The 144,179-nt window shown below is 45.3% G+C and overlaps 1 protein-coding gene and 1 pseudogene across 1 annotated transcript; one reads left to right on the top strand and one right to left on the bottom strand.

The window, feature by feature from the left end:
* Positions 1-3,500: 3,500 nt before the first annotated feature.
* Positions 3,501-4,681, top strand: LOC127682705 (major allergen I polypeptide chain 1-like). Its single transcript, XM_052179278.1, has 3 exons — positions 3,501-3,561; positions 3,680-3,867; positions 4,652-4,681. The coding sequence occupies exons 1-3, from the start codon at positions 3,501-3,503 to the stop codon at positions 4,679-4,681; spliced, it is 279 nt and encodes a 92-aa protein (XP_052035238.1).
* A 55,246-nt stretch (positions 4,682-59,927) lies between these two features.
* Positions 59,928-134,281, bottom strand: LOC127695783 (uncharacterized; annotated as a pseudogene).
* Between the last annotated feature and the right edge of the window lie 9,898 nt (positions 134,282-144,179).

Genomic DNA, 144,179 nt, shown 5'->3' with positions numbered 1-144,179 from the left:
TTTTTCACACTCTAGTATTAATGATGATTCTTAAACACTTTAACATCCCTTTTAACCAAGCACCCACCAGAGGTAGTGGGGAACAAAAGGCTATGAGGGGTGTGAACCTGTTTGGAAATGGTTGTTGGAAGCAGCTGCTGTGTATGTTGTCTGGAAATCAGCAGTTCAGTTCAGTTCACATGTCGACAACAGTACCTTAATCCACTAACAAACACTTCACTGATAGATCAGCAGTCCATTTCGGTAGATTTGGGATAGCAAGCCTGATTGAGTAGTGGTGGCACTATCTAGCAGAGACAACCAAGTCCCAGCTGCAAATTCAGTCAGCAGGAGGGGCTGGGGAAGAATCCCAGGAGAGGTTCTCTTGTGTGCCTCTCCTAGGGAAGAGAAGATCAGCAGAGATCCAAGACCAAATAGACTTGCACAGTTAGCTGTACCAGCAAATCAAGCCCAAACTCTGTCACTGCCTGTCAAGTTCTATTTATACTCCCTCCAAGAACCATGTGTCCCCCATGGGTCCTGTGTCAGATGTGTGTCTGTCTCATCTGATATCACTCTGCAACACACCACTGGAAGTATTTTGGTACCTTTCTCCTATGGAGTCCTGACAAACAGAGCTCAACTACACATTTAAGTCAAACCCATACATGTGTGTCATTATCAAAGAATCCTTCATCCCATGTCCTTTCACTTGCTTGCTGTAGCAGAAAATCCTTTTGCCTGTGTCTGCTTCAGCCAAATGTTCCAACACGGGTCTGACTTTGCCTTTCACACCTGTTTACTTCAGGAAAACACTCCTTCACATCTTTGCTCCAGCAAAACAACATCCAACACAATTAACTCTTCAATGACCTCTTAAGTTCCCACTTCAAATCCTCTTATTCACAAAGATAGTGATTGTGCCTGGACAAGGGAATGCTCTTTGGGGCTAAGTTTGGTCTCTTTCTTTGCCCACCACATGTGGCAGCAGTGAGCCAATGCCTGTTGTAAATGAAGTATATATTCTACCTAGCCTCTATTAAACACACAAAAGCTTGTAATTTTATTTGAAGTGCTGTAAGCCTAGATTGGGCAGGTTCTGTAATATTTTAACTTATGACCAATCCATAGGCCCCGTGTTACTTACTGTTTCAGTATTGGTCCCCATTATTCCTCCTCCATTAGCCTGTCAGCGAGCCCCACTGCTCCTAGTCATGTGCATTTGAGCCATCAGGCCTCATGGCATCCTTCCTCTCTCTCCATCCTCTTTCTTCTCCTCTCTCCTCTTCTCTTGTCTTCTGATCCCTACATATGTCCCCCACCCCAGTGAAAAAAACAAAGCCCAAAATACCACTCTTTTCTCCAAAATTGGCAGAAAGACACATTTTTTTAACCAGTCACAGACTAAGATGAGCAGATTTTACAAAGCAACATTTGGCATATGTGAGAATTTGTTTACCAGATTACCCAAGAATCAGAGGGAGGGGGCATCCAGATCATGGCATTGGAATGCACAGCAGCAGGAGACCAACCCCAACAGCTGGAGGTGGTAGAGGCACAAGTGGTGCCCTATGGTGAGCAGTCCTCACACTAGCATGGAACGCTGAGGTCTACCTATGCTGCAGATCCTCCACAGCATGGACAGGAAGCCTATCCTCCCTGGCACTGTGCAGTGAGATGGCTCTAGACCCTGGTGGAATCTTCAAAGTCTATACAGATTCCTAGACCTCTTCTGGCAAACAGGAACTAAAAAGTCTGTCCTCTCAGTCCCTTTTGTCCTTTCTTAGAGTTTGCCTCTGCCCCCTCTTCATTCCCGTCCTTTCTATCTTCTGTCCTGCACCCCTGTCAAATGCTTCCACTACCACAGGGCAGCAGGCTCAAGGTACTTGGCCTATTTCACAGCTAAGCCTGATGACTACTCACCCATGACTCAGCCTTTGCTGTCTGCTGCCTCCTCTACTGTCGTCTGTTCAACCCATATTCCTGATAGCAAGACAAGAATCAGACTGCTCAATGTAAGACTTTCATGAGGCCAAACTGTCAGTGCCAGGGCAGCCATCTTGAGTGTGTATCCTGGCTGAGCGAGTGGGCCCAAGCAGTCTGCTTCCAGCGGTGGGAAGAGCAGGTGCTACACTTCCGGCCAAGGTACTGGACACACTGGCACAGATGGACAGACATTGAACCTTCAGGAGCTGGGGTAACTCGCTGAGATTGGACTCTACTTTTTCCAAAGAAGCTGTGGAATATTCAAAATGGCCATCACACTGGCTTTTGGACCAGCATTCAGAGTAGGTAGAGCAGCAACACATAGTCTGGCTTTGGCCAGTTAGGGCACCAGGTTGCTCCAAACTGAAATATCCTTGCTTAGTTCTGAGAGAATGAATACCAGGCACTTGCAGCATGAACTTAATGAACACACTAATGATGTTTATAAAAAAAGGTCTCCCTGTATAATACTGACTGGCCTGGAACTCTCCAAGTAGACCAGGCTGACCTCTAACTCACAGAGGTTGGCCTGCCTCTGCCTCCTAAGAGCTGGAATCAATGGTATGATCCACCATAGCTGGCCACTGTAAACAGATTTTGTCAGTGCTTACCACCAGCCCCAAGGAAACCTGAATCCACCACACACAAACATACGGCATGTGTACACGTGAACACACACACACACACACACACACATGCACACACACACATACACACACACACAAAACTTTCTCAGGAGGGTTACAAGCTCAAGACTAATCCTGTCTAAAAAAAAAAGAAAGAATGAATGAGAGGAAGTAAGGAACGCAAAACCACAAAACATAAACCTCAAACTGTGGTTTAAGAGGTCAAGTTTAGCCAACTGTGGCAGTGCTTGCCTTAACTTCAGCAGTCATGTGGTAGAGAGTCACAAAAACCTCTGTGAGTTCTAGGCCAACCTGGTCTACATAGTGTCAGGACAGCCTGGGCTGTGTACAGAGATCCTATCTCAACAACACAATCAACAAAGATAGATCAAGTTGAGATGCCTATAACAGCAGGAGAAGCTTGGGTTGAAGAGACTTGTTCAAGGGAAGCCACGAAGCAAATGGAAGACAGGGGCAGGATAGAGACAGGGCAGGGGTCACATGGACAGTGGTGTGAAGTCTGCCTTGTCTAGACACAGACTGTGAGCAAGGTTCTTATCTAAACATTGAGGTCCCCACTGTGATGGTGGCACACAGGCCTTATTTCTCACGGTATGATTGAGAGGCCATTTCACTCTCTCCCTAGTCATACTTTCCTTTGACCATCACATGAATTGTGACCTTAAGATCACTAAGAACAGGACTAGGCTAAGCCAGGTTTTTGACCAGGATCTTATTGTCTTGCCAAAATACACACCTTCCCAGGACACTCAGAGTCCCAGGAAGGTCTAAGATGTGTCCTGGGAGGAGCCTGGAGGGGCTCAGACACGGCGCCTCCCTGCCTACTGAGCAGACCAGGGCAGGGATAAAAGAGCACCAAGCTGGGAGGGAGCACCTGCTGCTATTACCATGAAGCTCGCTGTTGCTCTGGTGCTCCTCGGGGCTGCCCTGCTCCTGACTTCAGGAGGAGGTCGGTATTAATGTGTGGGGGCAGGGATGCAGGCTCTCCAGGCTCTTACTCCCTCTATCCCCTGGGCTATGCTGATGCCTGACTTTCAATGGAGGATGACATTGTTTTTGTGTTCCAGATTGTGGCCTTTGCCCAGTAATAGAGAGAAAAGTTGAACTATTTTTTCATGGGAACTCGAAGGACTATCTTCAGCATGTGAAAGCATACACTAATAACCCTGACTTACTGGAAGAGGCTGAAAGAATGAAGAACTGTGTCGATAGCAAGTTGACAGAGGAAGACAAGACACACATAACCAATGTCATCGTGAGTCTCTGTGTCTGACTAGGGGTGGGGCTTGTGCCCCTCCCCACATCTGAAGCTTTTCTGTGAATACAGAAATGTGACACACCTAATTGAGGATGGCAGGAGGATGGGGCAGGAAGGGACTCTCAGGCTGCATGAATGGGGCCGGGCTGCTCAGCTCAGACAAGCCACACTAGACTCCAGCTCAAGTGTGGCCTCCATCAGTCTTCCTGACACAGACTCCCAAGTCTAGCTGCACAAGCTTGGGGCCTGGCACACTTCGCCAGCCTGGGTCTTTTATCCTGACCTATCAAGCCTACCACACCAGCTCCAAAACAGTCCTCTGTTTTCCTGTTCTCTGTACATCCAAGGCCACTGTGTGGATGCCAGGCCTGGGGCATTCAAGAATTGAATTAAAGAGAACCCCTATTGTCCCTAGAACTGGTAGGACAATTCACTGCCTCAGCTGCAGAACTCTGAGGGGCATCATCACCATGCGACAGGAGTCAGTTCCCTGTGGGGCACCAGCTGCCCACAGGTTCACATGGAGCCCTGTCAGCTCCTCCCCTTTCTGTCCCACAGGTAAATATGATGTCCTACAAAGTGCCCTCTCCCATCTGGCTGGATTGGAGGCTCTTTACAGAGCTAGTCTCAACAGGTTGGGGACCAGGCTCCCTGGTCCTGGTGAGACACAAGAGAAATTGCAAACAGGCTGCAGGTCCTTCCAGGAGGTTTCTTGGTGCATGGTCAGTGGGGCATGAGTTCTCCTTTCCCTCTGAGGCCTCATTTGGCTTTCTCTTTGCAGGAAAGAATTAAAGCCAGCCCCTATTGTTGATGGGAACCTCTTTGCTCTCAAGGAAGACTCAAGGAAGCCACTTGCCTGCTCACCTGCATGATGCAGAAAACATGACCCCTTGCCCCACGGTGTCTAAAACCAGGAATCCAACAATAAAAGCCTTGCAATTCACATGGGAGCTTGGAGTTTTAGATCCCAGGTTGGGTCTGATTGGGTTGAAGGATACTGCAGGGACAACCAGGGGGACTTTAAAGTGCCACTTCTCAATTGTGGTGCTGCCAAAATGCCCTACAGACTGCATTAGAAAATGCTGAAACCATATTCACTGCACCACAGTGTCTGTCACTCTCATGGTACAGGGTCCACAGGGTACATACATGACCTCCTAGATTGAACTCCCCAGGAACATGGAACTGAGTAGGATGAGGGAACAAGAGGCTCTAAACAGCAGACTCTGTCCTGCTGAGGACCAAACAGGCTCTAAACAGCAGACTCTGTCCCTGCTCCCCATTGTTTGGGACATGAGCCAGTTGTGCAGTATGTGCATTTGTCTGGGCATCTGTGGTTGTCTTGGCTTCTGTGCCCCATCTAGAAGACAAAAATAAAACTCCCTATCACCAAAGCTGTCATGAGGCTTCTCACCCATCACAGTGAACAGAAGTTCAGCTTTGAAATCAGTGTGGAACCTGGCCAGAACCAGAACTCAGTTTATCCTAATATCAAATACCCAGTTCTGAACCCAGTTACTTCCCCACAGGGTGTTACACAGAGTTGGACCCAGGGTGCTGGAGCTTTAGGACGTGTCCTGTGGCTCTGCTCTGTGAATGTGGCAGGAAGTCCTTTCCCACACCAGTCAGTAAACAGTTGCCTTGTGGCCAGTCCTAAGGTCATGTGACTTACTGCTCCATCAATGAGCCACGTCCTCACAAGGGTCCCAGGCTTCACACCACCAGGCATACCCAGAAGAATACAGATAGGTTCCTCAGGATCCAGAGGCTTATGGAAGGCCCAGTGGGGGCAGGCTCTCTTATTACTGGGCATGCGCTGCAAAGAGAAAAGTGTATTTTTTTTCCCCTAAGGCTGTGATAAAATAAAAAGCTGAGTATTTATAAAGAAAAACTCATCATATTGAAGGCTCCAGGTCCACAGAACTGCAGCCTCACTTTTTAACCTCTGTTGAGAACCCACTCACCAGCATGGAGTCAGGAAATAGCATGAGTCATGTGGCCACGTCAGTGTGTGAGTGCTCTCCAGCCTAAAGTACCCGGGGCCTTATTCACCCAGTCTGTAGGTTTTGTCCAGTTCTAGAGCAACACTCCAGAGACCTAATCATCTTGCTTCCTCATGATACCATCTCTAATGTTACCACACTGGGGACTAAATTTCCAGCGCATGAAGTCTTAGGGTACACAAGGAAACCAGATTCAAACCAAACAGCACAGGAGGAGGCCATCTTGCATAGACTGAGGCCTGATGTCTGTGAACCGGGCCTCCAACTCACCAGTGTCTAGCCACAGCTTGCTTCTGAAGGTGGGGGGGGAGGGGTGGTGGTGGTGGTGGGGGTGGTGGGGTGGTGGGGTGGTGGTGGTGGGGGGGGCTCTTGCCTCTCTGGGACCTAGGGGTGGTCTAGGGAATGTCAAGTTGGTGTGATTTAACTCTCCTCACTACACATGTGGGACCTGGAGGCTTGTCTACCATGCTTCTTTCTACAGGTTAAAAAAAAAGAAGGTTCCATCTGTTGTATAGATTAGCTCATGCTGTCCTGGGACTTAATCAAAGCACTACAAAAACTCAGAATCCTGAGCTTCCCAGGAGATTGGCGACAGATGGGTTGGGTAGGCCTAGTCTTAAGCAGATAGTGTCCCAGCCCTCCATGAGCCTGCCGGTATCATATGTGAGACCTCAAAGTCTGAGCAGGACATGAGTGACAGTTTATGCTCCCTAGAACACAGCTGCCCACCCCTGCCCACACACACACCCAGTTCTTTGGGGACTTGCTCCAGAGTGATATTAGCTACTGTGCCTTCAAGGTCTTAGTTGCTTTCTCCAGCCTGTAGAGTCAGAGCCACCAGGGACGAGAAGGAATCGGTATATTTTTAAAAGATTTATTTATTCTATGTAAGTACACAGTAGCTATCTTGAGACACTCCAGAAGAGAGGGTCAGAGCTTGTTACAGATGGTTGTGAGCCACTATGTGGTTGCTAGGATTTGAATTCAGGACCTTTGGATGAGCAGTCAGTGCTCTTAACCACTGAGCCATCTCTCCAACCCCAGGAATCAGTATTATATGACCTCCCAGATCTTTCTCTGTCTGACATCCAAGCCAACACACTGAGCTCCCCGCAGGCTGTGCAGGGTGCTCCAGGCTCCCAGCTTCATGAGCTGTCACCCATGCTGGGGTCACTGTTAGTGTTGCAGCTGTCTTTGAGTCAGTTCTGCTCCTGTCAGTAACCCCGGGAGAACTCACTGGGTCCCCCATTGGACTTCTGTGGGATCCGTCCTTTCGCTACTGACTCCCTATCTGTAGTGAATAATGATTTGATTACATCTTCCTTGGAGTAGTGTCACACAACAGCCAGTGAGATGGCTTGGTGGGTAAAAAGGTCCTTGCCACCCAGCCCGACCGACAGCCTGAATCTGACCCCCAGGATCCCTGTGGTGGAAGGAGAGACCTGACTCCCACAAGCTGTCTTGAGCTTCCACACAGCTCCCTGCCAGGCACAGACTCATCTGCAAACGCACACATTCATTTTCAGTACTTGGGAGACAGAGGCAGGCAGACCTCTAAAAGTTCAAGGCCAGCCTGGTCTACACTGTGAATTCCAGAACAGTCAGACCTACTGTTGTATAACAACTTCCTCCAAGATTGAACTATCCCAGCCTGCAGGAAGTTCCTTAAGCAGGAAGGAAAACAACTCAAAATAGCTCTAGGAAGTCCCTAAAACAGAGTCAGTAAGCCAAAGAAAGCAAGAAAGGCTGAGAGCACAAGGGCCAGGCTACCTGCATGCTGTAAGGTGTGTTCTGGGGTTCCCAGCATTGTGACAATGGTGGGGCTGAGGTGGACCTTGGTGAGGCAGCTGTCTTTGAGTCAGTTCTGCTCCTGTAAGTAACCACCATAAAACTCATGTGATCACCAAGCTGGATTTCCAAGTTGGTCTGTCATAGATTCCCTATCTGAGGTGGAGAGATGTTGTGTGCTGCATCTCCCCAGGAAGGGTTTTGTCACACAACTACGTAGTAAGATTCTGACTCAATAAAAGAATGAATGAATGAATGAATGAATGAACAAACAAGTGAGATCACAAAGAGACAGCTTGTAGATCCATCCATTTTCATAGCAGAACTGTTCATAAGCACAAAAATAGAGCAATAACTTAACCTTGCAGAGGACAGGGGTTCAGTTACCGTCACCTGCAAGAGAGCTCACAGGCATGCTGGTGACACACATACATACACACAAGGAAACAAACACAAAAAATCTGAATACAAATGGATCTTTTTTAAAAAACTGAAGAAAGAAGCATTGCCTGGCACCCACAGGGCATCGGGCCAAGTGCAATGAAACAGCCCGAGACCTGGATTGTTCAGCTCCTGGGAGTGTGTCTTAGTCAGGGTTTCTTATCCTGCACAAAACGTATGACCAAGAAGCAGGTCGGGGAGGAAAGGATTTTTTCAGCTTACAGTTCTGAATAGCTGTTCATCACAAAAGAAGTCAGGACTGGAACTCAAGCAGGTCAGGAAGCAGGAGCTGATGCAGAAGTCATGGAGCGATATTCCTTACTGGCTTATTTCAGCCTGCTCTCTTATAGAACCCAAGAATGCCAGCCAAGGGACGGATCACTAATTGAGAAAATGCCTCACAGTTGGATCTCATGGAGGCACTTCCCCAACTGACACTCCTTTCTCTGTGATAACTCCAGCCTTTGTCAAGTTGACACACAAAACCAACCAGTACAATTGACCCCTTGTCAACTGGACACAAACACATCAATACTAAGCCTCAACCCTTACTTTCTTATTCATCGCCAAGATGTAAATTACTTTAAAAGTTCCACAGTCTTTACATATTAAAAGTTCAATCTCTTAAAAATGTCCAATATCTTTAAAATTAAAAGTCCTTTAAAAATTCAAAGTCTCTTAACTGTGGGCTCCACTAAAATACTTTCTTCCTTCAAGAGGGAAACATATCAGGGCTCAGTGACAACCAAAAGCAAAACTCAAACTCCAATGGTTCAATGTCTGGGATCCAACTCATGATCATCCAGGCTCCTCCAAGGGCTTGGGTCACTTCTCCAGCTCTGCCTTTTGTAGCACACAGCTTGTCTTCTAGGCTCCAGCTGCCTGTACTCCACTGCTGCTGCTGTTCTTGGTGGTCATCCCATGGTACTGGCATCTCCAAAATGCTGCTATCTTCCACTGTAATTAGGCTTCACCAATAGCCTCTCATAGGCTCTCTTCATGGTGACAAGCCCCTGCTCCTAAGCATGACCCCATCAAGACCTGGGCCATCAATTGCAACTGAGGCCTCACCTTCACCAATGGCCTTCTGTGGCCTCTCACTGTGTGCCAAGAGACTCAGCTGCTCTTCGTGACCCCTTCATGCCTTAAAAACCAGCAGCATCTGGGTGACTCTTACCCAGTACCAAATCCAGCGACAGCACAAAATACAACTGTGGCTATCTCTGGAACAGAGCCTCTGTGCTCTCAGAAAACACTTCCCAGAAGATTTCACCTCAGTGATGCTGGTTTCTTCTTAATCACCACTAATTTCTTAGCTCCAGCTAACCAGTATCAATAGTCCCAGTAACACAAAGGTTTGCTTTAGTGGTTCTGGTATCCTGTTAATCAAAGCTGATTCTTCAACCCCAGCTAACCAAAACCACAGAATCTTCACAATCGAAACATGGCCCTGATAAGAGTCTTTAATCTTCCCTCTGAAATTTCACAAGTCAGGCCTCCATCTTCTGCAATGTTCTCAACATTATCTTCCAAGCTCCTACAGAACATTACACCAAGTTCTTAACACCGAATGGATCATCTGACCCAAAGTTCCAAAGTCCTTCCAGAGTCCTCCCCAAAGCATGGTCAGGTTGTCACAGGAATAACCCCACTACATGGGTACCAATTTGCCTTAGTCAGGGTTTCTATTCCTGCACAAGCATCATGACCAAGAAGCAAGTTGGGAAGGAAAGGGTTTATTCAGCTTACAGTTCTGCATTGCTGTTCATCACAAAAAGAAGTCAGGACTGGAACTCAAGCAGGTCAGGAAGCACGAACTGATGCAGAAGCCATGGAGGGATGTTCCTTGCTGGCTTGCTTCAGCCTGCTCTCTTATAGAACAAAAGAATGCCAGCCCAGGGATGGATCCACCCACAGGGGCCCTCCCCCTTGATCACTAACTGGGAAAATGCCTCACAGTTGGATCTCATGGAGACACTTACCCAACTGAAACTCCTTTCTCTGTGATAACTCCAACCTGTGTCAAGTTGACACACAAAACCAGCCAGGACAGAGTGAGATTGCTGGATTAGTGTTTCTCTCCACTGTGTGTCAAATACCTGAGAGAGGGAGCCTAGAGGGGGGATGGTTCATCTGGCCTCAGCCTCCGGAAGTGTCAATCCAACATAGCGAGGGATGTAGAATGGCCTGGTGGGATGGCAGTTGGAATGATGGTAGATCAGGGAGCAGAAAGAAGGCCATACTGGTACTTTCTGGTTCTCTCCCTTTCCCCTTCAGGCTCCTCCTCTGCAGGCTTTTGTCTCATACTATACAATGGCCCTTCTATGCCTCAGCTAATCCTCTTTGAAAATGTCCTTGCAGAGGCATTCAGAGCTGTGCCTCCTTCGAAGTGACTCTAAATCTAGTCAAGTTGACCAGTGAAGTCAAGCCATCAGGCTTGGAGGAGGTGAGGGGGAGCTGCCAAGGGACTAAAACTTCCACTATGCAGATTAAAACATCTCTAAAGGTCTGGAGCATTGCACCATGCCTGCCTGGATGCTGCCATGCTTCTGCCTTGACCACAATGGACTGAACCTCTGAACCTGTAAGCCTGCCCCAATTAAATATCGTTTATAAAACTTGCATTGGTCATGGTATCTGTTCACAACACTAAAACCCTGACTAAGACAATATCTAATGCCTGCTCTTTTTAAATCTTCAACACATAAATTTAAACTATTTTAATTCTTTCTAATTAAGGCTTTCTTTTACTATATGCCAAAACGACCTTCAAGGACACACACAGAGCCATATGGAATTTTATTGTTGGTAAATTTTATATCAATCATAATAATTTTGTAAATGGTATAAAAAGTAAAGTGTTGGTTTCCCCCGGGATAAAGTCATGTGAGTGACCCCATCTCAAGGGATGGTTTCTTTCCCATTAATACTTGCTTGAGATCTTGGCCTAGGCTACCAGGAACCTGTAACTAAAGAATGAAAGAAAACAAAACAGATAAATTGCCATGAGAACTATGTCTCAATATGTTTGCTCTGGCCAAGAGTTCCACGATCACTTCCAGAAGACTTCCTTCCTTTAAAGTCTAATGCCTCAGTCTGTGGAACTCTTCACACAGATTCTACTGGGGTTGGTGTGCCACTGCCCAACTATTTTGATGCTTAAGGCTTATTGTAAATATAAAGGGCATGAGTGTGTCTGTCATCTAACAACTCAATGATCTAGGAAGTGTCAAAGCATGGGATTTTTGCTATTTTTTTACTACACATGAATCCATTCATTGTGTGGAAATGCTTTAGCCAACTATCCTCCCTTAATCTGCATTAGAGAGTTTATACTGGGGAAAGGCCTTACAAAGGCAGTGAGTTCAGGAAATCCCTTAGCTTTATATTAACACCTGCTCAGCGTTAGAGTACACATAGTAGAGAGAAACCTCACAGGTGCAATGAGTGTAAAATGCTCCTCCCACTCCTTCCAAGGCTATCCTCTTTTTTGTTTGTTTGTTGTTGTTGTTCTATTTTGCTTGTTTTATTAATTAGTTCACCCTGATCACTACCCCATCTCACAATCCTTCCTCTCATTCCTCATCTCCTTATTGTTTGAGTGGGTGGGCCCCTCTTGGCTTACCTTCGCCTCCAGTACATCATCTCTGCAAGGCAATGTGCATTTTCTCCCACTGAGGCCAGACAAGGCAGCCCAGCTAGAAGAACATATCCCACAGACAGGCAGCAGCTTTTGGAATTGTCACTGCTCCAGTTGTTCCAGACATACATAAAGAATAAGCTGCACATCTGCTACATATGTGCAAACAGGCCTGGGTCCAGATTGATGACTTAGTCTCCGAGAGACCCACAGGTCCAGGTTAGTTGACTCTGTTGGTCTTACCATAGAGTTCTTATCCCCTTTGAGGCCAGTGTTCCTTCCCCTTATTATGTAGGTATACCCAAGCAGCGTTCACTGTTTTGCAGTGGGTGACTGCATCTGTCTGAGTCAGATGCTGTTTGGAGCTTCTCAGAGGACAGCCATACTAGACTTGTGTCTGCGAGCATAACAGAGTATCATTAATAGTGTCAGGGATTGGTGCTTGCCCATGGGATGGGTCTCAAGTTTGACAGGTTATTGGTTGGCCATTCCCACAGTCTTTGCTCTACCTCTGAACCCCACCCACATCTCTGGGATCTTACTACTGTGAACAGACATCATAACCAAGGCAGCTCTTATAAGGAAAGCATTTAATTGGGACTGGTTTACAGGTTCAGAGGTTCAGACCATTATCATCAAAGCAGGAACATGACAACATTCAGACAGACATGCTACAGGAAGAGGTCTACATCTTCATCTAAAGGCTACTAGCACAGTACTGGCTTCCAGGCAACTAGGTTAAGTATCTTAAAGTCCATGCCCACAGTGATACACCTACTCCAACAAGACCACACCTATTCCAACAGGACCACACTTCTAATTGTGCCACTCCCTGGGCCACGCACATACAAACCATCACAAAAAGCCAGCCTCTTTATATACCAAAGAGCTCACAATGAAGGAGACCTTAAGCAACTGGCTCTCCCTCCTTTGATATAAGAAGATTTACTTTGGAGTAAGACCTTGACATTCATGAAGTGTGCGACTTGTTCAGACCGTTTAATGACTGACAGCAGAAATGACTGCCAAAGTGGCCATTCTGATACAACGGTCACTCACAAGTTGATTGCGTCTAGACATGAGCGTGGAGACCTGAGCTATCGGTGACAGGTATGTGAGCGGCATCAGTAGCCCGAATGCTCTTGTAATCTACACAAATCCCTTTCCAGAGTCCTAACACTATTGGTCCTTGCGACTGAAGCAGGCTCAGTTCTGGAAGCTGGTGTGTATCATGTCGCACAGTGTTCAAAGCTTAACATGTATGAGTTCGTGTATAATCCTTTGAGGGTATCAGGTGTAGAACAAGCCCATTACAGTCTGCAATAATTACATCCATACACCAGGTTTGATTAGTAAAAATGGAGGGCAGCAAACCCAAGAAGGCTCTTAGAACTGTGAGCGATGAGGGCCTTCTCTGGTTTTTTTCTCTATAAGCAAATTTTCAAATGTTTCTGGCTACACAGGCCAGAAAGTGGTGAAAGAAAAAAAATATATGATACTCCCTTGACCTGGAATTCAAAGCCAGTCTTTACTGTTCATGATGTTTTGCTTCAGTCAAACTAGACATCTCTTCCAAAGACTGTGGGACCAGTGGGCATTTGATTTTCCAATAAATAGAGGAAATCAGATTTTTGTGATGGTGTACTAGCTAGTTCTGTGTGTCAACTTGACACAGGCAGGACTTTTCACAGAAAAAGAAGCTTCTGTTGTGGAAGTGCCTCCATTAGATCCAGCTGTGGGGCATTTTCTCAATTAGTGGTCAAGTGGTGAGGGCCCCTTGTGGGTGGTTCCACCTTTGGGCTGGTGCACTTGGGTTCTATAAGAGAGCAGGCTGAGCAAGCCAGGGAAAGCAAGCCAGTAAGAAACATCCCTCTGTGACCTCTGCATCAGTCCCTGCTTCCTGACCTGCTTGAGTTCCAGTCCTGACTTCCTTTGGTGATGAACTGCAACATGGAAGTGTAAGGTCAATAAACCCTTTCCTCCTCAACTTGCTTCATGGTCATAATGTTTGTGCAGGAATAGAAACCCTGACTAAGACTTATGGTTTAAAAAATAATTTTTGTACTGAACCATTTCTTTTATTAAAGCTCAGTTGAAGCAGAATTGATGTGCCCTCTACTGTGCATAAATTATTAAATGTGAGAGGTTTGTTGTTGTGGATGGTGGTGGTGGTGGTTTTGTATTGTGAGGCATGATTTCTATATGTAGCCCTGGCTGTCCTGGATGTCTCTCTGTTGACCATGATGGCCTCCAACTCAGAGATATTTCTACTTCTGCCTCCCAAGTGCTGCAATTAAAGTCCTGTGCCAACACTGCCTCGAATGGTAGGTATTATTTGATGTATAAACCCAAGAAATCACTGTAGTCATAATAATGAACACCTACCTTCACTGGTCCTAATGTGCCCTCCTTTACAGTCACCCCTTTCCTAACTGCCCATACTGGTGTTCGTTGATTTGTTTTCCCCTTTGAGAAGTTCTTGTAAATAAAATAAGTGTCCTTCATTCCTGTATAACCATGAAGATTTTCCATTAAAATGCAAGTGTGGGATTGTGTGTTGTAAGGCAGTTTCTCCCATGTCATTACTCCAAAGACGTTTAGCAGCCTTCTGGTTGAGACCATTGCAAATAAAGCTGCTCTGAGCATTTGCCTGTCCGTCTCTTCCATGTGTCAACATCCAGACATCAAGGCCTGCATGCCCCATTTCTACATGTTAGACTTTACCTTCTAGACATGTTGGCACAGGTCAACAATGAAGGATTATAGTACGAACATGTCCCAAGAGAAGGCACACATGACATGCCACACAGACCTATGTCAGACTGGCCATTGTTGAGCAGGAAACAGAAAAACATGAGGAGGAGGCCTCAAATTGTCTTGGGTATCCATGGGCACAGCAAACAGTTCTTGGATTTATTGGTTTGAATAATCTCAATAGTGTTCAGGTTCAGGACCATGCCTGGAAAGATGTTTTGGAAAGATACTGGCTTGGGCATTAAAAGGTGGAGATGGTCTGTTTGCTCAGGGATCATTGGATTGCCGGTGAGAGCTTTGTCCCTGGGGAGGAAATTTGGCCTTCCCAAGGACCAGCTGCCTTCCTTAGGAAGCTATCATGCTTAGGTGTTATCATGTCACATCAGGAAACAGATGAACAGAGAAATGGCTTCATGCTTGTCAGTCTTACACACTGACCAATGTGTTCTGTTTGTATGACTTTCAGTCCCTAAGCCCACTCAACAGCACTTGCTCTGTTCAACAAGTCTTCACAATGTTTGCCACACTTAACCAGAATAAGAGTTGTGGTATATATTGCTCAAATCTGTTTTTCAGTACATGTTGACAAACTGACTAATATTACTAATATCACCTGTGGAGAAGCACCTGTACGAGTTCCTCTCATTATGTAGTTTCGATTTGGCTCAGTAAGGAGGTGGCAGCTGGTGTGAAGTGTAAGCAGACACCCGCATAGGAAGCCAGTCTCCTGACAACTGAGGAAAGCCTGTACCGAGGGTGAAATACAGCCCTTCCATTGCCAAGTCATGGACATGTAAAGATGTAAATTTGTAAAGATGAATCAGATGTTCTGAGGCATTTTGTTGTGCAAAATTTAAGTACTATGAGGTAAATCTGAGAATCCATTCCACATACCACATTCCAGTAGAAAATTCACAATGGATTTTGGCACATGATCAGTGTAAATTACTTGAATATTACAAAGTAGCCAATCTGTAGAAAATTGTAATAAATAAAATAAGATAAAGATCTACATCCTTCTCCCTTAAAAAAAAAAAGAGTTGTGGTATTGTGCTGTGTGTCCATTATAACAGATGGAGTTCATCATTTCTCATTACACTGCCTGCCATTCCTCTCCCTCTTAGCTGTGTGGCTGCTGTTGGGAGTTTGAGTGTATGTGGGAGAGAGGGCAAGCACATGGAACAGTGTGCATGGAGATCACGGGACAATCCTCAGTCATCGTTTAAGACAGCTCTCTGGCTGTCTGACATTGTGGACGGCCAGGCCAGATGGCCTACAAATGTCTGGGAATTCACCTGTCTCCTCCCAACTCTGGACAGGAGCACTAGGACTACATACACATGTTAACAAGTCTGGCATTGCACAGGTTCTGGGAATTGAACTCAGGACCCAATAACACACAGTAGCACTCTGCCCATCGAACCTTCTTCCCAGCCCTTCCCTCTTTTTCCTTTAGTTGGGCATGGACATCTATCTCTTTCATCATTGAAGTATTATTAAGTTTCAGGTTTCTTTTAAAGATTTAAATATTTATTTTATGACTATGACTATACTTTTTCTGTCTTCAGGTACACCTGAAGAGGGTCACGGATGGTTTTGAGCCACCATGTGATTCCCAGGAATTGAACTCAGGATGTCTGGAAGAGCAGCCACCTCTTAACTGCTGAGCCATCTCTCCATGCCCTGGTTTTGTTTTTGACGAGGGTCTGTCTCTCTATGTACACCTGGCTGTCCTGGAAATTGCTAAGTCAACCAGGCTGTGGCAAATGATGACTCTCACTAGCAAACCAAGAGAATCTGAGAAACACACCCATGTGATCCCTGAGTTACTCCCCTGGTATAACTGGACACAAGTAGCCCACAGTCCTCTGATAAAGCCCAGAGGCAACACATGAGGTGTCTGTCCTGCAATCTGGTGAAGTCTAAGGCTGCTTACATTCTATTTTCCCTCAGACAACCCCAGTCTGCACAGTACCACACAGTTGCAGTAAACTGAGCATGGGTGAGCACACCTACAATCCCAGCACTTGGGAGGAAGAGACACATGGTCTCTGTGAGTCCAAGGCCAACCTAGACTATATAGCATCATAAAAAGTAGGTTGCAAGGGCTCTCCCAGGATCACCTGGCTAATCAGGGGCTGTCACTCTAATCTGAGTGACCACACAAGTCATTAATCTCACGGTCTCCCAGATCCTCTGAAGACCTCACAGGAGTCCCGTTAAGCACACACACACACGGGGCACAGAACAGGCATTTATTAAAATCAGCTGAAGAGACAGAAGGATGAGGGCACAGGTGTCAGGAATCCAACTTCAGGAAAAGGAACAGGACAGCAAGACGGCATTCGAATCAGACATGGTGCAAAGATGGGTTGCCCAAGCCCATTAGACTGTAAGGGCCTTAAAGTTGGTGAGCTGATCTACAATATTCTAGACCATATCACTGCCATGTTATTTCAGGCATTCTGGGCTGAGGAGCATGGATTCCTGGAAAACAGACAAACAGGAACAGAGGTGGCTACAGTCAATGTGCAGGACCTCAACAGGGCTCCCCCACCACCCAGAATGAGATCACTCTTCATCCACAAGAAAGAAAATCTTCTGCAGTGATTCAGGTCTCCAGCAACAGACTATGTTTCAAGGGAACTGGAGCCCACACACAGCCTTCAGGAGGAAACCTGAAAGCCTCCATAGCCAGGCAGGAAAGAAAGGGAGAATTCCAGGAGTCATGATGGGGCTAGGTCTAGAGAGAGACATGATAGCTGAGTATGAGTTTGGTGATGTCTCCAATACCTGAGCACATCGCCACAGGCACATTGGCAGTATGACCATGTTAAAAATGCATCCCCCATGGTGGCTTGTTAGAAGATATTCGTTTTTGGATTGCACTGTGGTTTTGCAGGACCTGACACTCAACTAAAAGTACTTTGGGGAACAGGATGAGAGCTGCCCTGTTCAAATTGTATGTCTCTGCGATTCTGTTATGCTTGAAACAAGAGGCAACAGCTCAGCTATGGTAGGCAGCACCAGGCAATCCCTGGGCATGGGGGTGGCATTTAGCCTTTGGGGGAGCTTCTGACTATACCACAGATGATGTGAATGGAAGGCGCCTCCATCTGAGGCACGGGAGTAGAGTCAAGGGAGGTTCCAAAGAGGGCCCTGGCAAGTAGACAGAAGTTTCTGGTATCTTAGCACAGACCTGTGATTACTACTGTACCTCTGCAGAGGCCAGAATAAAGACTCCCCTGTTCCTACTATGGGTAAGAACCCCATATTTACCTAGCATGTGGGAGTGAATTGAAGGAACCTGCAAGGAACAGGCTGGATGTGTACCTGGCATGCTACTTTGACCTGTGCTGTGGTGATCAAGGGTTTGATTCCTCAGTGACAGGTCACCTGACATGTATTAATGATCACATTGATCATTTGTACACAGCTTTCCACAATTTACTGCATGGGCGAGTAAGTGAGGTTAGGGAGGACTTTACCATAATTTGAGGATTACGAAGAATTTTGTGAACTCCTCCCTCTTTGTAGCAGCCGTGGAGTTTTTAAAAGGCCTCCAATTCCTCGGTGGAAACATAAAACGATGAGTGTTGGGACTTCATACTGTTCTCACTTCCAGAGAGCATTGAAAAATAGACGTTAAAGAAAGGAATACATTGTTCTGCTGGAAACACAGACAGAAAAACATCATTATAAGGCCAGAGGCTGCCACAAATAGGCTCAAGTGTTCTTGACACATCTACAAATGCCTTCTCTATCCTTTACCATAGTCCTGCCCTCCAAAAGGCTGCCGTCTCACAGATACAACAGGGTTTCCAAAAGACACACACTTCATATGAGTGGCCCATATAGCTGACCCTTCAGAAAAGTCCTCCGTTTCCCTCTGTACAACTAATCATCATCACCAGCACAACTCTGTCTCCCTGCCCCATCCATCCCAAGTGTTGTAACACAGAGCAGAAAGTAACAACCGTCCTCTGCAGTTCCTTGCCTCCTGAAGACCCCTAGGTATGTCTCAGGGCCCCACTTAGAGATCTACATGGGACTGAGATGGGGGTGAGTGAGGGTCCCACTCTCACTTGTCTGGAAGCCCAGCTCTCCAATCACCAGCAAGGCCAGCAGAAGTGCCCCCTTCATGGTGGAGAGTGCTAAATGCACTACTCAGAGCAGATCCTCTGCCTTATAAACCATTATACTCCAGCAAACCCCACCCCCAACCCTACACCCCAGATGCTCCAAATACCTTTGGGCAGAACCTAGCACTGGTGGATCCGTGTCCCATTTGCAGACGGGAAGGGGTATGCGAGCCCCTCCCACTCAGAAGAACAAACACCATGAGAAGGCCTGAAGTCATCCCTTTTGGGAGAGAAGTTGTTCATTCTTTGCCAAAGAGAGGTTAGAGCTGACCTTTGTAAGGAGCTCAGATCAAGTGCTGAGCCAAATGCCCCAAGGGCCTGTCCTACTTGACAACTCTCCTTCCTGGTCACATCCTCACCTCTTCTGGTTCCAAGCATGGCCTCTCCAAGTTCGGACAGGAAGGCACAGGGGTCAAGGAGGGATTCTGTCTCTGTAGGTATTCAGCACTCCAAAACACTGGATGTGCCTGAGGTCAAGGCTTAAGCAGAAGGATGCATGTCTGGGTTCTTGTAAGGCCTCTTGAACATCTTTAGCTGCTGAGGCCTTTGAACTGGATCCCTGAGGACATGGAGGTGACATCTTACTCTTGGTTTCTCTCAGCCAGGGTAGTCCCCAGCTCTTTGGCCATGTGGGTATCCTTGGGGGCTGATGATGGTTTTATATCACCAATTCTGCTTCACTCCATAGTAGGTCAATCCTGTTGTCCTGCTAACCCTGTCCCCTCTCAGCTCTGTCAGGAACCATGTCTCTAAGAGGTTTGATCAGTAGAGTCCATGTGGTGAGAGCAGTGAGTGGTAGAGTGAGGGACTCACCGCTCTACATGAGCTCTCGGTTGTCCACAACCCCACGGGATAGTGTGGACTGCCTGGCTGTAAACTACAGTGCTCCACAGGCCACAGGCAGTGCTCTGTGTATAGACTATCTCACGTATAGAACAACCTACTTACCCTAAGGAACTCACTTTCAGGACAAATGAGATGTCAGCTGGGTGTTGTAGTCCATGCTTCTGGAGAGAGGAAGCCCTTCAGTCCAAGCTCACCCTGCTTGCAGTATGTGATGGTTCATGTTGATGATCATCCTGACAGGGTTGAGAGTTGTCATGGAAACACAGCTCTGTGTGGAAGTTTTAAGTCCTGGTCAATTGATGAGTATAGACTGACTTTCATGTGTCAGCGTGGACTATGGTCATAGAAGGGGTGGATAGAGGAAAACAAGCTGGGCCCAACAATTTGTCTTTCTCTGCTTCCTGATTGTAGATGTGGTCAACCACCTCAGGTTCATCACTGTGCCCAGCTCACCGTGATGAACTGTGTCTCTTCAAACTGTGAGCAGAAAGGTGCTTCTTCTCTGGCATTTGGTCACTAGTTCACTACAACAGTGGAGGAGTATTTTTTTTAGCATGTGCAAAGTCCTTATTCAACAGCATCACACATATAAAAAGGGGCAGCCAAAGAGATGAATAAGTATGAACATTGTTTATTATGCAAGCATAAAAGCCTGGGTTCAGATTCCCAGCACCCATGAGAATGGTGGCGTGCATGCCCAATCCCATGTGAGCTCCAGGTTCAATAAGAGACTTATTCTCAAAAAATAAGGTGGAAAGCTATTGAGGGAGGTCAGTGATTAAAGGTGTCGTGATTAAAGGTGAAGACCTGAGTTCAAATCCCAGAAGCCACCTGGTAGGAGAAGAGAATTAACTCCTCCAAATTGTCATCTGACCTTCACGTGCACACACACACACATCTTGGCATCTGCCCATACACAGGCACACACACACAAGCACAAAAACACATGAACACACACCTACAAATGTCTGTGGTAACTGGCATGAGGAAACTCGAAAAAGTTCCTAATGGACAAATATCAAACAATCTGAAAAACAAACTAAACAACATGATATCAGATTGGATTATAATAGTAAAATCACCTATAAACCCATGCTGGTGTGAATGGTTGCATGGCAGATAAATGAATATGGATATAAGTCAGTGTTCTTATATCTCACAAAAGAATTCCTGGGGATCTGTAGAGGTTCCCCCTGGGAGATGACTTCCCTTGGTGTGAGATGTATTACAAGTTCTAAAGTTCTACATGATGGCCCAGTGAAGGAAGCATTTGCTGGGTGCACACACTTGAACCCTTGATTTTCAGCCCTCAGAAACTGTGAGGTCCGCCAGGCACAAAGTGCACGCTGGTAACCTCAGTCCCAAGGAGTCCACCCAGGGCTCACTGCCAGTCCATCTAGGCAAATCAACAAGCTACAGGCTTAATAAGAGGCCCTGTTTCAAAAAAATATAAGGTGGTCTCAGCTGTAAAGAGGACCCAGATTCAATTCCATCACACACATGGCAGCTAACAACCATCTGTAACTCCAGTTCCAGGGGATCCAGTGCTCTCCTGTGACCTCCACAGGGAAAGCAAACATGACTGCATAAGATACTCAGGCAGGCACAATCCCCTCATACATAAAATAAAACTAAATAAAACATCAGAAAAATCACAGACTTATGTTTATATATACATTTATATGTGTATGTATATACACATATATGTATGTAAAATGCATATATATATACATATACATATATATATATATATATATATATATATATATATATATATATATATATATACAGTGGAGAGCAACTGAAGGCACTCACTGTCTGTCCCTGACCACCTGTTGCATACACATATATGTGCCATGTGTCTTAGTTAAGATTGCTGTTGCTGTGATATGACACCATGACCAAAAACAGAGTAGTGTAGGATCACCCGGCAGTAGACACTTGCTTAATCACACTTTGCCCTTGTCCCCATTCCCAACCCTGTACAGAAGAGAAAGTCCCCCAATGGGAACATTCTACAGGCTTCCACAGCCCTTGGAACATGGAAGACCATAAAAACAAAGACCAGTGGGCTCAGCAGACCGTTCACAAGTAGATGTCAGAACTTGGCACCTAATTGCCCAAACACCGGTTGTGAATCCTGTTTGGCTCAGCCAACCAGTAAGTCTTCTGCAAACTTCATTCTGTCACCAGCTGATAGAGAGAAATTGACAGTCAAGTGCCATTTACAACAAACTGCTTAATTCTGACTTATCAAAACACTTACAACCTTTACTTTTAAAATTAAATACCAGCCAAATCACACAAACACAAAGACTTATGTAATATAGGCATGGCAGGAGGAGCAGTTTGAGGTCAAGCATGAGTTATGAGGGAAGATGGTGTTACACATTTTAAGAAGGGTCTTGTTTATAAACCTGTGAGACGTGAGATAGCCCTTCAGCCAGTCTAACCAGCATTTGTGAAGACCTCCTATGTGTGTTAACCCTGGGAGAGAGGATGGCCTTGCTCCCCTGAACCTTCAGACAACTAAAGAACACCAAAAGGCATCCAATAGAAGAGGATCTAGAGAAGATGAAGTGGAGTTTAGAGCCTTCACTATGGTGGAGGTGGGGAGACTTCTTATACACAAGGGATCCATCGTGTACCCTGCAGGGTTGTAATCTGTGTTGTGTTGATATGACAAAAAACACAAGACTAGGTAATGTATATGGGAAAGAGGTTAATTTGCTTCTTGGTCTGGAATCTTGAAAGTCAAGAATAGGACAACCTCAGGGAGCCATGGCCTTTGTTTGATCACCGGGTGCACAACAGAAAAGCAGCAGGGGATTGTGGAAGACACAGAGCAGAGGCTCCACCCTGCGTCTCAAGCACCCGCTATACACTGCTCAGCCCTGCCACACTGGGGACCCAGGCTCCATACAGGTGTGCCGGGAGCCATCCTCAGAACTCAATGCCAAGAACTCTCCATACCAGGAGCCATCCCCACCTGGCTCTCAATGCCGGGAGACCTCGATACCAGGAGTCATTCTCACTTAGATCTCCATGCCAGGAACTATTCCTACGTAAATCTCAAACCCCCCTCCTTTTGATGTTCATCTGTAGATAGGTTACTGTAGCAGCCCCTTTCCACTTCACCGCCTCATGACCCCCCTTTTATCATGCCAACATTCCAACAGCAATAACTAGCTTTACCAGAAATTATGAGAAACTGTTTTTTAGAAATGATGCCAACCCCCTGAGATTGTTCCCCCCTTTACCCCTCCCAAACCTTGTATGCTTCCCTTTATATTGACTTGTCTGAAAATTAAAGTTTGACAGCTTGATCAGAACTAGACAGGCTGTCCGGCCTCTCTCTCTTGTGTCTTGTCGCCCCATCGCCTTTCCTCTAGGTGGCTTAAAGGAAACCTGTTGACTGTCCTGCGGGTCGGGACACAGGTGTTTGAGGTGTACCCAAGACATGTTAAAACCATACCTGGCCCTCCCTCAGATATTCTGGTTTTGATGAAGTCTGGGGGTTTAGGTGAAAAATCTTACAGACAGGTGAAGGAAAATCATTTGAGGCAGGGAGAGCAGAGAACATGAAGGCCCTGGTTCTCACTTGGGCCAAACTTATGGAGAAATGGTGTCCTTCCTCCTACAGAGACACTGCACATGACAAACATGCTAAGTAAATGCTAAATTCCAGGTTCAGGTGTACACAGTACAGTCAGGTGACTTGCAAAGTCCAAAGAAATGAAGTAAAGATGTGGCCCTTCTTTCCCATGATCCCCAGTTGCCCGTCTGGGATCCCAGAAACTTTAATTTTTTTAAAACTATACTGCTAATGATGGTTCTTAAACACTTTAAAATCCCTTTTAACTAACCACCCACCAGAGGTAGTAGGGAACAAAGGCCATGAGGGGTGTGGACCTGTTTGGAAATGGTTCTTTGGAGCAACTCCTCTGTGGGTTGTCTGGAAATCGCCAGTTCAGTTCAGTTCATATGTTGACAGCAATAGCTTGATCCACTCACAAATACTTCACTGATAGATCAGCAGTCCATTTCAGTAGAGTCGGGATAGTAAGCCTGAATGAGTAGTGGTGGCACTATCTAGCAGAGACAGCCAAGTCCCAGCTGCGAATTCCTTCAGGAGGAGGGGCCGGGGAAGAATCCCAGGAGAGGTTCTCTTGGTGTGCCTCTCCTACAAAAAGGAAGATCAGCAGAGATGCAAGACCAAATATAGTTGCACAGTTAGCTGTAACAGCAAGTCAAGCCCAACCTCTGTCACTGCCTGTCTAGTTCTATTTATACTCCCTCCAAGAACCATGTGTCCTCCATGGGTCCTGTGTCAGATGTGTGTCTGTCTCACCCAACATCACTCTGCAACACACCACTGGAAGTATTTTGGTACCTTTCTCTCTGTGGAGTACTGACAAATGGAGCTCAACTACACAGTTAAGTTGAACCAATACATGTGTGTCATTATCAAAGAATCCATCATCCCGTGTCCTTTCACATGCTTGCTGTAGCAGAAAATCCTTTCCCCTGTGTCTGCTTCAGCCAAATGTTCCTTCACATGTCTGCCTTTTCTTTCACATCTGTTTACTTCAGGAAAACAGTCCTTCACATCTTTGCTCCAGCAAGACTCCATCCAACACAATTGACTCTCCAATGACCTCTTAAGTTTCCACTTCAAATCCCCTTATTCACAAAGATAGCAATTGTGCCTGGGCAAGGGAATGCTCTTTGGGGCTAACTTTGGTCTCTTTCTTTGACCACTATATATGGCATCAGTGAGCAAAAGCCGGCTGTAAATGAAGTATATATTCTACCTAGCCTCTATTAAACACACAAAGGCTTGGAATTTTATTTGATGTGCTGTAAGTCTAGATTGGGCAGGTTCTGTACTATTTTAACTTATGACCAATCCATAGGCCCTGTGTTACTTACTGTTTCAGTGTTGCTCCCCATTTTTCCTCCTCCATCAGCTTGTCCCTGAGCTCCACTGCTCCTGGTCACATGCTTTTGAGCCATCAGGCCTCATGGCAGCTTTCCTCTCTCTCCATCCTCTTTCTTCTCCTTTCTCCTCTTCTCTTGTCTTCTGATCCCTACCTATGGCCCCCAGCCCAGTGAAAGAAACAAAGCCCAAAATACCACTCTATTCTCCAGCATTGGCAGAAAGACGCATTTTTTAGCCAGTCACAGACTAAGATGAGCAGATTTTACAACGCAACATTTGGCATATGTGAGAATTGGTTTACCAGATTACCCAAGAATCAGATGGTGGGGGCATCCAGATCATGGCATTTGAATGCACAGCAGCAGGAGACCAACCCCAACAGCTGGAGGTGGTAGAGGCAGCAGTAGTACCCTATGGTGAGCAGTCTTAACACTACCATTGAACCCTGAGGTGTACCTATGCTGCAGATCCTCCACAGCATGGACAGGAAGCCTAGCCTCCCTGGCACTCTACAGTGAGATGGCTCTAGACGCTGGTGGAGTCTTCAAAGTCTTTACAGATCCCTGGACGTCTTCTGGCAAATCGGAACTAAAGAGTCTGTCCTCTTGGTCCCTTTTGTCCTTTCTTAGAGTCTGCCTCTACCCATCTTCATTCCAGACCTTTCTATCTTCTGCCCTGCACCCCTGTCAAATGCTTCCACTACCGCAGGGCAGCAGGCTCAAAGTACTTGGCCTATTTCACAGCTAAGCCTGATGACTACTGACCCCATGCCTCAGCCTTTGCTGTCTGCTGCCTCCTCCACTGCCACCTGTTCAACCCATACTCCTGATAGGAAGACAAGAATCAGACTGCTCAATGGAAGACTTTCATGAGGCCAAACTGACAGTGCCAGGGGAGCCATCTTGAGTTTGTATCCTGGCTGAGCGAGTAGTCCCAAGCATTCTGCTTCCATTGGTGGGAAGATCAGATGCTTCCCTTCTGGCCCAGGTAGATATGGTTGAAGTGCCATCTGGAATTCTGTGGTAGCAAAGCACGGCTGGACACACTGGCACAGATGGAGAGACGCTGAGACCTCAGGATCTGGGCTAACTGGCAAAGATTGGACTCTACTTTTTCCAAAGTAGCTGTGGAATATTCAAAATGGCCATCACACTGGCTTTTAGACCAGCACTCACAGTAGCTAGAGCAGCAACACATAATCTGGCAGTCGCCAGTTAGGGCATCAGGTCGCTCCAAACTGAAATATCTTTGCTTAGTTCTGAGAGAATGAATACCAGGCACTTGCAGCATGAACTTAACGAACACACTAATGAAATTTATAAACAGTGTCTCCCTGTGTAATTCGGGCTGGCCTGGAACTCTGCAAGTAGACCAGGCTGACCTCTAACTCACAGAGGTTGGCTTGCCTCTGCCTCCTAAGAGCTGGAATCAAAGGTATGAGCCACCATAGCTGTGCATTGTTAACAGATTTTGACAGTGCTTACCATTAGCCCCAAGGAAACCTGAATCCACCACACACACAAACATACAGCAAGTGTACACACACACACACACACACACACACACAAACCTTTCTCAGGAGGGTTATAAGCTCAAGACTAATCCTGCCTCAAAAAAAGAAAGAATGAATGAGAGGTAGGAAGGAACCCCAAAACACAAAACATAAACCTCAACCAGGGGTTTAAGAGGTCAAGTTCAGCCAACTGTGGCAGTGCTTGCCTTAACTTCAGAAGTCATGTGGTAGAGAGTCATAAAAACCTCTGTGAGTTCAAGTAGCCCACAGTCTTGTGATAAAGCCCAGAGGCAACACATGAGATGTCTAAGAAACTCCTTTCTGTCCTGCCATCTGGAGAAGCCTAAGGCTGCTAACATGCTATTTGCCCTCAGACAACCCCAGTCATCACAGACTCACACAGCTGCAATAAACTGAGCATAGGTGAGCACACCTACAATCCCAGCATTTGAGAGTAAGAGGCACGTGGATCTCTGTGAGTCCAAGGCCAACCTAGACTGCATAGCATCATAAAAAGAAGGTTGCAATGGCTCTCCCAGGATCACCTGGATAATCAGGGGCTGTCACTCTACTATGAGTGACCACACAAGTCATTAATCTCACTGTCTCCCAGATCCTCTGAAGACCTCACAGGACTCCCATTCAGCACAGAGACATGGGGCACAGAACAGAGCTGCAGGCATTTATTAAAATTAGCTGAAGAGGAGCAGCGGCAGCAGTGGCTGCTCCAGCTGAAGGGCCATCAGCAGTGGAACCAAGGCGTCACAGGGACCAGTTAGGCCCTGCGCCCACGACCACTGACCTTCGCTGACCAGCCGGACAGCAAGCAGCTGCAGTTGTGCGGCGCCTTTCCTGCACGGAGGCCACTTCAGAACTCGGCCTCCCACCAGTCAGGAGAGGAGGATCCATCTTGGTTCCATACTCCAGGAATCGGACAGACTGAGGTACACAAACATAATCCGAGGCCAACACCGCGGTGGTCTGAGCCCGACGGGCGTTGGCCTGCACCCAGGCCCTGGGCGGGTCGGGGGGCCATCGGGGTGCCAACCCAACCAGGAGGTTTTTTGCCCAGGCCTGCGAGCGCGCCGCCGCCATTTTGCCTGCAGGACGACAGAGAGCTCAGGCGGGCAGACCTGTAACAGGCATAGCCTAAGGCTAACAAAGCGGGGGTCCAGGCCCCAAAAGGCACAGGACTGACCCCAAGAACTGGGCGGCTTGGTGGGCCATCTGTGAGTCAACCCGCCCAGGTGATTGTTAGCAAAGCAGACTCTCCCGGCGCTTTCAGGGAGCGCGGGCGCACACGCCCGCCATCCTAGTCACCTGGCAAATCCAATTAACAGTCAAAGCCGTAGGGGAACTTTGCTCGGACCTTGGCCTCCCAGGCTTTTGCCTGGACTCAGGGACTGGGCGGCCAGGCTAACCTTGTGTGCGACAGCCCGGTTGGCAGATCGGCTGCCCAGCGGAGTGAGCGGAACACAGGGGAGGTCACAGTAGCATACACCTTCGGCACTCCCTGGGAGTGCACACGGGCTCCATCTGCTCCACAGACACAATCTGGGGCAAGGCCTCAGGCAGAAGCCCTTAGCTCTACTCTCTCCGCTTCCGGATCCAGATCAGTCTGGGCGGCAGCATTACATCTCCAAGTCCTGCAAGTGGCTAGCTGGGCTTCCGGGCGGCCAGCTGGGAGAAGTCAGTGTGCTCCAGTGAATCCAGCGGGCCCCAGCGGGAGCCTTCGGGTGCCTGCTTTGGGATCGGAACAGCCTGGGCAGCAGCACACTGTCTACAAGCAGTGCAGGAGGTAAGCTGTGCACCAGAGGCCAACTGGGAAGGGGCAGCTTGCACTGGTGAGTCCAGCACTGACAAGATAAACTAACACCAGTGAGATCTAGATGGCAAAAGGCAAACGCAGGAACGTCACTAACAGAAATCAAGGCAATATGGCAACATCTGAACCCAATTCTCCTCTACCAACATGTCCTGGATACCCCATCACACCAGTAAAACAAGATTTGGATTTAAAATCACTGGTCATGATGCTGGTACAGGAACACATGAAGGTCATACATAAAGAAATTCAGGAGACAATGGATCAAAAGTTAGAAGCCCTTGCAAGGGAAACACAAAAATCATTGAAAGAAATCCAGGAGAATACAAAAGCCAACAAGGAGGAAATGCAAAAAACACTTAAAGAAATACAGGAGAACTTTGCTCAACAGGCTGAGGTCATGAAAGACGAAACACAAAAATCTCTTAAAGAAATACAGGAGAACTTTGGTCAACAGGCTGAGCTCATGAAAGAGGAAACACAAAAATCTCTTAAAGAATTACAGGAAAACACTAACATGCAAGTGAAGGAGCTAAGCAAAACCATCCAGGATCTAAAATCAGAAGTAGAAACAACTAAGAAAACTCAAAGGGAGACAACTTTGGAGATAGAAACCCTTGGGAAGAAATCAGGGGACAGAGATACAAATATCAACAACAGAATACAAGAGATAGAAGAAAGAATCTCAGATGCTGAAGATTCCATAGAAACCATGGACTCAACAGTTAAAGAAAATGCAAAATGCAAAAAGCTTGTAACCCAAAATATCCAGGAAATCCAGGACACAATGAGAAGACCAAACCTAAGGATTATAGGCATAGATGAGAGTGAAGATTTACAACTTAAAGGGCCAGCAAATATCTTCAATAAAATTATGGAAGAAAACTTCCCTAACCTAAAGAGAGAGATGCCCATGAATATACAAGAAGCCTACAGAACTCCAAACAGACTGGACCAGAACAGAAATACTTCCCGTCACATAATAATCAAAACACCAAATGTTCTAAACAAAGAAAGAATACTAAAGGCAGTAAGAGAAAAAGGCCAAGTAACATATAAAGGAAGACCTATCAGAATCACAGCAGACTTTTCACCTGAGACTATGAAGGCTAGAAGGTCCTGGGCAGATCTCATGCAGACTCTAAGAGAACACAAATGCCAACCAAAACTACTATATCCAGCAAAACTCTCAATCACCATAGATGGAGAAACTAAGATATTTCATGACAAAACCAAGTTTACCCAATATCTATCCACAAACCCGGCCCTAAAAAGGATAATAGGAGGACAACACCAATACAAGGAGGGAAACTTCACCCTGGAAAAAGCAAGATAGTAACCTTTCATCAAACCCAAAAGAAGTTAAGCATTCAAATTTAAAAAATAACGTCAAAAATGATAGGAAGTAACAATCACTATTCCTTAATATCTCTTAACATCAATGGACTTAATGCCCCAATAAAAAGACACAGACTAACTGAATGGATACGTAAACAGGACCCTACATTTTGCTGCTTACAGGAAACACACCTCAGGGTCAAAGACAAACACTACCTTAGAGTAAAAGGCTGGAAGACAATTTTACAAGCAAATGGTCTCAGGAAACAAGCTGGAGTAGCCATTTTAATATCAGATAAAATTGACTTTCAACCCAAAGTCATCAAAAGAGACCCTGAGGGACACTTCTTGCTGGTCAAAGGAAAAATACAAAAAGAAGAACTGACAATCCTGAACATCTATGCCCCAAATGTAAGGGCACCCTCTTTTGTAAAAGAAACTTTATTAAAACTAAAAGCACACATTGCACCTAACACAATAATTGTGGGTGACTTCAACACTGCACTTTCCTCAATGGACCGATCAGGAAAACAGAAACTAAACAGGGACACAATGAAACTAATTGAAGCTTTGGACCAATTAGATTTAACAGATATATATAGAACATTCTATCCTAAAACAAAAGAATATACCTTTTTCTCAGCACCTCATGGTACCTTCTCCAAAATCGACCATATAATTGGTCACAAGACAGACCTCAACAAATATAAGAAGATCGAACTAATCCCATGCCTCCTATCTGATCACTATGGAGTAAAAGTGGTCTTCAATAGCAACAGAAACAACAGAAAGCCCACATACACGTGGAAACTGAACAATACTCTACTCAATGATACCTTGGTCAAGGAAGAAATAAAGAAAGAAATTAAAGACTTTTTAGAACACAATGAAAATGAAAACACAACATACCCAAATCTATGGGACACAATGAAAGCAGTGCTAAGAGGAAAACTCATAGCCCTGAGTGCCTCCAAAAAGAAAATGGAGAGAGCATACATTACCAGCTTAATGACACACCTGAAAGCCCTGGAACAAAAAGAAGCTATTTCGCCCAGGAGGAGTAGAAGGCAGGAAATCATCAAACTCAGGGCCGAAATCAATCAAGTAGAAACAAAGAGAACCATACAAAAAATCAACAATACCAGGAGCTGGTTCTTTGAGAAAATCAACAAGATAGATAAACCCTTAGCCAGAATGACCAAAGGGCACAGAGAAAGTATCCAAATTAACAAACTTAGAAATGAAAAGGGAGATATAACAACGGAAACTGAGGAAATCCAAAAAATCATCAGATCCTACTACAAGAGCCTATACTCAACACAACTGGAGAATCTGGAGGAAATGGACAATTTCCTTGACAGATACCAAATACCAAAATTAAATCAGGACCAACTAGACCATCTAAACAGTCCCATAATGCCTAAAGAAATAGAAGGAGTCATAGAAAGTCTTCCAACCAAAAAAAGCACAGGACCAGATGGCTTCAGTGCAGAATTCTACCAGACCTTCAAGGAAGAGTTAACACCAAACTCTTCAAACTATTCCACAAAATAGAAACAGAAGGAACACTACCCAATTCCTTCTACGAAGCCACAATTACGCTGATACCAAAGCCACACAAAGATCCAACAAAGAAAGAGAACTTCAGACCAATTTCCCTTATGAACATCGATGCAAAAATACTCAATAAAATTCTTGCCAACCGAATCCAAGAACACATCAAAACGATCATCCACCATGATCAAGTAGGCTTTATCCCAGGAATGCAGGGTTGGTTCAATATACGGAAATCCATCAATACAATCCACTACATAAACAAACTCAAAGAACAAAACCACATGGTCATTTCATTGGATGCTGAAAAAGCATTTGACAAAATTCAGCATCCCTTCATGCTTAAAGTCTTGGAGAGAACAGGAATTCAAGGCCCATACCTAAACATAGTAAAAGCAATATACAGCAAACCGGTAGCCAGCATCAAACTAAATGGAGAGAAACTTGAAGCAATCCCACTGAAATCAGGGACCAGACAAGGCTGCCCCCTTTCTCCTTATCTTTTCAATATTGTACTTGAGGTACTAGCTCGGGCAATTCGACAACATAAGGAGGTCAAAGGGATACAAATTGGAAAGGAAGAAGTCAAGCTATCATTATTTGCAGACGACATGATCGTCTACCTAAGTGACCCAAAGAACTCCACTAGAGAGCTCCTACAGCTGATAAACAACTTCAGCAAAGTGGCAGGTTATAAAGTCAACTCAAGCAAATCAGTGGCCTTCCTATACTCAAAGGATAAGCAGGCTGAGAAAGAAATTAGGGAAATGACCCCCTTCACAATAGCCACAAACAGTATAAAGTATCTTGGGGTGACTCTTACCAAACATGTGAAAGATCTGTATGACAAGAACTTCAAGACTCTGAAGAAGGAAATGGAAGAAGACCTCAAAAAATGGGAAAACCTCCCATGCTCATGGATCGGCAGAATCAATATAGTTAAAATGGCCATTTTGCCTAAAGCACTATACAGATTCAATGCAATACCCATCAAAATCCCAACTCAATTCTTCACAGAGCTAGAAAGAGCAATTATCAAATTCATCTGGAACAACAAAAAACCCAGGATAGCTAAAACTATTCTCAGCAACAAAAGGAAATCTGGGGGAATCAGTATCCCTGACCTCAAGCAATACTACAGAGCAATAGTGTTAAAAACTGCATGGTATTGGTACAGTGACAGGCAGGAGGATCAATGGAACAGGATTGAAGATCCAGAAATGAACCCACACACCTATGGCCACTTGATCCTCGACAAAGAGGCTGAAAACATCCAATGGAAAAAAGATAGCCTTTTCAACAAATGGTGCTGGTTCAACTGGAGGTCAGCATGCAGAAGAATGCGAATTGATCCATCCTTGTCTCCTTGTACTAAGCTCAAATCCAAATGGATCAAGGACCTCCACATAAAGCCAGACACTCTGAAGCTAATAGAAAAAAAACTGGGGAAGACCCTTGAGGACATCGGTACAGGGAGAAAGTTTCTGAACAGAACACCAATAGCGTATGCTCTAAGAGCAAGAATTGACAAATGGGACCTCATAAAATTACAAAGTTTCTGTAAGGCAAAGGACACCATCAAGAGGACAAATCGGCAACCAACAAATTGGGAAAAGATCTTCACCAATCCTACATCAGATAGAGGGCTAATATCCAATATATATAAAGAACTCAAGAAGTTAGACTCCAGAAAACCAAACAACCCTATTAAAAAATGGGGTACAGAGTTAAACAAAGAATTCTCACCTGAAGAACTTCGGATGGCGGAGAAGCATCTTAAAAAATGCTCAACTTCATTAGTCATTAGGGAAATGCAAATCAAAACAACCCTAAGATTTCATCTTACACCAGTCAGAATGGCTAAGATTAAAAATTCAGGAGACAGCAGGTGTTGGAGAGGGTGTGGAGAAAGAGGAACACTCCTCCACTGCTGGTGGGGTTGCAAATTGGTACAACCACTCTGGAAATCAGTCTGGCGGTTCCTCCGAAAACTGGGCACCTTACTTCCAGAAGATCCTGCTATACCACTCCTGGGCATATACCCAGAAGACTCCCCACCATGTAATAAGGATACATGTTCTACCATGTTCATAGCAGCCCTATTTGTAATTGCCAGATGCTGGAAAGAACCCAGGTATCCCTCAACAGAAGAGTGGATGCAAAAAATGTGGTATATCTACACAATGGAGTACTATTCAGCCATTAGAAACAATGAATTCATGAAATTCTTAGGCAAATGGATGGAGCTAGAGAATATCATACTAAGTGAGGTAACCCAGACTCAAAAGGTGAATCATGGTATGCACTCACTAATAAGTGGATATTAACCTAGAAAACTGGAATACCCAAAACATAATCCACACATCAAATGAGGTACAAGAAGAAAGGAGGAGTGGCCCCTGGTTCTGGAAAGACTCAGTGAAACAGTATTCAGCAAAACCAGAACGGGGAAGTGGGAAGGGGTGGGTGGGAGGACAGGGGAAGAGAAGGGGGCTTGCGGGACTTTCGGGGAGTGGGGGGGCTAGAAAAGGGGAAATCATTTGAAATGTAAATAAATTATATCGAATAATAATAAAAAAAAAAGAAAAAAAAAAAGAAAAAAAAATTAGCTGAAGAGACTGAAGGATGAGGGCACAGGTGTCAGGAATCCAACTTCAGGAAAAAGGACAGGTCAGCAACATGGAGCTTGGAGCAGACACTGTGGAAAGATGGGTTGCCCAACCCCATTAGATGTAAGGGCCTTAAATTTGGTGAGCTGATGTACAATATTCTAGAGGATATCATTGCTCTGGTATTTCAGGCATTCTTGGCTGAGGAGTATGGATTTCTGGAAAACAAAGAGACAGACAGGAAGAGAGATAGCTACAGTCAAAGTGCAGGACCTCAGCAGGGCTCCCCAACTACCCAGGATGAGATCACTCTTCATCTACAAGAAAGAAAATATTCTGCAGTGATTCAGGTCTCCAGCAACTGACTCTGCCTCAAGAGAATTGGAGCCCACCCACAGCCTTCAGGAGGAAACCTGAAAGCCTCCATAGCCAGGCAGGAAAGAAGGGCAGAAGGTTCCAGAAGTCATGATGGGGGCTAGCTCTAGCGAGAGACAGGATAGCTGAGTATGAGTTTGGTGATGTCTCCAGTGCCAGAGCACATCTCCCCAGGCACATTGGCTGTATGACCATGTTAAAAATACAAGAAATTCATTTTTGGATAGCACTATGGTTTTGCAGGACCTGACATTCAACTAAAAGTACTTTGGGGAACAGGATGAGATCTGCCCTGTTCAAAATATATGTCTCTGCAATTCTGTGATGCTTGAAATGATAGGAGACAGCTCAGCTATGGTAGGCAGTGTCAGGCAATCCCGGGGCATGGGTGTGGCATTTAAGCCTTTAGGGGAGGTTCTGACTATACCTCAGATGATGCCAGTGGAAGTCGCCTCCATCTGAGGCAGGGGAGTAGAATCAAGGGAGGTTCGAAAGAAGACCCTGGCAAATAGAAAGAAGTTTCTAGTATCTTAGCATAGACCTGTGATTACTGTACCTGTGCAGAGGCCAGAATAAAGACTCCCCTGTTCCTACTATGGGTAAGAACCCCATGGTTAACCAACATGTGGGAGTTAATTGCAGGAACTGGCATGGAACACGGATGTGTGCCTGGCATTCTGCTTTGACCTGTGCTATGGTGATCAAGGGTTTGATTCCTCAGGTACAGGTCACCTGACATGTATTAAGAGTCACATTGATCATTTGTACACAGCCTTCCACCATTTATTGCATGGGTGAGTAAGTGAGGTTAGGGAGGACTTTACCAGAATTTGAGGATTAAGAAGAATTTTGTGAAGTCCTCCCTTTTTGTAGCAGCCCTGGAGTTTTTCAAAAGCCTCCAATTCCTCAGTAGAAACATCAAACAATGAAAGTTGGGACTTCATCATGTTCTTACTTTCAAAGAGTATTGAAAAATAGACCCTGAAGAAAGGAGGGCATGCTTCTGCTGCAAACACAGACATCATTATAAGGCCACAGGCTGCCAGAAACAGTCTCAAGTGTTCTTGACACATCTACAAATGCCTTCACTATCTTTTCCCATAGTCCTGCCCTCCCAAAGACTGCAGTCTCACAGATATGACATGGTCTCCATGAGACACACACTTCACATGAGTGGACAGGCCCGCATAGCTGACCCTTCAGAAAAGTCCTCCGTTTGCCTCAGCCTCAACTGTACAAATAAGCATCATCACTAGCACAAGTCCACCTCCCCGACCCACCCATCCCAAGTGTTGTAACCCAGAGCAGAAAGTATCAACCGTCCTCTGCAGTTCCTTGCCTCCCAAAGATCCCTAGGTCTGTCTCAGGGCCCCACTTAGAGATCTACATGGGACTAAGATGGGGGTGAGCGAGGGTTCCACTCTCACTTGTCTGGAAGCCCAGCTCTCCAATCACCAGCAAGGCCAGCAGAAGAAGTGTCCCCTTCATGGTGCAGAGTGCTATATGCACTACTCAGAGCAGATACTCTTCCTTATAAACCATTATAGCCCTGAGCTGAGCAAACCCCACCCCCAACCCTACACCCCAGATGCTCCAAATACCTTTGGACAAGAACCTAGCACTGGTGGATCCCTGTCCCATTTGCTGACATGAAGGGGTATGCCAGCCCCTCCCACTCGGAAGAACAAACACCATGAGAAGGCCTGAAGTCATCCCTTTCTGGAGAGAAGTTGTTCATTCTTTGCCAAAGAGAGAGAGGTTAGAGCTGACCTTTGTAGGGAGCTCAGCTCGAGTGCTGAGCCAAATGCCCCAAGGACCTGTCCTACTTGACAACTCTCCTTCCTGGTCACATCCTCACCTCTCCTGGTTCCAAGCATGGCCTCTCCAAGTTCAGACAGGAAGGCACAGGGGTCAAGGAGGGTTTCTGTCTCTGTAGGTAGTCAGCAGTCCAAAACACTGGATGTGCCTGAGGTCAAGGCTTAAGCAGATGGATGCATGTCTGGGTTCTTGTAAGGCCGCTTGAACATCTTTAGCTGCTGAGGCCTTTGAACTGGATCCCTGAGGACATGGAGGTGACATCTTACTCTTGGTTTCTCTCAGCCAGTGTAGTCCCCAGCTCTTTGGCCATGTGGGTATCCTTGTGGGCTGATGATGGTTTTATATCACCAATTCTGCTTCACTCCATAGTAGGTCAATCCTGTTGTCCTGCTCACCCTGTCCCCTCTCAGCTCTGTCAGGAACCATGTCTCTAAGAGGTTTGATCAGTAGAGTCCATGTGGTGAGAGCAGTGAGTGGTAGAATAAGGGACTCACACCTCTACATGAGCTCTCGGTTGTCCACAACCCCACGGGATAGTGTGGGCTGCCTGGCTGTAAACTACAGTGCTCCACAGGCCACAGTCAGTGCTCTGTGTATAGACTATCTCACATTCAGAACAACATACTTACCCTAAGGAAGACAATATCAGAACAAATGAGATGTCAGGTGGGTATTGTAGTCCATGCTTCTGGAGAGAGGAAGCCCTTCAGTCCAAGCTCACCCTGCTTGCAGTGTGTGATGGTTCATCTTGATGATCATCCTGACAGGGTTGAGAGTTGCCATGGAAACACAGCTCTGTGTGGAAGTTTTTATGTTTTGTCAATTGATGACCATAGACTGACTTTCATGTGTCAGCATGGACTATGGTCATAGAAGGGGTGCAAAGACAAAAACAAGCTGGGCACAACCATTCTTGCCTCTCTGCTTCCTGATTGTAGATGTGGTCAACCACCTCAAGTTCCTCACCATGCCTAGCTCACCATGATGGACTGTGTCCCTTAAAACTGTGAGCAGAAAGATGCTTCTCCCCTGACATTTGGTCACTAGTTCACTACAACAGTGGTGGAGTGTGGGAGCCATTTTGATGGGCCCTAAAGATGGTGCCTGGCCATGCGCGAGGCTTGCTGCTCGATGAATGGGCAGGTCCTTGTTTGAAAGAGCTTGAGTGCCTACCCTGCTTCTGCCTTGCTGTGGCCTATGAGCATCTGCCACGTGGCTCATGGGGATTGGCTCACTATAATATATTTAAGGGGGTTGGGAAAGTGCCTCGGGAGTCAGAAGATTGTTCAAGATTCCTGAATAAATGGCTTAAAGAAGAGTTTGTGTGTTGCGTCTTTCCTTGCTGGTCGAGATGGGCATGACAAGTGGTGGCCCCTACAGGGATCCTCCATTTCTTACGACTCAGAAATTTTTGCAATCAGGGCAGCTGGCTGGTAAGTTCCCAGCTAAGGAGGGACAAAGGGAAAAGTCCTCAGTACAAGAGGCTATAAAGACTCCGGTGTGGAGCGATAAAGTTCCCAGGTAAAGAGGGACAAAGGGAAAAGTCCTCGGTACAAGAGGCTATAAAGACTCCTGTGTGGAGGGATAACGAATTGCTGAAGTGAGATCTAAGCAAATGAGAAAATAAATATGGGCGCTTCTCCATTGCACACAATTTTTCTGGCTCTTCAGGAGCTGCTGAATTCAAAAGGAAAGAATAAAATCAGAGGAAATCAGGGGATTGGCTCTACTGGGACTGATTTAAACTTCCTGTCCTTGGATCTTGATAAGCGACCCTTGTTGGAGCTAATCATAGATGGAAAGAAAATTTTGGGTCTGTTAGATACTGGAACAGATAAAAGTATTATGGCAAAAAAGGAATGGCCTGCTAGTTGGCTAATACAAGCTTCTTCACAGTCTCTACAAGGACTAGGCTATGCAAAAACCACAGACATGAGTGCAAGAGAGTTAAGATGGCAAGATGCGGAAGGTCATAAGGATCTTATGCAGCCTTATGTTTTAGAATTACCAGTCTCCCTATGGGGGAGAGATCTCTTGCTGGAAATGGGGTTCAAATTGAGTAATGATTCTCCCTATTCCCTTAAGGCTCAAGCCATGATCAGAGATATGGGGTTTTATCCCAGTATTGGAGTGGGAAAATATTTACAAGGAAGAAGAAATCCAGTTCAAGCAAGAGGAAATAAGGGAAAGGAGGGTTTGGGTTTTTCATAGGGGCCACTGGGGAAGGAATACCTATTACTTGGAAAACAGATGAGCCAGTGTGAGTTCCTCAGTGGCCTCTGTCCTCTGAAAAATTACAAGCAGCCAATCAATTAGTGGAGGAACAATTCCAATTAGGACATATAAAGCCCTGGAATACACCCATTTTTGTAATTAAGAAAAAATCTGGAAAATGGAGGGTATTACATGACCTTAGAGCCATTAATCAACAAATGCAGATCATGTGGCCAGTACAGAGAGGGCTGCCCTTGATCTCTTCAATACCTGCTAAATGGCCTCTTATACCTGTGGATATTAAGGATTGCTTTTTTTCCCATTCCCTTATGTGTAAAAGATAGTGAAAGATTTGCAATTACTGTTCCTTCCCTTAATCATGAGAAACCAGACATAAGATATCAGTGGGTAGTCCTACCACAGGGGATGGCAAGCAAAAAAGTTCTACATGATTGCCCAGTCAGTGAAAAATTTGCTGGGTGCACACACTTGAACCCTTGATTTTCAGCCCTCAGAACCTGTGAGGTCCGCCAGGCACAAAGTGCATCCTGGTAACCTCAGTCCCAAAGAGTCCACCCAGGGCTCACTGGCCAGTACATCTAGGCAAATCAACAAACACCAGGCTTAATAAGAGGCCCTGTTTCAAAAAATATAATGTGGTCTCAGCTATAAAGAGGACCCAAATTCATTTCCATCACACACAGGGCAGCTAACAACCATCTGTAACTCCAGTTCCAGGGGATCCAGTGCTCTCCTGTGACCTCCACAGGGAAAGCAAACATGACTGCATAAGATACTCAGGCAGGCACAATCCCCTCATACATAAAATAAAACTAAATAAAACATCAGAAAAATCACAGACATATGTTTATATATACATTTATATGTGTATGTATATACACATATATGTATGTAAAATGCATGCATACATATATGTACGGTGGAGAGCAACTGAAGGCACTCACTGTCTGTCCCTGACCACCTGTTTCATACATGTATGTGTGCCATGTATCTTAGTTAAGATTGCTGTTTCTGTGATATGACACCATGACAGAAAACAGAGTAGTGTAGGGTCACCCAGCAATAGACACTGGCTTAGCCACACTGTGTGCTTGTCCCCATTGCCAACACTGTACAGAAGAGAAAGGCCCTCCAGTGGGAACATTCTACAGGCCTCCGCAGCCCTTGGAACATGGAAGGCCATAAAAAAAAGACCAGTGGGCTCAGCAGACAATTCACAAGTAGATATCAGAACTTGGCACCGAATTGCCCAAACACTTAGCGGATGTGAATCCTGTTTGGCACAGCTAACCAGTAAGTCTTCAGCAAACTTCATGTTGTCACCAGCTGATAGAGAGAAAGTGACAATCAAGTGCCTTTTACAACAAACTGCTTAATTCTGACTTATCAAAACACTTACAATATTTACTTTTAAAATGAAATACCAGCCAAATTACGCAAACACAAAGACATATGGAATATCGGCATTGCAGGAGGAGCAGTTTGAGGCCAAGCCTGAGTTATGAGGGAAGATGGTATTGAACATTTTAAGAAAGGTCTTGTTTATAGACCTGTGAGAAGTGAGATAGCCCTTCAGCCAGTCTAACCAGCATATGTGAAGACCTCCTATGTGTGTTAACCCTGGGAGAGAGGATGGCCTTGCTCCCCTGAGCTTTGAGACATCTAAAGAACAACAAAATGCATAAAATGCAAGAGAAGCTAGAGAAGAGGAAGTGGAGTTTAGAGCCTTCACTATGGTGGAGGTGGGGAGATTTCTTATACACAAGGGAACCATCATGTACCCTGCTGGGTTGTAATCTGTGTTGTGTTACTATGACAAAAGTCACAAGACTTGGTAATGTATATTATAAAGAGGTTAATTTGCTTCTTGGTCTAGAATCTTGAAAGTCAAGTATAGAACAACCTCGGGTATCCATGGCCTTGTGCTGTTTGTTCACCGGGTGCACAACAGAAGGTTAGCAGGGGATTGGGGAAGACAGAGAGCAGAGACTCCACTCTGCTTCACAATAACCCGCCATACACTGTTAAGCACTGCCACACTGGGGACCGAGGCTTGGCACGGGTGTTTGGTGTGCCCTAGACATGTTGAAACCATACCTGGCCCTCCCTCAGATATTCTGGTTTTGATGCAGGCTGGGAATTTAGGTGACAAATCTCCCAGACAGGTGAAGAAAAATCATTTCAGGCAGGGAGAGCAGGGCATATGAAGGCCCTGGTTCTCACTTGGCTCACACTTATGGAAAAATGGTGTCCTTCCTCCTACAGAGACACTGCACATGACAAACATGCTAGGTAAATGGTAAATTCCAGGTTCAGGTGTACACAGTGCAGTCAGGTGACTGGCAAAGTCCAAAGAAATGAAGCAAAGATGTTGCCTTTCTCTCCCATGATCCCCAGTTGACTCTCTGGGATCCCTGTAACTTTAATTTTTTTCACACTATACTGTTAATGATGATTCTTAAACACTTTAACATTCCTTTTAACCAAGCAACCACCAGAGGTAGTGGGAAACAAAAGGCTATGAGGAGTGTGAACCTCTTTGGAAATGGTTCTTTGGAGCAGCTCCTGTGTGTGTTGTCTGGAAATCTGCAGTTCAGTTCAGTTCACATATCGACAGCAGTAGCTTGATCTACTAACAAACACTTCACTGATAGATCATAAGTCCATTTCTGTAGAGTTGGGATAGCAAGCCTGAATGAGTAGTGGTGGCACTATCCAACAGAGACAGCCAAGTCCCAGCTGTGACCTCAGTCAGCAAGAGAGACCGGGAAAGAATCCCAGGAGAGGTTCTCTGATGTGCCTCTCCTAGGGAAGAGATCAGCAGAGATGCAAGACCAAATAGAGTTGCACAGTTAGCTGTACCATCAAGTCAAGCCCAACCTCTGTCACTGCTTGTCAAGTTCTATTTATACTCCCTCCAAGAACCATGTGTCCTCCAGGGTTCCTGTGTCAGATGTGTGTCTGTCTCACCCAACATCACTCTGCAACACACCACTGGAAGTATTTTGGTACCTTTCTCCTATGGAGTCCTGACAAACGGAGCTCAACTAAACAGTTAAGTCGAACCAATACATGTGTGTCATTATCAAAGAATCCTTCATCCCCTGTCCTTTCACAGGATGGCTGTAGCAGAAAATCCTTTCTCCTGTGTCTGCTTCAGCCAAATGTTCCTTCACGGGTCTGCCTTTGCCTTTCACATCTGTTTACTTCAGGAAAACACTCCTTCACATCTTTGCTCCAGCAAAACAACATCCAACACAATTGACTCTCCAATGACCTCTTAAGTTTCCACTGCAAATCCCCTTACTCACATAGTTAGAAATTGTGCCTGGGCAAGGGAATGCTCTTTGGAACTAACTTTGGTCTCTTTCTTTGCCTACCACATGGGGCAGCAGTGAGCCAAAGCCGGCTGTAAATGAAGTATATAATCTAGCTAGCCTCTATTAAACACACAAAGGCTTGTAATTTTATTTGAAGTACTGTACGCCTAGATTGGGCAGGTTCTGTACTATTTTAACTTATGACCAATCCATAGGCCCCGTGTTACTTACTGTTTCAGTGTTGCTGCCCATTATTCGTGCTCCATCAGCCTGTCCCTGGGCTCAACTGATCCTGGTCACATGCTTTTGAGCCATCAGGCCTCATGGCATCCTTCCTCTCTCTCCATCCTCTTTCTCCTCCTCTCTCCTCTTCTCTTGTCTTCTGATCCCTACATATGGCACCCAGCCAGGTGAAAAAACAAAGCCCAAAATACCACTCTTTTCTCCAGCATTGGCAGAAAGACACATTTTTTTAACCAGTCACAGACAAAGATGAGTAGATTTTACAAAGCAACATTTGGCATATGTGAGAATTTGTTTACCAAATTACCCAAGAATCAGAGTGTGGGGGCATCCAGATCATGGCATTTGAATGCACAGCAGCAGGAGACCAACCCCAAAAGCTGGAGGTAGTAGAGGCAGCAGTGGTACCCTATGGTGAGCAGTCCTCACACTAGCATGGAACGCTGAGGTCTACCTATGCTGCAGATCCTCCACAGCATGGATAGGAAGCCTAGCCTCCCTGCCACTCTGCAGTAAGATGGCTCTAGACCCTGGTGGAGTCTTCAAAGTCTATATAGATCCCTAGACCTCTTCTGGCAAACAGGAACTAAAGAGTCTGTCATCTAGGTCCCTTTTGTCCTTTCTTAGAGTTTGCCACTGCCCTCTCTTCATTCCAGACCGTTCTATCTTCTGCCCTGCATCCCTGTCTAATGCTTCCACTACCACAGGGCAGCAGGCTCAAGGTACTTGGCCTATTTCACTGCTAAGCCTGATGACTACTCACCCAAGCCTGAGCCTTTGCTGTCTGCTGCCTGTTCAACCCATACTCCTGATAGCTAGACAATTATCAGACTGCTCAATGGAAGACTTTCATGAGGCCAAACTGGCAGTGCCAGTGGGTCCATCTCGAGTGTGTATCCTGGCTGAGCAAGTGGGCCCAACCTGTCTGCTTCCATTGGTGGGAAGAACAGATGCTCCCTTCCGGCCCACATAGAGATGGTTGAAGTGCCATCTGGAATTCTGTGGTAGCAAAGCTCGGATGGACACATTGGCACAGATGGACAGATGCTGAGCCCTCAGGAGCTGGGGTAACTGGCTGAGATTGGACTCTACTTTTTCCAAAGTAGCTGTGGAATATTCTAAATGGCCATCACACTGGCTTTTGGACCAGCATTCAGAGTAGCTAGAGCAGGAACACATAGTCTGGCAGTGGCCAGTTAGGGTATCAGGTCGCTCCAAACTGCAATATCTTTGCTTAGTTCTGAGAGAATGAATACCAGGCACTTGCAGCATGAACTGAGTGAACACATTAATGATGTTTATAAACAGGGTCACCCTGTATAATTCTGGCTGGCCTGGAACTCTCCAAGTAGACCAGGATGACCTCTAACTCGCAGAGGTTGGCCTGCCTCTGCCTCCTAAGAGCTGGAATCAAAGGTATGAGCCACCATAGCTGGCCATTGTTAACAGATTTTGACAGTGCTTACCACCAGTCCCATGGAAACCTGAATCCACCACACACACAAACATACAGCATGTGTACGTGCACGCGCACGCGCACACACACACACACACACACACACAACTTTCTCAGTAGGGTTATAAGCTCAAGACTAATCCTGTATCAAAAAAAGAAAGAATGAATGAGAGGAAGGAAGGAACCCAAAAACAAAGAATATAAACCTGAACCAGGGGTTTAAGAGGTCAAGTTTAGCCAACTGTGGCAGTGCTTGCCTTAACTTCAGCAGTCATGTGGTAGAGAATCACAAAAACCTCTGTGAGTTCAAGGCCAATCTGGTCTATATAGTTTCAGGATATCCTGGGATGTGTACAGAGACCCTATCTCAACAAAACAACCAACAAAGATAGACCAAGTTGAGATGCCTACAACAGCAGGAGAAGCTTGGGTTGAAGAGACTTTTTCAAGGGAAGCCACGAATCAAATGGAAGACAGGGGCAGGATAGAGACAGGGCAGGAGTCACATGGACAGTGGTCTGAAGTATGCCTTGTCTAGACACAGACTATGAGCACGGATCTGAACTAAACTTTGAGGTACCCAGTGTGATGGGGGGACACAGGCCTTACTTCTCATGGTCATATTGAGAGGCCATTTGACCCTCTCCCTAGCCATACTTTCCTTTGACCATCACATGACTTGTGACCTTAAGATCACTAAGAAAAGGACTAGGCTGAGCCAGGCTTGACCAAGATCTTATTGTCTTGCCAAAATAAACACCTTCCCATGACACAAACACACAGTACCAGGGAGTTCTAAGATGTGTCCTGGAAGGGATCTTAAGGGGCTCAGACACAGGCCCCTCCCTGCCCACTGAGCAGACCAGGACAGGGATAAAAGAGCACCAAGATAGGAGGGAGCACCTGCTGCCATTACCATGAAGCTCGCTGGTGCTCTGGTGCTCTTGGGGCTGCCCTGCTCCTGACTTCAGGGGGAGGTGGGTATTACTGTGTGGGGGCCAGGGATGCAGGCTCTCCAGGCTCTCACTCCCTCTATCCCCAAGGCAGTGCTGATGCCTGACATTCAAGGGAGGGTGACCTTGTTTTGTGTTCCAGATTGTAGCCTTTGCCCAGTTATAGAGAGAAAAGTTGAACTATTTTTTCAAGGGACCTTGGAAGACTATCTTAAGCATGTGAATGCATACACTAATAACCCTGTCTTAGTGGAAGAGGCTGAAAGAATGAAGAACTGTGTCTATAGCAAGTTGACAGGAAGATAAGACACACATAACCAATGTCATCGTGAGACTCTGTATCTGACTAGGGGTGGGGCTTGTGCTTCTCCCCACCTCTGAAGCTTCTCTGTGAATACAAAAATGTGACACACCTGACTGAGGGTGGCAGGAGGATAGGGCAGGAAGGGACTCTCAGGCTGCCTGAATGGGGCCAGGCTGCTCAGTTCAGACAAGCCACACTAGATCCCTGCTCAAGTGTGGCCTCCATCAGTCTTCCTGACACAACCTCTCATGTCTAGCTGCACAAGTTTGGAGCCTGGCAAACTTCCCCAGCCTGGATCTTTTATCCTGACCTTTCAAGCCTACCACGCCAGTCCCAAAACAGTCTTCTGTTTTCCTGTTCTCTGTACCTCCAAGGCCACTGTGTGGATGCCAACCTGGGGCATTCGAGGATAGAATTAAAGTGAACCCATGTTGTCCCTAGAACTAGTAGGACAAGTCACTGCCTCAGCTGCAGAACTCTGAGGGTCATCATCACCATGTGACAAGGGTCAGTTCCCTGCGGAACCCCAGCTGCCCACAGGCTTACATGGAGCCCTGTCACCTCCTCCCCTTTCTGTCCCACAGGTACCTATGGTGTCCCACAAGGTACCTTCTCCCATCTGGCTGGATTGGAGGCTCTTTACAGAGCTAGTCTCAACACGTTGGGGACCAGGCTCCCTGGTCCTGGTGAGACACAAGAGCAAATGCAAACCGGCTGCAGGTCCTTCCAGGAGGTTTATCGGTGCATGGTCAGTGGGACATGAGTTCTCCTTTCCCTCTGAGGCCTCATTTGGCTTTCTCTTTGCAGGAAAGAATTAAAGTCAGCCACTCTTGTTGAGGGGAACCTCTTTGCTCTCAAGGAAGACTCAAGGAAGCCACTTGCCTGCTCACCTGCAGAGATGCAGAAAACCCCACCCGTTCCCCAAGGTTTCTAAAAACAGGAATCCAACAATAAAAGCCTTGCAATTCACATGGGAGCCTAAAGTTTTAGATCCCAGGTTGGATCTGATAGGGTTGAAGGATACTTCAGGGACAACCAGGGGGGATTTAAAGTGCCACTTCTCAATTGTGGTGCTGCCAAAATGCCCTACAGAATGCATTAGAAAATGCTGAAACCATATTCACTGCACCAAAGTATCTGTCACTCTCATGGGACAGGGTCCACAGGGTACATACATGACCTCCTAGACTGAACTCCCCAGGAATATGGAACTGAGTAGGATGAGGGACACCAAGGGTCTGCTGAGGACCACACAGGCTCTAAGCAGCAGACTCTGTCCCTGCTCCCCAGTGTTGGGACATGAGCCAGTTGTGCAGTGTGTGCATGTGTCTGGGCATCGGTAGTTGTCTTGGCTTCTGTGCCCCATCTAGAAGACAAAAATAAAATTATCTACAAGGCTGTCATGAGGCTTCTCACCCATAACAGTGAACAGAATTTCAGCCTTGAAATGAGTGTGGAACCTGTCCAGAACCAGAAATCACTTCATGCTAATGTCAACTACCCAATTCTGAACCCAGTTAGTTCCCACTGGGTCTTACACGGAGTGGGACCCAGGGTTCTAGAGCTTTAGGAACTGTCCTGTGGCTCTGCTCTGAGGACATGACAGGAAGTACTGTCCCACACCAGTCAGCAAACAGTTGCCTTGTGGCCAGTCCTAAGACCACGTACTTTACTGCTCCATCAATGAGCCACGTCCTCACATGGATCCCAGGCGTCACACCACCAGGCATACCCAGAAGAATACAGATAGGTTCCTCAGGATGCAGAGGCTTATGGAAGGCCCAGCAGGGGCAGGCTCTCTCATTACAGGGCATGTGCTAAAAAGAGTACCGTGCATTATTCTTTTTCCTAAGGCTGTGATAAAATAACAAGCTGAGTATTTATAAAGAAAAACTCATCATTTTGAAGGCTCCAGGTCCACAGTCCTGTAGCCTCACTTTTTAACCTCTGTTGAGAACCCACTCACCAGCATGGAGTCAGGAAATAGCATGAGTCATGTGGCCACATCAGTGTGTGAGTGCTCTCCAGCCTAATGTACCCAGGGCCTTATTCACCCAGTCTATAGGATTTGTCCCTTTCTATAGCAACACTCCAGAGATCTAATCATCCTGCTTCCTCATGACACCATCTCTAATGTTACCACACTGGGGACTAAATTTCCAGCACAGGAACTGTGTACACAAGGAAACCAGATTCAAACCAAACAGCACAGGAGGAGGCCATCTTGCATAGACTGAGGCCTGATGTCTGTGAACCAGGCCTCAACCTTACCAGTGTCTAGCCACAGCTTGCTTCTGAAGGGGGGCCTCCTGCCTCTCTGGGGCCTAGGGGTGGTCTAGGGACTGTCAAGTTGATGTGACTTAACTCTCCTCACTACACAAGAGGAACCTGGAGGGTTGTCTACCATTCTTCTTTCTACAGATTAAAATATATATATATATAAGAGTGTCTCCATCTGTTGCATAGCTTAGCTCATGCTAGCCTGGGACTTAATCAAAGCACTACAAAAACTAAGAATACTGAGCTTTCCAGGAGATAGGCGACAAATGGGTTGGGTAGGCCTGGTCTTAAGCAGATAGTGTCCCAGCCCCCTATGAGCCTGCCGGTGTCATATGTGAGACCTCAAAGTCTGAGCAGGACATGAGTGACTGTTTATGCTCCCTAGAATACAGCTGCCCCACACACACACAGTTCTTTGGAGACTTGCTGCAGAGTGACATAAGCTACTGTGCCTTCAAGGACTTAGTTGCTTTCTCCAGCCTGTAAAGTCAGAGCCACCGGGGGCCAAAAGGAATCAGTATTATGTGACCTCCCAGATCTTTCTCTGTCTGACATCCAAGCCAACACACTGAGCTCCCCGCAGGCTGTGCAGGATGCTCTAGGCTCCCAGCTTCGTGAGCTGTTACCCATGCTGGTGTAAGTATTAGTGTTACAGCTGTCTTTGAGTTAGTTCTGCTTCTGTCAGTAACCCCGGGAGAACTCCCTGGGTCACCCCATGGACTTCTGTGGGATCCGTCCTTTCGCTACTGACTCCCTATCTATAGTGAATAAAGACTTGTTTACGTCTTCCCTGGAGTAGTGTCACACAACAGACAGTGAGATGGCTTGGTGGGTAAAAAGGTCCTTGCCACCAAGCCTGACCTACAGCCTGAATCCGACCCCCAAGATCCCTGTGGTGGAAGGAGAGACCTGACTCCCACACACTGTCTTGAGCTTCCACGCAGCTCCCTACCATACACAGACTCCTCTGCATATGCACACATTCAATTCCAGTGCTTGGGAGACAGAGCCAGGCAGACCTCTAAAAGTTCAAGGCCATCCTGGTCTACAATGTGAATTCAAGAACAGGCAGACCTACTGTTGTATAACATCTTCCTCCAAGATTGAACTATTCCAGCCTGCAGGAAGTTTCTTAAGCAGGAAGGCAAACAATTCAAAATAGCTCTAGGAAGTCCCTAAAACAGAGTCAGTAAGCCAAAGAAAGCAAGAAAGGCTGAGAGCACAAGGGCCAGGCTACCTGCATGCTGTAAGGTGTGTTCTGGGGTTCCCAGCTCTGTGACAACGGTGGGGCTGAGGTGGGCCTTGGTGATGCAGCTGTCTTTGAGTCATTTCTGCTCCTGTAAGTAACCCCCATAAAACCCATGTGATCACCAAGTTGGATTTCCAAGTTGGTCTGTCATAGATTCCCTATCTGAGGTGGATAGATGTTGAGTGCTACATCTCCCCAGGAAGGGTTTTGTCACAAAGCAACTATGTAGTGAGATTCTGACTCAATAAATGAATGAATGAATGAATGAATGAATGAACAAGTGAGATCTCAAAGAGACAACTTGTAGATCCATCCATGTTCATAGCCGAACTGTTTATAAGCACAAAAATATAGCAATAACTTAACCTTGCAGAGGACAGGGGTTCTGTTAACAGCACCTGCAAGGCAGTTTATGGGCATGCTACTCACCCACATACATACACACAAGGAAACAAACCCAAAGAATCTGAATAAGAATGGATCTTTTTTAAAAAAAAAACTGAAGAAAGAAGGATTGCCTGCCACCCACAGGGCATCAGGCCAAGTGCAATGAAACAGAACGAGACCTGCCTTGTTCAGCTCCTGGAAGTGTGTCTTAGTCAGGGCTTCTACTCCTGCACAAACATCATAACCAAGAAGCAAGTTGGGGAGGAAAGGGTTTATTCAGCTTACAGTTCTGCATTGCTGCTCATCACAAAAGGAAGTCAGGACTGGAACTCAAGCAGGTTAGGAAGCAGGAGCTGATGCAGACACCATGGAGCGATGTTCCTTGCTGGCTTGCTTCAGCCTGCTCTCTTATAGAACCCAAGACTACCAGCCCAGGGATGGCACTGCCCACAAGGGGACTGTAGAGTCTAGCTCACACATTCTAACAGCAGGTTTCCTGGAAGGAGAGTTGGGTATTGGAAAGGGGGCAAGAGAAAACACATGGAGAGACACAAAAACACATGACTTCTGGTTCAAGTCTCCATCTTTAATTCTCTCTTTCCCAACCAACAAAGACAGACCAAATGCCTCCACTAAAGGCTGGAAACCAGTTCTTCTTGTTCTTCAGGAAGTGGGCAGTCAGGTTGTTGGCTGCTAGTCTTGAGAGCAGTGGGCATGTGGAGGTCACAATTTCTCCCTTTTTTTAATTTTAAGAAAAACCAGTGGATAACTATATTCGTCAAAAGACGATGGGCATTGAGCAGTGAGGGAAAGAATTGGCCTAGACCCCCTTAAATATTAATTGACGTCCTTTTCAGGGGAGGGGAAATAATCTGCATTATTATTTTAAAGGACAGTCTCTCAACGTCGACCCCTATACAACCAGGCTTACTTTCAGGGAACCTCAGAAGCAGGATATTTTCATTTCCCTTGCAGTGCCTCGCCTTGCGCCTCATAACTGATGCACATGTTTGCTTAATTAACAAACATGCATAGATCTGAGTTCTATGCAGCTCCAACTGTGGAGATACACTGGTAAAGTAAATGCCCTGTGAATATCAGTTGGCTGGCTTTCATAGCCGCCCATCTTCGACTCCTGGAAGCCACTGCTGTAGCAGCCCATCTTCGAGTGCTGTATCTGAAAGATATCTGCTTGAAACACAAAGTAAGAGATTAAAAGGAAAAACTGCTTGGACTGTTTCTCTGGAGGGCCCATGGTATTTAATTAGGTTGTAAATTAGTAGCTCAGGAATAAAACCTTGCTTGCAAATTAATGACTAGAGGAAAAGCAGCCGACCTTCCCAATACGGAAGAAGTAGCTTTAAGAACATTATTGAATTAGTCATACTTACCAGCTGATTGAGGGTCTCTATTTACCTACCATATCAATCTTTCTGGCAGCCATCGGGCTCCATCTTCTTTTTGAGAGAAAATATAAATAGAACATCTTCTCTATAATAAAGCAGGGTCTGGAACATTCCATGTATTGGTTAAAGAGTCCTGCCACTTAATCATAGCAATCCCTTTGTATAAAAAGCTTGTGAACAATGATTGATTACATTTAGAGGCTTCTCTCGATGAAGAGAAGTGAAAAGAAATCTTGAACAAGTATCAATGCAAACATGCAAAAATTTTAATTTTCCAATTTTGCATAGCAAGTTACATCCATTTGTCAAAAATGATTCGGGATAAGGCCACATGGATCAACCCCTAAATGAGGAGCTGGAGATAAGAAAAGGCGGTTAGAGCATTGTTTTACAATAGAGAAAATACAGATCCCGATGGCATATTAAAATTAAACATGCCATACGTTTCCAATAAAGGACAAATTTTGCAACATACAAGCTAATTGCAAAAGGATTAAAAGTATTATTTATAGGTTGAAAAACGTTTAATATCATTGTCAGCTCTGCTAACTGAGCTGAGCCCAGGTGTTTCTATAACCACCTGTTGATTATAAATAAGATATCTAGCTCTTCCTTCAGAACAGCCATCTATGAAAATCAAGACTATTTTACACAGAGGCTATAAAGATCATATTAGTAAATACAACCTCATGCATATCTAAGAAACATTATTAATCTATCTTGAGGACAACAGCCATGCCAATAAGTGAATTCTTCCATCTCATCTAGGCATTTACATGCCTAGGGATAGGATGCCATATACATTTAACAAGGATTTCCTTGGCATCCAAATTTGAAATTTTTCTTAAAAATATGTATGCCTTAAACATATATATGCATAATTCAAATTATATTCATGGGGGTACCATTTCCCCTCTCTCTTTCTTTTTTAAGAAGATATTGTTTTGCTTTGTTTTTAAAAATGTTTTATATTACCTCATCTTTGAGGATAATAAAGAATCAAAGTGTCAAATATATCTCAAATGAATAACCTTTATTTATTAAATGGCCAGTTTTATTGTTTGTTCCAATCTAAGTTGGAACAACAAGCATATACCATAACATAGGCAATAACTATGTAATTATAGAAAATAAACCTAGCATTCTCAGTTGCCTTTTGCTAGAGCAGTTGCAATTAGAATGCCCAAAAATGAATCATAGTTATATGCACATATTTTGATTTTCTAAATTAGAAATATGAGTATCATTTATCTATAGAAGTTAATTAAGTCGTCTAGAAGTAACACCATTATGTGGTAGAAGTAGAAATTGAGGACATCAAGAACAAATCTTTATAATTTCATGAACATAAAAATATAAAATTATCTCTCTCTTTAGGTTAGGGAAGTTTTCTTCCATAATTTTATTGAAGATATTTGCTGGCCCTTTAAGTTGTAAATCTTCACTCTCATCTATGCCTATAATCCTTAGGTTTGGTCTTCTCTTTGTGTCCTGGATTTCCTGGATATTTTGGGTTACAAGCTTTTTGCATTTTGCATTTTCTTTAACTGTTGAGTCCATGGTTTCTATGGAATCTTCAGCATCTGAGATTCTTTCTTCTATTTCTTGTATTCTGTTGTTGATATTTGCATCTCTGTCCCCTGATTTCTTCCCAAGGCTTTCTATCTCGAAAGTTGTCTCCTTTTGAGTTTTCTTAGTTGTTTCTACTTCTGATTTTAGATCCTGGATGGTTTTGCTTAGCTCCTTCACTTGCTTGTTTGTGCTTTCCTGTAATTCTTTAAGAGAAAGAACCCAGGTATCCCTCAACAGAAGAGTGGATGCAAAAAATGTGGTATATCTACACAATGAAGTACTATTCAGCCATTAGAAACAACGAATTCATGAAATTCTTAGGCAAATGGATGGAGCTAGAGAACATCATACTAAGTGAGGTAACCCAGACTCAAAAGGTGAATCATGGTATGCACTCACTAATAAGTGGTTATTAACCTAGAAAACTGGAATACCCAAAACATAATCCACACATCAAATGAGATACAAGAAGAAAGGAGGAGTGGTCCCTGGTTCTGGAAAGACTCAGTGAAACAGTATTCGGCAAAACCAGAACGGGGAACTGGGAAGGGGTGGGAGGGAGGACAGGGGAACAGAAGGGGGCTCACGGGACTTTCGGGGAGTGGGTGGGGCTAGAAAAGGGGAAATCATTTGAAATGTAAATAAATTATATCGAGTAAAAAAATTTAAAAAAATAAATAAATAAAATAAAATTATTTTTTAAGCCATTACTTTTTTGATGATATAAATAATAAATGTGCTTGTACATCTGAATGTTTCTATATAGCCTGTTTGGGATACAAACTTTATGTGCCCTGCCCCAAGGGGTCATGTCCAGGCACCTTTTTAAAGATTTAGTTATAAATAAGTATATTGTAGTTGTCTTTAGACACGCCAGAAGAGGGCGATAGATCTCACCACAGGTGGTTGTGAGCCACCATGTGGTCGCTGGGATTCGAGCTCTCATGCTCTATGAATGAGGGCCTAGCCTTTAGTGGCTGAGCCATCTCTCCAGGCTTACAACCATAAAATATAAGAGTCTAGCTCCCAGCACCCATGGCTGTCTCTCCAGTCTTTGGGTTAGCTTTTAAATATATAAAGGACAGTCATTTAGAGAACATATCCTTTGAAATTTGAATTACATTTGTATAAACAATTGTGAAATTTAAGAATTAGCAGTACTAAAAATGGAACAATTTTAACTATATTAATCCTGCCGATCCATGAGCATGGGAGGTTTTTCCATTTTTTGAGGTCTTCTTCCATTTCCTTCTTCAGAGTCTTGAAGTTCTTGTCATACAGATCCTTCACATGTTTGGTAAGAGTCACCCCAAGGTACTTTATACTGTTTGTGGCTATTGTGAAGGGGGTCATTTCCCTAATTTCTTTCTCAGCCTGCTTATCCTTTGAGAATAGGAAGGCTACTGATTTACTTGAGCTGATTTTATAACCTGCCACTTTGCTGAAGCTGTTTATCAGTTGCAGGAGTTCTCTAGTTTTTTGGGGTCACTTAGGTAAACTATCATATCATCTGCAAACAGTGATAGTTTGACTTCTTCCTTTCCAATTTGTATCCCTTTGACCTCTTTATGTTGTCTAATTGCCCGAGCTAGTACCTCAAGTACAATATTGAAAAGATAAGGAGAAAGGGGGCAGCCCTGTTTAGTCCTGATTTTAGTGGGCTTCCATGCTAGTGGATTGGCAGGATGAATATAGTTAAAATGTTCATTTTGCCAAAAGCAATATACAGATTCAATGCAATACCCATCAAAATCCCAACTCAATTCTTCACAGAGTTAGAAAGAGCAATCCTCAAATTCATCTGGAATAACAAAAAACCCAGGATAGCTAAAACTATTCTCAACAATAAAAGAAATTCTGGGGGTATCAGTATCCCTGACCTCAAGCTATACTACAGAGCAATAGGGTTAAAAACTGCATGGTATTGGTACAGTGACAGGCAGGCAGATCAATGGAACAGGATTGAAGATCCAGAAATGAACCCACACACCTATGGCCACTTGATCATCGACAAGGGGGCTGAATGCATCCAATGGAAAAAAGATAGCCTTCTCAACAAATGGTGCTGGTTCAACTGGAGGTCAGCATGCAGAAGAATGGGAATTGATGCATCCTTGTCTCCTTGTACTAAGCTCAACTCCAAATGGACCAAGGACCTCCACATAAAGCCAGACACTCTGAAGCTAATAGAAAAGAAACTGGGGAAGACCCTAGAGGACATCGGTACCGGGGGAAAGTTTCTGAACAGAACACCAATAGCGTATGCTCTAAGAGCAAGAATTGACAAATGGGACCTCATAAAATTACAAAGTTTCTGTAAGGCAAAGGACACCATCAAAAGGACAAATCGGCAACCAACAAACTGGGAAAAGATCTTCACTAACCCTACATCAGATAGAGGGCTAATATCCAATATATATAAAGAACTCAAGAAGTTAGACTCCAGAAAACCAAATAACCCTATTAAAAAATGGAGTACAGAGTTAAACAAAGAATTTTCACCTGAAGAACGTTGGATGGCAGAGAAGCATCTTAAAAAATGCTCAACTTCATTAGTCATTAGGGAAATGCAAATCAAAACAACCCTGAGGTTTCACCTTACACCAGGCAGAATGGCTAAGATTAAAAATTCAGGAGACAGCAGGTGTTGGCGAGGATGTGGAGAAAGAGGAACACTCCTCCACTGCTGGTGGGGATGCAAATTGGTACAACCACTCTGGAAATCAGCCTGGCGGTTCCTCCAAAAACTAGGCACCTCACTTCCAGAAGATCCTGCTATACCACTCCTAGGCAGATACCCAGAAGATTCCCCAGCATGTAATAAGGATACATGTACCACTATGTTCATAGCAGCCCTATTTATAATTGCCAGAAGCTGGAAAGAACCCAGGTATCCCTCAACAGAAGAGTAGATGCAAAAAAATGTGGTATATATACACAATGAAGTACTGTTCAGCCATTAGAAACAATGAATTCATGAAATTCTTAGGCAAATGGATGGAGCTGGAGATCATCATACTAAGTGAGGTAACTCAGACTCAAAAGATGAAACATGGTATGCACTCACTAAGTAGATATTAACCTAGAAAACTGGAATACCCAAAACATAATCCACACATCAAATGAGGTACAAGAACAGAGGAGTGGCCCCTTGTTCTGGAAAGACTCAGTGAAGCAGTATAGGGCAAAACCAGAACAGGGACGTAGGAAGGGTTGGATGGGAAAACAGGGGGAGGGAAGGGGGCTGATGGGACTTTCGGGGAGTGGGGGTCTAGAAGAAGGGGAAATCATTTGAAATGTAAATAAAAAATATATCGAATAAAAAAATAAGATAAAAAATGGAACAATTTTAAGCAATTGTAAACCATTATATATATATATATATATATATATATATATATATTACTAGTAAAAGCTTGATTTTTTAACATCTTAAAAATAGCTGCTATAGCACCTAAGTGCTTAAGCAGGGAAAACTTAAAGGAATAGACGTGTGATTTAATTCTATAAACTTTACTCCCATAGTTGATATAATCTTCATCGGATGTATGTATAGAAATATAAAGTAAATTGCAACAACTTACTTTTTGGATAACAATTATTAATTTTGCCTCAAAAGGCTTGCCATGTAATAGATAAACCATTAATGATAATTAATTTGATTGCTGATTGAAGCAAGGAATGAACGTTTTATTAGGCTCTTAAAACATTTCTTTAAAATACCTCTATAACATTTTAACAACTCATCAATATATTTATTGAAGGATGTAAAAACTTTATTTCATGAGCAAAAAATGTGGTTCTCTATCAACATTATTTTTGCCAAGGAATGGCAGTGAACACATATCATAAACAGCCGATTATAGCAGCGTTTATCTGTAAAATTATCTATCTTTTGCCAGTTGATTTATATCTGCCCTGAAAACAGAGGATTAAGTTCTCCTGTGGCAAGCTTAAAGAGATGTCCTAGCCAATTAATTTATTTTAATAGCCTTTGAAAATTATTTAACAAAAATTTAAAACCCAGAAGCAAAGGCCTGTTTTACTATAAACAAAATATTTTTATAAACAAATATTTTTATAAAACAAAACAAATTTTTATGAATAAAATATATTTATTTATAATTGCCAGAAGCTGGAAAGAACCCAGATATCCCTCAACAGAAGAGTGGATGCAAAAAATGTGGTATATATACACAATAGAGTACTATTCAGCCATTAGAAACAATGAAGTCATGAAATTCTTAGGCAAATGGATGGAGCTGGAAGACCCAGCTGGAAAACTTCTCTTGGAAGACCCAGGATTGATCCCTAGCACCACTCAGTTCCGGGGGATCTGACTCCCTATTCTGATCTCCATGGGGATCATGCATGCATGTGACTTACACATGCAGGCAAAGTATATCTATATACATAAAATAAAAATAAACAAATCTTCTTTAAAAGATTTATTTATTATACCTGAGTACACTGTAGCAGTCTTCAGACACACCAGAAGAGGGCATCTGATCCCATTATAGATGACTGTGAGCCATCATATGGTTGCTGGTATTTGAACTCAGGACCTCTGTCCAGAAAAGCAGTCAGTGCTCTTAACCTCTGAACCATCTCTCCAGCCCCTAAGTTGTTTTAAAAGGTATCTAGGGGTCACATACTTTAATCCCAGCAGAAGCAGGAGGATATCCTTGAAGACAGGTGACAGGTCACAGAAGATGGGGACCTGGAGCATACTGTACAACCCTTTGTCTTTTATACAAACATCCTGCCTGTCATATTTCAGTTAGTTACCAGGAAGCAAAACTGCAGAAGGTGGAAAGCAAAGTCAGGGATTTGCCTGAAATGATGGATCAGGCCTTTGGTGGATTTGCTCTTTGTCCCCATTGTGGTGGGTGCTGGGCCCATGGGCTGGGGTTTAAGATCAGAATGGTGTCTCTAACACGGCTTATGTTGTGTTGAGGTCTGAGACTTGTTACAATGGATTCTAGGAACCAAACTCAGATCCTCTACATGTTCTTTTGCGGTTGTTAGTTTTTTGTTTGGTTGGTTTTGGTTTTGGTTTGTTTTTCAGGTTATGATTTCTCTGTGTAGCCCTGGCTGTCCTGGAACTCACTCTGTAGACTAGGCTACCCTCGAACTCAGAGATCTGCCTGCCTCTACCTCCCCAGTGCTGGGATTAAAGGTGTGGGCCACCACTGCCCAGTAGATAGTGGGTCTCTGAGAAAAAGGACCCCTTAGGCTGTGTGGGTGACAGCACAGAGTTCTGCCTCTGTCCCTGCCACCACATGGAACCTCATGTACTCTCTCCACTGTGCAGGGCCTTGTAGACAGAGACTGTCCCCAGCCTTCCATCTGCCCCTAGGTTAGATGACACCCATGGCCTGTGTGATCCTGGTCTAGAAACCACCTGCTTCAAAACCACTTTCAGAGTCAGGCTATGCCCGAATTCTCCAGGACCTGCATGCAAGAACTTGCTCAGATTTCAGTGAAGAAATGCAAACAATGGGCAAATGTTAACTCTGATCTGTGTGCAGACACCAATCCTTGCTCCAGGCCACTGCCTCTGAGCCACTCCTGGCACAGTCACGGTTCTGTAACTCCCACACAAACATGGAGTCCTTAAAGGCTCAAGAACACTCAACCCTCCTTCCTCTGTGTCCTGCCATTCCAGAGTCAGTCAAGGACTCCAGCTTTTCTCCTTCCCCTCTCCCACCCACCACAGGACTACTATGCCTGTGGTGGTTAGAATATGCTTGGCCCAAGGAGTGGCACTCTTAGGAAGTGTGTCACTGTGGGGCTGGTCTTTGAGATTCTCTTTCTAGTTGCCTACAAGTCAGTCCAGTCCCAGCAGACCTCAGATCAGGATGTAGACCACTCAGCTCCTTCTCCAGCACCATGTCTGCCTGTCTGCTGCTATGCTATCCACCATGATGATAACAAGCTGAACCTCTGCACCTGTCAGCCAGCCCCAGTTAAGTGCTTTCCTTTATAGAAGGTGCCTCAGTTATGGTGTCTGTTCACAGCAGTAAAACCCAAACTAAGATAGAAGTAGATACTGCGAGTAGTGTGAAAGGCCCTGAAGTAGAGGACCCCAAGCCTCAGGAAAAGGCAGCGCCCCCAGAAATTCACAAGAGACCTTCTTGATGCAAATGCATGAGGTTTATTGGGGAATCCACTGCAGCACTAGGGCCGAACCTCATGACCCACTTAAGGTCAGAAGAGTTCGAACACGAGCTGTGGGGGTCAGGGGTTTTTAAAGGGAAAAAACCACAAAGAAACGGGGAGGTTTGACAATGCATTGGACATCCTGTCAATAATTCAAAACCCCCATAAACCCAAGAAGAATGGAGAAGCCAGCTAACCTCCGGGGGTGATAACAGGTTATCTAGAGCCAACATTTACACTTTTCAGATATTGTATGGCTAAACATTTAACAGAGCACTAAATGCCTCAGAGATGCTATACATTTAAGAGAGCACTAAATGCGTCAGGGATGCTATACATTTAACAGAGCACTAAATGCGTCAGGGACTTGGGGGAGGCTAGGGCAAACAGGCAACATTCTTGTGCCATTATGTGGTTGAAGATATAGTAAAAGCTCTCAGCTGTGTAAAGAAGCTGGCAGGCTAGGTCCAGGGTCAGGGATTACTATCTTCTAGGGTAATCTCGAAGTCAAAGCTGGGGGCAGAAAGGCAAAAGAGCAAGTTTCTAGGTATTAGGCTAGCTGCTAGAAGTCTAAAAATATTGAGTTGGGGCTCACATGTTGAGTGAGGGTTTCACATTCCTCCCTTTTTTTATTTCGTAGTTCTAATCATAGAACTACAAAATTAAGTTTCTGATTCTATATTGTTCTGCCCTATCTTGTGATACTGTTGGCGTAGCACAAGAATTTGTACAGTGCTTACTCTCTGGCAAACAAACGCAATTAATAGGTTGATCACAAAATGCCCTATGGTAAGCAAAAGAAGTAATATTATTAGGGGGCCCATGAGGACTGAAAACAAAGTAGTCATCCATGGAGACCTAGTAAACCATCCTTCATATCAATTTTGAGCATTTTCTCTCTCAACTCGGAGCTTATTAAGCCTTTCTTATAGTTTGCTCATGGAATCTTTAACTGCCCCTGAATGGTCCACATAAAACAACATTCTTCTTTCAGAACTGCACATAACCCTCCTTCTTTAAGAATAACAAGTCTAAACCCCTCCTATTCCGGAGAACAACCTCAGATAAGGAAGTAAGAGACTCTTGTAGTTTTGTTATTGAATCTTGTATAGATTGTAAATCCTGATCTATGGCATCTTGCAGGTTCTTAAAGCCTTGCTGTCTGGCAATCAAAGGGGTAGCTCCTGTCCCTATGCCTCTGATACCTACTGCTAGCCCTATTCCCAGTAAGACTGCTAACGTGAGGGAAGCAGGTTCCTTCTTGACTCTTGTTGGTCCTGTATCATAGGCTCCTATGACTACTTCTTCAGGATGATAATAAATACGGAGCACTAGCTGAATCATGACACAGAAATCCTTGGTCTGGTTGAAAATGGACGTGGATATGCAAGAGGTGAGCCCAGTACTGCATGCCCACCAGCTATTATTATTGGGTAGCAGGTACCGATAGGGTGATAGGTACTGTCTTACTTCTGAGGAGTTTAGAATCATGGAGATGTTGCAGAGATGTTGGTGGGTGGGGGCACTTTTCCTAACAAAACCCAAAACCAGAAACTTCATTAAGAGTGAGCTTTCCCCTCGCTCCCCAGGGGCATAGGCTATGATCTGTGGTACTGGTTGGGGTACCTGATATGGCCGTTCCCTCATAGTAGGGGGGGTCCCATTGCCAAGCAAAGCCAGCAGGATGTCGTGGCATCAGGGCTAGTAGCATTAAGAGCAAAGAAAGCACCTTGTATGAGATTAAAGAGTCGATCTCCAGTTGTAGGGGCTAAGGGGTAGTTCTCAGTGGTTCTTCTTGACTAGTTGAGCCAGAAGTAGCGGGGGAACTATGTAGCAGGGTAGGTGGGGATTTGGTAAACACAAGGGGGGTGAGTAATGGAAAGATCTTCTTAGGGGTAGCCTTGGGGAGTCCATGCTGTGTTAAAAACTTATCAAGTCCTATAGAGACAGGAGGAAGGCTTTCTATCTTGAGACGAATCTGGAATATAAACCCATTATCCCATCCTGTCATATAAAACCTGAGTCCCCATAGGTGTCCCTTATGCCAGGAGGAAAACTGTTTACCCTGGGCAGTAAAAGTGGTATTAAGGGAGTCTGTTCCCTTATTTCTTCTATTACCCATAATCAGATCCCATGAGGGCCCTGAATGCCAATATATGGTACCCAAAGTTACACAAGACCATTGTTTACAAAAGAATTGTTCTAACTCTCCACATCTGTAAGCCACAGCCCGCATTCTAACATCTCAGGGACAAACGTAAAAAGGAGTTTGCTGCAGCTTCCTCTGGGCAGGCCCATCTTTACATCCTGGGTGATCAGCTATATAGTGGCCCTGAGAGTTTACCACCTGGTTAAGGGTGTGTTTTTCTAATTGAGATGTCTCTGAGGGAATCTCCTCGTGAGTCCATTCTGGAATGTCCCAAGAGTCTAAGCCTGCTGTTAGGGCACAGATTTCAGGATATAAGGACGGCCACCAAGTATCAGGGGGTGCTGCCTTAGAGGTAGACCAGACCATGTCTCCCGATTGAGACAGGACTTGCCAAGTCAGCTTTAAGGGGCTTGAGGGTTATTATTCTTGAAGGTTTGGCAGGTGATGGAGGCACAGCTTAAGAGGATGATCAGTCCTTTCCAGGTTCCAGGTGTCATCTTGGGCTGCCTGCAGTGCTATCTTGACAAGAGAGGCGTGGAGCCAGGCTAGGATGCCATCAACCTTGACAGCAGTAGGGCCGGTCAGGAGTACTAGAAAGGGACCTTTCCACCTGGCTTCAAGGGTTCTTGCTTGGTGATAACAGATCAGGACAGAGTCTGCCACTTGGAACTTGTGGGGGCACCTCAGTGGTCCCTAGCTCGTAGGCTCCTCTGAGTTTCTCCCAGGTGTCCTTTCTGACAAGTTCAAGGGCCTTTAAGTGGGCTAAGAGGGGTTGGGAAAAAGGAGCATCAGGGTCAAAAATCCCTCCTGCTTCTGTCAAAGGGGGCAGTCCCCCATGGTGGAGCTCTGTGGCGAGCCCCCTGACCAGCAGGGGAAGAAGACCACCGACACGAGGATTCTTCTCTGATCACACTTTATTGGAGCGCTTCTTGGTTGTGGGAGAGCTGGAGGCAAGGGGCGAGGGAGGAGGAGAGGGAACGGTATATATAGGCAGGGCAGGAACTTCCCCTTGTTGATCAGGCTGGGATAGTTTTCAGCTGTTGCTGGGCAGACTCGTGCTGGGACATGGGCCAAAATAAAGGTATTTACTGCACTCCTCGGCGTGGATCGCCACAGGTGTGGATCGCCACAGAGCTCAAATGGTGTGAGTATGAATTTCCCTGGGGTGTTCCGTACTTGGAACAGGGCAAAAGGAAGGAGGACTGTCCAATCTTTCCCCGCTGGTCTCCAAGCCTAATTTAGTCAAGGTCTCTTTTAATGTTCTATTCATCCTTTCTACCTGTCCTGAACTCTGGGGTCTATAAGGACAATGTAATTTCCAATCAATCCCCAGTTGTGTGGCCAGTTCCTGACTTACCTGGGCAACGAAGGCAGGGCCATTGTCTGATCCAATTACCTTAGGGATGCCAAATCTTGGAAATTTTTCTTCTAATATCTTCTTTGCCACCACGTTGGCCATCTCCCTTTTCATGGGGAAGGTCTCCACATATCCTGAAAAGGTATCTATGAAAACTAACAAGTATCTGTTACCATATTTTGCTGGTTTGACTTCTGTGAGGTCAACTTCCCAGTATACTCCTGGCCTTTCTCCCTGCAGGTGCTTACCAGGTGTGCCTACATGATGTGCAGCATTGGTTAAAGAACAAGCTTTACAATTTTGTACTGCCTCTTTAACAATATCTGAGAGGCCCATGACATGATAGTCAGAGTGGATTATAAGGTCTTTTAATTTCTTAGCTCCCAAGTGGGTCAATTGATGTAGATTGGTGACATGGTCCCTCTTTTCAGGGTAAGATAGATTTCCCATCTTCTGTCTCTGCTACTCCGTAGGGGGTGTAGTTATGTACTATTTTTAATCTTTCCATCTGATGGTGATCCTCAGGAGTGTATCTGAAACTAGTCTCTCTGATGTCATAATAGTTTTTGGACTCTTTGGCCCCTTGATTGGTTATAAGGATCATGGTTCCTTGGGCCACTTGTTTGGCCACCATGTCAGCCATCCGATTTCCTCTGGCAATGGCATCTTGGCCCTTTAGGTGGCCAGGGCAATGTATAATGGCCAGTTTTTTTGGTAGATGTATGCCTCTAGTAAACTCAGGTTTTCTTCTTTGTTTTTATTATATGCAAGTACACCTTAGCTGTGTTTAGACACTAGATATATTTATGGATGGTTGTGAGCTACCATGTGGGTGCTGGGATTTGAACTCATGACCTTTGGATGAACAGTCAGTCCTCTTACCCACTAAGCCTTCTCTCAAGACCCCTCTTCTTTATTTTTAATGTCCTTTCCCACTGACATGAGTAGCCCCCTCTGTTTGTAAATTGCCCAATGTTTGTGTGCGGTGGCGAAGGCATACCTGCTGTCTGTGTAGATGTTGACGGACTTCCCTTCTGCCAGTCTCAAGGCGTGGGTTAGTGCAATCGGTTCTGCCTTCTGAGCCAACGTTCCTTCAGGCAAGCTACTGGCACAGATGGCCTGTTTTCCATCCACCACCGCCGCCTCGGCCTTCCGCTGACCTTCAACCACGAAGCTGCTGCCATCTGTATACCAATTAAGGGACCCTGGCCAGGATTGGTCTGTGAGGTCCTTCCGCATTCCGGTTACTTCTGCCAGGATGTCCATACATTTGTGTACAGGCAGGGAGTCGTCTGCCTCAGGTACTAAGGTAGCGGGGTTGAGGATAGCCGGTGGGGCAAAATCACTCGCTCAGTTAAGAACAGGCTTTGATAGTGAGTCATGCGGGCGTTTGTCATCCACCTGTCAGAGGGCTGCAGTTACCTGGTGTCCTAAGGACAGTTTTTCAGCATCCTTGAAAAGTAGGGTTGCTGCAGCAATGGCTTTCAGGCCAGATGACCATCCACTGGCTACCAGATCTAGCTTCTTTGATAGGTAGGCTACAGGTCGTTTCCATGGTCCCAAAGCCTGGGTCAAGACCCCTCTGGCTATTCCTGCTCTCTCATCCACGTAGAGGGTAAAAGGCTTAGTTAAGTCAGGCAAGGCCAAGACTGGTGCACTGAGTAAAGCCTTTTTTATTTCTTCGAAAGCTTTCTGATGCTCAGGAGTTCATGAAAAAACCCAGGTTTCGTTGATGAGAGGGTAAAGGGGTGCTGCTAAGATGGTAAATCCTGGTATCCATAATCTACAGAAACCTGCAGTTCCCAGGAATTCTCTCACTGGCTTTGGGGTAGTAGGAGTGGGGATCTGGGTCACAGTTCTCTTCCTAGCTTCTGTCAACCATCGCTTCCCCTCCTTAAGAGTGTATCCCACCTCCACATAAAGCCAGACACTCTGAAGCTAATAGAAAAAAAACTGGGGAAGACCCTTGAGGACATCGGTACAGGGAGAAAGTTTCTGAACAGAACACCAATAGCGTATGCTCTAAGAGCAAGAATTGACAAATGGGACCTCATAAAATTACAAAGTTTCTGTAAGGCAAAGGACACCATCAAGAGGACAAATCGGCAACCAACAAATTGGGAAAAGATCTTCACCAATCCTACATCAGATAGAGGGCTAATATCCAATATATATAAAGAACTCAAGAAGTTAGACTCCAGAAAACCAAACAACCCTATTAAAAAATGGGGTACAGAGTTAAACAAAGAATTCTCACCTGAAGAACTTCGGATGGCGGAGAAGCATCTTAAAAAATGCTCAACTTCATTAGTCATTAGGGAAATGCAAATCAAAACAACCCTAAGATTTCATCTTACACCAGTCAGAATGGCTAAGATTAAAAATTCAGGAGACAGCAGGTGTTGGAGAGGGTGTGGAGAAAGAGGAACACTCCTCCACTGCTGGTGGGGTTGCAAATTGGTACAACCACTCTGGAAATCAGTCTGGCGGTTCCTCCGAAAACTGGGCACCTTACTTCCAGAAGATCCTGCTATACCACTCCTGGGCATATACCCAGAAGACTCCCCACCATGTAATAAGGATACATGTTCTACTATGTTCATAGCAGCCCTATTTGTAATTGCCAGATGCTGGAAAGAACCCAGGCATCCCTCAACAGAAGAGTGGATGCAAAAAATGTGGTATATCTACACAATGGAGTACTATTCAGCCATTAGAAACAATGAATTCATGAAATTCTTAGGCAAATGGATGGAGCTAGAGAATATCATACTAAGTGAGGTAACCCAGACTCAAAAGGTGAATCATGGGATGCACTCACTGATAAGTGGATATTAACCTAGAAAACTGGAATACCCAAAACATAATCCACACATCAAATGAGGTACAAGAAGAAAGGAGGAGTGGCCCCTGGTTCTGGAAAGACTCAGTGAAACAGTATTCAGCAAAACCAGAACGGGGAGGTGGGAAGGGGTGGGTGGGAGGACAGGGGAAGAGAAGGGGGCTTGCGGGACTTTCGGGGAGTGGGGGGGGCTGGAAAAGGGGAAATCATTTGACATGTAAATAAATTATATCGAATAATAATAAAAAAAAAAGAAAAAAAAAGGAAAAAAAATAACAGGAAAAAAAAAAAAAGAGTGTATCCCAAGTAAGTGACTTCTGTTTGGCATATCTGGGCTGTTTTATCCGAACCTCGGTACCCCAACTCACCCAACTCAGTCAGCAGTTTCTCAGTCCCCCGTGTGCACTCCTGTTCATTATCAGCAGCTAAAATCAAATCGTCAATGTACTGCAGCAAAGTTATTTGGGGGTTCTCTGGCCTGAACAGAGCCAAATCTCAATGGAGGGCTTCTTCGAAGAGAGTTGGAGAGTTCTTGAACCCTTGAGGCAGTCGTGTCCAAGTTAATTGTCCAACTTGTCCCAACTCTGGGTCTCTCCATTCAAAAGCCAAAATCGGCTGGCTCGTGGGGTGCAGCTTCAGGCAGAAAAATGCATCTTTTAGGTCAAGAACAGTATATTATTTTCTGTGAGGAGGAAGAGAGCTGAGCAAGTTGTAAGGGTTAGGGACAGTAGGATGGATGTACTGCACTCTCTTATTAACTTCTCTAAGATCTTTCACTGGCCAGTAACCATTGGTACCAGGCTGCTTGACAGGCAGTAGTGGAGTCTTCCAGGGAGATTGGCAGTGTATTAGGACACCTAGTTGTAGCAGCCTCTGAATGTGAGGTCTGGTGCCCTCCCAAGCCTCTTTACTCATAGGATACTGCCACAACCCAATAGGAACTGCATCAGTCTTTAAGTTAATGATGATGGGGGGTACTCATTTTGCTTCCCCCATACCTTCTATCTCTGCCCATGCTTTAGGGAACTTTTTCAGCCACACAAACTAGAGAAAAGTTTCTCCTTTTCTCTAGTGTCTCAATCACAGGGACTTGGGGCTCATGTAATCTATATTCTTCTTCTAGCTTCATGGCCAGGGCCATAGATGTGGGATTCTCCCAATCGACTGTTGCTCCTTCGGAAGAGAAACTTATTTGAGCCTTTAGTTTAGTTAGTAAATCTCTCCCTAGTAGTGGCATGGGACATTCTGGGATGAAAAGGAAAGAGTGGGTTGCTTGTCACTTTCCTGGGTACACCTTCCTGTCAGTAGTCCATGAATATGGTTTTTGACCCATGGCCCCAGTTACTATAGTCTTTTTATCCTTTAATTGTCCTAGAGGCTTCTTTAAGGCAGAAAATTCTGTTCCCATGTCAACTAGAAGGTCCATAGGGGTCCCCTCCACTTTTAGGGTTACCCTAGGCTCGGGGAGGGGATCCGAGTCCCATCTCCCCTATTCATCTTCTTCCATGGTGAAGAACCCTGGGTGCCTTATGTTTCTTCTTTGGGCAGTCCCCAGCCCAATGTCCATGCTCTCTACCAAAAGCACATTGGTTTTTATTTAAAGGTTGACATGGGAGTCCTCCAGGGTTCAAGGGTCTTCTTGACTGTGAGCTGCCCAGGTACCCTGACTGTCTAGTTTCTCCTTTTCTCTGTTAGCTTCCCTGTCACCTACAACTGTGGCCAGAATCTTAGTCAAATTACTTTCTTGTCTACGGTCCCGCCTGTCCTCTCTCTCTTCAGCTTCCCTCTTTTCCCTCTCTCTCCTCTCCTCCTCACTCTCTCTCTTATGATATACTTTTTATGCCTCTTTAACCATGTCCCATAAGGACAAGGTATGCAGGCCTTCTAGATGTTGCAACTTCTTTTTGATATCAGAGGCAGACTGCCCAATAAAAGCCATGGCTACTGCTGCCTGCTGACCCTCAGAAGTAGGGTCAAAAGGAGTATAACACCTGTAAGCCTCTATACACCATTCTAAAAACACAGAGGGAGGCTCCTTTTCCCCCTGAAGAACTTCCCTTACCATAGCCAGATTGGTGGGGTATCGGCCTGCCCCCCAGAAACCTGCCACCAGAGCCTGGTGGGAGACCATCAGTCGCTCCTTACCTGCCGCTGTATTGAAATCCCACTCAGGACAATTCAGGGGGAAGCTCTCACCGATCACATTCTGGAGCTGAGTTGGTTGGCCGTTGGTTCCAGGCACATTTTTTTCGTGCCTCCAAAAGTATTCTTTCCCTTTTTTTGGTGGTGAAGAGAACCTGTAAAAGCTGTTGGCAGTCATCCCAGGTTGATTGGTGTGAGAACATGTTGGACTCCACCAGACCTGTAAGGCTAGAGGGATTTTCTGAAAAAGAATCATGATTTTCTTTCCAATTATATAAATCGGCCGAGAAGAAGGGCCAATATTGGAGCTGGCCACTGTATGCACGCAGAGGCAAGGCTGTAGTGGAGTCTGGTCCTTCAGGGCTCTGAGCACATCGGCTTCGGGTCCCAACCGCCGGCCCCTTGGCAGTGGCTGTAGCCCCTGCAGCGCTGGCCCCTCTGTACTGACTGATCTCTCTGCTGGGGCTGCACCCCCCCCCCATCAGGTGGCTGGTCCCTCTGCCGCCCCTTCAGTGGTAACCAGTTGAGGATTCTGAGGAGGCATGGGGAGGGGGAGGGGGTGAAACATCAAACCATTCTGGAGTCCCCTCGATATTGGGATAGATCTTGCGAGGAGCTGACAGATAAATTTTGTTTGGTGGGTCGGGCTCCGCCATTTTTGTTTCCACTCTCTGTTCCATGTTATGAAGTGCCAGGACTCAGGAGCCTGGCTTGTTTTTCTGAGTCCAAGGCCTTAACCAGGATGGAAGATCCTGCACTAGGTCTACCCAGACCACACTGGCCAGGGTAAGACCCTGGTCCTTCCTGCAACACTATGTTCTTGATGGCAGAAATTACAGTCAGGTCAAGTGTACCCTCTGGTGGCCAGTCAACCTTATACATCGGCCATTGTGAAGAACAAAACATTCTCCATCCTTTCTTCTTAACTTCTACAGACAGATAGTGTGCCCTATTTCTAATTTCTGTCCAGTTGTCCAGAGTCTGACCAAGAGGGGTGCTTATAGTCTGTCCCATCGTCCAAGTCACACAGAACACAAACAGAACACACAGAAAAACCAAACAGAACACACAGAAAAACCAAACAGAACACACAGAAAAACCACAGACAGCGTCTGCTTCCTGAGGGACATTCAACAGACTGCCAAGAGGACATGAAATCTTTCCTCCACAGGAGTGACCCGGGGTCCAAGTTGGCACACAGATGGGAGATTTCCGAGGGTCCTCAGAATTACCACAGATCTCCTAGGATGTCTCCCGAGGCTAGAGTCTGTTATCCCCTGACAAGTCTGACTGATAACACTCCTGTCCATCCCAGCAGGGAGTCCGTTGCTCTCCATGAGCTCAGACGACTGTAAACCAAAAGTTTCAGGTATTCTGGCCACCAGACAAGGATGGACAAGGGCATAGACAAAGAAGGAATCTTACCTCCAAGAGGGGTCTCTAAGAATCTGGGGTGGTTTTCACTTCCCGGCCAATGCACCAAATAAAAGGCCCCGAAGAAGGGGACCCCCAGCCTCAGGAAAAGGCAACGCCCCCAGAAATTCAGGAGAGATCTTCTCGATGCAAACGAATGAGGTTTATTGGGGAATCCAGTGCAGCACTAGGGCCGAACCTCATAACCCACGCAAGGTCAGAAGAGTTCGACCATGAGCTGCGGTGGTCCGGGGTTTTTAAAGGAAAAAAACACACAGAAACGGGGAGGCTTGACAATGCATTAGACATCCTGTCAATGATTCAAAACCCCCATAAACCCAAAAAGAATGGAGAAGCTATCTAACCTCCGGGGGTGATAACAGGTTATCTAGAACCAACTTTTACACTTTTAGGTTATTGTGTGGCTAAACATTTAACAGAGCACTAAATGTGTCAGGGATGCTATACATTTAAGAGAGCACTAAATGCGTAAGGGATGCTATACATGTAACAGAGCACTAAATGTATCAGGGATGCTATAAATTTAACAGAGCACTAAATGTGTCAAGGACTGGGTGGGGCTAGGGCAAACAGGCAACATTCTTGGGCCATTATGTGGTTGAAGATTTAGCAAAAGCTCTCAGCTGTGTAAAGACGCTGGCAGGCTAGGTCCAGGGTTAGGGATTGCTATCTTCTAGGGTAATCTCGAAGTCAAAGCTGGGGGCAGTAGGACAAAAGAGAAAGTTTCTATGTATTAGGCTAGCTGCTAGAAGTCTAAAAATATCGAGTTGGGGCTCACATTTTGAGTTAGGCTTTCACACATAGCATCATAAAAAGAAGGTTGCAATGGCTCTCCCAGGATCACCTGGCTAATCAGGGGCTGTCACTCTGCTCTGAGTGACCACACAAGTCATTACTCTCACTGTCTCCCAGATCCTCTGAAGACCTCAAAGGATTCCCGTTCAGCACACAGACATGGGGCACAGAACAGAGCTGCAGGCATTTATTAAAATCAGCTGAAGAGACTGAAGGATGAGGGCAAAGGTGTCAGGAATCCAACTTCAGGAAAAAGGACAGGACAGCAAGACGGCACTCGGATCAGACATGGTGCAAAGATGGGTCACCTTGCGGACCCAATTAACAGTCATATCCCTAGGGGAACTTTGCTCAGACCTTGGCCTCCCAGGCTTTTGCCTGGACTCAGGGACTGGGCGGCCAGGCTAACCTTGTGTGTGCCAGCCTGGTTGGGGAATCGCTGCCCAGCAGAGTGAGCAGAACACAGGGGAGGTCACAGCAGCATACACCTTCGGTGCTCCCTGGGGGTGCACACGAGCTCCATCTGGTCCACAGACACAATCTGGGGCAAGGCCTCAGGCAGAAGCCCTCAGCTCAACTCTCTCCACTTCAGATCAGCCTGGGCGGCCGCACCACATCTCCAGGTCCCTCAAGAGGCTAGCGGGGGCTTCCGGGCTGCCAGCTGGGAGAAGTCGGTGTGCTCCAGTAAATCCTGCGGGCCCCAGTGGGAGCCTTCAGGTGCCTGCTTCGGGATCTGAACAGCCTGGACAGCAGCACCCTGTCTACAGGCAGTGCAGGGTGTAAGCTGTGCACCAGAGGCCAACGGGGAAGGGGCAGCTTGCACTGGTAAGTCCAGCACTGACAAGACCAAGTAACACCAGTGAGAGCTAGATGGCAAAAGGCAAACGCAGGAGCATCACTAACAGAAATCAAGGCAATATGGCAACATCTGAACCCAATTCTCCTCTACCAGCATGTCCTGAATACCCCATCACACCAGTAAAACAAGATTTGGATTTAAAATCACTGGTCATGATGCTGGTTCAGGAACACATGAAGGACATACTTAAAGAAATTCAGGAGACAATGGATCAAAAGTTAGAAGCCCTTGCAAGGGAAACACAAAAATCATTGAAAGAAATCCAGGAGAATACAAAAGTCAACAAGGAGGAAATGCAAAAAACACTTAAAGAAATACAGGAGAACTTTGGTCAACAGGCTGAGGTCATGAAAGACGAAACACAAAAATCTCTTAAAGAAATACAGGAGAACTTTGGTCAACAGGCTGAGGTCATGAAAGAGGAAACACAAAAATCTCTTAAAGAATTACAGGAAAGCACAAACAAGCAAGTGAAGGAGCTAAGCAAAACCATCCAGGATCTAAAATCAGAAGTAGAAACAACTAAGAAAACTCAAAGGGAGACAACTTTGGAGATAGAAACCCTTGGGAAGAAATCAGGGGACAGAGATGGAAATATCAACAACAGAATACAAGAAATAGAAGAAAGAATCTCAGATGCTGAAGATTCCATAGAAACCATGGACTCAACAGTTAAAGAAAATGCAAAATGCAAAAAGCTTGTAACCCAAAATATCCAGGAAATCCAGGACACAATGAGAAGACCAAACCTAAGGATTATAGGCATAGATGAGAGTGAAGATTTACAACTTAAAGGGCCAGCAAATATCTTCAATAAAATTATGGAAGAAAACTTCCCTAACCTAAAGAGAGAGATGCCCATGAATATACAAGAAGCCTACAGAACTCCAAACAGACTGGACCAGAACAGAAATACTTCCTGTCACATAATAATCAAAACACCAAATGTTCTAAACAAAGAAAGAATATTAAAGGCAGTAAGAGAAAAAGGCCAAGTAACATATAAAGGAAGACCTATCAGAATCACAGCAGACTTTTCACCTGAGACTATGAAGGCTAGAAGGTCCTGGGCAGATCTCATGCAGACTCTAAGAGAACACAAATGCCAACCAAAACTACTATATCCAGCAAAACTCTCAATCACCATAGATGGAGAAAATAAGATATTTCATGACAAAACCAAGTTTACCCAATATCTATCCACAAACCCAGCCCTAAAAAGGATAATAGGAGGACAACACCAATACAAGGAGGGAAACTTCACCCTGGAAAAAGCAAGATAGTAACCTTTCATCAAACCCAAAAGAAGTTAAGCATTCAAATATAAAAAATAACGTCAAAAATGATAGGAAGTAACAATCACTATTCCTTAATATCTCTTAACATCAATGGACTTAATGCCCCAATAAGAAGACACAGACTAACTGACTAGATACGTAAACAGGACCCTACATTTTGCTGCTTACAGGAAACACACCTCAGGGTCAAAGACAAACACTACCTTAGAGTAAAAGGCTGGAAGACAATTTTACAAGCAAATGGTCTCAGGAAACAAGCTGGAGTAGCCATTTTAATATCAGATAAAATTGACTTTCAACCCAAAGTCATCAAAAGAGACTCTGAGGGACACTTCTTGCTGGTCAAAGGAAAAATACAACAAGAAGAACTCTCAATCCTTAACATCTATGCTCCAAATGCAAGGGCACCCTCTTTCATAAAAGAAACTTTATTAAAACTCAAAGCACACATTGCACCTAACACAATAATTGTGGGTGACTTCAACACTGCACTTTCCTCAATGGACCGATCAGGAAAACAGAAATTAAACAAGGACACAATGAAACTAATTGAAGCTTTGGACCAATTAGATTTAACAGATATATATAGAACATTCTATCCTAAAACAAAATAATATACCTTTTTTTCAGCACCTCATGGTACCTTCTCCAAAATCCACCATATAATTGGTCACAAGACAGACCTCAACAAATATAAGAAGATCGAACTAATCCCATGCCTCCTATCTGATCACTATGGAGTAAAAGTGGTCTTCAATAGCAACAGAAACAATAGAAAACCCACATACACGTGGAAATTGAACAATACTCTACTCAATGATAACTTGGTCAAGGAAGAAATAAAGAAAGAAATTAAAGACTTTTTAGAACACAATGAAAATGAAAACACAACATACCCAAATCTATGGGACACAATGAAAGCAGTGCTAAGAGGACAATTCATAGCCCTGAGTGCCTCCAAAAAGAAAATGGAGAGAGCATACATTACCAGCTTAATGACACACCTGAAAGCCCTAGAACAAAAAGAAGCTATTTCACCCAGGAGGAGTAGAAGGCAGGAAATCATCAAACTCAGGGCCGAAATCAATCAAGTAGAAACAAAGAGAACCATACAAAAAATCAACAAAACCAGGAGCTGGTTCTTTGAGAAAATCAACAAGATAGATAAACCCTTAGCCAGACTGACCAAAGGGCACAGAGAAAGTATCCAAATTAACAAACTTAGAAATGAAAAGGGAGATATAACAACGGAAACTGAGGAAATCCAAAAAATCATCAGATCCTACTACAAGAGCCTGTACTCAACACAACTGGAGAATCTGGAGGAAATAGACAATTTCCTTGACAGATACCAAATACCAAAATTAAATCAGGACCAACTAGACCATCTAAACAGTCCCATAAAGCCTAACGAAATAGAAGGAGTCATAGAAAGTCTTCCAACCAAAAAAAGCACAGGACCAGATGGTTTCAGTGCAGAATTCTACCAGACCTTCAAAGAAGAGTTAACACCAATACTCTTCAAACTATTCCACAAAATAGAAACAGAAGGAACACTACCCAATTCCTTCTACGAAGCCACAATTACGCTGATACCAAAGCCACACAAAGATCCAACAAAGAAAGAGAACTTCAGACCAATTTCCCTTATGAACATCGATGCAAAAATACTCAATAAAATTCTTGCCAACAGAATCCAAGAACACATCAAAACGATCATCCACCATGATCAAGTAGGCTTTATACCAAGAATGCAGGGTTGGTTCAATATACGGAAATCCATCAATACAATCCACTACATAAACAAACTCAAAGAACAAAACCACATGGTCATTTCGTTGGATGCTGAAAAAGCATTTGACAAAATTCAGCATCCTTTCATGCTTAAAGTCTTGGAGAGAACAGGAATTCAAGGCCCATACCTAAACATAGTAAAAGCAATATACAGCAAACCGGTAGCCAGCATCAAACTAAATGAGAGAAACTTGAAGCAATCCCACTGAAATCAGGGACCAGACAAGGCTACCCCCTTTCTCCTTATCTTTTCAATATTGTACTTGAGGTACTAGCTCGGGCAATTCGACAACATAAGGAGGTCAAAGGGATACAAATTGGAAAGGAGGAAGTCAAACTGTCACTATTTGCAGACGACATGATAGTCTACCTAAGTGACCCAAAAAACTCCACTAGAGAGCTCCTACAGCTGATAAACAACTTCAGCAAAGTGGCAGGTTATAAAATCAACTCAAGCAAATCAGTGGCCTTCCTATACTCAAAGGATAAGCAGGCTGAGAAAGAAATTAGGGAAATGACCCCCTTCACAATAGCCACAAACAGTATAAAGTATCTTGGGGTGACTCTTACCAAACATGTGAAAGATCTGTATGACAAGAACTTCAAGACTCTGAAGAAGGAAATGGAAGAAGACCTCAAAAAATGGGAAAACTTCCCATGCTCATGGATCGGTAGAATCAATATAGTTAAAATGGCCATTTTGCCAAAAGCAATATACAGATTCAATGCAATACCCATCAAAATCCCAACTCAATTCTTCACAGAGTTAGAAAGAGCAATTATCAAATTCATCTGGAACAACAAAAAACCCAGGATAGCTAAAACTATTCTCAGCAACAAAAGAAAATCTGGGGGAATCAGTATCCCTGACCTCAAGCAATACTACAGAGCAATAGTGTTAAAACTGCATGGTATTGGTACAGCGACAGTCAGGAGGATCAATGGAACAGGATTGAAGATCCAGAATTGAACCCACACACCTATGGCCACTTGATCCTCGACAAAGAGGCTGAAAACATCCAATGGAAAAAAGATAGCCTTTTTAACAAATGGTTCTGGTTCAACTGGAGGTCAGCATGCAGAAGAATGGGAATTGATCCATCCTTGTCTCCTTGTACTAAGCTCAACTCCAAATGGATCAAGGACCTCCACATAAAGCCAGACACTCTGAAGCTAATAGAAAAGAAACTGGGGAAGACCCTTGAGGACATCGGTACAGGGAGAAAGTTTCTGAACAGAACACCAATAGCGTATGCTCTAAGAGCAAGAATTGACAAATGGGACCTCATAAGGTTACAGAGTTTCTGTAAGGCAAAGGACACCATCAAGAGGACAGATCGGCAACCAACAAATTGGGAAAAGATCTTCACCAATCCTACATCAGATAGAGGGCTAATATCCAATATATATAAAGAACTCAAGAAGTTAGACTCCAGAAAACCAAACAACCCTATTAAAAAATGTGGTAATGAGTTAAACAAAGAATTCTCACCTGAAGAACTTTGGATGGCAGAGAAGCATCTTAAAAAATGCTCAACTTCATTAGTCATTAGGGAAATGCAAATCAAAACAACACTAAGATTTCATCTTACACCAGTCAGAATGGCTAAGATTAAAAATTCAGGAGACAGCAGGTGTTGGAGAGGGTGTGGAGAAAGAGGAACACTCCTCCATTGCTGGTGGGGTTGCAAATTGGTACAACCACTCTGGAAATCAGTCTGGCGGTTCCTCCGAAAACTGGGCACCTCACTTCCAGAAGATCCTGCTATACCACTCCTGGGCATATACCCAGAGGATTCCCCACCATGTAATAAGGATACATGCTCTACTATGTTCATAGCAGCCCTATTTATAATTGCCAGATGCTGGAAAGAACCCAGGTATCCCTCAACAGAAGAGTGGATACAAAAAATGTGGTATATCTACACAATGGAGTACTATTCAGCCATTAGAAACAACAAATTCATGAAATTCTTAGGCAAAGGATGGAGCTAGAGAACATCATACTAAGTGAGGTAACCCAGACTCAAAAGGTGAATCATGGTATGCACTCACTAATAAGTGGTTATTAACCTAGAAAACTGGAATACCCAAAACATAATCCACACATCAAATGAGATACAAGAAGAAAGGAGGCGTGGTCCCTGGTTCTGGAAAGACTCAGTGAAACAGTATTCGGCAAAACCAGAACGGGGAACTGGGAAGGGGTGGAAGGGAGGACAGGGGAAGAGAAGGGGGCTTACGGGACTTTCGGGGAGTGGGGGGGCTAGAAAAGGGGAAATCATTTGAAATGTAAATAAATTATATCGAATAAAAAAATTAAAAAAAAATAAAATGAGGTCACAACAAATATATATATATATATATATATATATATATATATATATATATATATATCTGCGATTCTGTTATGCTTGAAACAAGAGGCGACAGCTCAGCTATGGTAGGCAGTGTCAGGCAATCCCTGGGCATGGGGGTGGCATTTAAGCCTTTAGGGGAGGTTCTGACTATACCTCAGATGATGCCAGTGGAAGGAGCCTCCATCTGAGGCAGGGGAGTAGAGTCAAGGGAGGGTCCAAAGAAGACCCTGGCAAGTAGACAGAAGTGTCTGGTATCTTAGCATAGACCTGTGATTACTGTATCTCTGCAGAGCCAGAATAAAGACTCCCCTGTTCCTACTATGGTAAGAACCCCATGTTTACCTAGCATATGGGAGTGATTTTCAGGAACCTGCATGGAACAGGCTGGATATGTACCTGTCATGCTTCTTTGACCTGTGATATGGTGATCAAGGGTTTGATTCCTCAGTTACAGGTCACCTGACATGTATTAATAGTCACATGGATCATTTGTACACAGCCTTCCACCATTTGCTGCATGGGCGAGTAAGTGAGGTTAGGGAGGACTTTACCAGAATTTGAGGATTAAAAAGAATTGTGTGAAATCCTCCCTCTTTGTAGCAGCCCTGGAGTTTTTCAAAGGCCTCCAATTCCTCCGTAGAAGCATCAAACGATGAAAGTTGGGACTTCATAAGGCTCTCATTTCGAGAGAGCAATGACAAATAGACTCTGAAGAAAGGAGTGCATGCTTCTGCGGCAAACACAGACAGAAAAACATCATTATAAGGCCACAGTCTAGCAGAAACAGAGGCTCAAGTGTTCTTGACACATCTACAAATGCCTTCACTATCCTTTTCCATAGTCCTGCCCTCCCAAAGGCTGCTGTCTCACAGATTCGACATGGTTTCCATGAGACACACACTTCACAGGAGTGGACAGGCCCGCATAGCTGACCCTTAAGAAAAGTCCTCCGTTTGCCTCAGCCTCAACTGTACAACTAAGTATCATCTCCAGCACAACTCCGCCTCCCCGTCCCACCCATCCCAAGTGTTGTAACGCAGAGCAGAAAGTATCAACCATCCTCTGCAGTTCCTTGCCTCCCGAAGACCCCTAGGTCTGTCTCAGGGCCCCACTTAGAGATCTACATGGGACTGAGATGGGGGTGAGCAAGGTCCCACTCTCACTTGTCGGGAAGCCCAGCTCTCCAATCACCAGCAAGGCCAGCAGAAGAAGTGTCCCCTTCATGGTGGAGATTGCTAAATGCACTGCTCAGAGCAGATGCTCTTCCTTATAAACCATTATAGCCCTTAGCCAAGCAAACCCCACCCTCAACCCTATATCCCAGGAGCTCCAAATACCTTTGGACAAGAACCTAGCACAGGTGGATCCCCTTCCCACTTGCTGACAGGAAAGGGTATGCGAGCCCCTCCCACTCGGAAGAACAAACAGCATGAGAAGGCCTGAAGTCATCCCTTTCTAGAGAGAATTGTTCATTCTTTGCCAAAGAGGGGTTAGAGCTGACCTTTGTAAGGAGCTCAGTTCAAGTGCTGAGCCAAAGACCCCAAGAACCTGTCCTACTTGACAACTCTCCTTCCTGGTCACTTCCTCACCTCTCCTGGCTCCAAGCATGGCCTCTCCAAGTTCAGACAGGAAGGCACAGGGGTCAAGGAGGGTTTCTGTCTCTGTAGGTAGTCAGCAGTCCAAAACACTGGATGTGCCTGAGGTCAATGCTTGAGCAGAAGGGTGCATGTCTGGGTTCTTGTAAGGCCCCTTGAACATCTTTAGCTGCTGAGGCCTTTGAACTGGATCCCTGAGGACATGGAGGTGACATCTTACTCTTGGTGACCCTCAGCCATGGTAGTCCCCAGCTCTTTGGCCGTGTGGGTATCCTCTGGGGCTGATGATGGTTTTGTATCACCAATTCTGCTTCACTCCACGGTAGCTCAATCCTGTTGTCCTGCTCACCCTGTCCCCTCTCAGCTCTGTCAGGAACCATGTCTCTAAGAGGTTTGATCAGTAGAGTCCATGTGGTGAGAGCAGTGAGTGGTAGAGTGAGGGACTCACCGCTCTACATGAGCTCTCGGTTGTCCACAACCCCACGGGCTAATGTGGACTGCCTGGCTGTAAACTACAGTGCTCCACAGGCCACAGGCAGTGCTCTGTGTGTATGCTGTCTAAAGTTCAGAACAACCTACTTACCCTAAGGAAGACATTGTCAGCACAAATGACATGTCAGCTGGGTGTTGTAGTCCATGCTTCTCAAGACAGGAAGCTCTTCAGTCCAAGCTCACCCTGCTTGCTGTGTGATAGTTCATCTTGATGATCATCCTGACTGGGTTGAGAGTTGCCATGGAAACACAGCTCTGTGTGGGAGTTTTTATGCTTTGTCAATTGATGAGCACAGACTGACTTTCATGTGTCAGCGTGGACTATGGTCATAGAAGGGGTGGAAAGAGGAAAACAAGCTGGGCACAACCATCCGTGCCTCTCTGCTTCCTGATTGTAGATGTGGTCAACCACCTCAAGTTCCTCACTGTGCCTAGCTCACCGTGATAGACTGTGTCCCTTCAAACTGTGAGCAGAAAGGTGCTTCTCCCCTGGCATTTGGTCACTAGTTCACTACAACAGGGGTGGAGTATTTTTTAGCATGTGCAAAGCCCTTGGTTTATTCCACAGCACCACACACATAAACAGGGGCAGCCAAAGAGATGAATAAATATGAAAATTGTTTATTATGCAAGCATAAAAGCCTGGGTTCAGATTCCCAGAACCCATGAGAATGGTGGTGTGCATGCCTAATCCCATGTGAGCTCCAGGTTCAATAAGAGACTTTGTCCCAAAAAATAAGGTGGAAGGCTGTTGAGGGAGGTCAGTGATTAAAGGTGTCGTGATTAAAGGTGAAGACCTGAGTTCAAATCCCAGAATTCACCTGGTAAAAGAAGAGAATTAACTCCTCCAAATTGTCATCTGACCTTCATGTGCACACACACACACATCTTGGCACCTCTGCCCATACACAGGCATACACACACACATACACAAGCACACAAACACATGAACACTACCTACAAATGTCTGGAGAAACTGCCCTGAGGAAGCTCGAAAAAGTTCCTAGTGGACAAATATCAAACAATCTGAAAAACAAACTAAACAACATGATATTGGATTGGGCTAAAAGAGTAAAATCACCTATAAACCCATTCTGATGTGAATGATTGCACGGCAGATAAATGAATACCGATATAAGTCAGTGTTCTTACATCTCACAGAAGAATTCCTGGGGATCTGTAGAGGTTCCTCCTAGGAGTTGACCTCCCTAGGTGTGAGTTGTATTACAAGTTCTAAAGTTCTACATGATGGCCCAGTCAGTGAAGCATTTGCTGGGTGCACACACTTGAACCCTTGAGTTTCAGCCCTCAGAACCTGTGAGGTCCACCAGGCACAAAGTGCCCCCTGGTAACCTCAGTCCCAAAGAGTCCACCCAGGGCTCACTGGCCAGCCCATCTAGACAAATCAACAAGCTCCAGGCTTAATAAGAGGCCCTGTTTTAAAATATATAAGGTGGTCTCAGCTGTAAAGAGGACCCAGATTCATTTCCACCACACACACACAGCAGCTAACAACCATCTGTAACTCCAGTTCCAAGGGATCCAGTGCTCTCCTGTGACCTCCACAGGGAAAGCAAACATGACTGCATAAGATACTCAGGCAGGCACAGTCCCCTCATACATAAAATAAAATTAAATAAAATGTCAAAAAATCACAGACATATGTTTATATATACAATTATATGTGTATGTATATACACATATATGTATGTAAAATGCATTCACACATATATATAGGGTGGAGAGCAACAAAAGGCACTCACTGTCTGTCCCTGACCACCTGTTGCATACACATATGTGTGCCATGTGTCTTAGTTAAGATTTCTGTTGCTGTGATATGACACCGTGGCCAAAAACAGAGTAGTATAGGGTCACCCAGCAGTAGGCACTGGCTTAGCCACACTGTGCGCTTGTCCCCATTCCCAACCCTGTACAGAAGAGAAAGGCCCCCAGTGGGAACATTCTACAGGCCTCCACAGCCCTTGGAACATGGAAGGCCATAAAAACAAAGACCAGTGGGCTCAACAGACAGTTCACAAGTAGATGTCAGAACTTGGCACCTAATTGCCCAAACACTTACCCAATGAGAATCCTGGTTGGCACGGCTAACCAGTAAGTCTTCAGCAAACTTCATTCTGTCACCAGCTGATAGAGAGAAAGTGACAGTCAAGTGCCTTTTACAACAACTGCTTAATTCTGACCTATCAAAACACTTACAATCTTTACTTTTAAAATGAAATACCAGCCAAATCACACAAACACAAAGACTTATGTAATATAGGCATGGCAGGAGGAACAGTTTGAGGTCAAGCATGAGTTATGAGGGAAGATGGTGTTGCACATTTTAAGAAAGGTCTTGTTTATAGACCTGTAGGCGTGAGATAGCCCTTCAGCCAGTCTAACCAGCATTTGTGAAGACCTCCTATGTGTGTTAACCCTGGGAGAGAGGATGGCCTTGCTCCCCTGAACCTTCAGACAACTAAAGAACACCAAAAGGCATCCAATAGAAGAGGATCTAGAGAAGATGAAGTGGAGTTTAGAGCCTTCACTATGGTGGAGGTGGGGAGACTTCTTATACACAAGGGATCCATCATGTACCCTGCAGGGTTATAATCTGTGTTGTGTTGATATGACAAAAAACACAAGACTAGGTAATGTATATGGGAAAGAGGTTAATTTGCTTCTTGGTCTGGAATCTTGAAAGTCAAGAATAGGATAACCTCAGGGAGCCATGGCCTTTGTTTGATCACCAGGTGCACAACAGAAGGGCAGCAGGGGATTGTGGAAGACACAGAGCAGAGGCTCCACCCTGTGTCTCAAGCACCCGCTATACACTTCTCAGCCCTACCACACTGGGGACCCAGGCTCGACACAGGTGTTTGGTGTGTACCCAAGACATGTTGAAAGTATACCTGGCCCTCCCTCAGATATTCTGGTTTTGATGCAGTCTGGGGATTTAGGTGACAAATCTCCCAGACAGGTGAAGGAAAATCATTTCAGGCAGGGAGAACAGAGCATATGAAGGCCCTAGTTCTCGCTTGGGTCACACTTATGGAGAAATGGTGTCCTTCCTCCTACAGAGACACTGCACATGACAAACATGCTAAGTAAATGCGAAATTCCAGTTTCAGGTGTACACAGTACAGTCAGGTGACTTGCAAAGTACAAAGAAATGAAGTAAAGATGTGGCCCTTCTCTCCGATGATCCCCAGTTGCCTGTCTGGGATCCCTTTAAATTTAATTTTTTTCACACTATACTGTTAATGAAGGTTCTTAAACACTTTAACATCCCTTTTAACTAACCACCCACCAGAGGTAGTAGGGAACAAAGCCTGTGAGGGGTGTGGACCTGTTTGGAAATGGTTCTTTGGAGCAGTTCCTGTGTGTGTTGTCTGGAAATTGGCAGTTCAGTTCAGTTCACATGTAGACAGCAGTAGCTTGATACACTCACAAACACTTCACAGATAGATCATCAGTCCATTTCTGTAGAGTTGGGATAGCAAGCCTGAATGAGTAGTGGTGGCACTATCTAGCAAAGACAGCCAAGTCCCAGCTGCAACTTCAGTCAGCAGGAGGGGCTGGGAAGAATCCCAGGAGAGGTTCTCTGGTGTGCCTCTCCTAGGGAAGAGAAGATCAGCAGAGATCCAAGACCAAATAGAGTTGCACAGTTAGCTGTACCAGCAAGTCAAGCCCAACCTCTGTCACTCACTGCCTGTCAAGTTCTATTTATACTCCCTCCAAGCACCATGTGTCCTCCATGAGTCCTGTGTCAGATGTGTGTCTGTCTCACCCAAAATCACTCTGCAACACACCACTGGAAGTATTTTGGTACCTTTCTCTCTATGGAGTCCTGACAAACGGAGCTCAACTACACAGTAAAGGCGAACCAATACATGTGCGTCATTGTCAAAGAATCCTTCATCCCGTGTCCTTTCACATGCTTGCTGTAGCAGAAAATCCTTTCACCTGTGTCGGCTTCAGCCAAATGTTCCATCACAGGTCTGCCTTTCCTTTCACAACTGTTTACTTCAGGAAAACACTCCTTCAAATCTTTGCTTGAGCAAGACACCATCCAACACAATTGACTCTCCAATGACCTCTTAAGTTTCCACTTCAAATCCCCTTATTCACAAAGATAGCAATTGTGCCTGGGCAAGGGAATGCTCTTGGGGGCTAACTTTGGTCTGTTTCTTTGCCCACTCTATGTGGCATCAGTGAGGCAAAGCCGGCTGTAAATGAAGTATATATTCTAGCTAGCCTCTATTAAACACACAAAGCCTTAGAATTTTATTAGAAGTGCTGTAAGTCAAGATTCGGCAGGTTCTGTACTATTTTAACTTATGACCAATCCATAGACCCTGTGTTACTTACTGTTTCAGTGTTGATCCCCATTATTCCTCCTCCATCAGCCTATACCTGAGCTCCACTGCTCCTGGTCACGTGCTTTTGAGCCATCAGGCCTCATGGCATCCTTCCTCTCTCTCCATCCTCTTTCTCCTCCTCTCTCCTCTTCTCTTGTCTTCTGATCCCTACCTATGGCCCCCACCCCAGTGAAAGAAACAAAGCACAAAATACTACTCTATTCTCCAGCATTGGCAGAAAGACACATTTTTTTTTAACCAGTCACAGACTAAGATGAGCAGATTTTACAAAGCAACATCTGGCATATGTGAGAATTTGTTTACCAGATTACCCAAGAATCAGAGGGTGGGGGCATCCAGATCATGGCATTTGAATGCACAGCAGCAGGAGACCAACCCCAACAGCTGGAGGTGGTAGAGGCAGCAGGAGTACCCTATGGTGAGCAGTCTTCACATTACCATTGAACCCTGAGGTCTACCTATGCAGCAGATCCTCCACAGCATGGACAGGAAGCCTAGCCTCCCTGGCACTCTGAAGTGAGATGGCTCTAGACGCTGGTGGAGTCTTCAAAGTCTTTACAGATCCCTGGTCCTCTTCTGGCAAATAGGAACTAAAGAGTCTGTCCTCTTGGTCCCTTTTGTCCTTTCTTAGAGCCTGCCTCTACCCATCTTCATTCCAGACCTTTCTATCTTCTACCCTACACCCCTGTCAAATGCTTCCACTACCACAGGGCAGTAGGCTCAAGGTACTTGGCTTATTTCACAGCTAAGCCTGATGACTACTCACCCCTGCCACAGCCTTTGCTGTCTGCTGCCTCCTCCACTGCTGTCTGTTCAACCCATACTCCTGATAGCAAGACAAGAATCAGACTGCTCAATGGAAGACTTTCATGAGGCCAAACTGACAGTGCCAGGGGAGCCATCTTGAGTGTGTATCCTGGCTGAGCAAGTGGGCCCAAGCATTCTGCTTCCACGGTGGGAAGAGCAGATGCTTCCCTTCCGGCCCAGGTAGATATGGTTGAAGTGCCATCTGGAATTCTGTGGTAACAAAGCTTGGCTGGACACACTGGCACAGATGGAGAGACGCTGAGACCTCAGGATCTGGGGTAACTGGCTAAGATTGGACTCTACTTTTTCCAAAGTAGCTGTGGAATATTCAAAATGGCCATCACACTGGCTTTTGGACCAGCACTCACAGTAGCTAGAGCAGCAACACATAGTCTGGCAGTGGCCAGTTAGGACATCAGGTCGCTTCAAACTGAAATATCTTTGCTTAGTTCTGAGAAAATGAATACCAGGCACATGCAGAATGAACTTAATGAACACACTAATGAAGTTTATAAACAGGGTCTCCCTGTGTAATTCGGGCTGGCCTGGACTCTCTAAGTAGACCAGGCTGACCTCTAACTTACAAAGATTGCCCTGCCTGTGCCTCCTAAGAGCTGGAATCAAAGGTATGAGCCACCATAGCTGGGCATTGTTAACAGATTTTGACAGTGCTAACCACCAGCCCCAAGGAAAACTGACTCCACCACACACACAAACATACAGCAGGTGTACACACACACACACACACACACAAACACACAAACCTTTCTCAGGAGGGTTATAAGCTCAAGACTAATCCTGTCTCAAAAAAAGAAAGAATGAATGAGAGGAAGGAAGGAACCCAAAAACACAAAACATAAACCTCAAACAGGGGTTTAAGAGGTCAAGGTTAGACAAATGCAGCAGTGCTTGCCTTAACTTCAGAAGTCATGTGGTAGAGAGTCACAAAAACCTCTGTGAGTTCAAGGCCAATCTAGTCTACATAGTTCCAGGACACACTGGGCTGTGTACAGAGACCCTATCTCAACAAAACAACCAACAAAGATAGATCAAATTGAGATGCCTATAACAGCAGAAGAAATTGGGTTGAAGAGACTTGTTCAAGGGAAGCCACGAAGCAAATGGAAGACAGGGGCAGAATAGAGACAGGGCAGGGGTCACATGGACAGTGGTCTGAAGTCTGCCTTGTCTAGACACAGACTATGAGTACAGCTCTTAACTAAACATTGAGGTTCACAATGAGATGGGGGGACACAGGCCTTACTTCTCATGGTCTGATTAAGAGGCCATTTGACCCTCTCCCTAGTCATACTTTCCTTTGACCATCACATGACTTGTGACCTTAAGATCACTAAGAACAGGACTAGCCTGAGCCAGGTATTTGACCAGGATCCTATTGTCTTGCCAAAATATACACCTTCCCAGGACACAAACACACAGTCCCAGGAAGTTCTAAGATGTGTCCTGGAAGGGGTCTTGAGGGTCTCAGCATAGGCCCCCCTGCCCACTGAGCAGACTAGGGCAGGGATAAAAGAGCGCCAAGATGGGAGGGAGCACCTGCCACCATTACCATGAAGCTCGCTGGTGCTCTGGTGCTCCTCGGGGATGTCCTGCTCCTGACTTCAGGAGGAGGTGGATATTACTATGTGGGGCCAGGGATGCAGGCTCTCCAGGCTCTGACTCCCTCTATCCCCTGGGCTATGCTGATGCCTGCCTTTCAAAGGAGGGTGACCTTGCTTTTGTGTTCCAGATTGTGGTCTTTGCCAAGTTATAGAGACAAAAGTTGAACTATTTTTTCTCGGGACCTTAGAAAACTACCTTAACCATGTGAAAGCATACACTAATAATACTGTCTTACTGGAAGAGGCTGAAAGAATGAAGAACTGTGTCTATAGCAAGTTGACAGAGGAAGACAAGACACACATAGCCAATGTCATTGTGAGACTCTGTGTCTGGCTAGGGGCATGCCTCGTGGCCCTCCCCACATCTGAAGCTTCTCTGTGAATACTGAAATGTGACACACCTGATTGAGGATGGCAGGAGGATGGGACAGGAAGGGACTCTCAGGCTGCCTGAATGGGGCCGGGCTGCTCAGCTCAGACAAGCCACACTACATTCCTGCTCAAGTGTGGCCTCCATCAGTCTTCCTGACACAGCCTCCAGCTTGAGGCCTGGCACCCTTCCCCAGCCTGGGTCTTTTATCCTGACCTTTCAAGCCTACCACACCAGCCCCAAAACAGTTCTCTGTTTTTTTGTTCTCGGTACCTCCAGGCCACTGTGTGGATGCCAGGCCTGGGGCATTCGAGGATAGAATTAAAGTGAACCTATGCTGTCCCTAGAACTGGTAGGATAAGTCATTGTCTCGGCTGCAGAACTCTGAGGGTCATAATCACCATGTGACAGGAGTCAGTTCCCTGTGAGGCCCCTGCTACCCACAGGCTCACATGGAGCCCTGTCAGCTCCTCCCCTTTCTGTCCCACAGGTGCCTATGGTGTCCCACAAGATGGCTCTTCCCATCTGGCTGGATTGGAGGCTCTTTACAGAGCTAGTCTCAACAGATTGGGGACCAGGCTCCCTGGTCCTGGTAAGACACAAGAGCAATTGCAAACTGGCTGCCGGTCCTTCCAGGAGGTTTCTCAGTGCATGATCAGTGAGGCATGAGTTCTCCTTTACCTCAGAGGCCTCATTTGGCTTTCTCTTTGCAGGAAAGAATTAAAGCCAGCCACTTTTGTTGATGGGAACCTTTTTGCTCTCAAGGAAGACTCAAGGGAACCACTTGCCTGCTCACCTGCAGAGATGTAGCAAATCCGACCCCTTCCCCCACGGTGTCTAAAAACAGAAATTCAACAATAAAAGCCTTGCAATTCACAGGGGAGCCTGGAGTTTTAGATCACAGGTTGGCCTCACTTTTTAACCTCTGTTGAGGAGCGGTTCACCAGCTTAGAGTCAGAAAATAGCATGAGTCATGTGGCCACCTCAGTGCGTGAGTGCTCTCCAGCCTAAAGTCACCCAGTCTATAGGATTTGTCCCTTCCTAGAGCAACACCCCAGAGACCTAATCATCCTGCTTCCTCATGACACCATCTCTAATGTTACCACACTGGGGACTAAATTTCCAGCACAGGAACAGGGTACAGAAGGAAACCAGATTCAAACCAAACAGCACAGGAGGAGGCCATCTTGCATAGACTGAGGCCTGATGTCTGTGAACCAGGCCTCCAACTCACCAGTGTCTAGCCACAGCTTGCTTCTGAAGGGGGGGCCTCCTGCCTCTCTGGGGCCTATGGGTGGTCTAAGGACTGTCAAGTTGATGTGACTTAACTCTCCTCACTCCACATGAGGAACCTGGAGGCTTGTCTACCATGCTTCTTTCTAGAGATTTAAAAAAAAAGAGTGTCTCCATCTGTTGCATAGCTTACAGTTCTGCATTGCTGTTCATCACAAAAGAAGTCAGGACTGAAACTCAAGCAGGTCAGGGAGCAGGAGCTGATGCAGAAGCCATGGAGGGATGTTCCTTACTGGCTTACTTCAGCCTGCTCTCTTATAGAACCCAATATGCCAGCCAAGGGATGGATTCATCCGCAAGGGGCCCTCCCACTTGATCACTAACTGAGAAAGTGCCTCACAGTTGGATCTCATGGAGGCACTTCCCCAACTGACACTCCTTTCTCTGTGATAACTCCAGCCTGTGTCAAGTTGACACACAAAAGCAACCAGTACAATTGACCCTTGTCAACTTGACACAAACACATCACTACTAAGCCTCAACCCTTACTTTCTTATTCATCCCCAAGATGTAAATTACTTTAAAAGTCCCACAGTCTTTACATATTAAAAGGTCAATCTCTTTAAAATGTTCAATATCTTTAAAATTCAAAGTCTTTTAAAAATTCAAAGTCTCTTAACTCTGGGCTCCACTAAAATACTTTCTTCCTTCAAGAGGGAAACATATCAGGGCACAGTCACAACCAAAAGCAAAACTCAAACTACAATGGTTCAATGTGGGATCCAACTCATGATCTTCCAGGCTCATCCAAGGGCTTGGGTCACTTCTCCAGCTCTGCCCTTTGTAGCACACAGCTTGTCTTCTAGGCTCCAGCTGCCTGTACTCCACTGCTGCTGCTGTTCTTGGTGGTCATCGCATGGTACTGGCATCTCCAAAACACTGCTATCTTCCACTGTAATTAGGCTTCACCAATAGCCTCTCATAGGCTCTCTTCATGGTGACAAGCCCCTGCTCCTAAGCATGACCCCATCAAGACCTGGGCCATCAACTGCAACTGAGGCTGCACCTTCACCAATGACCTTCCGTGGTCTCTCACTGTGTGCCAAGAGCCTCAGCTGCTCTTTGTGACTCCTTCATGCCTTAAAAACCAGCAGCATCTGGGTGACTCTTACACAGTACCAAATCCAGCGACAGCACAAAATACAACTGTGGCTATCTCTGGAAGAGAGCCTCTATGCTCTCAGAAAACACTTCCCAGAAGATTTCACCTCAGTGATGCTGGTTTCTTCTTAATCACCACTAATTTCTTAGCTCAAGCTAACCACTATCAATAGTCCTAGTAAGACAAAGGTTTGCTTTAGTTGTTCTGGTATCTTGTTAATCACAGCTGATTCTTCAACCCCAGCTAACCAAAGCCACAGAATCTTCACAATCAAAGCATGGCCCTGATAAGAGTTTTTAATCTTCCCTCTGAAATTTCACAGGTCAGGCCTCCATCTTCTGCAATGTTCTCAACATTATCTTCCAAGCTCCTACACAACATTACACCAAGTTCTTAACACCGAATGGATCATCTGACCCAAAGTTCCAAAGTCCTTCCACAGTCCTCCCCAAAACATGGTCAGGTTGTCACAGGGATACCCCCACTACAGGGGTACCAATTTGTCTTAGTCAGGGTTTCTATTCCTGCACAAGCATCATGACCAAGAAGCAAGTTGGGAAGGAAAGGGTTTATTCAGCTTACAGTTCTGTATTGCTGTTCATCACAAAAGAAGTCAGGATTGGAACTCAAGCAGGTCAGGAAGCAGGAGCTGATGCAGAAGCCATGGAGGGATGTTCCTTGCTGGCTTGCTTCAGCCTGCTCTCTTATAGAACAAAAGAATGCCAGCCCAGGGATGGTCCCACCCACAATGGGCCCTCCACCTTGATCACTAATTGAGAAAATGCCTCACAGTTGGATCTCATGGAGACACTTACCCAACTGAAACTCCTTTCTCTGTGATAACTCCAACCTGTGTCAAGTTGACACACCAAACCAGCCAGGACAGAGTGAGAGCACTGGATTAGTGTTTCTCTCCACTGTGTGTCAAATACCTGAGAGAGGGAGCCTAGATGGGGGATGGTTCATCTGGCCTCAGCCTCCGGAAGTGTCAGTCCAACAGAGCAAGGGATGAAGGGTGGCCTGGTGGGATGGCAGTTGGGGTGATGGTAGATCACAGAGCAGAAAGAAGGTCATACTGGTACTTTCTGGTTCTCTCCCTTTCCCCTTCAGGCTCCTCCTCTGCAGGCTTTTGTCTCATACTATACAATGGGCCTTCTATGCCTCAGCTAATCCTCTTTGAAAAGTAACTTGCAGAGGCATTCAGAGCTGTGCCTCCTTCGAGGTGACTCTAAATCTAGTCAATTTGACCAGTGAAGTCAAGCCATTAGGCTTGGAGGAGGTGAGGGGGATCTGCCAAGGGTCTAAAACTTCCACTATGCAGATTAAAACATCTCTAAAGGTCTGGAGGGTTGAACCATGCCTGCCTGGATGCTGCCATGCTTCTGCCTTGACCACAATGGACTGAACCTCTAAACCTGTAAGCCCGCCCCAATTAAATATCTTTTATAAAACTTGCGTTGGTCATGGCATCTGTTCACAACACGAAAACCCTGACTAAGACAACATCTAATGCCTGATTTTTTTAAATCTTCAACACATGAATTTAAACTATTTTAATTCTTTCTAATTAAGACTTTCTTTTACTATATACCAAAACCACCTCCAATGACACACATAGCCATATGGAATTTTATTGTTGGTAAATTTTATATTTTTCATAATAATTTTGTAAATGGTATAAAAAGTAAAGTGTGGGTTTCCCCTGGGATAAAGTCATGTGAGTGACCCCATCTCAAGGGATGGTTTCTTGCCCAATAATACTTGCTTGAGATCTTGGCCTAGGCTACCAGGAGCCTGTCACTAAGGAATGAAAGAAAACAAAACAGATAAATTGCCATGAGAACTATGGCTCAATATGTTTGCTCTAGCCAAGAGTTCCACGATCATTTCCAGAAGACTTCCTTCCTTTAAAGTCTAATGCCTCAGTCTGTGGAACTCATCACACAGATTCTACTGGAGTTGGTGTGCCACTGCCCAACTATTTTGATGCTTAAGGCTTATTGTAAATATAAAGGGCATGAGTGTGTCTGTCATCTAACAACTCAATGATCTAGGAAGTGTCAAAGCATGGGATTTTTGCTATTTTTCACTCCACATGAATCCATTCATTGTGTGGAAATGCTTTAGCCAACTATCCTCCCTTAATCTGCATTAGAGAGTTTATACTGGGGAAAGGCCTTACAAAGGCAGTGGGTTCCGGAAATCCCTTAGCTTTATATTAACCCCTGCTCAGCATTAGAGTGCACATAGTAGAGAGAAACCTCACAGGTACAATGAGTGTAAAATGCTCCTCCCACCCCTTCCAAGGCTAACCTCTTTTTTGTTTGTTTGTTTGTTTGTTTGTTGTTCTATTTTGCCTGTTTTATTAATTAGTTCACCCTGCTCACTGTCCCATCTCACAATCCTTCCTCTCATTCCTCATCTCCTTATGGTTTGAGTGGGTGGGCCCCTCTTGGGTTACCTTCCCCTCCATTACATTTGCAAGGCAATGTGCATTTTCTCCCACTGAGGCCAGACAAGGCAGCCCAGTTAGAAGAACATATCCCATAGACAGGCAGCAGCTTTTGGAATAGCCACCGCTCCAGTTGTTCCAGACATACATAAAGATCAAGCTGCACATCTGCTACATATGTGCAAAGAGGCCTAGGTCCAGACTGATGACTTAGTCTCTGAGAGACCCACAGGTCCAGGTTAGTTGACTCTGTTGGTCTTACTGTAGAGTTCTTATCCCCTTTGGGGCCAGCGTTCCTTCCCCTTATTATGTAGGTGTACCCAAGCAGCGTTCACTATTTTGCAGTGGGTGACTGCATCTGTCTGTGTCAGATGCTGTTTGGAGCTTCTCAGAGGACAGCCATACTAGACTCGTGTCTGAGAGCATAACAGAGTATCATTAATAGTGTCGGGGATTGGTGCTTGCCCATGGGATGGGTCTCAAGTTTGACAGGTTATTGGTTGACATTCCCACAGTCGTTGCTCCATCTCTGAACCCCACCAACTTCTCTGGGATCTTACTACTGTGAACAGACACCATAACCAAGGCAGCTCTTATAAGGACAACATTTAATTGGGACTGGCTTACAGGTTCAGAGGTTCAGACCATTATCGTCAAAGCAGGAACATGACAACATTCAGACAGACATGCTACAGGAAGAGGTCTACATCTTCATCTAAAGGCTGCTAGCACAGTACTGGCTTCCAGGCAACTAGGTTAAGTGTCTTAAAGTCCATGCCCACAGTGATACACCTACTCCAACAAGACCACACCTATTCCAACAGGACCGCACTTCTAATTGTGCCGCACTTCTAATTGTGCGTGCCCTGGGCCACGCACATACAAACCATCACAAAAAGCCAGCCTCTTTATATACCAAAGAGCTCACAATGAAGGAAACCTTAAGCAACTGGCTCTCCCTCCTTTGATATAAGAAGATTTACTTTGTAGTAAGACCTTGACATTCATGAAATGTGCGACTTCTTCAGACAGTTTAATGACTGACAGCAGAAATGACTGCCAAAGTGGCCATTCTGATACAACCATCACTCAAAAGTTGATTGCGTCTAGACATGAGCGTGGAGACCTGAGCTATGGATGACATGTATGTGAGAGGCGTCAGTAGCCCCAAAGCTCTTGTAATCTACACAAATCCCTTTCCAGAGTCCTAACACTATTGGTCCTTGCAACTGAAGCAGGCTCAGTTCTGGAAGCTGGTGTGTATCATGTCGCACAGTGTTCCAAGCTTAACATGTATGACTTCATGTATAATCCTTCAAGGGTATCAGGTGTAGAACAAGCCAATTGCAGTCTGCAATAATTACATCCATACACCATGTTTGATTAGTAAAAAAGGAGGGTAGCAAACCCAAGAAGGCTCTTAGAACTGTGAGCGATGAGTGCCTTCTCTGGTTTTTTTCTCTATAAGCAAATATTCAAATGTTTCTGGCTACACAGGCCAGAAAATGGAGAAAGAGAAAAGATATGATAGTCCCTTGACCTGAAACTCAAAGCTAGTCTTTACTGTTCATGATATTTTGCTTCAGTCAAAGACGACATCTCTTCCAAAGACTGTGGGACCAGTGGGCATTTGATTTTCCAATAGATAGAGGAAATCAGATTTTTGTGACGGTGTACTGGCTAGTTCTGTGTGTCAACTTGACACAGGCAGGAGTTATCACAGAAAAGGGAGCTTCAGTTTTGGAAGTGCCTCCATGAGATCCAGCTGTGGGGCATTTTCTCAATTAGTGATCAAGTGGTGATGGCCCCTTGTGGGTAGGTAGTTTCACCTTTGGGCTGGTGCTCTTGGATTCTATAAGAGAGCAGGCTGAACAAGCCAGGGGAACCAAGCCAGTAAGAAGCATCCCTCTGTGAACTCTGCATCAGCTCCTGCTTCCTGACCTGCTTGAGTTCCAGTCCTGACTTCCTTTGGTGATGAACTGCAACGTGGAAGTGTAAGGTCAATAAACCCTTTCCTCCCAACTTGCTTCTTGGTCATTATGTTTGTGCAGGAATAGAAACCCTGACTAAGACATACGGTTTATAAAATAATTTTTGTACTGAATCATTTCTTTTATTAAAGCTCAGTTGAAGCAGAATTGATGTGCCCTCTACTGTGCATAAATTATAAAATGTGAGAGGTTTGTTGTTGTGGATGGTGGTGGTGGTGGTTTTGTATTGTGAGGCAAGATTTCTATATGTAGCACTGGCTGTCCAGGATGTCTCGCTGTTGACCACGATGGCCTCCAACTCAGAGATATTTCTACTTCTGCCTCCCAAGTGCTTCAATTAAAGTCCTGTGCCAACACTGCCTGGCATGGTAGGTATTATTTAATGTATAAACTCAAGAAATCACTGTAGTCATGATAATGAATACCTACCTTCACTGGTCCTAATGTGCCCTCCTTTACAGTCACACCTTTCCTAACTGCCCATCCTGGTGTTCATTGATTTGTTTTCCCCTTTGAGAAGTTCTTGTAAATAAAATAAGTGTCTTTCATTCCTGTATAACCATGAAGATTTTCCATTAAAATACAAATGTGGGATCGTGTGTTCTAAGGCAGTTCCTCCCATATCATTAGTCCAAAGACGTTTAGCAGCCTTCTGGTTGGGACCATTGCAAATAAAGCTGCTTTGAGCATTTGCCTGTCCCTCTCTTCCATGTATCAACATCCAGACATCAAGGCCTGCATGTCTCATTTCTACATGTTAGACTTTACCTTCTAGACATGATGGCACAGGTCAACAATGAAGGATTATAGTACGAACATACTGCAAGAGAAGGCACACATGTCATGCCACACAGACCTATGTCAGACAGACCATGGTTGAGCAGGAGACAGAACAAAATGAGGAGGAGGAGGCCTCAAACTTTACTTGGGGAACCATGGGCACAGCAAACAATTCTTGGATTTATTGGTTTGAATAATCTCAATAGTGTTCAGGTTCAGGACCCTGCCTGGAAAGATGTTTTGGAAAGACACTGGCTTGGGCACTAAAAGGTGGAGGTGGTCATTTGCTCAGGAGTCATTGGATTGCTTGTGAGAACTTTGTCCCTGGGGGGGATATTTGACTTCCCAAGGACCAGCTGCCTTCCTTAGGAAGCCTTAGGTGTTATCATGTCACATCAGGAAACAGATGAACAGAGAAATGGCTTCATGCTTGTCAGTCTTACACACTGACCAATGTGTCCTGTTTGTATGACTTTCAGTCAGTCCCTCAGACCCCTCACCAGCACTTGCTCTGTTCAACAAGTCTTCACAATGTTTGCCACACTTAAACAGAATAAGAGTTGTGGTATAGATTGACCAAATCTGTTTTCCAGTACATGTTGACAAACTGACTAATATTACTAATATCACCTGTGGAGAAGCACCTGTAGGAGTTCCTCTCATTATGTAGTTTGGATTTGGCTCAGTAAGGAGGTGGCAGCTGGTGTGGAGTGTGAGCAGACACCTGCTTAGGAAGCCAGTCTCCTGGCAACTGAGGAAAGCCTGTACTGAGGGTGAAATACAGCCCATCCATTGCCAAGTCCTAGCACTCATAAAGATGTAAAGTTGTAAAGATGAATTAGATGTTCTGAGGCAATTTATTGTGCAAAATTTAAGTACTGTGAGATAAATCTTAGAATCCATTCCACATTCCACATTCCAGTAGAAAATATACAACGAATTTTGGCACATGATCAGTGTAAATTATGTGAATATTTCACAGTAGCTAATCTGTAGAAAATTGTAATAAATAAAATAAGATAAAGGCCTACATCCTTCTCCCTTTAAAAAAAGAGTTTTGGTATTGTGCTGTGTGTCCATTATAACTGATGGAGTTCGTCATTTCTCTTTACACTGCTTGCCATTCCTCTCCCTCTTAGCTGTGTGGCTGCTGTTAGGAGCTTGAATATATGTGGGAGAGAGGGCAAGCACATGGAACAGTGTGCATGGAGATCACAGGAAAATCATCAGTCATCATTTAAGACAGCTCTCTGGGAGTCTGACATTGTGGACTGCCAGGCTAGCTGGCCTAAAAATGTCTGGGATTTCACCTGTCTCCTGGCTTCTCTCGACAGGAGCACTAGGACTACAGACACATGCTAACAAGTCTGGTTTACTCGAGTTCTGGGAATTGAACTCAGATCCCAAATAACACTCAGTAGCACTCTGCCCATCGAACCTTCTTCCCAGCCCTTCCCTCTTTTTCCTTTAGTTGGACATGGAAATATATCTCTTTCCCCATTGAAGTGTTATTATTAAGTTTCTGGTTTCTTTTAAAATTTTATTTATGTATTTTATGACTATGGTTACACTTTTGCTGTCTTCAGATATACCTGAAGAGTGTCACCGATGGTTTTGACCCACCATGTGGTTCCCCAGGAAGTGAACTCAGGTCCTCTGGAACAGCAGCCACCTCTTAATTACTGAGCCATCTCTCCATGCCCTGGTTTTGTTTTTGACGAGGGTTTCTCTATGTACACCTGGCTGTCCTGGAAATTGCTATGTCAACGACGCTGTAAAAAATGATGACTCTCCCTAGGAAACCAAGAGAATCTGAGAAACACAACCATGTGATTACTGAGTTACTCCGCTATTATAACTGGACACAAGTACCCCACAGTCCTATGATAAAGCCCAGAGGCAACACATGAGGGGTCTGTAAACCTCCTTTCTGTCCTGCCATCTGGTGAAGCCTAAGGCTGCTTACATGCTATTTGCCCTCAGACAAACCCAGTCTACACAGTCTCACACAGCTGCAGTAAACTGAGAGTGGGTGAGCACACCTACAATCCCAGCACTTGGGAGGAAGAGACATATGGATCTCTGTGAGTCCAAGGTCAACCTAGACTGCATAGAATCATAAAAAGAAGGTTGCAATGGCTCTCCCAGGATCACCTGGCTAATCAGGGGCTGTCACTCTACTCTGAGTGACCACACAAGTCATTAATCTCACTGTCTCCCAGATCCTCTGAAGACCTCACAGGATTCCCACTCAGCACAGAGATATGGGGCACAAAACAGAGCTGCAGGCATTTATTAAAATTAGCTGAAGAGACTGAAGGATGAGGGCACAGGTGTCAGGAATCCAACTTCAGGAAAAAGGACAGGTCAGCAAGATGGAGCTTGGAGCAGACACAGTGGAAAGATGGGTTGCCCAACCCCATTAGACTGTAAGGGCCTTAAAGTTGGTGAGCTGATCTACAATTTTCTAGACGATATCACTGCCAGGTTATTTCAGGCATTCTGGACTGAAGATCATGGATTCCTGGAAATCAAAGAGACAGACAGGAATAGAGGTGGCTACAGTCAAGGCGCAGGACCTCAGCAGAGCTCCCCAACAACCCAGGATGAGATCACTCTTCATCCACAAGAAAGAAAATTTTCTGCAATGATTCAGGTCTCCAGCAACAGACTCTGTCTCATGGGAACTGGAGCCCACCCACACAGTATTCAGGAGGAAACCTGAAAGACTCCATAGCCAAGCAGGGAAGAAGGGGAGAAGGTTCAAGAAGTCATGATGGGGACTAGGTCTAGAGAGAGACAGGATAGCTGAGTATGAGTTTGGTGATGTTTCCAGGACCTCAGCACATCTCTCCAGGAACATTGGCTATATAACCGTGTTAAAAATACATCCCCCACGTGGGCTTGTTAGAAGAAATTCATTTTTGGATAGCACTGTGGTTTTGCAGGCCCTGACACTCAAGTAAAAGTACTTATGGAAACAGGATGAGAGTGGCCCTGTTCAAAATATATGTCTCTGCAATTCCGTTATGCTTGAAACAAGAGGCGACAGCTCAGCTATGGTAGGCAGTAGCAGGCAATCCCTGGGCGTGGGGGTGGCATTTAAGCCTTTGGGGAGGTTCTGACTATACCTCAGATGAGGCCAGTGGAAGGTACCTCCATCTGAGGCAGGGGAGTAGAGTCAAGGGAGGTTACAAAGAAGACCCTGGCAAGTAGACAGAAGTGTCTGGTACCTTAGCATACACCTGTGATTACTGTACCTGTGCAGAGGCCAGAATAAAGACTCCCCTGTTCCTACAATGGTTGGTACATGCTTACCCAGAATGTGGGAGTGAATTGCAGGAACCTGCATGGAACAGGCTGGATGTATACCTGGCACAATGCTTTGACCTGTTCTATGGTGATCAAGGGTTTGATTTCTCAGTTACAGGTCACCTGACATGTATTAATGGTCACATTGATCATTTGTATGCAGCCTTCCAACATTTGCTGCATGGGCGAGTAAGTGAGGTTAGGGAGGACTTTACCAGAATTTCAGGATTAATAATCATGGTGTGAACTCCTCCCTCTTTGTAGCAGCCCTGGAGTTTCTCAAAGGCCTCCAATTCCTTGGTAGAAACATCAAACGAGGAAAGTTGGGACTTCATAATGTTCTTACTTCCAGAGAGCAATGACAAATAGACTCTGAAGAAAGGAGTGCATGCTTCTGCTTCAAACACAGACAGAAAAACAACATTATAACACCAGAGGCTGCCATAAACAGAGGCTCAATTGTTCTTGACACATCTGCAAATGCCTTCACTAACCTTTCCCATAGTCCTTCTCTCCCAAAGGCTGCAGTCTCACAGATATGACATGGTTTCCATGAGACACACACTTCATATGAGTGGACAGGCCTGCATACCTGACCCTTCAGAAAAGTCCTCCATTGGCCTCAGACTCAAATGTACAACTAAGTATCATCACCAGCACAACTCTGCCTCCCTGTCCCACCCATCCCAAGTGTTGTAACCCACAGCAAAAAGTATCAACCATCCTCTGCAATTCCTTGCCTCCCAAAGACCCCTAGGTCTGTCTCAGGGCCCCACTTAGAGATCTACATGGGACTGAGATGGGGGTGAGCAAGAGTCCCACTCTCACTTGTCTGGAAGCCCAACTCTCCAATCACCAGCAAGGCCAGCAGAAGAAGTGCCCCCATCGTGGTGCAGAGTGCTATATGCACTACTCAGAGCAGATCCTCTTCCTTATAAATCATTATAACACTGAGCCAAGCAAACCCCACCCCCAACCTAACAACACCCCAGGAGTTCCAAATATCTTTGGGCAAGAACCTAGCACAGGTGGATCCTCTTCCCACTTGCTGACAGGAAGGGGTTTTCGAGCCCTTCCCACTCAGAAGAACAAACACCATGAGAAGGCCTGAAGTCATCCCTTTCTGGAGAGAAGTTGCTCATTCTTTGCCAAAGAGGGGTTAGAGCTGACCTTTGTAAGCAGCTCAGCTTGAGTGCTGAGCCAAATGCCCCAAGGACCTGTTCTACTTGACAACTTTCCTTCCTGGTCACTTCCTCACCTCTCCTGGCTCCAAGCATGGCCTTTCCATGTTCAGACAGGAAGGCACGGGCGTCAAGCAGGGTTTCTGTTTCTGTAGGTATTCAGCAGTCCAAAACACTGGATGTGCCTGAGGTCAAGGCTTAAGCAGAAGATTGCATGTCTGGGTTCTTGTAAGGCCCCTTGAACATCTTTAGCTGCTGAGGCCTTTGAACTAGATCCCTGAGGACATGGAGGCACCTTCTTACTCTTAGTGACCCTCAGCCAGGGTAGTCTCCAGCTCTTTGGCCATGTTGGTATCCTCAGGGGCTGATGATGGTTTTGTATCACCAATTCTGCTTTACTCCATGGTAGCTCAATCCTGTTATACTGCTCACGCTGTCCGCTCTCACCTCTGTCAGGAACCATGTCTACAAGAGGTTTGATCAGTAGAGTCCATGTGGTGAGAGCAGTGAGTGGTAGAGTGAGGGACTCAACGCTCAACATGACCTCTCGGTTGTCCACAACTGCACGGGCTAGTCTGGACTGCTTGGCTGTAAACTACAGTGTTCCACAGGCCACAGGCAGTGCTCTGTGTATAGACTATCTCACGTTCAGAACAACCTACTTACCCAAAGGAAGACATTTTCAGCACAAATGACATGTCAGCTGGGTGTTGTAGTCCATGCTTCCCAAGACAGGAAGCTCTTCAGTCCAAGCTCACCCTGCTTGCAGTGTGATGGTTCTTCATGATGATCATCCTGACTGGGTTGAGAGTTGCCATGGAAACACAGCTCTGTGTGGGAGTTTTTATGCTTTGTCAATTGATGAGCACAGACTGACTTTCATGTGTCAGCATGGACTATGGTCATAGAAGGGGTGGAAAGAGGAAAACAAGCTGGGCCCAACCAACCATTCGTGCCTGGTGTCTCATAGTATACAATGGGCCTTCTATGCCTCAGCTAATCCACTTTGAAAATGTCCTTGCAGAGGCATTCACAGTTGCGCCTCCTTTGAAGTGACTCTAAATCTAGTCACGTTGACCATAAAATCAAGCCATCAGGCTTGGAGGAGGTGTGGGGGATCTGCCAAGGGTCTAAAACGTCCACTGTGCAGAATAAAACAGCTCTAGAGGTTGGAGCATTGCACCATGCCTGCCTGGATGCTGCCATGTTTCTGCCTTGATGACAATGGACTGAACCTCTGAACCTGTAAGCCTGCCTTAATTAAATATCTTTTAAAAAACTTGCATTGGTCATGGTATCTGTTCACAACATCTAATGCCTGATTTTTTTAGAACCTTCAACACATAAATTAAAACTATTTTAATTCTTTCTAATTAAGACTTTCTTTTACTATATAGCAAAACCACCTCCAATGACACACATAGCCATATGGAATTTTATTGTTGGTAAATTTTATGTCTATCATAATAATTTTGTAAATGATTTAAAAAGTAAAGTGTTGGTTTCCCCCAGGATAAAGTCATGTGAGTGACCCCATCTCAAGGGATGGTTTCTTGCCCATTAATACTTGCTTGAGATCTTGACCTAGGCTACCAGGAACCTGTCACTAAGGAATGAAAGAAAACAAAACAGATAAATTGCCATGAGAACTATGGCTCAATATGTTTGCTCTGGCCAAGAGTTCCACAATCAGTTCCAGAAGACTTCCTTCCTTTAAAGTCTAATGCCTCAGTCTGTGGAACTCATCACACAGATTCTACTGGAGTTGGTGAGCCACTGCCCAACTATTTTGATGCTTAAGGCTTATTGTAAATATAAAGGGCATGAGTGTGTCTACCATCTAACAACTCAATGATCTAGGAAGTGTCAAAGCATGGGATTTTTGCTATTTTTTACTACACATGAATCCATTCATTGTGTGGAAATGCTTAGCCAACTATCCTCCCTTAATCTGCATTACAGAGTTTATACTGGGCCGTACAAAGGCAGCGAGTTCAGAAAATCCCGTAGCTTTATATTAACCCCTGCTCAACATTAGAGGACACATAGTAGAGAGAAACCTCACAGGTGCAAAGAGTGTAAAATGCTCTTCCCACCCCCTGCAAGGCTAGCCTCTTTTTGTTTGCTTGTTGTTGCTGTTCTATTTTGCTTGTTTTATTACTTAATTCAGCCTGCTCACTACCCCATCCCACAATCCTTCCTCTCATTCCTCATCTCCTTATTGTTTGAGTGGGTGGGCCCCTCTTGGGTTACCTTCCCGTCTACTGCATCATCTCTGCAAGGCAATGTGCATTTTCTCCCACTGAGGCCAGACAAGGCAGCCCAGCTAGAAGAACATATCCCACAGACAGGCAGCGGCTTTTGGAATAGCCACCGCTCCAGTTGTTCCAGACATACATAAAGATCAAGCTGCACATCTGCTATATATGTGCAAAGAGGCCTAGGTCCAGATTGATGACTTAGTCTCTGAGAGACCCACAGGACCAGGTTAGTTGACTCTGTTGGTCTTACTGTAGAGGTCTTATCCCTTTGGCGCCAGCGTTCCTTCCCCTTATTATGTAGGTGTACCCAAGCAGCGTTCACTGTTTTGCAGTGGGTGACTGCATCTGTCTGAGTCAGATGCTGTTTGGAGCTTCTCAGAGGACAGCCATACTAGACTCGTGTCTGAGAGCATAACAGAGTATCATTAATAGTGTCGGGGATTGGTGCTTGCCCATGGGATGGGTCTCAAGTTTGACAGGTTATTGGTTGGCATTCCCACAGTCTTTGCTCCATCTCTGAACCCCACCCACATCTCTGGGATCTTACTACTGTGAACAGACACCATAACCAAGGCAGCTCTTATAAGGACAGCATTTAATTGGGACTGGCTTACAGGTTCAGAGGTTCAGACCATTATCATCAAAGCAGGAACATGACAACATTCAGACAGACATGCTACAGGAAGAGGTCTACATCTTCATCTAAAGGCTGCTAGCACAGTACTGGCTTCCAGGCAACTAGGTTAAGTATCTTAAAGTCCATGCCCACAGGGATACACCTACTCCAACAAGACCACACCTATTCCAACAAGACCACACTTCTGATTGTGCCACTCCCTGGGCCACGCACATACAAACCATCACAAAAAGCCAGCCTCTTTATATACCAAAGAGCTCACAATGAAGGAGACCTTAAGCAACTGGCTCTCCCTCCTTTGATATAAGAAGATTTACTTTGGAGTAAGACCTTGACATTCATGAAATGTGCGACTTGTTCAGACAGTTTAATGACTGACAGTAGAAATGACTGCCAAAGTGGCCATTCTGATACAACCATCACTCACAAGTTGATTGCGTCTAGACATGAGCGTGGAGACCCTGAGCTATGAGTGACATGTATGTGAGAGGCATCAGTAGCCCCAATGCTCTCGTAATCTACACAAATCCCTTTCCAGAGTCCTATCACTATTGGTCCTTGCGACTGAAGCAGGCTCAGTTCTGGAAGCTGGTGTGTATCATGTCGCACAGTGTTCCAAGCTTAACATGTATGACTTCATGTATAATCCTTTGAGGGTATCAGGTGTAGAACAAGCCCATTGCAGTCTGCAATAATTACACCAGGTTCGATTAGTAAAAATGGAGGGTAGCAAACCCAAGAAGGCTCTAAGAACTGTGAGCAATGAGGGCCTTCTCTGGTTTTTTTCTCTATAAGCAAATATTTAAATGTTTCTGGATACACAGACCAGAAAATGGAGAAAGAAAAAAAGATATGATAGTCCCTTGACCTGGAACTCAAAGCCAGTCTTTACTGTTCCTGATGTTTTGCTTCAGTCAAAGAAGACATCTCTTCCAAAGACTGTGGGACCAGTGGGCATTTGATTTTCCAATAGATAGAGGAAATCAGATTTTTGTGATGGTGTACTGGCTAGTTCTCTGTGTCAACTTGACACAGGCAGGAGTTATCACAGAAAAAGGAGCTTCAGTTGTGAAAGTGCCTCCATGAGATCCAGCTGTGGGGCATTTTCTCAATTAGTGATCAAGTGGTGAGGGCCCCTTGTGGGTAGGTCCACCTTTGGGCTGGTGCTCTTGGGTTCTATAAGAGAGCAGGCTGAGCAAGCCAGGGGAACCAAGCCAGTAGGAAACATCCCTCTGTGACCTTTGCATCAGCTCTTGCTTCCTGGCCTGCTTGAGTTCCAATCCTGACTTCTTTGCTGATGAACTGCAACGTGGAAGTGTAAGGTCAATAAACCCTTTCCTCCCCAACTTGCTTCTTGGCCATGATGTTTGTGCACGAATAGAAACCCTGACTAAGACAAATTGGTACCAGCATAGTGGGGTATTCCTGTGACAACCTGACCATATTTGGGGGAGGACTGTGGACTTTGGAACTTTGAGCTAGAAAATCCATTAGAATATTGAGAGCTCTGTTGAAAGTTCTGTAGGAGCTTGGAAGACAATACTAAGAACAGTGCAAAAGATGGAGGCCTGGCTTGTGAAATTTCAGAGGGAAGATTAAAGATTCTTACAGTGGCCATGTTTTGATTGTGAAGATTCTGTGGTTTTGGTTAGCTGGGGCTGAAGAATCAGCTGTGAGTAACAAGATACCAGAACCACTAAAGCCAACCTTTGTGTTACTGGGACTATTGATGCTGGTTAGCTGGAGCTAAGAAATTAGCAGTGATTAAGAAGAGACCAGCATCACTGAGAGGAAATCTTCTTGGAAGTGTTTTCTGAGACCACAGAGAATGTGTTCCAGAGATAGCCACAGTTATATTTTGTGCTGTGGATGGACTTGGGACTGTGTAAGAGTCAACCACATGGTACTCATCTTGAAGGCATGAAGGGGTCATGAAGAGCAGCTGAGGCTCTTGGCACAGTGAGAGGCCACGGAAGGCCATTGGTGAAGATGCAGCCTCAGTTTCAATTGATGGCCCAGGACTTGAAGGGGTCATGCATAGGAGCAGAGGCTTCTCACCATGAAGAGAGCCTATGAGAGGCTGTTGGTGAAGCCTAATTACAGTGGAAGATAGCAATGTTTTGGAGATGCCAGTACCATGCGATGACCACAAAGAACAGCAGCAGCAGTGGATTACAGGCAGCTGGAGCCTAGAAGACAAACTGTGTGCTACAAAGGGCAGAGCTGGAGAAGCCCTTGGAGGAGCCCAGAAGATCATGAGTCCCAGACATTGGACATTTGGAGTTTTAGTTTTGCTTTTGGATGTTGACTGTGCCTTGATATGTTTCCCACTTGAAGGAAGAAAGTATTTTAGTGGAGCCCACAGTTAAAAGACTTTGAACTTTTAAAAGAATTTGAATATTAAAGATATTGGACATTTTAAGGTGATTGAACTTTTAATATGTAAAGACGGTGGGACTTTTAAAGTAATTTAGATCTTGGGGATGAATAAGAAAGTAAGGGTTGAGGAATAATAGTGATGTGTATGTGTGTCAAGTTGGCAAGGGGTCAATTGTACTGGCTAGTTTTGTGTGTCAACTTGACACAAGCTGGAGTTATCACAGAGAAAGGAGCTTCAGTTGGGGAAGTGCCTCCATGAGATCCAGCTGTGGGGCATTTTCTCAATTAGTGATCAAGTGGTGAGGGTCCTTGTGGGTGGTTCCACCTTTGGGCTGGTGCTCTTGGGTTCTATAAGAGAGCAGGCTGAGCAAGCCAGGGAAAGCAAGCCAGTAAGAAACATCCCTCTGTGACCTCTGTATCAGCTCCTGCTTCCTGACCTGCTTGAGTTTCAGTCCTGACTTCCTTTGGTGGTGAACTGCAATGTGGAAGTGTAAGCTCAGTAAACCCTTTCCTCCTCAACTTGCTTCTTGGTCATGATGTTTGTGCAGGAATAGAAACCCTGACTAAGACATACGGTTTAAAAAATAATTTTTGTACTGAACCATTTCTTTTATTAAAGTTCAGTTGAAGCAGAATTTATGTGCCCTCTACTGTGCATAAAATATAAAATGTAAGAGGTTTGTTGTTGTGGATGGTGGTGGTGGTGGTTTTGTATTGTGAGGCAAGATTTCTATATGTAGCCCTGGCTGTCCTGGATGTCTCTCTGTTGACCACGATGGCCTCCAACTCAGAGATATTTCTACTTCTGCCTCCCAAGTGCTGCAATTAAAGTCCTGTGCCAGCACTGCCTAGCATGGTAGGTATTATTTAATGTATAAACTCAAGAAATCACTGTAGTCATGATAATGAACACCTACCTTCACTGGTCCTAATGTGCCCTCCTTTACAGTCACACCTTTCCTAACTGCCCATCCTGGTGTTCATTGATATGTTTTCCCCTTTGAGAAGTTCTTGTAAATAAAATAAGTGTCTTTCATTCCTGTATAACCATGAAGATTTTCCATTAAACCTCAAGTGTGAGATTGTGTGTTCTAAGGCAGTTTCTCCCATGTCATTTGTCCAAAGACATTTAGCAGCCTTCTGGTTGAGACCATTGCAAATAAAGCTGCTCTGAGAATTTGCCTGTCCCTCTCTTCCATGTGTCAACATCCAGACATCAATGCCTGCATGTCCCATTTCTACATGTTAGACTTTACCTTCTAGGCATGATGGCACAGGTCAACAATGAAGGATTATAGTACAAACATGTCCCAAGGGAAGGTACACACGTCATAACACACAGACCTATGTCAGACCATTGTTGAGCAGGAGACAGAAAAACACGAGGAAGAGGAGGCCTCAACCTTTTCTTGGGGATCCATTGGCACAGCAAACAGTTCTTGGATTTATTGGTTTGAATAATCTCAATAGTGTTCAGGTTCAGGACCATGCCTGGAAAGATGTTTTGGAAAGATACTGGCTTGGGCATTAAAAGGTGGAGGTGGTCTGTTTGCTCAGGAATCATTGGATTGCCTGTGAGAGCTTTGTCCCTGGGGGGGGGGACATTTGACTTCCCAAGGACTAGCTGCCTTCCTTAGGAAGCCTTAGGTGTTATCATGTCACATCAGGAAACAGATGAACAGAGAAATGGCTTCATGCTTGTCAGTCTTACACACTGACCAATGTGTCCTGTTTGTATGACTTTCAGTCCCTAATCCCGCTCACCAGCACTTGCTCTGTTCAACAAGTCTTCACAATTTTTGCCACACTTAAACAGAATAAGAGTTGTGGTATACATTGCTCAAATCTGTTTTCCAGTACATTTTTACAAACTGACTAATATTACTAATATCACCTGTGGAGAAGCACCTGTAGGAGTTCCTCTCATTATGTAGTTTGGATTTGGCTCAGTAAGGAGGTGGCAGCTGGTGTGAAGTGTAAGCAGACACCTGCTTAGGAAGCCAGTCTCCTAGCAACTGAGAAAAGCCTGTACCGAGGGTGAAATACAGCCCTTCCATTGCCAAGTCCTAGCACATGTAAAGATGTAAAGTTGTAAAGATGAATCAGATGTTCTGAGGCATTTTGTTGTGCAAAATTTAAGTACTATGAGGTAAATCTGAGAATCCATTCCACATACCACATTCCAGTAGAAAATACACAACGGATTTTGGCACATGATCAGTGTAAATTACTTGAATATTGCACAGTATCTAATCTGTAGAAAATTGTAATAAATAAAATAAGATAAAGACCTACATCCTTCTCCCTTTAAAAAAAAAGAGTTGTAGTATTGTGCTGTTTGTCCATTATAACAGTTGGAGTTCATCATTTCCCTTTACACTGCTTGCCATTCCTCTCCCTCTTAGCTGTGTGGCTGCTGTTGGGAGTTTGTGTGTATGTGGGAGAGAGGGCAAGCACATGGAACAGTGTGCATGGAGATCACGGGACAATCCTCAGTCATCGTTTAAGACAGCTCTCTGGCTGTCTGACATTGTGGACTGCCAGGCCAGATGGCCTACAAATGTCTGGGAATTCACCTGTCTCCTCCCATCTCTTGAATGGAGCAGTAGGACTATAGACACATGCTAACAAGTCTGACTTTACACGGGTTCTGGGAGTTGAGCTCAGGTCCCCAATAACACACAGTAGCACTCTGCCCATCGAACCTTCTTCCCAGCCCTTCCCTATTTTTCCTTTAGTTGGGCATGGACATCTATCTCTTTCCCCATTGAAGTGTTATTATTAAGGTACGGGTTTCTCTTAAGGATTTATTTATTTATTTTATGACTATGACTACACTTTTGCTGTCTTCAGGTATACCTGAAGAGGGTCACGGATGGTTTTGAGCCACCATATGGTTCCCCGGGAATTGAACTCAGGACATCTGGAAGAGCAGCCACCTCTTAACTGCTGAGCCATCTCTCTATGCCCTGGTTTTGTTTTTGATGAGGGTCTCTCTATGTACACCTGGATGTCCTGGAAATTGCTAAGTCAACCAGGCTGTGGCAAATGATGACTCTCACTAGCAAACCAAGATAATCTGAGAAACACACCCATGTGATCCCTGAGTTACTCCCCTGTTATAACTGGACACAAGTAGCCCACAGTCCTCTGATAAAGCCCAGAGGCAACACATGAGGTGTCTGTGAACCTCCTTTCTGTCCTGCAATCTGGTGAAGTCTAAGGCTGCTTACATGTAATTTCCCTCAGACAACCCCAGTCTGCACAGTACCACACAGCTGCAGTAAACTGAGCATGGGTGAGCACACCTACAGTCCCAGCACTTGGGAGGAAGAGACACATGGATCTCTGTGAGTCCAAGGCCAACCTAGACTATATAGCATCATAAAAAGAAGGTTGCAAGGGCTCTCCCAGGATCACCTGGCTAATCAGGGGCTGTCACTCTGCTCTGAGTGACCACACAAGTCATTAATCTCACTGACTCCCAGATCCTCTGAAGACCTCACAGGACTCCCGTTAAGCACACACACACATGGGGCACAGAACAGAGCTACAGGCATTTATTAAAATCAGCTGAAGAGACAGAAGGATGAGGGCACAGGTGTCAGGAATCCAACTTCAGGAAAAAGGACAGGACAGCAAGACAGCACTCGAATCAGACATGGTGCAAAGATGGGTTGCCCAAGCCCATTAGACTGTAAGGGCCTTAAAGTTGATGAGCTGATCTACAATATTCTAGACCATATCACTGCCATGGTATTTCAGGCATTCTGGGCTGAGGAGCATGGATTCCTGGAAAACAGACAGACAGAAACAGAGGTGGCTACAGTCAATGTGCAGGACCTCAGCAGGGCTCCCCAACCACCCAGAATGAGATCACTCTTCATCCACAAGAAAGAAAATCTTCTGCAGTGATTCAGGTCTCCATAAACAGACTCTGCCTCAAGGGAACTGGAGCCCACCCACAGCCTTCAGGAGGAAACCTGAAAGCCTCCATAGCCAGACAGGAAAGAAGGGGAGAAGGTTCCAGGAGTCATGATGGGGGCTAGGTCTAGAGAGAGACGTGATAGCTGAGTATGAGTTTGGTGATGTCTCCAATACCTGAGCACATCACCCCATGCACATTGGCAGTATGAACATGTTAAAAATACATCCCCCATGGGGGCTTGTTACAAGAAATTCATTTTTGGATAACACTGTGGTTTTGCAGGACCTGACACTCAAATAAAAGTACTTTGGGGAACAGGATGAGAGCTGCCCTGTTCAAAATATATGTCTCTGCGATTCCGTTATGCTTGAAACAAGAGGCAACAGGAGGCATCTCAGCTGTGGTAGGCAGTGGCAGGCAATTCCTGGGCATAGGGGTGGAACTTAAGCCTTTGGGAGAGGTTCTGACTATACCTCAGATGATGTGAATGGATGGCGCCTCCATCTGAGGCAGGGGAGTAGAGTCAAGGGAGGTTCCAAAGAGGACCCTGGTAAGTAGACAGAAGTTTCTGGTATCTTCGCACAGACCTGTGATTACTGTACGTGTGCAGAGGCTAGAATAAAGACTCCCCTGTTCCTACTATGGGTAAAAACCCCATGTTTACCTAGCATGTGGTAGTGAATTGCAGGAACCTGCATGGAACAGACTGGATGTGTACCTGGCATGCTACTTTGACCTGTGCTATGGTGATCAAGGGTTTAAATCCTCAGTTACAGGTCATCTGACATGTATTAATGATCACATTGATCATTTGTACACAGCCTTCCACAATTTACTGCATGGGCGAGTAAGTGAGGTTAGGGAGGACTTTACCAGAATTTGAGGATTGAGATGAATTTTGTAAACACCTCCCGCTTCGTAGCATCCCTGGAGTTGTTCAAAGGGCTCCAATTCCTCAGTAGAAACATCAAACAATGAAAGTTGGGACTTCATCATGTTCTTACTTTCAAAGAGTATTGAAAAATAGACCCTGAAGAAAGGAGGGCATGCTTCTGCTGAAAACACAGACATCATTATAAGGCCACAGGCTGCCAGAAACAGGCTCAAGTGTTCTTGACACATCTACAAATGCCATCACTATCCTTTCCCATAGTCCTGCCCTCCCAAAGACTGCAGTCTCACAGATATGACATGGTCTCCATGAGACACACACTTCACATGAGTGGACAGGCCCGCATAGCTGACCCTTCAGAAAAGTCCTCCATTGGCCTCAGCCTCAACTGTACAACTAAGCATCATCACTAGCACAAGTCCACCTCCCCGAACCACCCATCCCAAGTGTTGTAACCCAGAGCAGAAAGTATCAACCGTCCTCTGCATTTCCTTGCCTCCCAAAGACCCCTAGGTCTGTCTCAGGGCCCCACTTAGAGATCTACATGGGACTAAGATGGGGGTGAGCGAGGGTCCCACTCTCACTTGTCTGGAAGCCCAGCTCTCCAATCACCAGCAAGGCCAGCAGAAGAAGTGTCCCCTTCATGGAGGAGAGTGCTAAATGCACTACTCAGAGCAGATATTCTTCCTTATAAACCATTATAGCCCTGAGCCCAGCAAACCCCACCCCCAACCCTACACCCCAGATGCTCCAAATACCTTTGGGCAGAACCTAGCACTGGTGGATCCCTGTCCAATTTGCTGACAGGAAGGGGTATGCGAGCCCCTCCCACTCAGAAGAACAAACACCATGGGAAGGCCTGAAGTCATTCCTTTCTGGAGAGAAGTTGTTCATTCTTTGCCAAAGAGAAGTTAGAGCTGACCTTTGTAAGGAGCTCAGCTCGAGTGCAGAGCCAAATGCCCCAAGGACCTGTCCTACTTGACAAATCTCCTTCCTGGTCACATCCTCACCTCTCCTGGCTCAAAGCATGGCCTCTCCAAGTTGGGACAGGAAGGCACAGGGGTCAAGGAGGGTTTCTGTCTCTGTAGGTAGTCAGCAGTCCAAAACACTGGATGTGCCTGAGGTCAAGGCTTAAGCAGAAGGATGCATGTCTGGGTTCTTGTAAGGCCTCTTGAACATCTTTAGCTGCTGAGGCCTTTGAACTAGATCCCTGAGGACATGGAGGTGACATCTTACTCTTGGTTTCTCTCAGCCAGGGTAGTCCCCAGCTCTTTGGCCATGTGGGTATCCTTGGGGGCTGATGATGGTTTTATATCACCAATTCTGCTTCACTCCATAGTAGGTCAATCTTATTGTCCTGCTCACCCTGTCCCCTCTCAGCTCTGTCAGGAACCATGTCTCTAAGAGGTTTGATCAGAAAAGTCCATGTGGTGAGAGCACTGAGTGGTAGAGTGAGGGACTCGCCGCTCTACATGAGCTCTCAGTTGTCCATAACCCCACGGGCTAGTGTGGACTGCCTGGCTGTAAACTACAGTGCTCCACAGGCCACAAGCAGTGCTCTGTGTGTATAGACTATCTCACGTCCAGAACAACCTACTTACCCTAAGGAAGACAATTTCAGCACAAATGAGATGTCAGCTGGGTGTTGTAGTCCATGCTTCTCGAGACAGAAAGCCCTTCAGTCCAAGCTCACCCTGCTTGCAGTGTGTGATGGTTCATCTTGATGATCATCCTGACAGGGTTGAGAGTTGCGATGGAAACACAGCTCTGTGTGGAAGTTTTTATGCTTTGTCAATTGATGACCATAGACTGACTTTCATGTGTCAGCATGGACTATGGTCATAGAAGGGGTGCAAAGAGGAAAACAAGCTGGGCACAACCATTCATGCCTCTCTGCTTCCTGATTGTAGATGTGGTCAACCACCTCAAGTTCCTCACTGTGCCTAGCTCACCGTGATGGACTTTGTCCCGTAAAACTGTGAGCAGAAAGATGCTTCTCCCCTGACATTTGGTCACTAGTTCACTACAACAGTGGTGGAGTGTGGGGAGCTGTTTTGATGGGCCCTAAATATGGTGCCTGGCCATGCGCCAGGTTTGCTGCTCGACGAATGGGCAGGTCCTTGTTTGAAAGAGCTTGAGTGCCTACCCTGCTTCCGCCTTGCTGTGGCCTATGAGCATCTGCCACGTGGCTCATGGGGATTGGCTCACCGCTTCCACCTTGCTGCAGCCTATGAGCATCTGCCATGTGGCTCATGGGGATTGGCTCACTATAATATATTTAAGGGGGTTGGCGAAGTGCCTCAGGAGTCAGAAGATTGTTCAAGATTCCTGAATAAATGGCTTAAAGAAGAGTTCGTGTGTTGTGTCTTTCCTTGCTGGTCGAGATGGGCATGACAAGTTGTGGCCCCCACGGGGATCCTCCACTTCATACGACTCAGAAATTTTTGCAATCAGGGCAGCTGGCTGGTAAGTTCCCAGGTAAGGAGGGACAAAGGCAAAAGTCCTCAGTACAAGAGACTATAAAGACTCCTGTGTGGAGTGATAACGAATTGCTGAAGTGCGATCTAAGCAAAAGAGAAACTAAATATGGGCGTTTCTCCATCGCACGCAATTTTTCTGGCTCTTCAGGAGCTGCTGAATTCAAAAGGAAAAAATAAAATCAGAGGAAATAAGGGGATTGGCTCTACAGGGACTGATTTAACCTTCCTGTCCCTGGATCTTGATAAGCGACCCTTGTTGGAGCTAATCATAGATGGAAAGAAAATTTTGGGTCTGTTAGATACTGGAACAGATAAAAGTATTATAGCAAAAAAGGAATGGCCTGCTACTTGGCTAATACAAGCTTCTTCACAGACTCTACAAGGACTAGGCCATGCAAAAACCCCAGACATGAGTGCAAGAAAGTTAAGATGGCAAGATGCGGAAGGTCATAAGGATGTTATGCAGCCTTATGTTTTAGAATTACCAGTCTCCCTATGGGGGAGAGATCTCTTGCTGGAAATGGGGTTCAAATTGAGTAATGATTCTCCCTATTCCCTTAAGGCTCAAGCCATGATCAGAGATATGGGGTTTTATCCCAGTATTGGAGTGGGAAAATATTTACAAGGAAGAAGAAATCCAGTTCAAGCTAGAGGAAATAAGTGAAAGGAGGGTTTGGGTTTTTCATAGGGCCACTGGGGAAGGAATACCTATTACTTGGAAAATAGAGGAGCCAGTGTGAGTTCCTCAGTGGCCTCTGTCCTCTGAAAAATTACAAGCAGCCAATCAATTAGTGGAGGAACAATTACAATTAGGAAAAATAAAGCCCTGGAATACACCCATGTTTGTAATTAAGAAAAAAATCTGGAAAATGGAGGTTATTACATGACCTTAGAGCCATTAATCAACAAATGCAGATCATGTGGCCAGTACAGAGAGGGCTGCCCTTGCTCTCTTCAATACCTGCTAAATGGCCTCTTATACCTGTGGATATTAAGGATTGCTTTTTTTCCATTCCCTTATGTGTAAAAGATAGTGAAAGATTTGGGATTACTGTTCCGTCCCTTAATCATGAAAAGCCAGACAAAAGATATCAGTGGGTACTGCTACCGCAGGGGATGGAGAATAGTCCCACTATGTGCCAACCCTTTGTGGGAGAAGCTCTTTTGCCATTTCAAAAGAAATATCCTGAAGTAAGATGCATCCATTATATGGATGACATTTAGATTGCTGCCCGTTTGGAAGAAGTTCTGCATAAAGTTTATATAGATCTGGTGAAGGCTTTAGAGGAGAGAGGATTATTTATAGCCCCGGAAAAGGCTCAGCAAAAACAAGTGATAGATTATTTGGGAGCTAGCCTACAATGAATAGTTCCCCAAAAGGTGGAGTTGCGAGTAGATAATTTAAAAACCCTGACATGATTTTCAAAAATTGTTGCGTGATATTAATTGGATTAGGTGTTATTTAAGACTTCCAAATTATGTATTAAAGCCTTTATATGATATTTTAATGGGAGAAGCTGCTCTTGATTCTCCTCGAAGCTTAACATCTGAGGCACGACAAGCCCTGGAAGCAGTAGAGAGAGAAGTAGCTGGAGCCTTTTTATAACGTATAGAAGAGGGCAAGGATATTTCTTTATGCATTTTACAATCTTTTCGGCAGCCTACAGGGTTGCTGTGGCAGGGTGGGCCTTTGCTGTGGATTCATCCAACAATATCAGCCGCCAAATCGGTTGAGTATTATCCTACAGCAATGGCTTCTTTAGCTACTGTATTCAACAGTGTTTACAATATTTTGGATATGCCCCTGCCGTAATTATCACCCCATATACTGCTCAGCAAATTAAGATTTTGGATGCTACCATTGATGATTGGGCCATATTACAATGTAGTTTTGCTGGCAAATCGGATAATCATTATCCTAAACATCCTTTGATGTAGTTTTTTAAAGAACATCCCATAATTTTTCCAAGGTAACAACTCAAGGACCCATTAAAGGCTCCGTTAATGTGTTTACTGATGGGTCCAAAACAGGATGTGGAGCGTATTTAATAGGCAAAAGTGAACCAAAAGTGTTTCAGTTTAAGCCAAGATCTCCACAGATTGTTGAGTTCCAAATCATTTTAGACATGTTTCAAAATTGTCAGTTTCCTTTTAATTTGATATCAGATTCATCATATGTTGTCAATTTAGTAAGAGTATTGGAAGCTGTAGGTAAATTTAAAATATCTAGTCCTATTCAGGCATATATGGTGCAATAACAAAAATCTATTATGGGAAGAAAAACTCCTTTTTTTATTACTCATTTGAGTGCTCATTCTGGACTTCCTGGGCCTATTAGTGAAGGTAATGATGTTGTGGATAAATTTACAAGAATGCAGTTCATTTTTTCGAGTTCCAAAATTGAATGCGCTAGTGCCTTTCATCAGAAATTTCATGTTAATGCTAAGACATTACAGAGTGAGTTTCAAATCTCTAGAGCTGATGCTCGGGAGGTGGTTTTAAGGTGTCCTCAATGCATAATTCATCTACATCTGCCCTCTTTGGGTGTGAATCCTCGAGGTCTAAGACCCTTACAAGTTTGGCAAATGGAGGTTACACATCTCCCAGAGTTTGGTACCTTGAAGTATGTTCATGTGTCTGTGGATACTTGCTCAAGTATCATTTATGCTTCTCCTCTCAGTGGAGAGAAAGCAAAAAATGTCATCGGTCATTGCCTGGATGCGTGAGCGGCCTGGGGTAAGCCTCAACAATTGAAAACAGATAATGGACCTGCTTATACAGGATATTCCTTTGCCTCCTTTTGTAGCCAAATGGAGATGTAGTTATTTCATTGGTTGCCTTACAATCCCCAGGGTCAGGGCATTGTGGAACGTGCCCATTGCACCCTTAAGGAGATGCTTGAAAAACAAAAAGGGGGAATAGGCCACGGCCGTACCCCTAAGGAGAGAATAGCTCTTGCTTTATTTACTCTTAATTTTTTAATTTTGGATTCTGAGGGTCTAAGCATGGCAGATCATCATTGTCACAAAGGTGGATCATTGAAAGGTTTCGTTAAGTGGAAGGATGTGCTTACAGGCACTTGGCATGGTCCAGATCCAGTATTGGCGTGGGCGAGAGGATCTGTGTGTGTTTTCCCTCAGGATCGCTTGGAACCTTTTGGATCCCAGAACGCTTAGCTCGCAAGTGTGATAATCATGAAGAATTCCCTGATACAGCTGATGCCTGTGCTGGAGATGATCCTCATTTGGGGCAGGGTGGAAGTGGGACCCAGATGGGGGATATTGTCTGTGTTTCCAAAACCCCTTCCAATTCGTCATGACACGATATGGGTCCAAAGATTTTGAATCCACCATGAGGGATCTTCGCCTTGCTGTTGTCCATGTGAATTCCACCCGAGTGGATTTGTCTGTTGCTGAGGGGCTATTCTCTTGGATTGCCTCAGCCATGAATCATCTGAAAGAATGGGCAGGATTGGGAGTCATGGCAGTTATGCTGGTAGTGGCCTGTCTGGTGGGCTTATGGTGCATTTGCAAAATGAGTTTGGATCAAAAGCAGCATGCAGCTATGGTGGCGCAAGCATTCGTGGCTATGGATGCTGGCTAGTCCCCTCAGGTATGGCTCTCCATGATGAACGAATAATCGGCACACTAAGGATGCGAAGCTAAGCACTGCACTCCGGGTCAGCTTCTAGAGGCCCCGAGAAGAGCACGTCAGATTGCATACAGGTTGGCATCCCAGATCCCGTCTCTGAAAAAAAGATGTCGGACTGGTCTGACCCTCACAGGGTGACGAGCCCTGCTATGAGTCGGTACAAGGTCCTTAACATGGTTACAGAGATTGGACCTCTACTCTTGCCTGTTGCTTTTTACGAATAAAATAAAAAAGGGAGAACTGTGGGGAGCCGTTTTGACGTGCCCTAAAGATGGCGCCTGGCCGTGCACCAGGCTGGCTGCTCGACGAATGGGCAGGTCCTTGTTTGAAAGAGCTTGAGCGCCTTGAATGCTTCTGCTTACTGTGGCCTATGAGCATCTGCCAGGTGGCTCATGGGGATTGGCTCACTGCTTCTGCCTTGCTGCAGCCTATGAGCATCTGCCATGTGACTCTTGGGGATTGGCTCACTATAATATATTTAAGTGGGTAAGGGAAGTGCCTCGGGAGTCAGGAGATTGTTCAAGGTTCCTGAATAAACCGCTTAAAGAAGAGTTCGTGTGTTGCGTCTTTCCTCGCTGGTCAAGATAGGCCCGACAGTGGAGTACTTTTTAGCATGTGCAAAGCCCTTGGTTTATTCCACAGCACCCCATACATATAAACAGGGGCAGCCAAAGAGATGAATAAGTATGAAAATTGTTTATTATGCAAGCAAAAAAGCTTAGGATCAGATTCCCAGCACCCATGAGAATGGTAGTGTGCATGCCTAATCCCATGTAAGCTCCAGGTTCAATAAGAGACCTTGTCTCAAAAAGTAAGGTGGAAGGCCATTGAGGGAGGTCAGTGATTAAAGGTGCTGGGATTAAAGGTGAAGACCTGAGTTCAAATCCCAGAACATACCTGGTAGAAGAAGAGAATAAACTCCTCCAAATTGTTGTATGACCTTCACGTGAACACACACACATCTTGGCACCTCTGCCCACACACAGTCACACACACACACAAGCACACAAACACATGAACACATGCCTACAAATGTCTGTGGAAACTGGCATGAGAAAGCTCAAAAAAGTTACTAATGAACGAATATCAAAATTCTGAACAACAAACTCAATATTGATTGGGCTATAATAGAGAAATCACATATGCTGGTATGGTGGTTGCACGTCAGATAAATAAATATGGATATAAGTCAGTGTTCTTACATCTCACAGAAGAATTCCTGAGGACCTATAGATGTTCCTCCTAGGAGTTGACCTCCCTTGGTGTGAGTTGTATTGCAAGCAATAACGTTCTACATGATTTCCCAGTCAGTGAAAAATTTGCTGGGTACACACACTTGAACCCTTGATTTTCAGCCCTCAGAACCTGTGAGGTCTGCCAGGCACGAAGTGCACCCCAGTAACCTCAGTCCCAAAGAGTCCACCCAGGGCTCACTGGCCAATACATCTAGCCAAATCAACAAACACCAGGCTTAATAAGAGGCCCTATTTCAAAAAATATAAGGTGGTCTCAGCTATAAAGAGGACCCAGATTCATTTCCATCACACACACGGCAGCTAACAACCATCTGTAACTCCAGTTCCAGGGGATCCAGTGCTCTCCTGTGACCTCCACAGGGAAAGCAAACATGACTGCATAAGATACTCAGGCTGCACAATCCCCTCATACATAAAATAAAACTAAACAAAACATCAGAAAAATCACAGACATATGTTTATATATACATTTATATGTGTATGTATATACACATATATGTATGTAAAATGCATACATACACACACACACACACACACACACAAATATATATATATATATATATATATATATATATATATATATACACGGTGGAGAGCAACTGAAGGCACTCACTGTCTGTCCCTGACCACCTGTTGCATACACATATGTGTGCCATGTGTCTTAGTTAAGATTGCTGTTGCTGTGATATGACACCATGACAGAAAACAGAGTAGTGTAGCATCACCCAGCAGTAGACACTGGCTTAGCCACACTGTGTGCTTGTCCCCATTGCCAACCCTGTACAGAAGAGAAAGGCCCCCAGTGGGAACATTCTACAGGCCTCCGCAGCCCTTGGAACATGGAAGGCTAAAAAAAAAAAAAAGACCAGTGGGCTCAGCAGACAGTTCACAAGTAGATGTCAGAACTTGGCACCTAATTGCCCAAACACTTACCGGATGTGAATCCTGTTTGGCACGGCTAACCAGTAAGTCTTCAGCAAACTTCATGCTGTCACCAGCTGATAGAGAGAAAGTGACAACCAAGTGCCTTTTACAACAAACTGCTTAATTCTGACTTATCAAAACACTTACAATCTTTACTTTTAAAATGAAATACCAGCCAAATCACACAAACACAAAGACTTATGGAATATCGGCATTGCAGGAGGAGCACTTTGAGGCCAAGCCTGAGTTATGAGGGAAGAAGGTATTGCACATTTTAAGAAGGGTCTTGTTTATAGACCTGTGAGAAGTGAGATAGCCCTTCAGCCAGTCTAACCAGCATTTGTGAAGACCTCCTATGTGTGTTAACCCTGAGATAGAGGATGGCCTTGCTCTCCTGAACCTTCAGACATCTCTGAAGAATAACAAAATGCATCAAATACAAGAGAAGCTAGAGAAGAGGAAGTGGAGTTTAGAGCCTTCACTATGGTGGAGGTGGGGAGACTTCTTATACACAAGGGAACCATCATGTACCCTGCTGGGTTGTAATCTGTGTTGTGTTACTATGACAAAAGTCACAAGACTTGGTAATGTATATTATAAAGAAGTTAGTTTGCTTCTTGGTCTAGAATCTTGAAAGTCAAGTATAGAACAACCTCGGGTATCCATGGCCTTGTGCTGTTTGTGCACCGGGTGCACAACAGAAGAGTAGCAGGGGATTGGGGAAGACAGAGAGCAGAGACTGCATCCTGCTTCACCAGCACCCGCCATACACTGCTAAGAACTGCCAAACTGGGGACCCAGGCTTCACACGGGTGTTTGGTGTGCCCTAGACATGTTGAAACAATACCTGGCCCTCCCTCAGATATTCTGGTTTCGATGCAGTCTGGGAATTTAGGTGACAAATCTTCCAGACAGGTGAAGGAAAATCATTTCAGGCAGGGAGAGCAGGGCATATGAAGGCCCTGGTTCTCACTTGGCTCACACTTATGGAAAAATGGTGTCCTTCTGCCTACAGAGACACTGCACATGACAAACATGCTAGGTAAATGGTAAATTCCAGGTTCAGGTGTACACAGTACAGTCAGGTGACTGGCAAAGTCCTAAGAAATGAAGTAAAGATGTTGCCCTTCTCTCCCATGATCCCCAGTTGACTGTCTGTGATCCCTTTAACTTTACTTTTTTCACACTATACTGTTAATGATGATTCTTAAACACTTTAACATTCCTTTTAACCAAGCACCCACCAGAGGTAGTGGGGAACAAAAGGTTATGAGGGGTATGAACCTGTTTGGAAATGGTTCTTTGGAGCAGCTCCTGTGTGTGTTGTATGGAAATCGGCAATTCAGTTCAGTTCACATATCGACAGCAGTAGCTTGATCTACTAACAAGCACTTCACTGATAGATCAGAAGTCCATTTCTGTAGTGTTGGGATACCAAGCCTGAATGAGTAGTGGTGGCACTATCCAGCAGAAACAGCCAAGTCCCAGCTGTGACTTCCATCAGCAGGAGGGGCTGGGGAAGAATCCCAGGAGAGGTTCTCTGGTGTGCCTCTCCTAGGGAAGAGATCAGCAGAGATGCAAGACCAAATAGAGTTGCACAGTTAGCTGTACCAGCAAGTCAAGCCCAACCTCTGTCACTGCCTGTCAAGTTCTATTTATACTCCCTCAAGAACCATGTGTCCTCCATGGGTCCTGTGTCAGATGTCTGTCTGTCTCACACAACATCACTGTGCAACACACCACTGGAAGTATTTTGGTACCTTTCTCCTATGGAGTCCTGACAAACGGAGCTCAACTACACAGTTAAGTTGAACCAATACATGTGTGTCATTATCAAAGAATCCTTCATCCCCTGTCCTTTCACAGGATGGCTGTAGGAGAAAATCCTTTCCCCTGTGTCTGCTTCAGCCAAATGTTCCTTCACGGGTCTGCCTTTGCCTTTCACATCTGTTTACTTCAAGAAAACACTCCTTCACATTTTTGCTTGAGCAAGACACCATCCAACACAATTGACTCTCCAATGACGTCTTGTTTCCCCTTCAAATCCCCTTATTCACATAAATAGAAATTGTGCCTGAGCAAGGGAATGCTCTTTGGGACTAACTTTGGTCTCTTTCTTTGCCCACCACATGTGGCAACAGTGAGCCAAAGCTGGCTGTAAATGAAGTATATAATCTAGCTAGCCTCTATTAAACACACAAAGACATAATTTTATTTGAAGTGCTGTAAGCCTAGATTGGGCAGGTTCTGTACTATTTTAACTTATGACCAATTCATAGGCCCCGTGTTACTTACTGTTTCAGTGTTGCTCCCCATTATTCCTGCTCCATCAGCCTGTCCCTGGGATCCACTGCTCCTGGTCACGTGCTTTTGAGCCATTAGGCCTCATGGCATCCTTCCTCTCTCTCCATCCTCTTTCTCCTCCTCTCTCCTCTTTTCTTGTCTTCTGATCCCTACATATGGCACCCAGCCCGGTGAAAAAACAAAGCCCAAAATACCACTCTTTCTCCAGCATTGGCAGAAAGACACATTTTTTTAACCAGTCACAACAAAGATAAGCAGACTTTACAAAGCAACATTTGGCATATGTGAGAATTTGTTTACCAGATTACCCAAGAATCAGAGTGTGGGGGCATCCAGATCATGGCATTTGAATGCACAGAAGCAGGAGACCAACCCCAAAAGCTGGAGGTGGTAGAGGCAGCAGTGGTGCCCTATGGTGAGCAGTCCTCACACTACCATGGAACAGTGAGGTCTACCTATGCTGAAGATCCTCCACAGCATGGACAGGAAGCCTAGCCTCCCTGGCATTCTGCAGTAAGATGGCTCTAGACCCTGGTGGATTCTTCAAAGTCTATACAGATCCCTAGACCTCTTCTGGCAAACAGGAACTAAAGAGTCTGTCATCTCGGTCCCTTTTGTCCTTTCTTAGAGTCTGTCACTGCCCTCTCTTCATTCCAGACCTTTCTATCTTCTGCCCTGCACCCCGGTCAAATGCTTCCACTACCACAGGGCAGCAGGCTCAAGGTACTTGGCCTATTTCACAGCTAAGCCTGATGACTACTCACCTATACCTGAGACTTTGCTGTCTGCTGCCTTCTCCACTGCCGTCTGTTCAACCCATATGACTGATAGCAAGACAAGAATCAGACTGCTCAATGTAAGACTTTCATGAGGCCAAACTGGCAGTGCCGGTGGAGCCATCTTCAGTGTGTATCCTGGCTGAGCGAGTGGGCCCAAGCAGTCTGCTTCCGTCGGTGGGAAGAGCAGGTGCTCCACTTCCGGCCCAGGTAGAGATGGTTGAAGTGTCATCTGGAATTCTGTGGTAGCAAAGCTCGGCTGGACACACTGGCACAGATGGAAAGACGCTGAGCCCTCAGGAGCTGGGGTAACTGGCTGAGATTGGACTCTACTTTTTCCAAAGTAGCTGTGGAATATTCAAAATGGCCATCACACTGGCTTTTGGACCAGCAGTCAGAGTAGCTAGAGCAGCAACACATAGTCTGGCAGTGGCCAGTTAGGGCATCAAGTCGCTCCAAACTGAAATATATTTGCTGAGTTCTGAGAGAATGAATACCAGGCACTTGTAGCATGAACTGAGTGAACACACTAATGATGTTTATAAACAGGGTCTCCCTGTATAATTCTGGCTGGCCTGGAACTCTCCAAGTAGACCAGGATGACCTCTAACACACAGAGGTTGGCCTGCCTCTGCCTCCTAAGAGCTGGAATCAAAGGTATGAGCCACCATAGCTGGCCATTGTTAATAGATTTTGACAGTGCTTACTACCAGCCCCAAGGAAACCTGAATCCACCACACACACAAACATACAGCATGTGTACATGCGCGCGCACACACACACACACACACACACACACACACAAAAACTTTCTCAGGATGGTTATAAGTTCAAGACTAATCCTGTCTCAAAAAAAAGAAAGAATGAATGAGAGGAAAGAAGGAACCCAAAACCACAGAATATAAACCTCAACCAGGGGTTTAAGAGGTCAAGTTTAGCCAACTGTGGCAGTGCTTGCCTTAACTTCAGCAGTCATGTGGTAGAGAGTCACAAAAAGCTCTGTGAGTTCTAGTCCAACCTTATCTACATAGTTTCAGGACATACTGGGCTGTGTACAGAGACCCTATCTCAACAAAACAACCAACAAAGATAGATCAAGTTGAGATGCCTATAACAGCAGGAGAAGCTTGGGTTGAAGAGACTGGTTCAATGGAAGCCACGAAGCAAATGGAAGACAGGGGCAGGAAAGAGACAGGGCAGGGGTCACATGGCCAGTGGTCTGAAGTATGCCTTGTCTAGACACAGACTATGAGCACGGATCTTAACTAAACATTGAGGTACCCAGTGTGATGAGGGGACACAGGTCTTACTTCTTTTTTTTTTTTTTTTTTTTTTTTTTTTTTTTTTTATTATTCGATATAATTTATTTACATTTCAAATGATTTCCCCTTTTCTAGCCCCCCCACTCCCCGAAAGTCCCGCAAGCCCCCTTCTCTTCCCCTGTCCTCCCACCCACCCCTTCCCACTTCCCCGTTCTGGTTTTGCTGAATACTGTTTCACTGAGTCTTTCCAGAACCAGGGGCCACTCCTCCTTTCTTCTTGTACCTCATTTGATGTGTGGATTATGTTTTGGGTATTCCAGTTTTCTAGGTTAATATCCACTTATTAGTGAGTGCATACCATGATTCACCTTTTGAGTCTGGGTTACCTCACTTAGTATGATATTCTCTAGCTCCATCCATTTGCCTAAGAATTTCATGAATTCATTGTTTCTAATGGCTGAATAGTACTCCATTGTGTAGATATACCACATTTTTTGCATCCACTCTTCTGTTGAGGGATACCTGGGTTCTTTCCAGCATCTGGCAATTACAAATAGGGCTGCTATGAACATAGTAGAACATGTATCCTTATTACATGGTGGGGAGTCTTCTGGGTATATGCCCAGGAGTGGTATAGCAGGATCTTCTGGAAGTAAGGTGCCCAGTTTTCGGAGGAACCGCCAGACTGATTTCCAGAGTGGTTGTACCAATTTGCAACCCCACCAGCAGTGGAGGAGTGTTCCTCTTTCTCCACACCCTCTCCAACACCTGCTGTCTCCTGAATTTTTGATCTTAGCCATTCTGACTGGTGTAAGATGAAATCTTAGGGTTGTTTTGATTTGCATTTCCCTAATGACTAATGAAGTTGAGCATTTTTTAAGATGCTTCTCCGCCATCCGAAGTTCTTCAGGTGAGAATTCTTTGTTTAACTCTGTACCCCATTTTTTAATAGGGTTGTTTGGTTTTCTGGAGTCTAACTTCTTGAGTTCTTTATATATATTGGATATTAGCCCTCTATCTGATGTAGGATTGGTGAAGATCTTTTCCCAATTTGTTGGTTGCCGATTTGTCCTCTTGATGGTGTCCTTTGCCTTACAGAAACTTTGTAATTTTATGAGGTCCCATTTGTCAATTCTTGCTCTTAGAGCATACGCTATTGGTGTTCTGTTCAGAAACTTTCTCCCTGTACCGATGTCCTCAACGGTCTTCCCCAGTTTTTTTTCTATTAGCTTCAGAGTGTCTGGCTTTATGTGGAGGTCCTTGATCCATTTGGATTTGAGCTTAGTACAAGGAGACAAGGATGGATCAATTCGCATTCTTCTGCATGCTGACCTCCAGTTGAACCAGCACCATTTGTTGAAAAGGCTATCTTTTTTCCATTGGATGTTTTCAGCCTCTTTGTCGAGGATCAAGTGGCCATAGGTGTGTGGGTTCATTTCTGGATCTTCAATCCTGTTCCATTGATCCTCCTGTCTGTCACTGTACCAATACCATGCAGTTTTTAACACTATTGCTCTGTAGTATTGCTTGAGGTCAGGGATACTGATTCCCCCAGATTTCCTTTTGTTGCTGAGAATAGTTTTAGCTATCCTGGGTTTTTTGTTGTTCCAGATGAATTTGATAATTGCTCTTTCTAGCTCTGTGAAGAATTGAGTTGGGATTTTGATGGGTATTGCATTGAATCTGTATAGTGCTTTAGGCAAAATGGCCATTTTAACTATATTGATTCTGCCGATCCATGAGCATGGGAGGTTTTCCCATTTTTTGAGGTCTTCTTCCATTTCCTTCTTCAGAGTCTTGAAGTTCTTGTCATACAGATCTTTCACATGTTTGGTAAGAGTCACCCCAAGATACTTTATACTGTTTGTGGCTATTGTGAAGGGGGTCATTTCCCTAATTTCTTTCTCAGCCTGCTTATCCTTTGAGTATAGGAAGGCCACTGATTTGCTTGAGTTGACTTTATAACCTGCCACTTTGCTGAAGTTGTTTATCAGCTGTAGGAGCTCTCTTGTGGAGTTCTTTGGGTCACTTAGGTAGACGATCATGTCGTCTGCAAATAATGATAGTTTGACTTCTTCCTTTCCAATTTGTATCCCTTTGACCTCCTTATGTTGTCGAATTGCCCGAGCTAGTACCTCAAGTACAATATTGAAAAGATAAGGAGAAAGGGGGCAGCCTTGTCTGGTCCCTGATTTCAGTGGGATTGCTTCAAGTTTCTCTCCATTTAGTTTGATGCTGGCTACCGGTTTGCTGTATATTGCTTTTACTATGTTTAGGTATGGGCCTTGAATTCCTGTTCTCTCCAAGACTTTAAGCATGAAGGGATGCTGAATTTTGTCAAATGCTTTTTCAGCATCCAATGAAATGACCATGTGGTTTTGTTCTTTGAGTTTGTTTATGTAGTGGATTGTATTGATGGATTTCCGTATATTGAACCAACCCTGCATTCCTGGGATAAAGCCTACTTGATCATGGTGGATGATCGTTTTGATGTGTTCTTGGATTCGGTTGGCAAGAATTTTATTGAGTATTTTTGCATCGATGTTCATAAGGGAAATTGGTCTGAAGTTCTCTTTCTTTGTTGGATCTTTGTGTGGCTTTGGTATCAGCGTAATTGTGGCTTCGTAGAAGGAATTGGGTAGTGTTCCTTCTGTTTCTATTTTGTGGAATAGTTTGAAGAGTATTGGTGTTAACTCTTCTTTGAAGGTCTGGTAGAATTCTGCACTGAAGCCATCTGGTCCTGTGCTTTTTTTGGTTGGAAGACTTTCTATGACTCCTTCTATTTCTTTAGGCATTATGGGACTGTTTAGATGGTCTAGTTGGTCCTGATTTAATTTTGGTATTTGGTATCTGTCAAGGAAATTGTCCATTTCCTCCAGATTCTCCAGTTGTGTTGAGTATAGGCTCTTGTAGTAGGATCTGATGATTTTTTGGATTTCCTCAGTTTCCGTTGTTATATCTCCCTTTTCATTTCTAAGTTTGTTAATTTGGATACTTTCTCTGTGCCCTTTGGTCATTCTGGCTAAGGGTTTATCTATCTTGTTGATTTTCTCAAAGAACCAGCTCCTGGTATTGTTGATTTTTTGTATGGTTCTCTTTGTTTCTACTTGATTGATTTCGGCCCTGAGTTTGATGATTTCCTGCCTTCTACTCCTCCTGGGCGAAATAGCTTCTTTTTGTTCCAGGGCTTTCAGGTGTGTCATTAAGCTGGTAATGTATGCTCTCTCCATTTTCTTTTTGGAGGCACTCAGGGCTATGAGTTTTCCTCTTAGCACTGCTTTCATTGTGTCCCATAGATTTGGGTATGTTGTGTTTTCATTTTCATTGTGTTCTAAAAAGTCTTTAATTTCTTTCTTTATTTCTTCCTTGACCAAGGTATCATTGAGTAGAGTATTGTTCAGTTTCCACGTGTATGTGGGCTTTCTGTTGTTTCTGTTGCTATTGAAGACCACTTTTACTCCATAGTGATCAGATAGGAGGCATGGGATTAGTTCTATCTTCTTATATTTGTTGAGGTCTGTCTTGTGACCAATTATATGGTCGATTTTGGAGAAGGTACCATGAGGTGCTGAGAAAAAGGTATATTCTTTTGTTTTAGGATAGAATGTTCTATATATATCTGTTAAATCTAATTGGTCCAAAGCTTCAATTAGTTTCATTGTGTCCCTGTTTAGTTTCTGTTTTCCTGATCGGTCCATTGAGGAAAGTGCAGTGTTGAAGTCACCCACAATTATTGTGTTAGGTGCAATGTGTGCTTTTAGTTTTAATAAAGTTTCTTTTACAAAAGAGGGTGCCCTTACATTTGGGGCATAGATGTTCAGGATTGTCAGTTCTTCTTTTTGTATTTTTCCTTTGACCAGCAAGAAGTGTCCCTCAGGGTCTCTTTTGATGACTTTGGGTTGAAAGTCAATTTTATCTGATATTAAAATGGCTACTCCAGCTTGTTTCCTGAGACCATTTGCTTGTAAAATTGTCTTCCAGCCTTTTACTCTAAGGTAGTGTTTGTCTTTGACCCTGAGGTGTGTTTCCTGTAAGCAGCAAAATGTAGGGTCCTGTTTACGTATCCATTCAGTTAGTCTGTGTCTTTTTATTGGGGCATTAAGTCCATTGATGTTAAGAGATATTAAGGAATAGTGATTGTTACTTCCTATCATTTTTGACGTTATTTTTTAAATTTGAATGCTTAACTTCTTTTGGGTTTGATGAAAGGTTACTATCTTGCTTTTTCCAGGGTGAAGTTTCCCTCCTTGTATTGGTGTTGTCCTCCTGTTATCCTTTTTAGGGCCGGGTTTGTGGATAGATATTGGGTAAACTTGGTTTTGTCATGAAATATCTTAGTTTCTCCATCTATGGTGATTGCGAGTTTTGCTGGATATAGTAGTTTTGGTTGGCATTTGTGTTCTCTTAGAGTCTGCATGAGATCTGCCCAGGACCTTCTAGCCTTCATAGTCTCAGGTGAAAAGTCTGCTGTGATTCTGATAGGTCTTCCTTTATATGTTACTTGGCCTTTTTCTCTTACTGCCTTTAGTATTCTTTCTTTGTTTAGAACATTTGGTGTTTTGATTATTATGTGACGGGAAGTATTTCTGTTCTGGTCCAGTCTGTTTGGAGTTCTGTAGGCTTCTTGTATATTCATGGGCATCTCTCTCTTTAGGTTAGGGAAGTTTTCTTCCATAATTTTATTGAAGATATTTGCTGGCCCTTTAAGTTGTAAATCTTCACTCTCATCTATGCCTATAATCCTTAGGTTTGGTCTTCTCATTGTGTCCTGGATTTCCTGGATATTTTGGGTTACAAGCTTTTTGCATTTTGCATTTTCTTTAACTGTTGAGTCCATGGTTTCTATGGAATCTTCAGCATCTGAGATTCTTTCTTCTATCTCTTGTATTCTGTTGTTGATATTTGTATCTCTGTCCCCTGATTTCTTCCCAAGGCTTTCTATCTCCAAAGTTGTCTCCCTTTGAGTTTTCTTAGTTGTTTCTACTTCTGATTTTAGATCCTGAATGGTTTTGCTTAGCTCCTTCACTTGCATGTTTGTGTTTTCCTGTAATTCTTTAAGAGATTTTTGTGTTTTCTCTTTCATGAGCTCAGCCTGTTGACCAAAGTTCTCCTGTATTTCTTTAAGAGATTTTTGTGTTTCGTCTTTCATGACCTCAGCCTGTTGAGCAAAGTTCTCCTGTATTTCTTTAAGTGTTTTTTGCATTTCCTCCTTGTTGGCTTTTGTATTCTCCTGGATTTCTTTCAATGATTTTTGTGTTTCCCTTGCAAGGGCTTCTACCTTTTGATCCATTGTCTCCTGAATTTCTTTATGTATGACCTTCATGTGTTCCTGTACCAGCATCATGACCAGTGATTTTAAATCTAAATCTTGTTTTACTGGTGTGATGGGGTATCCAGGACATGTTGGTAGAGGAGAATTGGGTTCAGATGTTGCCATATTGCCTTGATTTCTGTTAGTGACGTTCCTGCGTTTGCCTTTTGCCATCTAGATCTCACTGGTGTTAGTTTATCTTGTCAGTGCTGGACTCACCAGTGCAAGCTGCCCCTTCCCAGTTGGCCTCTGGTGCACAGCTTACCTCCTGCACTGCTTGTAGACAGTGTGCTGCTGCCCAGGCTGTTCAGATCCCAAAGCAGGCACCCGAAGGCTCCCGCTGGGGCCCGCTGGATTCACTGGAGCACACTGACTTCTCCCAGCTGGCCGCCCGGAAGCCCAGCTAGCCACTTGCAGGACTTGGAGATGTAATGCTGCCGCCCAGACTGATCTGGATCCGGAAGCGGAGAGAGTAGAGCTAAGGGCTTCTGCCTGGGGCCTTGCCCCAGATTGTGTCTGTGGAGCAGATGGAGCCCGTGTGCACTCCCAGGGAGTGCCGACGGTGTATGCTACTGTGACCTCCCCTGAGTTCCGCTCACTCCGCTGGGCAGCCGATCTGCCAACCGGGCTATCGCACACAAGGTTAGCCTGGCCGCCCAGTCCCTGAGTCCAGGCAAAAGCCTGGGAGGCCAAGGTCCGAGCAAAGTTCCCCTACGGCTTTGACTGTTAATTGGGTTTGCCAGGTGACTAGGATGGCGGGCGTGTGCGCCCGCGCTCCCTGAAAGCGCCGGGAGAGTCTGCTTTGCTAACAATCGCCTGGGCGGGTTGACTCACAGATGGCCCACCAAGCCGCCCAGTTCTTGGGGTCAGTCCTGTGCCTTTTGGGGCCTGGACCCCCGCTTTGTTAGCCTTAGGCTATGCCTGTTACAGGTCTGCCCGCCTGAGCTCTCTGTCGTCCTGCAGGCAAAATGGCGGCGGCGCGCTCGCAGGCCTGGGCAAAAAACCTCCTGGTTGGGTTGGCACCCCGATGGCCCCCCGACCCGCCCAGGGCCTGGGTGCAGGCCAACGCCCGTCGGGCTCAGACCACCGCGGTGTTGGCCTCGGATTATGTTTGTGTACCTCAGTCTGTCCGATTCCTGGAGTACGGAACCAAGATGGATCCTCCTCTCCTGACTGGTGGGAGGCCGAGTTCTGAAGTGGCCTCCGTGCAGGAAAGGCGCCGCACAACTGCAGCTGCTTGCTGTCCGGCTGGTCAGCGAAGGTCAGTGGTCGTGGGCGCAGGGCCTAACTGGTCCCTGTGACGCCTTGGTTCCACTGCTGATGGCCCTTCAGCTGGAGCAGCCACTGCTGCCGCTCAGGTCTTACTTCTAATGGTCTGATTGAGAGGCCTTTTGACCCTCTCCCTTTGACCATCACATGAATTGTGACCTTAAGATCACTAAGAACAGGACTAGGCTGAGCCAGGTTTTTGACCAAGATCTTATTGTCTTGCCAAAATACACACCTTTCCATGACACAAACACACAGTACCAGGGAGTTCTAAGATGTGTCCTGGAAGGGGTCTTGAGGGGCTCAGACACAGGCCCCTCCCTGCCCACTGAGCAGATCAGGACAGGGATAAAAGAACACAAAGATAGGAGGGAGCACCTGCTGCCATTACCATGAAGCTCGCTGATGCTCTGGTGCTCCTCGGGGCTGCCCTGCTCCTGACTTCAGGGGAGGTGGGTATTACTGTGTGGGGGCCAGGGATGCAGGCTCTCCAGGCTCTCACTACCTCTATCCCCAGGGCAGTGCTGATGCCTGACTTTCAAGGGAGGGTGACCTTGCTTTTGTCTTCCAGATTGTGGCCTTTGCCCAGTTATAGATAGAAAAGTTGAACTATTTTTTCGAGGGACCTTGGAAGACTATCTAAAGCATGTGAAAGCATACAGTAATAATCCTGTCTTACTGGAAGAGGCTGAAAGGATGAAGAACTGTGTCTATAGCAAGTTGACAAGTAAATAAGACACACATAACCAATGTCATCGTGAGACTCTGGGTCTGACTAGGGGTGGGGCTTATGCTCCTCCCCACCTCTGAAGCTTCTCTGTGAATACAGAAATGTGACACACCTGATTGAGGATGGCAGGAGGATGGGGCAGGAAGGGACTCTCAGGCTGCCTGAATGGGGCCGGGCTGCTCAGCTCAGACAAGCCACACTAGATCCCAGCTCAAGTGTGGCCTCTATCAGTCTTCCTGACACTGCCTCCCAAGTCTAGCTGCACAAGCTTGGGGCCAGGCACCCTTCCCCAGCCTGGGTCTTTTATCCTGACCTTTCAAGCCTACCATGCCAGTCCCAAAACAGTCTTCTGTTTTGCTGTTCTCTGTACCTCCAAGGCCACTGTGTGGATGCCAAGCCTGGGGCATTCGAAGATAGAATTAAAGTGAACCCATGTTGTCCCTAGAACTGGTAGGACAAGTCACTGGCTCAGCTGCAGAACTCTGAGGGTCATCATCACCATGAGACAAGGGTCAGTTCCCTGTGGGGCCCCAGCAACCCACAGGCTCACATGGAGCACTGTCAGCTCCTCCCCTTTCTGTCCCACAGGTGCCTATGGTGTCGCACAAGGGGCCTTCTCCCATCTGGCTGGATTGGAGGCTCTTTACAGAGCTAGTCTCAACAGGTTGGGGACTAGGCTCCCTGGTCGTGGTGAGACACAATAGAAATTGCAAACAGGCTGCAGGTCCTTCCAGGAGGTTTCTCGGTGCATGGTCAGTGGGGCATGAGTTCTCCTTTACCTCTGAGGCCTCATTTGGCTTTCTCTTTGCAGGAAAGAATTAAAGTCAGCCCCTCTTGTTGATGGGAACCTCTTTGCTCTCAAGGAAGACTCAAGGAAGCCAATTGCCTGCTCACCTGCAGAGATGCAGCAAACGCCACCCCTTCCCCAAGGTGTCTAAAAACAGGAATCCAACAATAAAAGCCTTGCAATTCACATGGGAGCCTGGAGTTTAAGATCTCAGACTAGGTCTGATTGGGTTGAAGGATACAGCAGGGACAACCAGGGGGACTTTAAAGTGCCACTTCTCAATTGCCGTGCTGCCAAAATGCCCTGCAGAATGCATTAGAAAATGCTGAAACCATATTCACTGCACCTCAGTGTCTGTCACTCTCCTGGGACAGGGTCCACAGGGTACATACGTGACCTACTAGATTGAACTCCCCAGAACATGGAACTGAGTAGGATGAGGGACACCAAGGGTCTGCTGAAGACCACACAGGCTCTAAACAGCAGACTCTGCCCCTGCTCCCCAGTGTTGGGACATGAGCCAGTTGTGCAGTGTGTGCATGTGTCTGTGCATTGGTGGTTGTCTTGGCTTCTGTGCCCCCATCTAGAAGACAAAAATAAAATTATCTACAAGGCTGTCGTGAGGCTTCTCACCCATCACAGTAAACAGAAGTTCAGCCTTGAAATGAGTGTGGAACCTGTCCAGAACCAGACATCACTTCATCCTAATGTCAGCTACCTAATTCTGAACCCAGTTACTTCCCCCCTGGGTCTTACACGGAATGGGACCCAGGGTGCTAGGGCTTTAGGACGTGTCCTGTGGCTCTGCTCTGAGGACATGACAGGAAGTACTGTACCACACCAGTCAGCAAACAGTTGCCCTGTGGCCAGTCCTAAGACCACGTACCTTACTGCTCCATCAATGAGCCACGTCCTCACATGGATCCCAGGCTTCACACCACCAGGCATACCCAGAAGAATACAGATAGGTTCCTCAGGATGCAGAGGCTTATGGAAGGCCCAGCGGGGGCAGGCTCTCTCATTACAGAGCATGCGCTAAAAAGAGTAAAGTGTATTATTCTTTTTCCTAAGGCTGTGATAAAATAACAAGCTGAGTATTTATAAAGAACAACGTATCATATTGAAGGCTCCAGGTCCACAGTATAGCAGCCTCACTTTTTAACCTCTGTTGAGGACCCGCTCACCAGCACGGAGTCAGAAAATAGCATGAGTCATGTGGCCATGTCAGTGTGTGTGTGGTCTCCAGCCTAAAGTACCCGGGGCCTTATTCACCCAGTCTATAGGATTTGTCCCTTCCTAGAACAACACCCCAGAGACTTAATCATCCTGCTTCCTCATGACACCATCTGTAATGTTACCACACTGGGGACTAAATTTCCAGCACAGGAACTGTGTATACAAGGAAACCAGATTCAAACCAAACAGCACAGGAGGAGGCCATCTTGCATAGACTGAGGCCTGATGTCTGTGAACCAGGCCTCCACCTCACCAGTGTCTAGCCACAGCTTGCTTCTGAAGGGGGGGCCTCCTGCCTCTCTGGGACCTAGGGGTGGTCTAGGGACTGTCAAGTTGATGTGACTTAACTCTCCTCACTACACATGTGGGACCTGGAGGCTTGCTTCTTTCTACAGATTAAAAAAAAAGAATGTCTCCATCTGTTGCATAGCTTAGCTCCTGCTGGCCTGGGACTTAATCAACACACTACAAAAACTAAGAATCCTGAGCTTCCCAGGAGATTGGCGACAGATGGGTTAGGTAGGCCTGGTCTTAAGCAGATAGTGTCCCAGTCCCCCATGAGCCTGCCAGTGTCATATGTGAGAGCACAAAGTCTGAGTAGGACATGAGTGACAGTTTATGCTCCCTAGAATACAGCTGCCCACCCCTGCCCACACACACACAGTTCTTTGGGGACTTGCTCCAGAGTGACATAAGCCACTGTGCCTTCAAGGACTTAGTTTCTTTCTCCAGCCTGTAGAGTCAGAGCCACCAGGGACCAGAAGGAGTCAGTATTATATGACCTCCCAGATCTTTCTCTGTCTGACATCCAAGCCAACACACTGAGCTCCCCACAGGCTGTGCAGGATGCTCCAGTGTCCCAGCTTCATGAGCTGTCACCCATGCTAGGGTAAGTGGTAGTGTTGCAGCTGTCTTTGAGTCAGTTATGCTCCAGTCAGTAACGCCGGGAAAACTCACTGGGTCACCCCGTGGACTTCTATGGAATCCATCCTTTCACTACTGACTCCCTATCTACAGTGAATAAAGACTTGTTTACGTCTTCCTGGGAGTAGTGTCACACAACAGCCAGTGAGATGGCTTGGTGGGTAAAAAGGTCCTTCCCACCCAGCCTGACCTACAGCCTGAATCCCACCCCCAGGATCCCTGTGGTGGAAGGAGAGACCTGACGCCCACACTCTCTTGAGCTTCCACGCAGCTCCCTACCATGCACAGACTCCTCTGCATACGCACATGTTCAATTCCAGTGCTTGGGAGACAGAGCCAGGCAGACCTCTAAAAGTTCAAGGCCAGCCTAGTCCTTTCCACCTGGCTTCAAGGGTTCCAGCTTGGTGATGACAGACCAGGACAGAGTCTCCCATTTGGAACTTGTGGGGGCACCTCAGTGGTCCCTGGCTCGTAGGCTCCTCTGAATGGCTCCCACGTGTCCTTTCTGACGAGTTCAAGGGCCTTTAAGTGGGCTAAGAGGGTTTAGGAAAAAGAAACATCAGGGTCAAAAATCCCTCCTGTCTCTGCCAAAGGGGTCGGTCCCCCATGGTGGAGCTCAAATGGTGTGAGTTTTAATTTCCCTGGGGTGTTCCTTACTCAGGACTGGGTAAAAGGAAGGAGGACTGTCCAATCTTTCCCGCCAGTCTCCAAGGCTAATTTTGTCGAGGTCTCTTTTAATGTTCTGTTCATCCTTTCTACCTCTCCTGAACTCTGGGGTCTATAAGGACAATGTAATGTCCAATCAATCCCCAGTTGTGCGTCCAGTCCCTGACTTACATGGGCAACGAAGGCAGGGCCATTGTCTGATCCAATTACCTTAAGGATGCCGAATCTTGGAAATTTTTCTTCTAATATCTTCTTCGCCACCACGTTGGTCATCTCCCTTTTCCTGGGGAAGGCCTCCACCCATCCTCAAAAGATATCTATGAAAACTAACAAGTATCTGTTACCATATTTTGCTGGTTTGACTTCTGTGATGTCAACTTCCCAGTATACTCCTGGCCTATCTCCCTGTAGGTGCTTACCAGGTATGCCTATATGACGTGCAGCATTGGTTAAAGCACAAGCTTTACAATTTTGTACTACCTCTTTAACAATATCTGAGGGGCCCATGACATGATAGTCGGAGTGGAGTATAAGGTCTTTTAATTTCTTAGCTCCCAAGTGGGTCAATTGATGTAGATTGGTGACATAGTGTTGTCCCTCTTTTCAGGGTAAGATAGATTTCCCATCTTCTGTCTCTGCTACTCCGTAGGAGGTATAGTTATGTACTATTTTTAATCTTTCCATCTGATGGTGATCCTCAGGAGTGTATCTGAAACTGGTCTCTCTGATGTCATAATAGTTTTTTGACTCTTTGGCCCCTTGATTGGTTATAAGGATCATAGTCCCTTGGGCCACTTGTTTGGCCACCATGTCAGCCATCTGATTTCCTCTGGCAATGGCATCTTGGCCCTTTTGGTGGCCAGGGCAATGTATAATGGCCAATTTTTTTGGTAGATGTATGCCTCTAGTAAACTCAGGATTTCTTCTTTGTTTTTATTATATGCAAGTACACCTTAGCTGTGTTTAGACACCAGATATCTTTATGGATGGTTGTGAGCCACCATGTGGGTGCTGGGATTTGAAATCGTGACCTTTAGAAGAACAGTCAGGCCTCTTAACCCCTGAGCCTTCTCTCCAGACCCCTCTTCCTTATTTTTAATGTCCTTTCCCACTGACATGAGTAGCCCCCTCTGTTTGTAAATTGCCCCATGTATGTGTGCGGTGGCGAAAGCATACCTGCTGTCCCTGTAGATGTTGACAGACTTCCCTTCTTCCAATCTCAAGGCTTGGGTTAGTGCAATCAGTTCTGCCTTCTGAGTCAATGTTCCTTCAGGCAAGCTACTGGCCCAGATGGCCTGTTTTCCCTCCATCACCTCTGCCCCAGCTTTTCAACCATGAAGCTGCTGCCATCTGTATACCAATTAAGGGACCTGGCCAGGACAGGTTTGTGAGTTCCTTCTGCATTCCGGTTTCTTCTGCCAGGATGTCCATACATTTGTGTATAGGCATGGATTTGTCTGCCTCAGGTAGTAAGATAGCAGGTTTGAGGATAGCCGGTGGGGCAAAAGTCACTAGCTCAGTTAACAGCAGGCTTTGATAGTGAGTCATGCGGGCATTCATCATCCACCAGTCGGGGGCTGTCTGATGATACTTTCTAGGGTGTGGGCTGCTATTACAGTCACCTGGTGTCCTAAGGTCAGTTTGTCAGCATCCTTGAGCAGTAGGGTTGCAGCAGCGATGGCTTTCAGGCAAGATGGCCATCCACTGGCTACAGGGTCAAGAACCCTCGTGCAATTCCTGCTCTCTCATCCAAGTAGACGGTGAAAGTCTTAGTTAAGTCAGGCAAGGCCAAGACTGGTGCACTGAGTAAAGCCTTTTTTATTTCTATGAAAGCTTTCTGGTGCTCAGGGGTCCATGAAAAAGCCCCAGTTTCTTTGGTGAGAGGGTAAAGGGGTGCTGCTGAGGTGGCAAATCCTGGAATCCATAATCTACAGAAACCTGCAGTGCCCAGGAATTCTCTCCCTGGCTTTGGGGATCTGGGTCACAGTTCTCTTCCTAGCTTCTGTCAACCATCGCTTCTCCTCCTTAAGAGTGTATCCCAAGTAAGTGACTTCTGTTCGGCATATCTGGGCTTTTTTATCCAAAGCTCGGTACCCCAACTCACCCAACTCGGTCAGCAGTTACTCAGTCCACCGTGTACACTCCTGTTCATTATCAGCAGCTAAAATCAAATTTTCAACGTACTGCAGCAAAGTTATTTGGGGGTTCTCTGATCTGAACAGAGCCAAATCTCGATGGAGGGCTTTGTCGAAGAGAGTTGGGGAGTCCTTGGACCCTTGAGGCAGTCGTGTCCAAGTTCATTGTCCAACATGTCCCAACTTTGAGTCTCTCCATTCAAAAGCCAAAATCGCCTGACTCGTGGGGTGCAGCTTCAGGCAGAAAAATGCATCTTTTAGGTCAAGAACAATATACTATTTTCTGTCAGGAGGAAGAGAGCTGAGCAAGTTGTAAGGGTTAGGGACAGTAGGATGGATGTACTGCACCCTCTTATTAACTTCTCTCAGATCTTGCACTGGCCGGTAATCGTTGGTACTGGGCTGCTTGACAGACAATAGAGGAGTGTTCCAGGGAGATGGGCAGGGTATTAGGATACCTAGTTGCAGGAGCCTCTGGATGTGAGGTCTGGTGCCCTCCCGAGCCTCTTTACTCATACGATACTGCCACACCCCAATTGGAACTGCATCAGTCTTTAAGTTAACGATGATGGGGTGTACTCGTTTTGCTTCCTGCACACCTCCCATCTCTGCCCATGCTTTAGGGAACTTTTTCTGCCGTGTTTCCTCAAGTGTCTCAGTCACAGGGACTTGGGGCTCATGTAATCTATATTCTTCTTCTAGCTTTACGGCCAGGGCCATAGATGTGGGAGTCTGCCAATCGACTCTTGCTCCTTCCAAGGAGAAACATATTTTAGCCTTTAGTTTGGTTAGTAAATCTCTCCCTAGTAGTGACATGGGACATTCTGGTATGAGAAGAAAAGAGTGGGTTACTTGACACTTTCCTGGGTACACCTTCCTGTTGGTAGACCATGAATATGGTTTTTGAACAGTGGCCCCAATTACTATAGTCTTTTTCTCCTTTAATTGTCCTAGAGGCTTATTTAAGACAGAAAATTCTGTACCGGTGTCAACTAGAAAATCCATAGGGGTCCCCTCCACTTTTAGGGTTACCCTAGGCTCAGTGAGGGGATCCAAGGCCCGTCTCCCCTATTCATCTTTTTCCATGGTGAGAACCCTGGGTGCCTTATGTTTCTTCTTTGGGCAGTCCCTTGCCCAATGTCCATGCTCTCTACAAAAAGCACATTGGTTTTTATTTAAAGGTTGACGTGGGAGTCCTCCAGGGTTCCAGGGTCTTCTCGACCCTGAGCTGCCCAGGTACCCTGACTGTCTAGTTTCTCCTTTTCTCTGTTAGCTTCCCTGTCACCTACAACTGCGGCCAGAATCTTATTCAGATTTCTTTCTTGTCTACGGTCCCGCCTGTCCTCTCTCTCTTCAGCTTCCTTCTTTTCCCTCTCTCTCATCTCCTCCTCATTCTCTCTCTTATAATATACTTTTCCTGCCTTTTTAACCATGTCCCATAAAGATAGGGTTTTCAGGCCTTCTAGACATTGCAACTTCTTTCTGATATCAGAGGCAGACTGCCAGATAAAAGCCATGGTTAATGCTGCCGGCTGACCCTCAGAATTAGGGTCAAAAGGACTATAACACCTGTAAGCCTCTATAAGCCATTCTTAAAACACAGAGGGAGGCTCCTTTTCCCCCTGAAAAACTTCCCTTCCCTTAGCCAGACTGGTGAAGCATCGGCCTGCCCCCTGGAAACCTGCCACCAGAGCCTGGTGGTAGACCATCAGTTGCTCCTTACCTGCAGCTGTATTGAAATTCCACTCAGGATGATTCAGGGGGAAGCTCTCATCTATCATATTCTGGAGCTGAATTGGTGGGCCGTTTGGTCCAGGCACATTTTTTCGTGCCTCCAAACGTATTCTTTCCATTTTTTCAGTGGTGAAGGGAACCTGTAAATGCTGTTGGCAGTCATCCCAGATTGGTTGGTGTGAGAACATGAGGGATTCCACCAGACCTGTAAGGCTAGAGGGATTTTCTGAAAAAGAATCATGATTTGCTTTCCAATTATATAAATCGGCCAAGGAGAAAGGCCAATATTGGAGTTGGCCACTGTATACACACAGAGGCAACACTGTAGTGGAGTCGGGTCCTTTGGGGCTCTGAGCACATCGTCTTCAGGTCCCAACCACCGACCCCTTGGAAGTGGCTGTAGCCCCTGCAGTGCTGGCCCCTCTGTAGTGGCTGATCTCTCTCCTGGGGCTGCAACCCCCCTATGTGCCTGGTCCCTCTGCCGCCCCTTCAGCACTACCCTGTTGAGGATTCTGAGGAGGCATGGGGAGGGAGGAGGGGTGAAACATCAAGCCATTCTAAATTCCCCTCGATCTTGGGATAGATCTGGCGAGGAGCTGAGAGATAAATTTGGTTTGGCGGGTCGGGCTCTGACATTTTTGTTTCTCGCTCTCTGTTCCAAGTTATGAAGTGCCAGGACTCGGAAGCCTGGCTTGTTTTTCTGACTCCAAGGCCTTAACAAAAATGGAGGATCCTATGCTAGGTCTTCCCAGACCACACTTGGCCAGGGTGAGACCCTGGTCCTTCCTGCAACACTATGTTCTTGATGGCAGAAATTACAGTCAGGTCAAGTGTTCCCTCGGGTGGCCAGTCGACATTATACATCGGCGACTCTGAAGAACAAAACATTCTCCATCCTTTCTTCTTAACTTCTACAGACAGATTGTGTGCCCTATTTCTAATTTTTGTCCAGTTGTCGAGAGTCTGACCAAGACGGGTACTGATAGTCTGTCCCATCGTCCAAGTCACACAGAACACAAACAGAACACAGAGAAAATCCAAACACAACACACAGAAAAACCGCAGCCAGTGCCAGCTTCCTGTGGGACTTTCAACAGACTGCCAAAAGGACGCAAAATATTTCCTCCACAGGAGTGACTCGGGGTCCAAGTCGGCACACACATGGGAGATTTCCAAGCATCGTCAGAATTCCCACAGACCTGCCAGGACATCTCCCAAGGTCGTTATCTCCAGTTGGTTATCCTCTGACACGTCTGTCCGATAACACTCCCATTCATCCTGGACAGGGAGTTCGTTACTCTCCATGAGCACAGATGACTGTAAACAAAAAGTTTCAGGTATCCTGGCCACCAGACAAGGACAGACAAGGGCATAGACAAAGACGGAATCTTACCTCCAAGGGGGGTCTCTGAGAATCTGGGTTAGTCGTCACTTCCTGGCCAATACACCAAATGAAAGGCCCCAAAGAAGGGGACCCCCAGCCTCGGGAAAAGGCGATGCCCCCAGAAATTCACGAGAGACCTCCTCGATGCAAACACACGAGGTTTATTGGGGAATACAGTGCAGCACTAGGGCCAAACCTCATAACCCACACAAGCTCAGAAGAGATCGACCATGAGCTGCCCTGGTCGAGGGTTTTTAAAGGAAAAAAAACACAAAGAAACGGGGAGATTTGACAATGCATTAAACATCCTGTCAATGATTCAAAACCCCCATAAAACCAAGAAGAATGGAGAAGCCAGCTATCCTCCGGGGGTGATAACAGGTTATATAGAGCCACCATTTAAACTTTTAGGATATTGTATGGCTAAACATTTAACAGAGCACTAAATGCGTCAGAGATGCTATACTTTTAACAGAGCACTAAAAGAGTCAGGGATGCTATACATTTAACAGAGCACTAAATGTGTCAGGGATGCTATACATTTAACAGAGCAATAAATGTGTCAAGGACTTGGTGGGACTAGAACAAACAGGCAACATTCTTGGGCCATTATGTTGTTGAAGATTTAGGAAAAGCTCTCAGCTGTGTAAAGACACTGGCAGACTAGATCCAGGATCAGGGATTGCTATTTTCTAATGTAATCTCAAAGTCAAAGCTGGGGGCAGTAAGGCAAAAGAGAAATTTTGTAGATATTAGGCTAGCTGATACTAGGCTAGAAGTCTAAAAATATCAAGTTGAGGCTCACATTTTGAGTTAGGGTTTCACACATAGCATCATAAAAAGAAGGTTGCAATGGCTCTCCCAGGAACACCTGGCTAATCAGGGGCTGTCACTCTACTCTGAGTGACCACACAAGTCATTACTCTCACTGTCTCCCAGATCCTCTGAAGACCTCATAGGATTCACGTTCAGCACACAGACATGAGGCACAGAACAGAGCTGCAGGCATTTATTAAACTCAGCTGAAGAGATGGAAGGATGAGGGCACAGGTGTCAGGAATCCAACTTCAGGAAAAAGGACAGGACAGCAAGACCACACTCGAATCAGACATGGTGCAAAGATGGGTTGCCCAAGGCCATTAGACTGTAAGGGCCTTAAAGTTAGTGAGCTGATCTACAATATTCTAGATGATATCACTTTCATGGTATTTCAGGCATTCTGGGCTGAGGAGCATGGATTTCTGGAAAACAAAGAGACAGACAGGAACAGAGGTGGCTACAATCAATGTGCAGGACCTCAGCAGAGCTCCCCAACCACCCAGGATGAGATCACTCTTCATCCACAAGAAAGAAAATCTTCTGCAGTGATTCAGGACTCCAGCAACAGAATCTGCCTCAAGGAAACTGGAGCCCACCCACAGCCTTCAGGAGGAAACCTGAAAGCCTCCATAGCCAGGCAGGAAAGAAGGGGAGAAGGTTCCAGAAGTCAGGATGGGGGCTAGGTCATAGCTGAGTATGAGTTTGGTGAAGTCTCCAATATCTGAGCATATCTCCCCAGGCACATTGGCTGTATGACCATGTTAAAAATACATCCCCCATGTGGGCTTGTTAGAAGAAATTCGTTTTTGGATAGCACTAAAGTTTTGCAGGACCTGACACTCAACTAAAAGTATTTTGGGAAACAGGATGAGAGCTGCCCTGTTCAAAATATATGTCTTTGCAATTCCATTATGCTTGAAACAAAAAGAAACAGGAGTTAGCTCAGCTATGGTAGGGAGCAGCAGGCAATCCCTGAGCATGGGGGTGGCATTTAAGCCTTGGGGGAGGTTCTGACTATACCTCAGATGGTGCCAATGAAAGGTGCCTCCAACTGAGGCAGGGGAGTAGAGTCAAGGGAGGTTCAAAAGAGGACCCTGGCAAGTAGACAGAAGTTTCTGGTATATTAGCATAGACCTGTGATTACTTTACCTCAGCATAGGCCAGAATAAAGACTCCCCTGTTCCTACTATGGGTAAGAACCCCGTGTTTACCTAGCATGAGGTAGTGAATGGCAGGAACCTGCATGGAACAGGCTGGATGTGTACCTTTCATGCAGCTTTGACCTGTGCTATTGTGATCAAGGGTATGATTCCTCAGTTACAGGTCACCTGACATGTATTAATGATCACATTGATCATTTGTACACAGCCTTCCACCATTTACTGCATGGACAAGTAAGTGATGTTAGGGAGGACTTTGCCAAAATTTGAGGAATAAGAAGAATTGTTCGAGCTCCTCCCCCTTTGTAGCAGCCCTGGAGTTTTTCAAAGGCCTCCAATTTTTGGTAGAAACATAAAACAATGAAAGTTGGGACGTCATAATGTTCTTACTTCCAGAGAGCATTGAAAAATAGATGCTGAAGAAAGGAATGCATTAGTCTGCTGCAAACACAGACAGAAAAACATCATTATAAGGCCACAGGCTGGCAGAAATAGAGGCTCAAGTGTTCTTGACACATCTACAAATGCCTTCACTGTCCTTTCCCATAGTCCTGCCCTCCCAAAGGCTGCAGTCTCACAGATACGACATGGTTTCCATGAGACACACACTTCATATGAGTGGACAGGCCTGCATAGATGACCCTTCAGAAAAGTCCTCCGTTTACTTCAGCCTCAACTGTACAACTAATCCTCATCACCAGCACAATTCTGCCACCACATCCCACCCATCCCAAGCATTGTAACCAAGTGTTGCAGAAAGTATCAAACATCCTCTGCAGTTCCTTGCCTCCGGAAGACCCCTAGGTCTGTTTCACATACCCACTTAGAGATCTACATGAGACGGGGATGTCAGTGAGTGAGGGACCCACTCTCACTTATCTGGAAGCCCAGCTCTCCAATCACCAGCAAGGCCAGCAGAAGTATCCCCTTCATGGTGGAGAGTGCTAAATGCACTACTCAGAGCAGATCCTCTTCCTTATAAACCATTATAGCCTTGAGCTCAGCAAACCCCACCCCCAATCCTACACCCCAGGAGCTCCAAATAACTTTGGGCAAGAACCTAGCACTGGTGGATGCCCGTCCCACTTGCTGACAGGAAGGGGTATGTGAGCCCCTCCCACTTGGAAGAACAAATACCATGAGAAGGTGTGAAGTCATCCCTTTCTTGAGAGAAGTTGTTCATTCTTGTCCAAAGAGGGGTTAGAGCTGACCGTTGTAAGCAGCTCAGCTCGAGTGCTGAGCCAAACGCCCCAAGGACCTGTCCTACTTGACAACTCTCCTTCCTGGTCACTTCCACACCTCTCCTGGTTCCAAGCATGGCCTCTCCAAGTTCGGACACGAAGGCACAGGGGTCAAGGAGGGTTTCTGTCTCTGTAGGTAGTCAGCAGTCCAAAACACTGGATGTGCCTGAGGTCAAGGCTTAAGCAGAAGGGTGCATGTCTGGGTTCTTGTAAGGCCTCTTGAACATCTTTAGTTGCTGAGGCCTTTGAACTGGATCCCTGAGGACATGGAGGTGACATCTTACTCTTGGTTTCTCTCAGCCAGGGTAGTCCCCAGCTCTTTGGCCATGTGGGCATCCTTGGGGGCTAATGATGGTTTTATATCACCAATTCTGCTTCACTCCATAGTAGGTCAATCCTGTTGTCCTGCTCACCCTGTCCCCTCTCAGCTCTGTCAGGAACCATGTCTCCAAGAGGTTTGATCAGTAGAGTCCATGTGGTGAGAGCAGTGAGTGGTAGAGTGAGGGACTCACCGCTCTACATGAGCTCTCAGTTGTCCACAACCCCACGGGATAGTGTGGACTGCCTGGCTGTAAACTACAGTGCTCCACAGGCCACAGGCAGTGCTCTGTGTATAGACTATCTCACGTTCAGAACAACCTACTTACCCTAAGGAAGACAATTTCAGCACAAATGAGATGTCAGCTTGACGTTGTAGTTCATGCTTCTGGAGAGAGGAAGCCCTTCAGTCCAAGATCGCCCTGCTTGCAGTGTGTGATGGTTCATCTTGATGATCATCCTGACAAGGTTGAGAGTTGCCATGGAAACACAGTTCTGTGTGGGAGTTTTTATGCTTTGTCAATTGATGACCATAGACTGACTTTCATGTGTCAGCGTGGACTATGGTCATAGAAGGGGTGCAAAGAGGAAGACAAGCTGGGCACAACCATTCGTGCCTCTCTGCTTCCTGATTGTAGATGTGGTCAACCACCTCAAGTTCCTCACTGTGTCTAGCTCACCGTGATGGACTGTGTCCCTTCAAACTGTTAGCAGAAAGGTGCTTCTCCCCTGACATTTGGTCACTACTTCACTACAACAGTGGTGGAGTATGGGGAGCCATTTTGACGGGCCTTAAAGATGGCACCTGGCCATGTGCCAGGCTCGCAGCTCGACTAAGGGGCAGGTCCTTGTTTGAAAGAGCTTGAGTGCCTAGCCTGCTTCCGCCTTCCTGTGGCCCATGAGCATCTGCCATGTGGCTCATGGGGATTGGCTCACTATAATATATTTAAGGGGGTTGGGGAAGTGCCTCGGGAGTCAGAGGATTGTTCAAGGTTCCTGAATAAACCGCTTAAAGCAGAGTTTGTGTGTTGTGTCTTTCTTCGCTGGTCGAGATAAGGAGTGACAAGTAGTGCCCCGTACAGTGGTCCTCCATCTCTTACTACTCAGAACTTTTTGCTGTCAGGGCAGATAGCTGGTAAGTTCCCAGGTAAGGAGGGACAAAGGGAAAAGTCCTCGGTACAAGAGGCTATAAAGACTTCGGTGTGGAGTGATAACAAATCACTGAAGTGCGATCTAAGCAAAAGTGAAAGTAAATATGGGCGCTTCTCCGTCACACCAAATTTTTCTGGCTCTTCAGGAGCTGCTGAATTCCAAAGGAAAAAAATAAAATCAGAGGAAATCAGGGAGTTGGCTCTACAGGGACTGATTTAACCTTCCTGCCCCTGGATCTTGATAAGCGACCTTTGTTGGAGCTAATCATAGATGGAAAGAAAATTTTGGATAGATACTGGAGCAGATGAAAGTATTATAGCAAAAAAGATTGGCCTGCTAGTTGGAGGCAATTCGCCCTGGAATACACCCATATTTGTAATTAAGAAAAAAAATCTGGAAAATGGAGGTTATTACATGACCTCAGAGCCATTAATCAACAAATGCAGATCATGGGGCTAGTACAGACAAGCTTCTTCACAGACTCTACAAGGACTAGGCTATGCAAAAAGCCCAGACATGAGTGCAAGAGAGTTAAGATGGCAAGATGCGGAAGGTCATAAATATCTTATGCAGCCTTATGCTTTAGAATTACCAGTCTCGCTATGGGGGAGAGATCTCTTGCTGGACATGGGGTTCAAATTGAGTAATTAATCTCCCTATTCCCTTAAGGCTCAAGCCATGATGAGAATTATGGGGTTTCATCCCAGTATTGGAGTGGGAAAATATTTACAAGGAAGAAGAAATCCAGTTCAAGTTATAGGAAATAATGGAAAGGAGGGTTTGGGTTTTTCATAGGGGCCACTGGGGAAGGAATACCTATTACTTGGAAGCCAGTGTGAGTTCCTCAATGGCCTCTGTCCTCTGAAAAATTACAAGTAGCCAATCAATTAGTGGAGGAGCAATTCCAATTAGGACATATAAAGCCCTCTGTATCGCCCTGGAATACACCCATATTTGTAATTAAGAAAAAAAATCTGGAAAATGGAGGTTATTACATGACCTCAGAGCCATTAATCAACAAATGCAGATCATGGGGCTAGTACAGACAGGGCTGCTCTTGCTCTCTTCAATACCTGCTAAATGGCCTGTTATAGCTGTGGATATTAAGGACTGCTTTTTTCCATTACCTCATGTGTAAAAGATAGTGAAAGAATTGCATTTAATGTTCCTTCCCTTAATCTTGAGAAACCAGACAAAAGATATCAGTGGGTAGTGCTACCGCAGGGGATGGCAAATAGTCCCACTATGTGCCAACTCTTTGTGGGAGAAGCTCTTTTGCCAATTCAAAAGAAATATCCTGAAGTAAGATGTGTCCATTATATGGATGACATTTTGATTGCTGTCCGTTTGGAAGAAGTTTTGCATAAAGTTTATATAGGTTTGGTGAAGGCTTTAGAGGAGAGAGGATTATTTATAGCCCCGGAAAAGGCTCAGCAAAAACAAGTGATAGATTATTTGGGAGCTAGCCTACAAGATCAATGAATAGTTCCCCAAAAGGTGGGGTTGCGAATAGATAATTTAAAACCCTTACATGAATTTCAAAAATTGTTGGATTAGGTGTTATTTAAAACTTCCAAATTATGTATTAAAGCCTTTATATGCTATTTTAATGGGAGAAGCTGCTCTTGATTCTCCTCAAAGCTTAACATCTGAGGCACGAAAAGCCCTGGAAGCAGTAGAGAGAGAACTGGCTGGAGCCTTTTGCAATGTATAGATGAGAGCAAGGATATTGCTTTATGCATTTTACACTCTTTTCGGCAGCCTACAGGGTTGCTGTGGCAGGATGGGCCTTTGCTGTGGATTCATCAAAAAATATCAGCCGCCAAATTGGTTGAGTATTATTTCACAGCAGTGGCTTCTTTGTCTACTGAAGGTATTCTGTCACGCCTAACCTTGCCTGCAAGGAAGATGCAACCCCGGGAGTTTCTTCCTTCTTGCAGTTTATTTTGGGAACCTTGAACAAAGCTTATTTTCTTCTTTCGGCGGCCCCCAACCTTCTCCCTGCCTGACCTTATATAGCCTAGTCTGCTCTGCCTGCCATAGAGAGATAGCCTGCCGTTTCCTCATAGGTGAACTTCATTAGCATGTAAGTGTAATAATGAATACAGCACACTGCTCATGTACTAAAGTAATTTACTACCAGGGAGCTGCATCTGGTCAGCGCCATATTTTAATGATGAACAAAAGGTGGCTTACTACATATCACCCTTTTTTGTTTTAATAGAAGCCGTCCCAGGTCAGGGCTAATTGGCTCAATGGCATTCTGCTGACCAATGACCTCTGTCTTAGGTCATCTCTGCCATGACTTGGTCTTACCCGTCAAAGGGTTACCCTATCGCTCACCGGGCCCCATGTCATAGGTTGATCCAAGTGCCGAGAAGTTGCCCATCTTTGGGTATCATTGGATTCCAGACAGTATAGTATGTACAGTACTATATGCTCAGTGTACCCTGGAGCAAAGGCTCCTAAGATTTTAGAGAGGCCAGCCATGCAGAGATGTCTTCCTGAGCGTCCATAGCTGCAAGAGCCTGATAAACTATGGCTCTATGAACTGCATGATCTCGTCTAATGCGGCAGAAGCACCAAAGGCAGACGAAAGCTGCTAAGCACATAAGGGCGGCTATAGCTAACAACCCAGCCCACTCTTTGATCCAAGAAAAGGCGCTGGAGATCCACGAGGTCAGGTCCTCCATGGTGATTGGCTTCAGTCTTGTAGCATTAAGCGAAGCTATCTGAAATACAAGCTGTTTGGTTAATAATTCTCCCTCAAGAGACCAATTTCCTTTAAGGAATTCACTGATATTGTACTGACTTTCTTTTAGAGCTGTCATATTCACCTGGAGGGGGGTAATACACAATCCTGGGGTATGTTTGATGCAGGATACCTGCACCATAGTTACAAGTGCATCAATTTCTTCCTGAAGAATATCTATTCTCTGATTCAAAAGTCGTATTCCAGCTTCTAAATGGGAATTATATTGATTTTGAGTCTGTAAGGCTCGCACAGACTGCTCAACTATACTATTCACTACCTCTGGAGTCTGCACTTGAGATGCCATGGCAACTGCAGCAGTAGCAGCGGCCGCTGCAGATATAGTAATGGCTGTAATAATGGCAGCAGTAATACCAAAATCTCTCTTGACATGGAATGATTGTCCTACAGGAAAGGTGTCTGGGTCTTCTATAACTGGAATGGGAACAAACATGGGTAGGTGAACTACCAAGGCAGTATCATTGCCGCCATCCCAACATTCCGATAGATAGCATTGTGTATGAGTACTGTTACAATCTAGGCAATCACCAGACACATCGGTACTAATAAGGAAGAAAAAGGGTGGTTTGAGGCAAACCGGGGCAGAGGAATAATTTATGTTTTGCAAAAGCGAGTTTATGGTTATATTAAGAAGTCTGACTGCCTTTCTTTTAACGTTTCTAACATCAGATATAATGTAAAGAAAAAAATCTTCTCCCTTAATGCAAGCAAGAGGAGCTAGTGAGGTAAAAACATTTTGGTAATTTGACAAGATCCAATCATACCATGGCCATGCATTCTGTGCTCCCATTTGATTCCAATTAAACTTATAGTATCCTACAAGTGGAGAGAAACTAAATCCCATGATAATTGACCTGTCTCTAGAAAAAGGTGCTTGACATTGTGTCGTCTGTGGAGGAAAGCTCACAAAAGGCAGGCAAGTTGGCAGTAGTCTCTTTTGAGGGGAGGTCTGCTGAGTGTAAATGATTCCCGGTTCTCCTGGTCTAAGGCTATTGTGTAGAAATAAAAGGGTAGTTATGTTAATATTAGAGGAACTGCTTCTACCTCCATCTCCTTTAGCAGCTCCTTGACTAATTTCTGTGAGTGCCACTGCCAAGATACCTGGGGATGCTTGATTATTCTTGAGAGGATCTATCTAGTGGCCTAAGGTGCCATTGCCCATCCATACGCATGGCAAAGAGCTATTTTTAACTGTAAAACATAAGGTTCCTAAGAGCAAATAATTTGAAGCTGCATACAAAGATGCAGGTTCTCCTGTTGGCTTAACACATGGGAGACCATTGTCATAAGAAGTGGAAAACAGTGTAGGCAGCAGGGTGGAGTTATAATGAACAGGGAGTGGTATGGGCCAGGCTTTTGCTATGGCCCGAAGTGTGAGCTTCTCTGTTAACACTTGGGGGAGACAAAGTATCAGGATCTGCATTCCTGGGTACTGAAGTCTCAGCATCTTCTCTGCTCTTTTGAAGTATGACTTTTCGCGTCAGTCGTTCTGGCACCCAAATGGGATCATTCCAGTCCTGTGGGAAAACACAAACAGCTCCCCTAGATCTCGTTATGACGGGATCAGGGCCGACCCATAGATTGTACAATATATCTTTCCATTTTACCATTTCAGTCAATTGAGGGCAGTGAAGCAAATGTCGCTGAGCTGCAGACCGATTTTGTGAGTCCAGAATTAAAAAATTTAAAGTGAAGAGAGCTAATGAGAGTTGTTCCTTTGGTGTTCCTCCATTCCCTATTCCTCCTTTTTGTTTTATTAAGCATTCCTTCAAGGTGCAGTGGGCACGCTCCACAATGCCCTGACCTACATTCATTTGTTTGCAGAAAGGCTGGAACCACTGAGCAGTATAAGCTGGACCGTTATCTGTTTTTAACTGACAAGGCTGCCCCCAGGCAGCCCATGCTTCAAGGCAATGTCCAATCACATTGCGAGCCTTCTCTCCACTCATGGCAGTAGCATGGATAATGCCAGAGCATGTATCCACAGAGACATGAACATACTTTAAGGTTCCAAACTCAGACATATGTATGAGTCACATCCATCTGCCATAATTTTAGGGGCAATAGGCCCTTTGGAGTAACTCCTAGACCCGGGTGATGGTGAAAGACTACACATTGTTGGCACTCCAGCACAATCTGGTGTGCATGTGCATGGGAAAGATGGAATTTTTGTTGTAATGTCCTAGCTGAAACATGAAATTGCTGATGAAATTTTCATGCAGCTTCCAGGGATGAGGCCAGGAAGGCATATTCCATTCTTGTGCATCGATCAACAAGGCCATTGCACTTACTCAGCGGGCCTGGCAGACCAGAATGGGCTCTAATATGTTGTATAAAAAATTTTGAATCCCTGGAC

The sequence above is a fragment of the Apodemus sylvaticus genome, chromosome 1 (genome assembly GCF_947179515.1).
Source record: "Apodemus sylvaticus chromosome 1, mApoSyl1.1, whole genome shotgun sequence".
In the NCBI taxonomy this organism is placed as follows: domain Eukaryota; kingdom Metazoa; phylum Chordata; class Mammalia; order Rodentia; family Muridae; genus Apodemus; species Apodemus sylvaticus.
Note: the sequence above shows the minus strand (reverse complement) of the source record. Positions and strands in the feature narration are given on the sequence as shown.

What these genes read in the sequence shown, in the direction of transcription:
- LOC127682705 (XM_052179278.1), top strand. Translation starts at nt 3,501, where the DNA reads ATGAAGCTCGCTGTTGCTCTGGTGCTCCTCGGGGCTGCCCTGCTCCTG. An exon ending in GCTCCTGACTTCAGGAGGAG is followed by an intron (nt 3,562 to 3,679) that starts GTCGGTATTAAT and finishes TTTGTGTTCCAG; the next exon opens with ATTGTGGCCTTTGCCCAGTA. An exon ending in CACACATAACCAATGTCATC is followed by an intron (nt 3,868 to 4,651) that starts GTGAGTCTCTGT and finishes TTCTCTTTGCAG; the next exon opens with GAAAGAATTAAAGCCAGCCC.